We start from the raw sequence: 144,179 nt of genomic DNA, 5'->3' as shown, positions 1-144,179 counted from the left end.
TATATGATCCACAGTACAGTGACAGGGCTTTCAGTCTATCCATAAAAGTCATGGTTTGGAGACCCTGTACTTTCTTGGTGGGAAACCTCTGTGGTCTGTCCAGTTGCTGCAGGTGTCTTGGTGAGCTGATGAGGGTCGAGTACAGTGGAGTTATAGCATCCTTAGACCTGGATGCGATGCCCTTACTTATGAGATGTGAAATGTAGAAGGCTTTCCTTACCACTGTGGAAACTTGGTGGTCCAAGTTCAGATTGCTATTTACCTGTGTTTCTAGGTCTTGCACTACTGGGATTGAACTTAGAGAGCTGCTATCAATATCGTAATTAGTGGGCAGTTCCACTTTGGCAAAGAGGATAATAATGCACTTTTTTGCATTTAGTTTTATGGTTTTTGGCACCAGTCATTTGTCTGTGTTACCCCCTCCTGTAATATGTTAACATAATTGGAAAACTCAATAATTGCACCCAATTTGCAAACATCAGAGAACTTGGTAAGCCAAAGACCATCTACTTTAGCCTGGACTTCCAAGAAATAGATTCCAAACAGTAAAAGACAAGCACAAATCTTTGTGGTACACCACTGGGGACAGCTTTACTGGTAGAAATGGAGTCACCAACTTTGACAGTGTGTGTTCTGTTGGTGAGTCAGTTGGCTATCCATCTAGTGACATATGGGTTAATCCCCAGCTAGGAGAGGTTCTCAGTGATATCTGAGTGGGGGATTGTGCCAAAAGCCTTGGCTAGGTCAAGATGGGCAGTATGCACTGTCCTACCTTCATCCAGTGCTTTGGTGACTTTCTCAAAGAAGTCTACTAGGTCTAATAGGTGTGCTTTACCCTTAAAGAAGCCAAACTAGGTTGGATCTAGAGTTTGAAGGTCTCCTATATCCTTGTTGATAAGGTCCATAATGATTCTTTTCATGGCATTGCATGGCTGGTTAGACTTATGGGTCTAGAATTCCTGGGATTGATTGATGGCCCCCTTTGTGCAAGGGGATTACTGTTGCTGTTCTCCATTCTGTTGGAAAAAAAACAGTTCTCAGGCTATGGATAAAAAGAATGCCAAATGGATCCACTAGATCCTGTTTTAGATTGTGTAATAAGCAACCTGTTCTGTTACATGGTCCCATTGAGCCTGTGCTTTTGGCCTTGTAGAGTGCAGATATGATTTGATCATTAGAGATACTAGGCAGAGGACTGGTGTCAGGTATGCTTTGGGGTATGGCTGGTGGGGAAAGGGGGTGAAGTTTGTGCCAAACCTGTCAGCTAGCAGGTTGGCAGTTTCCTCTAGTATAGTATTAGTGATACCATCTACTACCAGGTCGGCACATAGCTGGGCATTCTGTTTTAGATTATGGACATAGTTAAAGAATGCCTTATGATTATCCTTAGTTAGGGATGCTATTTTATCTTTTTAATTAGTCTTAGAGGACTTTATAAGATTTCTGATTTGCTTGTCCAAGCTGGCGAGGGAATTCTTCCTCTGCTGAGTCAGTTCCCTCCTGTTCTTAGACATCAGTTTCTTTCTTTTGTTATATAACTTGTTTATACTTGAGATCTACCAGGGTAGCTTGGTTTTTGAAGAGGACCTGGTTTTAATTCCAATAGGTACAGCCGAGTCTATACAGTCGCTTAAGTGTTTATACAGGACATTTGTGTACACCTCTGCATAGGAGTCATTATTGTCTGTGATTGCAGGGGGTATAAAAGGTATAAAACTTTTTAAACCATCACTTAGTAGGCTGTAGTTAGCTTTGGAAAAGGTTTTTAGTTTTTTTGCTCCTGTGATGGTGACAGGTTTGATAGTTAATTCAAATGAGAATGATTTATAGTTCAACCTTAACAGGAATGGCATCACACAGGGTTGAGTGCAGTGAACCCACTTGGTGAGTACTATAGGACATTTGAGCCCCTTGTGGGGGCGCAGAGCATTTGTTTTGATAAATTCCAGGAATGTCTTGGAGAGTATGTTCGTGCTCATGTATGTCACCCAGTTGCTGGAAGTATAGTTGAAATCTCCCATGACTAAGGTGTTGGGCTGTATGGCGAGTCACTCCAGTAAGTCCAGGTAGGCAGCTTTTCTTCACTCATGGTGGGGGTTCTATAGCTAGCAATGATGTGGTAGGGTATTTTATTTATAGTTTATTGGACATGGAATAGTTTGAGAGAGTCTTTTTGTTTGACCAGTCTCAAGGTGTATTTGACTTTAATAAAGATTGATACACCTCCACCTTTGGTTTTTCAGTCATTTTTATGTCTGAATGTGTGGAAGGTATTGTAACCTTGCATGGCCGGGGTGGTCTCCTCAGTCTTGAACCATGTCTCAGTGGTTGCACAGATGTAAGCATCTTCCAAGGTGAGGAATGCTTCCAGGGACTGCAGTTTCATGTTTAGACTCCTAGCATTACTAAATATAACCATGAGTTTGTCTCAAGTGGATTTTTTTACATTGGAAATTCTTTTGTTTTGACATTGCCTATAAAAAGCAATATGGGGAAGGCATCTGAAAGCCTACAGGAGGTAGGTACAGACCATCTCTGGCAAAGCAGCATGGCCTGTCATCTCAGGCTGACAACTGCTGGATCCCCGTGGACTGACACCACAAGCTAAGCCAATTGTTGAAGTCAATCATTTTTTGTTTATATTGTGGGATCATTCTGGGTGAAGGTTGAATGCTGCTTAGGGCTAGGGTGATACCTGCCTGGAACACATAATCTGAGAGCCCTATCATGTCTCTCTTCATATAATCCAGAGAGGTAAGTCTCAAGTCATTCACCCCAACATGGACTATGATAGAGTCATAATGGTAGTTGTTGTTGAGTGACTTGACTGCATGTGTGATTTGATGGATCCTGGCACCTGACCAGCAGCTGCCTGTGACCTTCTCCTTGTCCAGCCTGGTGAAGGGACATCTCTGTGTCTCACTATGGAGTCACCTATGACAAAGGTGTTAGGTGTTGAGGTGTTTTGCCTTAGGACTTATTTGCTGATACACTGGTGTGTGTGTGTTATTATGTGTAGCAGTTTTTATTTGCATAGCAGTGAGTGCAAGTGGTTTATGTTTGGGAGGTCTCTTATCTTTTGGTAGGCTTCTAGTGAGCACCTGCATTTATGTGAGTTTATGTGTTGTGACCCTATTTTGTGAGAGATGAAGTGTGTTTGCTGACAACCTGTTTGATATCTGGTTGGTTGTTACGTGAGAGAACTGATAACAATTTCAGAGTATAATTACATCTCTCACATAGAGTATTTGTTTGCTTTAGTTTTTAAGTGGTTGTCAGTATACATGAGGCAATTACTACATACCCTCAGGATGTCCATGTCAGTCAGGCTGGCTGGTGAAATGATGGGAAAGTGCCAGTCCATTATAGCAGGTTTTTACCATATGTACTATTAGGAAAGGGAGTGGGCTACTTAGACCAGTTTTTGTGGTAGGACTAACAAAGGTGCTTGTTCTATTGAAGGCTATAAATGATAAGTGTGGCAACACTGCTCAATGTGCCTGTAATGCAGTAGGGTAGCTTGTCAGGTTTCCACTGGCAGATGTCTAAGGAAAGAAAATGAGTTTTAAGGCATTTGCATCTTTATAGAGCACAGCTAAACCCTGTTGCACAGTGAGCCGCAATGTGCAAACATGAGGCTTAAATACAGGTGAAATTAGAACACATTTAAGCTAATCTGCCAATAAGAAAGCACACAATGAACCTTCCTCCAGCCATCTGTGGCTCAGACAAGGCTTGAGCCATTCTCTTCTTCCACAAGAGCACAGGGGGGGGGGCCTTCTTAATGTAAGATGGCTGGTTTAGTGCTGAAGTGTACCAATAACAGACTAGACTGAGCAGGTCTAAATCTAGTCTATGCTATCTAGGTATCAGATCAGTGCAGATCAAGTGCAGAGAAGTGCAAAAATACTTAGAGCCATTTTGGTGTGTTTCCCAGCTGAGATAAATCAGAGGTAAACACCTACTGCCACTAGATGAATAATCCCAGTCATGTGTAAAAGCACAGTAAAGGAGTGCCTGGAGTGAAATACTACCGCAAACAAATTTAAATGGCATGAAATGCTACCACAAACAAGCTTAGTGATATTGATACCACAGTGTACTTTAAACAGTTCATAAAAGTGTGATTATTCAACAAAAGTACTTCACTTTGAATAAATGATCCAACAGCCTCTCAACCGTACAGAATTTATAAAGACACCAAAAACAAGATAAGCTGATTCATAAGCCCTCCAGCCAATAAAACTACATTCAGAAATCTCAAGTCTTTCCTAACCTAAACAGACCAGACTACCTCTCAGTGCACTATATGGGAAATTCACTGACCTATTTTGGTATAAAAACAAATGTTTGCTAGAGTGTAAAAATACACTGCTTTAGCCAACAGCTAGCTAGATAATGAATTCAGCTGAAGAAGAACAGACCATTGGAAGCAAAATGCATTTTCCAATATAAGCAAAAGGAAAGGCAAATAAATAATTAAGGATATCAGCAGCAGTGAAGAAAGGGAGGAGCTTATTAAGCTGAATTTACAGTAGGGGTGGGCAGCTTAAAATCACCAGGTTTGAAAAGCAGATCAACAACAGGGAGAATGGATGGGAAACGCAGCAGGGAATCACAAGCAGTCCTTTAGTTTATGCAGACTTGAAATATTTACATAAAAAGACAAAGGCCTAGAATTTCACTGAGTATTTAAATATCACTCAAGGGAAAATTTAACCAATGATAAAAATATGTGAAATGTACAGCCTAGATAATATAAATGTCCACCTCTCACATAGAACAAAAACACTAGGCCAAATAGATTTCTCAAAACAGAAAACAAAATGGAGCAGGTAAAAAAAGCAGCTATGGGTCACACACACACACACACACACACACACACACACACACACACACACACACACACACACACACACACACACACAAAAAAAAATATATAGGTTTCCTTGCCCAGCAGGGAATCACAGGCAGTGATTTAAATATTTGTATTTCATGGAACTATATTGATGACTGTAGGATACACAGTTATACTCTTCTGAATAGACACACAGACACACACCAGTTGACCACAGTGAGATTAGAACTCCTACCTAAGTACACTGACTTGAGAACTTAGCATTTAATGCAAGCACCACAGCATGAGTCAGATTAAGACCTACACCAAGCAGAGCCTTGCATTTTATAGGTTCATAGGTTCATAGGTTGGTACTGGGCTATCTGCCTGAAGGCATATATTAGCCCAGCCATGTTGTGTGGTATTCACTGCCCCTTAGTAGTTCCCTAGACCCTTGTACTAGCAGCTCGTACCCTTGGCCCTATCTAGTAGTGCTGTTGGTGTGATACTCCGTGTGAACTTTCTGTTACCCATCCACTCATCAAGGTTCCTCTTGAAGAGTGATAGTGAGGGGCTCTGTCTTATGTAGATCGGGGCCCTGTTCCATAGTAAGGGAAGTCTCTGTGAAGGGAATCTATCCCTCCAGCATGTTCTATTCATTGTTGTGTTGAGGTTTATATCCCTAGATCATGTAGCTCAAGTAGATTTGGTTTTGCTAAGATGGAGCATGTTCAACAATTTTGGGTTGGACATGGCTCTGTACGTTAGACAGAGATCACCTCTGAGAAAGTGGTATGCAACAGAGAACAGTCTTAGCTTTTTCAATCATGCTGCATAGGGCAACTGTTTGAGGCTAGTAATCCTGTTGGTCTGGTACCTCTGTGGTCTCTCTAGCTGCTGGAGATGTCTAACCAGGTACATTCCAATTGGTTCATTGTACTCAATAATGGGTCTGATGAGGGAAGAGTAGAGGGGTACCGTTACATCCTTAGATCTTGATGCGAACCCTTTCATGATCAGATGGTCACATAGAAGGATTTTCTAAACAGTTTGGCAACATGGTTATCAAAGGAAAGCTGGCTATCTACTTGGGTCCCTAGATCCCTTATTTCTTCTTCAGATTTCAGGGGATTACCTCCTATGTTGTAGTTTGCGGGTACTCTGTTTTTTCCAAAGGAGATTACTACACATTTTTTTGCATTTAGCTTGAGACCATGGCTTTGACACCATGCATCATTCTCATTTAGACCCTTCTGGGGGAATCTCCATGTCAGCCAGAGACTCTATTATTTTGTTCTTCTACCTTCTATAATTTTGTTTCTTATACATAAAATCATTTCAGTAAACATGTCTCCAATAAAATATCTAGCTCTTTGATGAACACCTCATCTTCAGAAATAATCATTGCTGTCCTTACATTCTGACTCTTCATTAAAAACGCGAGGGTAGCAGATACGATGGAACTATTAGGAGAAATAAACAAGTTGGAGCTGGACTTTCTGAAATTGAAGCGTTGGCAACTCCAACGCCAACATTTTGAGGTATGCATAAAACGAAAAATAGTACCGAGAGGCCTACGCATACTAAAAATGCCCACTACGGGCAATATTTATCCAAGATTATTAACTAAATGGCAACAACTTAACCTTGAGTTAAGTTTTAGTTATATGAAACTGATGAATGATTATTTTGCAGAGGAAGAGACCAACATTAAAAGTGAAATTGTTAAGCAACAGGAATGGATGCTTTTGAAGTATCCATTGGACATTGTTGAAACGGAATTAGAGAAAATGTTAGATAATGTGCATGTGTACGAGAAAAAGTTGATTGAACAAAAGAAAGGGAAAATAATTAGAGACTCTAAGGATTTCTCTTTAGGGAATGTTTTCACTTGGCCGAAATTTAATACTGTTAATAATGAATTTAGTACTGTTACTGAACATACTCGTGGAAGTATTAATAAGTTGAATAGAAATAATATAATGCAAACCCCTCAGGCTGTTGTTAGTACACGACGAGAGGCCACTATAGCATGTAATAGTGGGATTAGCACAGTTATTCAAAATGAATTACGGAATTTAACATCTGAAAGCACTAATTCAGAAGGACATGATACGAATGAGTTACAGAGGGATGAAGGGACTGTTGAAACAAATGACATACCTGTTAACTCACAGGAACATCAGGTAGTTAGGAGTAAGAATTCAGTTAGAGCTGAGAATGTACATAGTATGGGGAATAAGTTTATTCATAACTTTGAAACACCTTTTCCTATAGTACAACAGACACAGTACAGGAGGAACAGGTCATTCAGCAGGGGGAGGCAGAAGAGGAAAGGATCGGATAGGGATTTCACTGGCCCGACTTTAAAGAAAATGTGGGAACAGATGGAGAAACACTAGTAGTAAATCTTTCAAGTAAAATATTAACACAAGAAGAAGAATTTATTTTAAATAAAGGACTTACATTCATTCCCACTTCAAGCAGTAATTTAACTGATTTAATTCTTGATGTTAAAATGTTTGCTAGGAACACACAGCTAAAACTTGATTTTGGTAATATAACAAATGCTGAGTATCCCAAGTTAAAGCCTAAGAGCATTTATACACCCATCTTACACCCCCTTATAGATACATTTTCGAGACTTGTTGAAAAAGATATACATGAGATGAAATTAAATAATCAATATAGGCCGAGAAGATATAATCTTAGTTACACACAAAAACAGTCTTTAACAGGTTTAATCAATGACACATCATTGGCCATTAGACCTGCAGACAAAGGAGGGCCAATTGTGCTAATGGACAGTATAGATTATGTTCTAAGCATGAGACACATGTTAAATGATGAGAAATTTTATGTGCAGGTGTGTGAGGATGAAGTCAAGAGTAAAGTTTGTTCTATACATAGGTTGCTCAATGAACTCCTACAGAATTTTGATATAGACTTAGAATTATTCAAATTTTTGAAGGTAGATTATCCATTGACACCAATAATACAAGGCCTACCTAAAATCCATAAATCAAGAGAAAATCCTCCCATGCGTCCAATTGTCTCAGGAAGTGGTTGGGTCACTGAACCCTTTTCCTTGTATGTTGAAACAACCCTGAGACCTTTTGTGGAGGCTAATAAATTCATTCTAAGAGATACAAAACAGTTTCTCATTGACCTATATGATAATAGGAGAAATAGAGAAGATAATGAAGCCTTTATTATGGTGACATTAGATGTGAAAAGTCTATTCTGATGATACCAAATGAAGATGGCATCTGTAAAGTGCATTCCTATTTAGTTAATAAGTCTGAACTTAATATGAGGGTTATAGAGCTTACTACCTTCTTTCTAGAAATAATATTACAAAATAATGTTTTTCTGTTTGGGGATGAAATGTTCATGCAGAGGGATGGCGTAGCTATGGGCACTTCTTGTGCCAATAGCTACGCCAACCTAGTAATGGCTGCATGGGAGGAAGAAAGTTTATTTAAGTTAGATGAGTTTAGACGAAATGTATCATTCTACAGGCGTTTTGTAGATGATGTGTTTTTTATTTGGGGAGGTAGGGAACAAGAATTAGAACATTTTATAGAGAAGATAAACTCATTAACTACCTACTTAGAATTTACAGCTAGCTACTCTAGATTGAATATATCTTTTTTAGATGTTAAAATAGAAAGGATGCCTAGTGGGTTACTTAACACTTCAATCCATAGGAAGAATTGTTATCGAAATAATATATTACATCGGGACAGTATGCACCCACGGTTTGTCTTTGATAATGTTATCAAAGGCCAGTGCATGAGAGCCTCAAGATTAAATCCCCTCGAAGAGAATTATAAAAGTGAATTAAATGATTTATATGCTAGATTTGTACAACGTAAGTATGGCAGAGGAGAATTGAATAAAGTATTTGACTCTATGAGTGAATTGAGAACTTTAAAGGCTAAGCCCTACTTCTCGAATGAAGGTAATATGAATGAGATGAGGCAAGAAGGAAATGGAAATACATTTTTAAGAGTCCCATTGTATTACACAGCAGATATTAATGCTGTGAAAGGAATTATAACTAAGCATTGGGATATGCTGCTGTTAGATGAGGAAATAGCTAATATAGTGGGACCCTCCCCATCTTACTCTTTTAAGAATAAGAAAAATTTAAAGCGCCTGTTATGCTATCGTCCTTTAGTTAAGAATGATGTGAAGACAGAGAGTCCACCTATTAACACTCTACCATGTGGTGATTGTGCACAGTGTAGATATATCAACATAGAACGTGAATTTATACATCCTGTAACTAAGAAAGTGTTTAATTTTAATACATGCACTAGTTGTCAAAGTGAAAATATAGTGTATATTGCCAAGTGCACTAAGTGCCACGCATTCTATGTTGGCAAAACAAATAGGAAATTGCGTGAGCGAATTAGAGATCATATATACAACATACGGACAGGTTATATACATAATGCACTTGTAAAACACATTAATATGGAAGATCCTTCACATACATTTAGGTTTATGGTGCTGCAACAGGTTAAAGTTACGAAGAGAGGAGGAGATATATGCAATTTTACAGAAGAATGTGAAATAAATTGGATTGTAAGACTTAGGGCAGATGTTACACCTGGCCTAAATGATAAAGTTCCCCTGAAGCCTGTCCTAAAAAAGAGGAAACTGTCTATAAGAAAGTGACCTATAAATTCCCTATAACTCACACACAGAATGTCTAACAAAATGATTATTAAATAGTTAATTTATTATAATATATCAATTTTTAAATATTTATATATATGTTTTGTATGTATGTATATATTTTAATTGTTTATACATATTTTATAGATGTTATATGAATGATTTTAGCAACTGAAAGTCATTGTTAGTGTTTTTAATGAAGCTAAGGGAAGTGATGTAGTTAATTAATTTATCCCATAGCTTGATATGATTGGTTTGTAGGAATAGCTGATGTACTATTTAAATGGCTAGATTTTAATGTTTTTTGTCTGATGAAGCCTGTCGGTGAAAGCGCTAACAATATATTGCAATAAAGTTGGTATTTGGAGTATAAGAACTTTTCTATCTGTTTTCCTGTTTTCCTGTTGGATATAATACTTGGAGATTTTGCAGCTCTACATTTGGAGCTGTATTTTGTGGAGTTGGAGTTTGCCTTGCTTAACTTTATGAATTTTGCCTGGAGAAAACAAGTTAAATAGAACTGTTCAGTTTGATAATACGTAACAGCTCTGGTGACTACTGTGGCGTTGCAGTGGAGGATTTTTACATTTACGTTTTTGCTACAGTGGTTTTTGCAACCTGGTGTAGTGTGGTTTTGTTTGAAAAACTTCCTTTGTTTGAATGTGTAATGGCTTTGAAAATGAAGATATGAATTGGAAAATGCGGGCTTCCTACAAACAATAGATGAGAAAATACTTTTGCCAAGATCCTTGCTAATACTAAAATTCATATATTTTTTTACTTGTGATGAATATTAGTGTGTAAATCTCAAGAAGAACTAGTACTCTGAATGTAACTAAAATTCTTTCATCTTGTCCACACCGTCATTCCGTATGATAAAATCATTATCCAGGAATCCTAAATAAGTATTGCAACAGTGAGCATACGTGTATTTAAATATGAGCTGCTGTTTCCAATATGACATAATGAGATTATTGTACAAGGGGTCACATTGTCCAAATAACCCCACTGATTTGCTGAAAACATTTTTCCTCATTAAAATGAAGTTGGTTAAAATAATTTCCAAACAAGACATAAAGAAGTTATGTACTCACCAGAATGTTCCATCTGAGTAGTTATACTTCATTTGCTTCAACCTGTGGGTTATGGATCCATATCAGATCCAACATGGCTGCATATCCGGCATCTGACCTGAGCTCCAAGCTCCTCCCCTTAGCCATAATGCCCCTGTCTCCTTACTCCCTTCAGATCAAGTTTGCTGCTCAACATAAAACCATACACCCAACCCAGCAAGACTTTACCACTACTGACAGCCCAAAAATTCCTGAGCCAAGCATAACAAGGGATGCTCATGGAATGTTCATCTCCCATATACATGGTCAGGACAATAGTGACAAGGTCAGGGGAAGACAAATGAAGTACAACTACTCAGATGGAACATTATGGTGAGTACATAACTTCTTTATCTGAAGTAGTTGACTTTATTTGGTCTTCAACCTGTGGGACAGAGTCCCTAGCTACTAACACCTGGGTGGCCCTCATGAAAGGATATTCCAGAGCATGGCAGTGCCAAAGGATGCCATGTTCCTGGATACTATGTCCAAATTGCAATGTGAGATGAAGGTATGAGATGAGGACCAAGTAGCTGCAGAACAATATCATCCAGTGACACCCTGGACCAAAAAGCCACTGAACTGGCCATAAACCTGGTGGAATGTGCTTTTACCTGACCCAGAGGGGAAATTACCTTGATAGAATATGCTCAAATAATGCATTGGGAAATCCAACAAGCAATTGTCACCTTAGAAACTGGCTTCCCTAAGAAGGGCTTTGAGTAAGAAACAAACAACTGATCAGATTTATGAAAAGCTTTTGTCCTGTGTAAGTAGAATCATAATTGCCTGTGTACATCCAGCATATTTACTCCTATTCTGGAAATTAGGAAAAAAGACAGGAAGATTGATAATCTAATTAATATTGGGTTCTGCTTCTACTTTGGGAACAAAGGTTGGATCAGTGCACAGAAAAACTCTGTCCATATGAAAAGTCATGTAAGGAATGTTGATGGATAGTGCTTGAAGTTTTACCACCATCCTGGCAGAAGTAATAGTGACCAAAAACTTCCATGATAGACACTCCAAATCTACCAAAGCTGCAGGCTCAAAAGGAGGGGTGACTAAAGCCTGAAGCATGAAAGTAAGGTCCCATGGAGGCATAAGATCCTTCACCAGGGGACTTAAAAGAAAGGCACCCTTAAGGGAGGTCTTGCAAAATTTAGAAGAGGCTAATGAAGTCATATTTCCCCCATGTGAAAATTAGAAATTGCAGCCAGTTGGACTTTGACAGTGGAGGAACTTGCACCTTGGTGAAAAATCCCCACCAAAAACTCTAATACTGCAGACACAGGAGTGGTAAAGGGGTCCAATGCCTGCTGCAAAGCCCATACAGAGAACCATTTCCACTTGCTACAGTATAACCTTCTGGTGGAAGATTTGTGAGCCACCATCAAAATGGTATCAGGAGAACTACAGCAGCCAAGTGGTAAGTTTCAGATTGTCCAGGTCTGGGTGAGGAATCCCCAATTGATGAGAAATAAGTTTCGGAACTGGATCCAAGGTCCATGATGGAACTACTAGGTGAGACCAAAGGGAGGGAAACCAGACTTGATGAGGCCAGAATGGGGTGATGAGGATCACACTGATCCCCAGTCTGTGAGCTTTCTGAAGAAACTTTGGGATGAGGAGCTGCGGGGATATGCATAAAGGAGACCAGGAGGCCAAGCATGAATCAGTGCAGCTCTGGGTGCCTCCCTGTAAGGTGGGTTCAGAGTGAAGAACTCACTGCATTTCATGTTGCAAGGAGATGTGAATAGATTGCAGCAAGGATGACCACACATTAGAAGAATCTGCTCCACCACTGAAGGATTCAGAGACTACTCATAAGGCATCTGGATAGATCTGCTGAACCTGTCCGCTAGAATGTTGGACTGTCTCAGGATGTGCATTGCCACCAGAAAATGGTTGGTGGAGATCACCCATTCGCACACTGTCATGGCTTCATGACAAATGGGGTAAAATCTGATTCCTCCTCATTTGTTGATATCCCAGACTACCGACATGCTGTCTGTCTGAATCACAATCATCCCTAGAGGAAGATGGGCATGAAGGGCCTGCAATGCAAGACGAACCACCTCATCTCCAGGAATTTGATATGCAAACTAGTCTCGGATGGGGACCATGTGCCTTGGACTGTCCTTCCCAAGCAGTGCCCCCCACCCTAGCTGTGAGGTGTCCATGGTCACTGTGGTTTTGGGAAAGAACAGAGGAAAGGGATGTCCCTTGACAAGGTCCAGGGAATGAATCCACCACCAAAGAGAGTCCCTGCATATTTGGGAGATACAGTCTAGATGAGACAATGGTAGAACTAATAGAGACCATTGGACTGCTAGTGTCCACTAAAGAATCTGCATGTGAAGTCATGCTAGTGGTAATAGGTTGATCATGGCCACCATAGACCCCAATGCCCTCTGAACTGTCTCTGCTGTCTGAACCTGGGCTTGAAGGATGTATAAGACATGTAACTTTAGACTATGTACCCTATCTGAGGTGAGGAAAACTTTCATTTGGATAGTCTCCAACCAAGCCCCAATGAAGTCTAAAATCTGAATAGGGGCCAGTGACAACTTGTTGAGATTGATGGCGATGCCCAGCCTTTTTGCTAGTAAGAGGAAATAATCCCTGGCTCGGCAAAGCAGATGCTTGGTGGGGGCAGTGAAGATCCAATTGTCTAGGTAAGGGAAGACCTGAATACCCTGAAGCCCCAAGTGAGTCTCTACTATTGCCATCACCTTGGTGAACACCTTGGGGGTTGCATTGAGACTAAAGGGAAGGGCTCTGAACTCATAATGATTGGCTCCTAGCTGGAAGCAGAGAAATCACTGAGAGTGCCTGTCCATCTTGATATGATAGAATGCGTCCTGGAGGTAGATTGAGAACATCCAATCTTTTGCCTGCAGGTAGGGCAGGATGGATTGAAGAGTGACCATCCAGAATTTTGCCTTGGCTACTGATAGGTTCAAGGTGGATAGATTCAGAATGGATCTTAGGTCCCCCATTTTCTTTGGCACTAAAAAGAACCTGGAATAAATGCCTTATCTGGATTGGTCTAGAGTGACAGGTTGGATGACTTGCTTTCTTAGCAGCTTGTCTATCTCTAGTGCTGCTTCCTCCCTTTGCACAGGTGAAATGCCTGGGAGGTGATTTGGTGGCAGAGGTGGGTCAATGAATGGGATGTAATAACCTCTGGATATAATTTGCAACACCCAATGATCTGTTGTTAAGGACTCCCATGCCACTGGGTGTAGTGATAGGTGACCTCCAACAGCCTCCAGAGATGAGCAGTCAGGTAGCCATTCAAGGCTGCTGGGTGAGTATGTCCAAGAACGGATCTCGAGACCCAAAGTTTCTCAGACCCCCTCTGCCTCTAGGACAGCATCTATCATATCTCCCTCTGCCTCTGTGGGAAGATGAGTCCTGAGTGTCCTAGGAAAATGCCTGAGACTTCCCGAACCACATCTTCTTTGTACCTCAATGATTTCTAGAGAAAGATCTTTGAGGGGGGCTGAGAAGTGGATCCTGATGACAGACAGTGTCTTCCCATCCCTCTCACTCTAAACCAAGATCTCTCAAACTGATTTCCTGAACAGGGAAGAACCGTCATATGGGGCATTTGCAAATGATGCCTTAAAGGGTTCCGAGAATTGACAAAACTATAGCCAGGCTTGGCACCTCATAGCAACACCAGCACCGGCCACCCTAGCAGCTCCCTCCGTGGCATGGGAGAGAAAATGCATGGACGTATTAGCTACTGCCTTGAGAGTGGCCATCCGAGCAGAGAACATCTTCTTGTCCTCCACCGACATGGACTCCAGGGTCGACTCAGCAATTTCCTTAACCACATCTCACTGCAGCTGAATAATCTGTGCTTTTATGGAAAAAGTTGCTGAAGCGTACATCCACTTCTCTAGATGGTCCATAGTCCTTGACTCCTGGTCAGGAGGATGGACTGTAGAGTTCTCCTGTGTGAGATCTTTCTTTGTGGTGGCTGCCACTACCATAGCATCCACTGGGGACCCCTTATTCCAAAAAGTCCTATCTGAAGGAGGACTAAGGACCTTATTAGGGTGTTTAGGGATGGGCTCCACTGTGTCTGGTTCCTTTTATGCCTGAGATGTTATAAGGTCCACTAGCAGATCTATGGGAGGGGACACCTAGGAAGTAGATGGGCCCATGCCAAATGCCTTGAGGAACACTGACTCATCCAAGGTAGGTTTTTGGGGAGACCCCCCCCCCTCTGGCGAAGGATTTCCATGATGTCTCCAAAGGAGAGATCCTCGGGTGTGATCGGGGGGAACCTTCCCCTTCCTCCAAGTCAGTGTCTTTGGTAAGGAACTCTAGAGGGGAGTCCAGGTGCCTCCTTTTACATGTCCATTTCCAAGGAACCTCCTCAGTGGGACTCTCTTGGGAGGACTCACAAACATCTTGCTGTTCCCTCAGGGAAGCTTCCTGAGGCAAACCTGGCACAGGCTGTCCCCTGAGATGGCAGGCTGGTCGGAGACATACCCAAAGCAGAGAGAGTCAGGGCAGAGTCTGAGGATGAGATGGTCATGGGCCTCAACAAACTCGAGAGAACCCTCTCCACCACGTCAAACACAGAAGGGGAGCGGACATCCTGTTAAATGCCAGTAGGAGCCGTCCCTCTCTGACCCAATGGGGGAGTCAGAGCTGAGACTCCAGGAGCAGAGATGCCAAGGGTAAGACTGCGCCCTGACACACACAGAGCCAAAAGCAACCCCTCTGATCTGATGCTGAAGCTATGGCTCTAAGAGCTCGGATCCAATCTGGTCAGATCTGACACATTCAAGGCAATGGCTGGTGTTGAGGTACAAGGTTACCATCAGTGCTGACATTCAGACCCAGAGCGTCCTCAGATCCAAATGCTCCGAAACTGAATGTCAGATCAGAGAAGGAGTTATTGGAGTAAAGAAGGACTGTGAGCTCCCTGCTCTGGATGGAGAGGTGGCAGGCAAGACTCCCATCTGGATTTGGGAGCAGATGAACTTCTGCATCATCCTATCCATCTCCACTTCACTAAGGCTCTGGGTTGAATGGGAAGAGGAGGCCACCGACACCAGCTAGGAGTGCCGATGAGGGAGGCCCACACAGAAGACTGAATTCAGGACTCCCCTGGCTCAGGGGAAAACCTGGGAGAGTGAAGCCAGGGAGAACCTGGCCTTGTCGGAGGCTTGGAATTCGGCAGAGGCCCTGCTGGAGCTCAGCAGTCAGGTGACCGCTTTTTCCACCTATGTTTTTTTAAGCTGCTTCTTTCCTTCCCCAGACCTCTTGGTGGGAGTTTGAGTGCCAGAGGCCTTGGAAGGAGAAAAAGTTGAAGCCGGGGTAGAAGCCAGGGGTACAGGGGCTCCCATCCGGGAGGATGGAAGTAATCTTTTTATGATAAGCTTATCCCTCCTGCCCTTAACAGCCCATGGGTTAAACCCTGCACAGATAGGACAGGGGGTAAGCAGGTGAGCAGCAACCAGGCATACCATGTATAGAGTGTGGCCATTGGCTGGAGAGAGCTTATGGCCACACTCTGTGCACTGCCTAAACCTTGGTTTTGGGGTATCAGACATATCCCAAACTGGCTAACAGAGAATGCACACACACACACACACACACACACACACACACACACACACACACACACACACACACACACACACACACACACACACACACACACACACACACACACACACACACACACACACACACAGAAAAACTAGAAGAGGACGAGAAGGGAAAACCTTTTTTTTTTTAACTGATGACCAAATGCAGGTATGGAAGGTAGGATATGTAGGGAATAGAAATCTTTAAGAAAGATAGAGAAAGAGACCAAAAAAAGCAACTCACTTACCCAAAAGATGCTCAGAGCTCAGACCATAATGCTAGCTGTTTTGTGGCAAAAGAGATCTGAAGGGAGAAAGGAAACAGGGGCATTATGGGTAAGGGGAGGAGCTTGGAGCTTGGAGCTTGGATCTGATGCTGGATATGTGGCCATGTTGGATCCAATATGGATCCATAACCCACATGCTGAAGACCAAATGAACTCAACTACTTCAGATTAAAATTTTAATGTCAAGGTAGTAATAAAATTACATCAAGAAGGGCTTCTAGCAACCAACTAAGACCCTTCTGGTGGTGAATGACAGAAATTAAATCAAATATGTTTATTGTTGCAAAAATTCCATCAGCATCAGACAACTGCTCTCTAGTGTTCCTTCAAATGTCTCAAGAGTCCCCAATCATATGGGGATACTTTGTAAAGAAATCATTAAGCATTTTATCAATATATCCTGCCAAGGGGGTGGGTCTTCCAACCCTGTGGTGCAAAAGTTGGATGAAAAGGTAGGGTATTTATTCCTTTATGAACTTTGTGGATTCTCAATATTGCTGGGATAATAGGGTCTTCCACCATAAACAAAGTATATAATTCAGGCATGAGGATGTGTTGAATAATCATCTCCAAAAGAGCAAGGTAAATCTTGTAATTCATATTACTTTCATTTCTAGACACCGTGAAATATTTATATTCATCGTTTAATATGTTGAATATATTTGCAAAATAATCAGTGCTGTTCATAATAAATAGTCCCCCTCCCTTATCAGTTTTCATATTTCACATCTCCCTGTTTTTGTTTATAAGGCTTTTTCATAATTAGAAAGACTTCTTCTTCTTCTTTTGGCTTTTCCCAGTTAGGGGTCGCCACAGCGGATCACCTTGTCCACTCATGACATTTTTTTCTTGTAGGAGTCTCTTTTATTTCTTGCTCACACATTTCTTTTTTTCAAATAAACCTATGGCAGGATACATGGGGGTTGAAAACTCTTTTCTTGCTAAAACTCATCTTACCATGGTTAGTCTCATTGTTACTTTTAAATAATATAGATGAGTTAAGCCTTTTTTAACATTTTATGTTTATTTATTTTTTTAGTTTAACTCAGTAATAACATCTGCCACATCTAGACCTGCTGCTAGAACCAATGTAAAACCTTTGAAGCAGGTGAAAATGCATGCTGTTCACTTCTAAGTAACTGTAATTAAAAATGTTAAAACAATTGTGAGTCAAAACAATACCAGTCCCACACAGAATGATGTCATAATCATAGATAGTGTCTCTATTTGCAGAAACAATGCCTGAATCAAATATTCAAGTATCTCCCCAATTAGAAATACTTCATAATCATTGTCCAAAGAGCTCAGGTTTGTCACCTCCCTCTGCCTGTCCCTTGCCCTCATGGGGCATTACTTTCCCATTCACTCTGATGGAATGTCTATGCTTTCTTCTGGCTTATCTGCATCTGCCTGCAATCCTTTCTGATGAGTTTAAAGGGGAAATCTTAACCAGCATCCAAAAGAGAAGGGGCATTCTCTTTCTGCTCAGAATTATGGTGAAAAGTCCAGCATTTTGGACAACCTTTGGCTACCAGGGTTTGTTCTTGTTAATCCCCTGCTTAAAATATGGGTGAGGGTAGGCAGAGTTCTGCTTATATTCTTTATGATCGCATTCTAACTTTTTGTACTTTTTTGTTTTAATATTGACCACCGGTTTATCTACAGAACAGGATACTTTGATGTATTCATCATTTTTAGACTGGAAAAGTAAATCCTTAGTTAAAATCATATTAATAAGTTGCAATTCTTCAAGCAAAATCTCATTTTTCCCCATTTTCTTTAATAATAAGTCTCACAAGTTTATATCCAGGTTTTTCAAAAGGTGCCAAAAGTTCCTTGTGGAAATTGGAACCCCTAACAGCTTTAGGGGATTTTTACATTCTAAAGCCTTTAGGCACTCTCTTACATGTAATAAATTATGTCAAGAAACAGTTATCTATTTGTAAACATTTGTACTTAACTTTTCTTTTTTCAATAGAATGCAATTGTAAATTAAATGTCTAACCTGTTGTTATGCAGAGCACTCAAATGATGAGTTGTTTCTAAGTCAAGCACCTAATTTTAGAATTTCTTAAGGCCTATAACTTTCCTCAGTAGATCTTGAATCTGCACCAGTTTGCTGTTTCTCCCCATTCTGCCTTCCATTCTCCACAGAAATAGAGTTAGTAGTGATGAACACAGGGAGAGAAAAATATGTCCCATGCCTTAGTTCCCTGTCAATCATAGGTCAGCACCTTGGTTCCCTGTATTATTTGGTCAACAGAAGGTAAACCTGGACAAGATATTGCCATTGGTGGTGTTGGTATTTGCAGGAAGTGTAGGAGGTTGTTCAGGGACTTTACTATTGGCTATGTAATTAGGTGCATTACCAGGTAGAAATAATGCAGGTTGGTTCATCCCTTCAAATGCATGGCTTATTTGTGTAGCTACCACCTTGGTAATGAAATTTGCCAGTGTGGTAAGATTCCATCTGAGGTTTTTAAATTGCAGACTGGAAATGGAAACATCATAGTCTTAATCCTTATCTGTAAATAAATCTTGGGAAGACATGAAGACAAGCTCACAAAGCAGACCAAGAACCCAGCATACAAAAAAGTAACAGAGAGCAAACAATATGCAAGTATTTCAAGTTCCATAGGGAATAAGGCAAGCAATGAATAGAAAATGCACTTTCATTGTCTGCAGTTAAGTACTTTCTTCCCCAATGGTCAGGAGTTTATCAGAACTAACATAAACAATAAAGTCACAAGTTTATATATGCCATTCAATCAACCATCAATGGAAATTTAAAATGAACCAGTTATTTTAACAATATACACACTTAAAAGATGCTGTCACAGAAATATGTAAATATAAAGCAATCTTAATTCATAAGTAATAACATAAAATATTCTTAAAATGTGTAAAATTTTTAAACTCAACAAGTTCTAAAGAATAATATGGGTGTAAACATGTATGTAAAATGCATGCAAAAAGAAAATTGCCACAGTCATTAATGAACATTATTTTTTAACAAACAAATGGTTAATGTACATATGTTTAAGGTCACACTACCCTGAGTGGGCCTGCTTGCATCTGATTTAGGAAGTTAAACTGAGTAGGACTTGGTTAGCACTTGGATAAGAGACAACCTAAGAATGCTACACAAAGTTTTTTGTTTGTTTTGCATTTTTATGTAAAATACTTTTACATTTTCTGTTACTAAGTGTTGAATTGCCACATGACACATTGTAAGATCACATGATTTGTTTTAAGGTTGAATATAAATAGTTAATTTAATAAGTATGGCAAATTCTCATGAATTACTGAACTGTTATGCAGAGAAATCACTACATATTTTATTAAAACCAGTCACAATTATCAGCTTGCCATATTTTTAATTAGTTATTGGTTTGGATCTTTAAAATGTATGGCTATTGTGTATAAATTTGCATTTAGTTATTTGTTTGTAACTTTCTTGTGTTGCCTTCTTGACTTTCTATCTTTTGCTATTGTCCCACCTGACAGAGGGTTACAGATCTTGAAGTTGTACTATTGTTTCCTAAATATGTGGCATTCACAAGAGGGTGGCTGGCCTCAAGAGATTAAGGAAAAATGTGCACTACTGTCTTGGGTTATGAGCAACACTTGTCATACCTAAATACATTGTACACTTTCAGCTCTCAAACAGATTATAATCATTGACTCCACAGAGTTTCACTCATCTTATTCTGAGCCCTGCACCTTCTATTGACAATAACAATAACTGAGGTGTAACCAAACCTTTTTCATAGTCATACACGCTCACAGTAATTACCAGCATAAACTACTGATACCTCTGCTATAACAGTGCTCTTTATCTATATTCGTGATAGGTTACACTGTGCACTCTTCTAATCTGATGCTAAGACCTCTCTTACTGATCACTCTACTAATGAGCCAATCAATATTAGTTTATGATATCTGAAGGCCAAGCAGACTCTGTCATCAAAGCAGCAGATAGCAACAGTCACATCAATTGTATAAGGATAAGTAAGATAGTAACAGCAATCTTTGTCAAATGAACACATAAAAATACCTTGCTTTTAAAGGATCTGAGTTCACACATAAAGCAGTATTGCAGTTGCACATGGAAAGAAAATAAAAAGTTTTTTATGGATTAACTGTTTACAGGAAAACTGCACTTGTAGATGTTATTTCCCCAATTACTTATGGTTGATGACTGAAGCCTCAGAATGAAAATGTCTGACAGTTCTACAGTCAAAAATGATGATACAGCTTCCTCTGAAAGAATTTTTAGTATTCAAGTGCTCAATCAGTATTCTGAGACAAACAGAATAAAAAGAACAGCATTAACTCTCATAAAATACTCGGTGCTGAGAAAAATTTTCTTAAAAGCCCAAATTACAGTCCTAGACAACAAAAAAGAAAATCAAAATCAGAGAATATAGAACGCTGCGCTGAGGTTATGAATATTTCATTAACAAACAGAATCTGTCTTTCTCATGAAGCAAGTTGCAGAATACTCACTGTTCTCTCCAACAATGAAGAAATAGAGCTTCTGAAGTAAGCGTTGAATAAACAACCATAAACACTTTCATATTATTAAATGAAACAATTCTAAATTCTAAACATTTAATGAAATACACAACTTACCTTTTAAAATCAAAGGTGATATGTATCATCTTTGCTTTCATTCCTTACATTAATTACTAATGCTTTCACTTGGATAATGCCACCAAAACTTTTGTATAAATGTTTCACATCTCCCAAAAACCTATGCATGCCACCAAAGATGTGAATTTCAAAACCCTTGACAACAGCGTCATATGAAGGAAAATGGAATCACAATCTCTGTATGATACTTTTTTTAACATCTGCTTTATGTTGAATAAATCAGTTTACTTGTTTTCTGTTATATATAAAAAAAATCATCTGCTTTTACTGCATTTGTATTTCTTCCTACTTTATTACATTTATTCTGCTGCATTTATTATTGCTTGTTAGTAGCCTGATTTAAATTGCAACTGTTATTCTAAACCTTTGGTTGAAGCACTTGGGTTCAGACCAGTTGTTTTAAATTAAGAAGGTTTGTGGTCTGCACTGTTGTGGTAGACAGGTAGCTTACATCCTTCTAAGTTGGGAGTTGCTGTTTGAAGGCTTAGTGTTTGTTATTCTAAAAGTGTATTAGTTCTGGTTTAAGCACTTGGGCTTTGGGCAAGTTATTTTACATTAAGAAGGTGTGGTCTGCACTCTTGTGGGAGGTGAGGGTAGATTCTGCCCTTCTGAGATGGGAGTTTCTGGTTAAAGGCTTATTGTGCCTGCTTATTTGAACTGTTTCTTTCTGAAATTGGTACACCTTGTTTGCTGTAGTATCGACTAAAGTCAGACCTGCTGTATCTAGCTTTGTTTGTATAACTTGAGCACTAATTCAGACCATCTTTTTTTAGAGAAGGTTCCCCTGCACCCTAGTGCCAGGAGTGTGCAGTTAGAACTTATCTGATCGAAGACTGCTGGAATGGGGCTAAGTTTTTAGCTTTTTATTGGTTAATTGGTTAATTTGTTTAAATCAGTTTGCTTATTTGCTACTGTTATATTAAAAAAAAAATATATATATATATATATATATATATATATATATATATATATATATATACGTTATGCATCGCTGCTTAGCTAGGGTTAAACTATTACCGGCACCATAAATTCTCTCTTCAAAATTTCCCCTAGAACTAGCCAGTTTTTTAGTTTTAGCATTCAAATATGTTTCTTTGAGCTCAGCACTTGTTTAGAACTTGTTGTAAGCACTAAATAAGCTAAGAAATTACTACAGCACTCAACTTTCCTCACTTGTCTAGATGGAAACAGTTTTTAGTACTTAAAAAATAAGCACCTATCCAGGCATGTCTAAGGGTCAGCTCCTGGTGTTTTCTCCTGTTTACCTGATGAATCTGGGAATCTTGGCTCAATGCAGCAATTGCCTCCTGTACACAGATAAGCCTCTCCTCCTACAATCTAATACTACAACCTGTGAGAGATGCACTTATATAGCCAAACTTGAAGCAAAACTCTCTTCAACCAAGACTGGACTAGACAGCCAAGAGGAGAAGGTAAACACTTGCACCACACCACACTCATCATATAGTCTCTCAAAACCTACACCACCAAAATACACACATAGCAACACAAAACACACACCTACATTCACAGAGGCTCTCAATAAAAATCTGCTCAAGCAACAGAGTCCTCCAGAGCAGAAACGCAAGCAACATCCACCCCCCAATACAACCCAAATGACACATAGCCCACAAACTCAGTGTGCTACTCAACCACAGTGCATAAGGCAAAACAATGTACCCAACACTATAGTCATAGGTGACTCTATAGTCAGGCACACTGATGTTCCACTCACCAAGTTAAACAAGCATAAAGTTACTGTCAGCTGCCTGTCGGGTGCCAGGATCTGCCACATAATGTACACACTCAGGTCACTCCGCAAAAAGTACAAATATGACTCTGTCATTGTCCATGTTGATGTGAATGACCTGAGACGTACCTCCCTGGACTACATGAAAAGAGACATGGAGGAGCTCTCTGATCTTGTAGCCCAGGCAGGTATGACCCTAGCCCTGAGTAGCATCCTGCCATCACCCAGAATGATACCACAGTACAAGGACAAAATGATTGACTTCAACAATTTGTTAAGCTTCTGGTGTAATTCTAAGGGGATCCAGTATCTGTCTGCTTGGGATAACATGATCGACAGACCACAATGCTTTGCCAGAGATGGCCTGGACCTGCCGCCCTTAGGATTCCGGATACTGGCTAAGGCTCTTGCAACCCCTATAGTACCTTTTTTAGGCAAGGTTCATTCATACCACACCTTTCGGCCACCTAACCTGGACTGAAACACTAAAGGCAGAGGCATATTCATATTCATTAAGGATATCCACACCTCCAGGCTAGTTGCTCAGCATAATGCATCCAAGATTATCCAATTGCAACTAACTCTGGGCAAGTCCGCAATCCAAATTGTAACTTGCTACAGATCCCCCACCATGCTCCAGGATTCCAACTCCTCATTTCTTGATACACTGGAAAATATTAGGGTACAACCCAACATCCTAACAATGGGCGATTTCAACTATCTCACCATTAACTGGGAAAACTGCTCATGTACCAACTCTTTTGCTTAACGTTTTCTGGAATTCATAAATTCCAGTGCTTGGATCAACTTATCCACACCCCCATCAGGGGCAGCCATATCCTAGACCTGGTCATTACCAACATGGGCGACTGGTGTTCCACAGCAGAGGTCAATTCTTCGTTGGTCAGATCCGATCACAAGCTAATCAGCCTAGACATCCACATCCCACCCCCCATTAGGGAAACCACAATAAAAAATTTCTCCAAAGCCAACTTCATGCTTCTTAAGACAAAAGTGACAAAATTCATGACATCCCTGCAGACAGACAATAGAGGTACGACTGCTGAATCCTACACAGATGCACTTTGTAAGCACTTACATGAGTGCATGGACCGTGCTATCCTTAACAGAACCAAGATGCTATCCTCCAGAAAAAGGAAGCCAATCTGGTGGTTCCCGTGCCATAAATAAACTCTACAATTGCAAAAAATAATAAAATCCCATGACTGAAGGAACTCCCTGGTCAGACTCAGTAAGAAACTGAGATCCCTCATAAAATCCTCCAAAGCTAGTTATGAAAACAAAATCGCCACTGATTCTAAAGAAAACCACAAAGCATTCTATAGCTATGTCAAGAATCTCAATGGCAACACTCAGATCTGCTCAGAGTACAGCACAATTGCACTAAATATACAGAACCAACTGATATTGCCAACATCCTGGCAGATAGGTTCAGTGCTAACTTTACTCCCCTCTCACCCCCTAAAGGGCCCATCTCTATACCAGAAGAATGCAAAATTCCTGTAATCACGGCTGGACAGTTAAAAACCACACACTCCAAAGCCAAGAACACAGCACCCATTGGACCTGACAACATCCCAGTCTGCATTCTACATGAACTACAGAATGAACTGGCACCCCACCTAAGCACCATGTTCAATCATAGCCTCACCTCAGGCTTTGTGCCCACTGAATGGTGCACAGTGATGGTTATCCCACTCCACAAAAGGGGAGCCACCACGGACCCCAGGAACTACCACCCGATTAGACTAATGAGCCTGGTCTGCAAGGCCATGGAAAGTATCATCATGGAACTTCTAAACAAAGACATTGGTAATCTCCAATCTCTGGACCCCACCCAGTTTGTGTTTATAAAAGGCAGATCATGTCTCCTAAACCTGATAGACTTCTTTGAAGCAGTCACCAAAGCTGTATACGAGGGTCAGGTGGTTCACACAGCCTATCTAGATCTTGCCAAGACTTTTGACACCATTGCCCACTCCAGAATTATAGATAAACTCACTGAACTAGGTATAAATCCCTATGTCATAAGACAGGTTGCCAACTGGCTCACTGACAGAACCCGCACTGTGAAAGTAGCAGACTCCAAATCCAACTTCAGACCAGTGACAAGTGGAGTACCACAGGGTTCAGTCCTGGGTCCTCTCCTGTTAGGTATCTACTTTTCTGAAGTACAGGCTAACACACAAGGTCTTTGGCTAATGAAGTTTGCAGATGACTACAAACTAGGAGCCATAATTGAAACTCCTAACGATGTGGACATCCAACAAAGGGGCCTCACTGAGACAGATGCCTGGTGTCAAAGCCATAGCCTCAAGCTCAATGCCAAAAAGTGCATTCTCATCCCTTTGGTAAAAACTATGTACCCATGAGCTACCACATAGGTGGTAGTCTACTTAACACCAAAAGTGTGATACGAGACCTTGGAACACAGGTGGACAGAAGTCTCTCCTTTGATAATCACATCACCACAGTAGTCAGGAAATCCTTCTAAGTGGCACATCTCATCACAAAAGGTTTCTCATCAAGGAAAAATAGGTCATTGTTCCCCTCTACTTGTCAGTCGTTAGACCCATTATAGAGTACAATGCCCCTTTTGGTATGTACCTCACAAGACATCTACAACAACTGGAAAGGCCGCAGAAATACCTCACAAAGAGGATTACTGGCCTCAAACAGATGCCCTACACAGACCGTCTCAAAAAACTCCAGCTTTACTCTGTCGCATATCATTTACTCAGATGTGATCTCTGCCTAACATACAAAGCTATGTCAAACCCAGAGCTGTTGAACATGCTACACTTAAAGAAATCCCAATCCCTTCAAGCTACACACTCTAGGGACCTAAACCTTGTCACCACAATAAACAGAACATGCCGGAGGGATAGATTCCTGTCCCAGAGACTTCACATACTCTGGAACAGACTACCTATCTATGTCAAACAGAGCTCCTCATTACCACTCTTCAAGAAAAATCTTGATGATTGGATGGGAAATAGGAAATTCACCCCAGGGATCACCTCTGTGGCTCTGCTCGACAGGTGCACAGGAAAATAATTTTCTTGGGTGATGAAAGCCAGGGTACCTTTTTGGCTAGGCTTGTATAGGCCCTAGGGCCGATAGCCTAGTACCTACCTATGAACCAATATACTAACCTATCCTGCTATCCCTAGATGTCACAAATTTATTTTCAGTTTACGCCTCCTGTATCACCACCTACATTTAATGGGAGATTAAAGATATGCCACCATTCTATTTCCTTGTTCTGCTTGAAAACTACTCCTACTTGTTACTTTCCTCCCTTAATTCCCTTCTCTTTCCTCCTTGTCATTGTCTGCTTTTGTATTCCCTCCCACAACTTCCACCTAAAGTTGCTACCCGTACAATAATAGTTTACCCTTTTTGTCCTTTGCACTGTCTCAGATCTTCACTTTCCTTTTCACTGTCCATCATTTAACACTTGAATTCCTCCAGTTATTATTAATTAACAAATGTTTTGCATTGTTTGGTAATTAGGGAAGTAGCGAAGAATAAAACTGGAGGTCGACCACCACGTAAAAAAACAATCCTTTATTCAGAACAGAAAAATGAGCGCTTTCGCGTGCATCCACAAGGCACGCTTCTTCAGATTAATGATACACAGAAAAACCAGCTCTCTTATATACATAAGTAATTGTATCTAATCATTCAATCAATTCATGAAAATTGATTAATTAATTAAGGCTGAGTTTAGAGCTGGATTCCAGTTCTATTAAAAACTATTTAGACGCTAACTCATTCATTTACTTACAAAACAAAATACATTTCAGATAAAACTTTCTACTATAAAGACTACATGCACTCAACACATTATATCTCAGTGTTAACTTAATAAAGGTTGCATTTATACCCATACTGGTAGAATAGTGAAAACTGCTTAGCCGCAGGATGTCAGCAACAAAAGCATGATTTAAATATATATAGAATATATATATAATGAAAATGTCCATTCACATCATACCAACTATCATGCGATGGAATATAAACCTTTGACAAATAATAAAGACATATATAAAGGGAATAAGCTTTTAAAAGAATGATAAACAGTTGTTCCTATTATAGATCATGCAGACCCTAAAAATCTTAAAATGTATGTATATTGACAGTCATAAAAAATCATATACAACAATTATATAAAAGTAGCCATATAAAAGCAATCATATAAAAAAACAGTCATGTATAGAACTCCCTATATATCATATGTGACCCAACCCACTAGCATAAAAATCAATCACTTTTACTAAAGATCAAAATATTATGAAATGTAAAAATGTAAAAATACCATGAAATGTATTATACATTGTATCTTGTGGATGGTACAAATAAATCTGAAACTTATAATGTATGTCTGTCTAATAGACTTACATATATAGTAAATAAATAAGTGAATAATTCATCATGATGTAAATATAAATATATAAATATCATAAATAATCAATATAAATAATGATGCATAGATATATAAATAACAATATAATATTACAGAAAATATCAAGAATAGATTATCCAAAATTAGTCCTTAATATTTGCGTTTCTTTAAAAATGATCTAATACTAACATATGTGTTTAGACCAGGATAATATTGGGCCCTAAATTTTAATATCCAGCTTAATTCCAAACTTTCTAGATCATTAAAATTATCCCCTTTTCTTGTGTTTGGTTCTTTTCTTTGTAGTATCCTGAACCTAAAACTATGTTCAGGGAACTCTAGAATATGTTTAGCAAGAGCATTTTTATGTTCAGCTTTCTTAATCGCATAAATATGTTCCTGTATTCTGTCTTTTAATCGTCTTGTAGTCATACCTATATAGAAGGCAGAACATGATTCACAGGTAGCTAGATATACAATATTAGTATCATCACAATTCGCTGGACACCTAAACTCATGTTTGAAAGATAATTCAGGATGTATAAAATATCTTTCCTTGGATATCCATGCACATGAGTTGCATTTCCCACATGGATGGGTACCCATGGTATTTTTATTGTTAACACTAGTCATGATGAAACTTGTAGAACTTTTTTCATTGCATAATATCCTTTTAAGATTCTTTAAATTCTTATAGGTAAAAGTTGGTCTCATCCCTATTAACTGTTTGATTTCATCATCAGTAGTTAAAATATGCCAGTTCTTCATAATAATATTAATTAAATGTTTATTGTCACTGGTATAGCTGATTAAAAAACAAATACGAGAAGAATCATGGTATACATAACGACTTCTATATGAAGTATAGTTGCTATATTCATTATCAGATGTATTATTAATAAAAGTTTCTTTAATCCTGGCTACCATGTCTGAATTATATCCCCTATCTAGAAATAGTTGTTCTAATCTATCAAATTCAATATTTCGTTCATCAAATTCTTGACATAACCTGTTAATTCTCGTAAATTGTCCTTTAACAATATTTTTAAAAATAAATCTGGGATGCATGCTGTCGTATTGTAGTAAAGCGTTTTTCCAGCATGCTTTTCTGTACAAAGATGTCTTAAGTCCACCTCTCCCATCTTTTTTGATGTTAATATCTAAAAAATTATGTTAGTGGCAGAATATTCGATAGAAAACCTTAGAAAATCTGTAGTTTCCTCTAATTCAGATATGAAATTTTGTAATTCATCATATGTACCATCCCATATCAATGGTATATCATCCACAAACCTATGGTATGAGAGAACCTTATTATAGGAAGGATGTGGAAATAAACTTGTAGTTTCCAAGTTATATACGACCAAATTGGCGTATGTATTCGCGCAGGGGGTGCCCATTGCCACCCCCCACTGTTGAATATATATATGATCATTAAAGGTCAAAATATTGTTGGTTAGTACTATCTCTAGTAGGGTATTTAATAAAATTTGTTCATTGTTGATGTATATCTGACTCTTGTTCAACAATGACCTGATAGCCTCCATTCCATAAGAATTAGGAATTGCAGTAAAGAGACTCCTTACATCTAAGGTGACCAAAAGATGTGATTCAGATATAGCATGATCCAGTTTTTTAATATTTTCTAGTAATTGGTAAGAGTCTTTTAAAATAGTAGAGATACCAGAAACTAACGGTTTTAATCTTTTTTCAATAAAAATAGAAATATTCTCAGTGACCCAGTTATGCCCTACCACTATGGGGCGAAGAGGTGGTGGTAGAGTGCCCTTATGCATTTTAGGGAGACCTTTGATGTAAGGTATAGTGGGATGTTCAATTAATAAAAATAGATAAAATTCATGACTGATTTGTCTGCATGCCATTACATCATAACGATCCTGATGTACTTGATATATCATTCTTTCAACTGTTTTTTCATTAATTTGTTTGTATGTATTATCATCCTGCAATAGTGTTCCCATATAAGTCAGGTAGTCACTTGTATTCAATAATACTTGACCACCCCCCTTATCAGCTGGTCTAATTGTAACGCTTGTATTTTTCACCAAGGTATTAATGGATATCCATTCATCTTTGGTTAAATTGTGAAAAACAGAAAGTGAGTCTTTACTTTGGAATGCATAATATTTGTAAAAATCATTTTCACAGGCCTTAATGAAACATTCAATGCATGGATGAAATACAGGTGTAAAAACACTTTTTCTTTTAAAACATTCAAACTCAGCTTCATTATTAGTATTTTGTGTCTGTTTTTTAAAAAAACAATTTCAAAGCTATTTTCCTAGCAAAAGCTCTTAAATCAATTAGGGTGTCTGAAATGTTGCTGACCTGTGCAGGTATGAAGCTTAAACCTTTATTAAGCATCTTATAATCCGTATCTGTAAGTGAAAGTTCAGATAAGTTGAAAACTAAATCATTTAGTCCCTCAGTCGGCCTCTCTTGACGTATGGCTCCCCTGATAACTTCCTTTTGCCTCTTCCTCGGCTCACCGATCTTCCTCTCGAGTTCCTTCGCAGTCGTACTGGCAGTGGTAAAAAAGACTCAATGTTGGTTTGCTGAGTCTTCGGTTTGGCTCCCTGAATATGATGTTGATTCAGAGCCATTTGATTAGGTGGTGGAGTATTCGCCAAATCAGATGTAGTATGTCTCAGTCTAGCCGACGAAGCCGTCATTACGTCATTCTGTAGAATGGAATCTGTTAAGGGGGAAATGTCTAAAGTAACCGTAGAACTACCTCTGTCTGTTTCATTGGAGGTAGTGAATTCAGTCCTGCTTGACCCATTCCCCTGATTATTCCTAGGCCAAACAAAGACTTGACCATTCAAAAAGTCTCTGTGGTCTCTCTGGAGTTTACATAACTTGATTTGTTGCAATCTCTCTCCATAAGCATCCACTTGACAAATAAGGTTATCCAGTCTATTAGTAAACATTTCCCCTTTAAATCTGTTGACCATATCTTTATACAAAGTATCCGTTTTCTCTGATAGTTCATTCTCTATCAGTAGAAAATATTCAATGAGTAGTTTAATGTAGTTAAAGCTAAGATCTAGATTTAGTTTTTGCCAGTTTTTTAGTAACTCAGGGTGGCTATTTCCATATGAGGGCATACAAAGAACCCTCATACCTCTGGGGACTACCTTGAAGTGGAGGCATGCTTCAAGGTGTCGGCGCTGCCACAACAAACGGAATTGCTTGTATAAATTATTCTCTAATTCTTTAAAAAGAGAATTAAATTCAGATAGTGCGTTTACAGTACCTGGTTCAGACAGGTTTACATGTGTAGAGAGTTCCATTGAAAGCAACGGATTTGTTCTTTTTTCAAATAAATTATTCCATCTAGAATTGAAGGTACTTCTCTCCGGATTGTAGTCTAATTCCAATGACGATCCCTCCATCGTGTAGGGGCAGGTACAAACAAGCGAAGCAAATGCAATAGCAAAACAGCAGACCTGACCCTCGAAGGTGACTCCAGAGTAGAGGAAAAGAATAACGAAGAATAAAACTGGAGGTCGACCACCACGTAAAAAAACAATCCTTTATTCAGAACAGAAAAATGAGCGCTTTCGCGTGCATCCACAAGGCACGCTTCTTCAGATTAATGATACACAGAAAAAACAGCTCTCTTATATACATAAGTAATTGTATCTAATCATTCAATCAATTCATGAAAATTGATTAATTAATTAAGGCTGAGTTTAGAGCTGGATTCCAGTTCTATTAAAAATTATTTAGACGCTAACTCATTCATTTACTTACAAAACAAAATACATTTCAGATAAAACTTTCTACTATAAAGACTACATGCACTCAACACATTATATCTCAGTGTTAACTTAATAAAGGTTGCATTTATACCCATACTGGTAGAATAGTGAAAACTGCTTAGCCGCAGGATGTCAGCAACAATAGCATGATTTAAATATATATAGAATATATATATATAATGAAAATGTCCATTCACATCATACCAACTATCATGCGATGGAATATAAACCATTGACAAATAATAAAGACATATATAAAGGGAATAAGCTTTTAAAAGAATGATAAGCAGTTGTTCCTATTATAGATCATGCAGACCCTAAAATTCTTAAAATGTATGTATATTGACAGTCATAAATAATCATTTATTTAATGGTTAATTAGGGAAGTAGGTTGGTACACAACCATTTCCATTTAAGACCCAGGCCATAAGACAAGTTGAGCCAATTACCAACAATCATACATGTATGAGCACTGAAGTACTGACAGCTGGGTATGTTTGTTATAGCAAATAAACATAAATAGATTACATATCCCAAACAGAAAGAGAATTATGAAAAATAAATTGTGTAGATTTGCTAATAGAAAGCAATTGTTCTTATTAAACTATGATAATCAGATATTTGCAGTTTACAATGAGTAGGAAAAAATACATCCCTTGCAAACTTCAGATTGCATCTTGAAAGTTATACTATATCTACAGGGACCACACAAGCAATAGTGCCCAACAAGGTGTGCGTTACTATGTAAATAATGCATTGCATACCCAGGGGTGTTCTGAGACTTGATGTTGCAGACATTTTCGAAGAATGTTCAGATTTTTACTTCATTTTTTATGTAATCTATTTACAACCCATTGTCTCACTTTTGGTTGCCACTTATGTGGAAGCATTTTGTAAACCTTCCAGTTTTCCTCTGTTTGCATCCTGCAAGTTGTTATTCATGCCTAAGAATATATGCTAATGTTGAAATCACTTCTCCCCTATATATCTTATATTCATGTAGCATTCTTCATATTCTGCTACACTCACACACACACACACACACACACACACACACACACACACACACACACACACACACACACACACACACATTTTTTTTAACTAAATGTCGGTGCCATGATGTAAGTGCATAAAAACTCTCTTTTGTACTTACAGTCGCCTGTTGTTAGAAGGCAATAATGATACAACCCTCTTTTTATGAGACTAAGATTCCCCAAAAGTACACAAAACCTCATACAGGTTCATATGAGCTGCTTTGGTTCTCATATGCACATTTAACTTAGAAGTCCTCCTTCCTGGCATTTGATTTTTGCTTTAAAACTGTCTCCTTCCCCTTCTTCTATATGCAGGCTGTGTATCATTGCCTTTGTGCTGTTTCTGTCACTTGTTTTCAGAATTGCAGCATTTGAAATTTTCATTGGGCACATCCTTCTGATCACGTGTTTGTCAGCTAGATTTTACTACTATCATTCTGTTATCTCTTCTGCCAGTGATTATTTATAGAGTTCATTCTTCCTCTGCCTTCCTGATTGCCCTGTTGCACTGACATATTTGTTTTGCCCTCCTCCTCTTTTTCCTCACACTGTTTGCTCACTGACCCTAACTACTTCCACTCAGGGCTGAAGCCTGGCTGGCTGGGACTTCATTCTGTTCTTCATGGTTTTAGCTACATTAACTAGTTGTTGAATTGGCTAGGGACAACCTGTGCTCTGTAGGCTTGTGCTGATGTCCCTGACACTCCACACTGTCTTCTTACTCGGCATCATTGTAATCATGTCCTATTTAATCAATATTACTCTAGTTCCCTGTGGATGAATTCATAGACTTCATTGGGGGTGAAGTATGACTTCCTAGTTTCTACCAGAAGTTTATGACAGTTGGGTAGCTCAGGGCAGTGGTGACCATAATGCTGCAGGTTTTCATTTATTGCTGTAAATGCCTGTCTACATTTATATACTCTGGTAGACTTTCTATGACTGTTCCATACGCACTGGAAAACATTTTGTTCTTTGTTGCTTCTAGCACCCATTTATTAAAATAACAGCTTACATGTGTCAACTCTGTGTGAAGTTAGTAAACATTTTACCTACTTCATTCCATGCCCTTTACCACCTTCCTTATGTGCTAACCTTAAGCTCACCCCTGTCAATATGGATTCAGTATATCATCATTTTGTGAAGGTATGGTCACAATTGTAAGGACATTAAGAAAGCAAAATGGCTTTGTGTCAAAAAATGTGAAGACCTCGTTCCCATCTCTTAAATTTAAACTCCTAAAAGATCACACATTCTCCACCTTAACTTAGAAATTCACATGATCTCTCAGAACTGCCACTTCATATTAGCAAGTCCTGACTTTGCTGCACAAACCACACTTTTTCAATTCCATGTCCCAGACTTTGTAAAGCTCTTCCTTCTCATCTCAAAAATACACCCCCTACCAAAATTCTGTGTACAGCTGAAAACGTTCTTCTTCTTTCAGCTTTTCCTGGTTAGGGGTCACCACAGCGGAACTCCGGACCGCTAATGATTGGTAGTAGATTTTTTTATGGGTGCCGATGTGCCAGCTTGATGCTCAACCTTCAACAAAGGCACACTCATTCTACGCATGTCTTTTGAACTCCACTCGACTGCATTGAGGACATGCAAACTCCGCACAGAAGGCGCTCCAGCCGAGAATCGAACGGGAGAACCTCTTGCTGTGAGACAACAATGCTACCGCTGCAGTACAGCTGAAAATATAGTTGCAAAAACAAGCAAAATAGATATGCCTTTAGGCAGGGCATATAACTCAGCCATCTCTACCACCTCTATAAATCCACCTCTACAAGTCCTTAACATTCTGACTCCTTCCACCTCTACTTCATCCTCCAATATACTCATTCAAACAACTGAAATCTATTTACATTTATACATATTTTCAGTGTATATACCCTATATAAGTTACATTATTGTTTTTCTTTTTATATTCCTACTATACATGACATAAACTGCTATTTTTTATAACCACAGGATGACAATGAAACTGGCCTACTGTGATCAGTACACTTCTCTGGTTAACAGTCTCAAAGAGTGTAGTTATGTGTCAAAGTGTCTGATCATGGTATGCTTCTATATTCCTTGGGACCTGTAAAAGTTAAAGTATCTTTTCTTTAATGAACGTCTGATGTCTTCAATTCCCAGTCTGATGCTCAGTCAGGGATCCCTCCCATCTGCAGATTGATTCTCCAAAATACATGCTTTCCACTGAGTTTTCCTTCAGTGAATCTGTAGCATTTGAAGTCACTGCTTTCAGTTCAGTATTTGGGTCTGCTTAAACTTACTGAAGCCCCACTCACTGAGGTTAACTTTGCTATCACTGTTTACTGTAGTGACAGCCACAGTCATTAGCATAGAAAAATAGAATAAATAATTAGCTATAGAGAAAAGTTAAGTAGAAGTACCCTTCCAAATTCAGATAGAGTTGAGATATATTATGTTCTTTATGTTGTATTTGCTAAATATTGATTAGTAAGGATTCAACTCAGATCTGAATTTGGAAGGGTACTTCTACTTAACTTTTCTCTATAGCTAAGGTTGTTAACAATTGTTACTCTTAGTAGACGGGTTGTAGTGTCTGGGGATATGTTAGTTGCATTGTTAGAGGTTATTGTGAAGTGCAGTTGAGGTGACTTATGAGTAGGAGCAAAGAACAATAATTTTGTTTTTTTGGGGTTCAGGAGGAGGCAGTGTTGCATGAACCAATTTTTAACACTGTTAAATACAGTTTGGGTGAGGGACTGGAGAGGGGTAATGGACTTGGCTGAACAAATTAGAGTCATTTGCATATTGTATGCAGGTGGCTTGAGGAATTTTGGTATGTAGATCATTAATAAACAATGAAAGATTCACCTGAAAGAGTAATCCTTGCACTTTAAGGACCACTTATCAAGTTGGCCACTGTCCCTTTTCTTGACCAATAGATAACACTGTCTATGCCAAGTTACTTATTCTCTTTAGCTTCCTGATTGCTGCATTCAGTAAATGAAAGAAATCCTGTTGTACTTTGTGCCACCTTGTTAATTGCTTTTTACTGGCTCTAAACTGTTTGTTGTTTGTAATAATTGACCTGAGTGTGGAAAGAATGCTACTCTTCCAGCAATTCCCACCACCTTCACTACCATTACACTTCTTACATTCACATTTCACCTGTGACACCCAGTCCCTAACCTTCCCAACATAACTTTACTGCTATTATACAAACACTCCAGTCTGTACTTCCTAGTTCCCATCTTCCAATATTTAGCATCATTCACAACAACCTTTCTCCCTCCCATACTGCTTTACAGTATACCAATCCATACTGACACCCCTCCCCAACAGTTCCTATCTATTATTCTACATTTTAACGTTCTACTCTCCTCAAATAAATCCTTAATACTTTTGATCTTAACTACTTCCTCATGCTCTATCCTTTCAAACTCCTCTATTTCCCACATTTGAGAAACATAAGGTAAATAACCAGGACAACCTAACTCTCTTCCTTCGTAGAAAACACTTTCTTCCCACCTATGTTCTCTCAGCTATAAGACTCCACTACCACTAAATATCCTGCAACCCAGCAACTTCTTGCTTTCTTCTTGATTCCAACTTCCCCACTACTCGCTGTCAATAAAATACAGATTCCTTTACTTAATCAAGCTACTCATCAGATTATACTCATCTTCTCCTTCTGCTGAACCATCTGTCATCCTACTATGACCCTCTAATAGGTCCCATCCTATATCCAGCTCTGCACCAGCTTCCTATCTCTACTTCCTCCCTAAACCCTCCATACATCATTCCAAACCTATTTAATTATGCCCCTCACCATTACCCCAAATATATACAGATTAACTCCATTTTTAACTTAAATCAATAAAGTGGAAAAATACTCTCCAAAACAAGCATCAGTAATACCCCAACATACTACAATCCTCCTAGGAGGAGACATTTACCCTATTTCTGGTCCCACCTATCACAACCCAACATCAAGACAATTCTCTTCCACACACTGCTTTAACCCCACAACAATTAACCCAAACTTCAATAATCTAACTTTTGCCACCATAAATCTTAATAGCATAAGAAATAAAATTACTGAACTACATGCCTGGATTACCCAACACAAGCCTGATATTCTCGTTATAATTGAAGCTTGGCTTAAACCAGGCATAAACAATACTGAAATTATACCCTCTGTGTATACTATCATCTGTAATGACCATATAAAGAAGAAAGGTGGTGGCATTGCTTAATTATTCCCAACAACTATCACATTTCTCCCTTCAACAAACCAATACCAAAATTCAGTTCAGCAAAGCTTTTTATTACTTTCTTGAAAATAAACAAATATAAACAAATATGTATTGCTGTTCTTTACATCCCTTGTAGTGACAATACAGCTACACTGGAAGATATCCTACATGGGATAGTCCTAACAATTCCACAAGAAAAATTCTACCAGGTCATGTCAACATCATTTGGTTAGATATAAACTCTTAACTGCCCTACATTTAGCATGAGGTTATATGGTTTCACACAACTAATTAATACCCCTACACTTTACAGCAAGGCATCACATTCTTTATTAGACAGGATCCTAGTATCAGACCCTAGCAAATTCATCACCACAGGTACAATGTCAGACTCTCTCAGTGACCATTTCCCAATCTATGCAATCAGACATAAAACACATCCAATTAAACAGCAGGTTTATAAAACAACATGCGATTTGTCAACGTATAAGCCAGAAACATTCTTTACCACCCTATCAAATATTAACTGGAACATTCTAAAAATCTTCCTCTTAGATGATGCTGTAAATGAATTCAATGCAACTTTCCTAAATATTCTAAAATGTTTTGCATCTCCAAGAAGGAAGAGACAAAAAGCATATAATGCAATTTGGCTATTCAAAAATGGTAGGTTGTTAATGCACAATTGAGAAAAAACCATGGAAAGAATGGCAAAAATATAAAACACCACAATATCTCTAAAACTTCAGAATGCTCCACAATAGTACTAAAACCACATAAATGAAGACAAAAAACTATAGTATAACAACTTTCATAGTAATAGTAAATACAACCTTAAAAAATTCTGATCGGCCATTAAAGAAATTTTACAACCCAGCCAAAATACCAACCCTAACCCCTCTCCCAATTACTTGCCACTCAAAACTGCAATAGGATTTATAGATTGTAAAGTATCCCTAATCAAGGGTTCCCCAAAATCCAATCCTAACCCTGCCCAACTACCACATATCACCACATACACTCTCACTTTCAAATCTGTGTTAACATCTTATATAAAACTACTCTTAAACAAACTCAAATTATGCTCTATTTCAGCTGATGAACTTCTAAGTGAGTACCTTAAAATAGCATCTGACAGCATTGCCTATCCTGTCTCATTCCTTATAAATAGGTCAATCAAGGAATCCCACATTCCCTCTCTATGGACAAAAAAAATCACATCCATCTATGCAAAGAAGGGAATTCAACAGACATTACTAACTTTAGACCTATAGAAATATGATCACCCTCTATAAAAGTCTTGAAAATGTATTTAAAATTAATAGATAAACTATCTTCTGCAGAAAATGTCATATTCCCCACACAACATAGCATCCTTCCTTCCCATAGTACTAACAATGGATTTTATAGATACCGTCAATTAAGTTAGAGATAAAAGTAAACTGGTCTCTTCCTTATTTCTATATTTGTCTAAAGCCTACTTCTACTTCAAGTGTCCTCACTGTGTCTATTCTATATCAGTTCACTCTTCTATGTTTCAATATGCCCAATAGATATTAGTAAGTAAAATGGCACTCCACCCTCTTTCCATACCTCATAGTCCCCTCCAGTATACCACAGGGTTCTACCCTTACTCAGCAGACCCACCTAAAACAATATACAGGTGGCTCCCCACTCATATGCACATCTGACAACCCCCCAACAAAAGACTTCTTTTTTTTCTGCAAATTCCTCTCTCGTGAAAAGACAACATTTAAAATCCTTTCTCTTAATAATGCAACCATTGGAGTCACTTCTGATAACAAATTATTAGGGATGATAGTGGATGATAATCTTAAATTTGACCTGCATATACAAAATTACATTTACAAAATTATCAAAAACTAAGGACTTTACAGAATCAAAAAAACTTTCTCACCAAAGCAACTAAAACTACACTTCCCACTGTTTAACTCCTCCCCTCACTACTTTATGATACTCACATCCTTACTAACCTGGGGGCATCATAAAAATGAAAACTTGAACAATGATATAATAAAGTATTTAAATTTGCAGCAAATACTCCTTTTGGAACTCACTACTGTATAGCACTAAAAAGCCTAAATTGGTTAGAACTACCCCATCAGCTAACATATTCACAGCTTCTTACCACCCATAAAATTATCTAACATCTATCTTATTGTCTAGCATTAAATACCATTCTACATAACTATGTTCCTAATCAGTGATTATGATCCAATGACCATAAACTCCTCTCCGTCCAGAAATATATCAAATCTGCTGGGCATGGTCTGTACTCACACCATGTTGCTAAGGCCTGGGACTCCTTATCTGTAACCATATACCATGTATACCTTCCTGCTAGTCTTCAAAATCATTCTAAAAGACTTAATAGCCAAAATCTGCATCTGGTCTTGCTCTACCCCAGGATAAACTATATTCCTAAATATGTACAAGTATCTGTTCATACCATACACTTCCTTACTCTCCATTCCTCACTCACTTCCTTGGTTTAATTAATTTTTGTCTCCTACCTCGCTTTCTAAATACACCATAACCCTGTTTTTTCACTCATTTCATTTTGCAATTGTTTGCATTGCACTAGCTTACCATTAACTTCTGTATAAATTGAACTAAAATGTCTCTAAATATGAAATCATTGTGGAAGTAAGGATAGCTATGAAGAAAAGGAAGAATGGTAAGGCTGTTGGCCCAGATGACATACCTGCGGAAACATGGAGGTGTTATGGCAGTGGAGTTTTTAACCAGATTGTTTAATGAAATCTTGGAAAGTGAGAGGATGCCAGAGGAATGGAGAAAAAGTGTTTTGGTACCGATTTTTAAGAATAAGGGTGATGTGCAGAGCTGTAGTAACTACACAGGGATTAAATTGATCAGTCACAGCATGAAGTTATGGGAAAGAGTAGTGGAAGCTAGGTTAAGAAGGGAGGTGATGATTAGTGATCATCAGTATGGTTTCATGCCAGGAAAGAGCACTACAGATGCGATCTTTGCTCTGAGAGTGTTGATGGAGAAGTACAGAGAATGTCGGAAGGAGTTGCATTGTGTTTTTGTAGACTTAGAGAAAGCATATGACAGGGTGCCTAGAGAGGAGTTGTGGTATTGTATGAGGGAGTCAGGAATGTCAGAAAAGTATGTAAGAGTGGTACAGGATATGTACAAGGGTAGTGTGACAGTGGTGAGGTCTGTGGTGGGAGTGATGGATGCGTTTAAGGTGGAGGTGGGGTTACATCAAGGATCAGCTCTGAATCCTTTCTTATTTGCAATGGTGATGGACAGGTTGACAGACGAGATCAGACAGGAGTCCCCATGGACTATGATGTTTGCAGGTGACATTGTGATCTGTAGTGAGAGTAGGGAACAGGTGGAGGAGACCCTGGAGAGATGGAGATATGCTCTAGAGAGAAGAGGAATGAAGGTCAGCAGGACTAAGACAGAATATATGTGTGTGAATGAGAGGGAGGATAGAGGAATGGTGAGGATGCAAAGAGTAGAGGTGGCGAAGGTGGATGAGTTTAAATACTTGGGGTCAATAGTTCAGAGTAACGGTGATTGTGCAAGAGAGGTGAAGAAGAGAGTACAGGCAGGATGGAGTGGGTGTAGAAGAGTGTCAGGAGTGATTTGTGATAGACTAGTACCTGTAAGAGTGAAAGGGAAGGTCTACAAGAAGGTAGTGAGACCAGCTATGTTATATGGGTTGGAGACAGTGGCATTGACAAAAAGGCAGGAGTTTGAGCTGGATGTGGCAGAATTAAAGATGTTAAGATTTGCACTGGGTGTGACGAGGGTGGACAGGATTAGGAATAAGTATATTAGATGGTCAGCCCAGGTTGGAAGGTTTGGAGACAAAGCCAGAGGGGCATGATTACGTTGGTTTGGACATGTGTTGAGCAGGGATACTGAGTATATTGGGAAAAAGATGCTAAGGATGAAGCTACCAGGTAACAGGAAAAGAGGAAGGCCTAAGATAAGGTTTATGGATGTGGTGAGAGAGGACATGCAGGTGGTTGGTGTGACAGAGCAAGATGCAGAGGACAGGAAGAAATGGAAACAGGTGATCTGCTGTGGCGACCCCTAACGGGAACAGCCGAAAGAAGATGATGATTGTCATACAAGTTGTATCTATTCTTAACCAATGTTTTTACAGTATGTCTAATTTTACATAATTATTTCAATTGTAGATACTATTGTATTATTTCTAAAGATTGTGAAATTATTGTAAGTAAAATGTTTTGGTAATACTTTGTACTTGATTTTGATTCTTCCTGGGTCTGTGCTGAAAATGGTCTCTTAGCCAGTCAGACTTTCCTGATAATCAAATTTCAATATATAAATAAAATAAAAAAGTGACACTTTCCTCATCATTTATTTATGCTTTGTAGACATCAACTTTAACTTTCCTCAATCCTTTCTTTACATATCTCTATCTCTCTCTCTTACTTAATCTTTACCAACTTCTGACTTTGCTGACAAAGTGTACTGCTATGTTTTTTTCTTTCTTTTTTTACCAGCAGTAATCATTGATTAGTGTTGAGGTTATAGAATGCTGGAATATTGTACCTTGGGAGCACATACTGTTTAATGCTGGGCTATACCAAAGACCAGACTCTTACAGAGAAAGAGAAGAAAACTGCAAAGCCCTTTTCTATCTGGGTTCCTGCTGATTCTACACAGTACAAGGACTTCATCCACTTCTTAGGACTAGCTCTGCAGCATTTCATCCATCAGTGAGACCAGAAGCATCCATGTGAAATTCACCTGAACTTGGATTCCAGTGAGGGCTTGGATAGCTTGATTTTGATTGGACAGCGTCTGCAGAGACACTGGCTGCATTTTGATTGACTGGCTTCTGCAGGGGTGGAGCCTCACAGACTTTAAATATAAGGATGCTCTTTTCAGTGGTCTTTGGTGTTGGGCTACTCCAAAGACAAGAAGACTACAGATAAGAAGAAAACTACAGAGCTCTTTACTGTCTGAGTTCTTACTGATGCAATGCACTACAAGGACTTCATTGACTTCCTACGACTGAGACTGTTGTGTTCCACACTTTTGTGAGAGCAGAGGATTCTATGTAACAGCTACCTAAGTTTTGTTTTCAGTGAGGGATTAGAGTGCTTGATTTTGATTGAACAGTTTCTGTAGGAGGTGACGGCTGCATTTTGAATTCCTGTTTTCTGCAGTGGTGAAGCCTTACATACCAGAAGGTTTGCTCAGTTTGATACCTAGTCTACAACAGGTAAGGCGACCTCTTCACCCTTGTTCATACCTCTCAACCTGTCAGAGCAAGAAATCTGGACAAAGCATAAAACAATCAGCAGACAAAGGCCCAAAAATAGGGATAAATTTTAAATTTTAAGAAGTAACATGTACAATGTTAGAAGCTAGTCCATAATAATACAGCAGATTCTGACTTAGAGAAAATAGTTAATATTGTGACTGACAAATGTAGTTTAAATTTAAATCAGCCCACTGTTATAGCTACTCAACATATATTGCAAACCCATGTATCTCCTTTGATTACTATGGAACAAGTTCTCTTAGCCATCTCACAAGTTAAGAACACGTTTAATAATATTTCAGGTTACCTGATTATCAGTGCCAAATATGGCCTCTCTGAACCTCTACTTAACTGCTTTAAGCCTTTCCACTAAGTATTTCCCTGAAGCACAGGAAACAGTCATTGTAATGCCATTACACAAGAGTGGCTAAACCAAGGACCCTGATAATTACAAACCCATTTATCTCACTAGCCTCATATGTAAAGCTATGGAGCATATCTTCTCAGATCTCAGGAAAATGGACATTGAAAACCTGTTAACCCTGGAACCTTTGCATTTCAGCTTTATCAAAAGAAAGTCCTGCATCTTTAACCTTATTAATTTACTTGAAAATGTAACCAAAACAGTAGATAGCAGTTATGCAATACATACAACATATATGGACTTGCCAAGTCCTTTGACGCTATTCCACATGAAGGCATTATTAACAGAATTTTAAATCTGAATATAAAGATATATGTTGTCCTGTTGATGCATAACTGGTTATCTAACAAACCCATGTGGTGCCACCTCTGAAAGCAAAAATGTTACCAGTGATGAAACCCAGTGTTCAGTCTGATTAGATAATTCCTGGTCTATGAATATCTAGGTTTGGAGATAACTATAAATTGGGTGTTGTTATTTGATGCTCAGCCTTCCACTAACTAACAATTGTTTCAGTGTGGCTGAGATCATGTTAACAACTGGTCTCAATTAAATGTGAAAATATACACCCCCAGATTCAAGAAGCCCTGCATGGTGTGCAGGACTAGTGCAGGAGCTCCAGCAGACAATATGTCTGCCGTGCGATCCAGGAATAAGCTCCTGCACTAGTCCTGCAAGGACTCGGCCTCTGTATGCAAATTACAGCATTTTTCAGATTAAATCCATGCAAATTAGGTGAATTTGCGATCCAGGAAGCTGGAAGCCGGCCCGTACAGGACTAGTGTAATCTGCATTAATGCACTCAGCCAGTAACTGAGTACATTTCTGCAAACTACAAAACGGAGCCATGACAGCTCCAAATTAAGGGTGGATATTAAGTAGAAAGCATGCCAATGGCCAAATATATGGCCATTGGCATGGAAAACAGTTGCAAAAATAACAAAAAAATCAACTTTTAATTTTTTTTAGCCGATCTCGGCTGTTTAAGCATAGGGCAGCGGAGCACAAACGGGATCGGGCAAAAAATAAAAAAAAGCCTAAAATAAGCATTCTAACCAAAATCACTATTTTTCCATTATACTTAATGGCAGGCAGAAGACAACATGGCCAGTGAATAGTGGTTACTAAGGGGGGAGGCTCAGTGTGGTACTTGTAACTATGCATCAGCAGGCAATCCTATGCAAATGAGGGGAATGATACTGAATCCCAGATTTCTCCTGCATGCTAGTCAGCACCCAACAGTGTAAGAGCAGGAATACCTTGGTGCAAGCCTAGGAGTTAGCTGATATCATAGGGGGTGTGTCAGGCATACTCTAAGCTGATTGGAGCCCTGTGGCTTGCGTTTGCCCTTAGCTTAGCAGAGCTAAGCAAGGGGGTGTGTCTGGGGCTGCCCAGCACTCTTTACATTGCCTAAACGGGTGTGCATGCCGCACAGCAGGTTTTAAAGGAAAAAAAAGAAGTAAACCAGGAAATAACAGCTCTGTGCACATTTGAGCACTGTGTTTGCGTGGCGCACCCCCGGGTTTAAACAGGAAGGCGATGGGAACAGAAAACAGCAGTAGGAAGGTAATCAAGGAAAACTAGCATAGCTGGTTGATGAAATGTATCAGAATCAGCCAATTACACAGGCAGCAGACCAGCCCACCCCAGAACACTACTATAAACTATGCAAACACTTTTCCCTCTGTTTTTTTCCACATACTCTACACCACTGGTGTATACAAGTGGGGAATTTTTAACAAACAAAAGCTGCAAAATGATAGGGGCTACAATAGCTACTATACAACAACATGTGGAAGAGGTTGAGGGTGGTGAGGATGAGAATGCTGTCGACCAACCCACAGTGAGGAGATGGAGAAGAGTGTACACACCCAGGGTAACCTACCAGGGGCTACATGAGCTGGAGATTGTGGAGTGCTATAAGGTGGACAGGGACCTCCTACAGCAAATTGTTGAGCTATGCCGGCCACGCCTCACACACAGAACTAACAGAGTGGAACCAATCCCAGTGGATACCAAGGTATGTGTAGGCCCAAGAATACTAGCTACAGGTACCTTCCAAAGGCCAACTTACGATATCATGGGAATCTCACAGACATCAGCATCCAGGGTACTCCACCAGTTCCTGGATGCCATGTCAGCACATGCCGGTGAGCGCGTATATTTCCCCAACACCCGTGAGGCATTGGCCAGCAATATGCATCTCTTCCACCTAATAGCAGAATACCCTGAGGTAGTGGGTGCTATAGACTGCATGCACATACACATCAAAGCACCACCCTGTGAGCAGGGTAGGGTCTACATCAACCGCAAGGGCTTCCCCTTCATCAACTGACAGGTTGTGTGCAATGCCCAGGGCATTATAATGAATGTGTGTGCTGGCTGCCATGGAAGCTATCACGATTCCCACATCTGGCATCTTACACAGTTGTACCAGAGATCTGCCAATAGGGACATCCCTTAAGGTCACCTAGTGGGGGTTGCTGGTTACACACTGGAGCCATGGCTGATGACACCCGTCAAAAAGGTACACACACCCGAACAAAAACTCCATAATAAGGCACACGCACAGACCGGAGTTGTAATAGAGCATGTGTTTGGGATGCTCTAGTCACAGTTCCAGTGCCTGGACACATCCGGTGGAGCCTTGCAGTACTCCCCAGCTACATGTACTTAAATTGTCATTGCATGTGTCATGCTACACAATATAATCCTGCAGAAACAGCTGCAGCAGGAACAGCACGGGGCAGGGCTACACAGCCCCCCCACCATTGCCAAGGCCTGCACAGGCACAAAGTGATTCAGAGGAGGAACAACCTGAGCCTACCCCAGTAGGCAGAAGGAGCCATGCCCAGTATGCCCTGGCCTTGGCAAAGAGGCAATGCATAGCACATACACTGACACAGGAGGGAACCAGGGAATGACACCTCTCTCTGACTCACACATACAGTAAAAGGGATGCCAAACATGACACTACCTGTGATCAACCATGTATCAGGAGTGTACTATGTGCATCTGACATAGGCAGCCCTCCAGCACCATCCTCAATACTGGCACACCTACAAGGTAAGTCACTCTCCTTAACAATTTCCGAATGGAGCAGTATGTATTGTTACCTGTATCTATGGTATGGATGTGAGCATGCAAGGGAATTGGGTGGCTGAATGGGATGCCAGCAGACAGCAGACACCTATAGTGGCAGCATGAAATCTGTAACAAATACTGATGTCACTATAGTAGCCAGTACTACACATGGTGACAAAACCCACTGCACTAATGTGCTGCACCACTTGTGTCCATATGACACACACATGCTAGTCAGGGAGCTTCACATACCCAACAACAGTCTCAGCCAGCAGGACATGTGTAGACAAACACAAACAAAGGCTGTGCTAAGGCTTCTGAATGATACCTATGGGTAACCTCCCCCCAGGCCTACACAGACAGACTACATCAGGTCAGGCAGTGGGATGTTAGTTTTGAAGGGTAGGAAGTCAGAAACTAATATGTAGGTCAATCAAGCCTAAGACATGTAGTACACTGATATGCCTGTAGTCAGCATGATAAGTTAGAATACAGAATGAAATGGAGTACCTGACATACTAGTACAGTCACAGCAAATGTGTACAAGTGTCAGGTGTGCCCCCCCAATCCTATGTAGAAATGTAGAAACAGTCAGGTGTGAGCCCCCCAATCCTGTTTAGACATGTAGAAACAGTCAGGTGTGCCCCCCCATGCTATGTAGAAATGTAGATACAGTCAGGTGTGCCCCCTAATCCTATGTAGAAATGTAGTAACAGTCAGGTGTGCCCCTCCAATCCTGTGTAGCAATGTAGTAATAGTCAGGTGTGCCCCCCCCCAAATCCTAGGTAGACATGTAGTAACAGGCATGTGTGCCCCCCATCCTATGTAGAAATGTAGTAACGGTCTGGTGTGCCCCCCCAATCCAATGTACACAAGTTGTAACAGTCAGGTGTGCCCCTCCAAATCCTATGTGGAAATGTAGTAACAGTCAGGTGTGCCCCCCCCAATCTGATGTAGACATGTAGTAACACATATGTGTAGGTATAATACCAGTGGAACACAGATGACCAGAGGTGGCCAAGGTAGCAGGATATATTGTAGCATTTGTACAATATGCAGGTATGTGTGTGTTAGGTTGGTGTGTGTTTCATATTGTGTGAGACTGGTCAGTATGTATGCATGCTGAGGTGTGACCTGGTGGCCATTGCCCACTACTGCCGATGACAGGACCAAGTCCTCACAACTGCAGTGCCAAAAACAATTCCCCGCAGTATAACACATGCTAGCAGTAAGCCATTGTAAATGTATGGTGGTAATATGTGTCAACATCTGAAAGATGGACATGGCATGACTGTTGGGCTAGATATACAAGCAGTACACAGGGAAAAGTATGCCAGACATACAGTATATAATATGTAACCATGTAATGGACACAACCTTGGAATTGTACATACAGGTATGCATCACATTATCTGGGCTTGTAGTAGAGAATACCAATGTCATCTGGACGAACACTTGCAGATCACAAAGGTGATAGGAGGGATGTATTGGGAAACAGCTGATGTCCCTGCACAAGCCAGCATAACTGGAATGCCACATGCATATCTGTGAGTCAGATGCAAGTAGTGTCCATATCACACATACACCCAGCTCACCCAAACACCACCCACAGGTACCTCTCTGGTCGTATCCCTGCTGTTGGGAATGGGTACAATATGACCCCCACCTATGTATGGTAGTAGCGAAAGAATGCATCATGCAGTGCAGGTGTCCCATGCAGGTGTGTCCTTAGCTATAAGTAGCACCTTGCCCGCATTCACACCACCTGATCAATACTGATAGAAAGTATTGGCATGAACACCTAGCACAACTACCCTGTCACCCTAGGGGAATATACTGTATGGCAGTCTGGAACTGTAGGACTGACAGAATGCAACAGCCTGCTACAGCTGGCCTGCATCACCAACAAATGGCCTACAGGCCTCTGCTAAAGGCTTGTCTCACCCGTACTGCCAATGTATGTTATGTCATGGATACCGAAATAACAACATAACACACTCCACATAAGCCATATGCAAGGATATGTGGACAAACCACAGTAACATGTCCACCATGTCCCACTGCATGAGCTGTGGACCAATACCAAAACACAACTGTGATGAGGTGATAACTTTAGGGAAAGTATCAGAGAATGTATGCATAATGTATGGAAGAGGATAGAATAATAGAGAGGGGGTGGGAGCATGGGCAGCATGGAATGTGCAAGGTCCAACACACAGCCATGTGCATATACTATCCCTGGCTGCAAACACAAAAATAGGTGGCTGCAAACCTGCCCATACACCACAATAGGGGTAATGTCCTGACTTATGACCCCTGCCTCTGGGTAATCTATGTGAATCTGTACAGCTGTGAGGTATTGCCACAGCAAGATAAGGCCATACTGTCATGTCGATGGCTGTACATGTATGGGTTCCTCTGCTAGCACTGTATCAAGGTACTGAACTGGATACACAGAGCCAGCAGCAAGTGTCTGCAGCTCCCCCTCCAGAATGGCATAACTTTCCATGAATATGTAGGCATTTGCCCACAATACTGGACACAGCTGCATTCACCCTGTGTTCCCCAGCACATCACTGTGAGCAAGAATGTCCACCTGACAGTACTTGAGGACATAAAACATCATAGTGTATAACAGTACACGTCTGAATATCTCTGCTAACACCAGTACCATGTAGCAGAAGCAGCACAGACACAATCACCTACAGTACATACTATCCCTTGCACATGTTGACCCCATATTGCCAACTGATCTACAGATATCCCGCAGAAACAGTTTGCTACCTGTAGGTGTAAAACACAAAGGTCTGCACTGGAGTACAAACTACCTGGAATAGATCCACACATTCAATACAGAAGGGCATACTGGGCATGCTCACACACTTAGGGAAATGAAGACAATGTCAGACAACATACTTAAAGGTCATACTGGACATGCTCACACACTTAAACAAATGAAGACCATGTCTGCCAACAACAGTGGACCATACATATCTGACAGTTGCAAATGTTAGTGCATACACTCCTCAGTATGCACCAGTCATGCTTTGTACACACATTGGATAGGAATACACACATATATCCAAGGACAACACACTATAATATGCCAAAAGTAGACATACTTAGATGTGTGGAAGAGAGTGACAGTGACAAAGCACCTTCCATCATGAGGCCTGTCCCACCCAGCACACAGCCAAATGGCTATAACCACATGATGTGTAAATGTTACTCACTGTAGAAATTAGCCACTGTGGTTCATCAGCATTACAGACTCTGTGGTGCAAGTGCTAACTGTGCAACATGACTGTACAAGACAGTAGTCATCTAGTAGTTGTATAGAAGTACCTGTGGAATATAAACCTGTGTGTGCCTGCATGTGGTGTGTCTACCTCTAGATGAATGGGTTATGGCCCATGCACACACACTACCCTCCCAATAACCCTACTATGACAAGCCTGCTGATGTCAACCACTTTGAAATACACCTTTGGGAAAGGAGTAGCCCAATAAATTCTGTGGTGTGCCCTATAACTGCGTAATGCTGTAGTGTGATAAACTACCTAGGTAGGAGTTCTAATCCCACACATGGCAACTGTGTGTGCGTGTGTGTCTGTCTGTCTGTGTAGGAGGTGATGCTTTTTAGGCTAGTCACACTCACTACAATTCAAATGCCCTACTTTGGCAAGCCTGCTGATGCCATTCACTATGAAATACACATTTGGGAAAGGTGTAGCCCAGTAATCTCCATGGTGCATCCTATTACTGTGCAATGCTGTAGTGTGATAAACTAGTTAGGTAGGCATTCTAATCCCAGACATGGCAACTGTTTGTGTGTGTGTGTTTCTCTGTCTGTGTAGGAAGCAATACGTTTTATGCTAGTCACACTCACTACAATTCAAATGCCCTAATTTGGCAAGGCTGCTGAAGTCATTCACTGTGAAATACACCTTTGGGAAATGTGTAGTCCAGTAATCTCTGTGGTACTTCCTATAACTGTGTAATGCTATAGTGTGATAAACTAGTTAGGTATGAGTTCTAATCCCAGACATGGCAACTGTGTGTGTGTATGTGTGTGTGTGTGTGTGTGTGTGTGTGTGTGTGTGTGTGTGTGTGTGTGTCTGTGTAGGTAGCAATGTGTTTGGACTAGACACACTCACTACAATTCAAATGCCCTACTTTGGCAAGGCTGCTGATGTCATTCACTGTGAAATAAACCTTTGGGAAAGGACTAGTCCAGTAATCTCCATGGCATGTCCTATAACTGTGTAATGCTGTAGTGTGATAGAGTAGTCAGGTAGGAGTTCTAATCCCAGACATGGGAACTGTGTGTTTGTGTGTGTGTGTCTGTGTAGGAGGCAATGCTTTTTAGGCTAGTCACACTCACTACAATTGAAATGCCCTACTTTGGCAAGCCTGCTGATGTCATTCAATGTGAACTACACCTTTGGGAGAGAAGTAGCCCAGTAATCTCCATGGTGCATCCTATAACAGCGTAATGCTGTAGTGTGATATAGTACTTTGGTATGGGTTCTATTCCCACACATGGCAAGTGTGGATGTTGATGTGTGTGTTTCTTTGTCTGTGTAGGGTGCAATGCTTTTTAGGCTAGTCACACTCACTACAATTCAAATGCCCTACTTTGGCAACCCTGCTGATGTCATTCACTTTGAAATACACCTTTGGGAAATGAGTAGACCTGTACTCTCCATGGTGCATCCTATAACAGTGTAATGCTGTAGTGGGATATAATACTTTGGTAGGGGTTCTATTCCCACACATGGCAAGTGTGGATGTCTGTGTGTGTGTTTCTTTGTCTGTGTAGGGTGCAATGCTTTTTAGGCCATTCACAGTCACTACAACTTCCAATGACCTTCTTTGGCAAGCCTGCTGATGTCATACCCAGTGAAATACACCTTTGGGGTAAAAGTACTCCAATAATCTATGTGGTGCATCCTATAACTGTGTAATGCTGTAGTGTAATAAACTAGTTAGGTAGGAGTTATAATCCTAGACATGGCAAGTGTGTGTCTGTGTTTGTCATTCGTATCCTGTGTGGAGGTGGTTGTGAGTGTGTAACAACTGGACTCATTGTGGAGTGGGTTTTGCAAATTCTTTATATTGTGGCCCTATTATATGTCACAATGTCCACCTTACAAAGATAACAGATGTGAAATAGCCGAGAAGCTGGGGTGGCAATCCATGCCCCTACATGTGACATCAAGGCCTGGTGAACAAAGTTAGCATCCTTTGTATTACACAGAGAGCACTCTCTCCCTGGTCTCATACACAAACACACTTGTCTAGGCAACAACCGCTATGTTGGTAATACCCTGTATATTGCCCAGAGATAGTAACCATGGTGTGATTGCAGTGGACTACAGAGGGCATGGCACCCTGTCCATCAGTACAATAGGCATGTATATGTAGACAGTGTGCCTTCACTATGTTTCCCACTGGATGCCTGCAACACCTGTGATGCCATCAAATGTGACCCACAAAGAACATACCATGCCTTAAACACATGCCCTGTATGGAAAGATGCCACTGACACCAGGGAATACCTGTATCATGCTATCAATGTAGGTGCAGGGTCAACCTGCTGTCCATTACCAGTTCCCAGCACATGAGGCCAGGACAAGCACATCTGATTATAACAATCTGTGTACACAACATGGGCCAGACACCCCAGGTACAGTTCCACATGTCACTGTACATGCATGTGGGATGTGTGCACATCCCAGACAGCGTCCATGTCATGGACTAAAGAACACATACATGGCAAACATTGCACAGCAATGGTCACACACAATAGTTACCCAGGTGACTGGATGGTGAATACAATAGCCACCTGTGTGGGCCAATCCAGACACTACACCACTGAGCCACACTGCAGACCATTGTCATGTCGCCTGATGCCAAGGTATACCCATCACCTAGCCTTGTATAGCCTTCTGCCGCAGTCAACCACTACACACCCATGAAGCAATGCATGCATGCATGCATGTCAGTACTGGCACCCTGTATCTGTGTGTGTAGTGTATTATGCTTTTGACCACATTCACACTCATTACAACCCCCATTGGCATACTGAAGCATGCTGTCTGATTTCAGATACCTTCACATACCCTTTGCCCATATAACCTCTGGATAACCCCTGTGGTGCATGTGATACCTGCACAATACTGTATTGTGGCAAACTAACTAGTTAGGAAGTGTATTCCTGACACTGCCAAGTGTGTCAATGTGTGTGAGTCCCTGAGAGAGTATGGCTATGTTGACGCTGACACCTGTTCATGTGGACAGGCATGTGTACTACACCTACATATCGCTACCATATTGCTGTTGCAGATGTTACTCACCATCACATATACTTTTGGACAGCTCCTCAACATGTAAGCTATGTGGTGCATGCAATAACTGCATAGACGTGATAGCAATGCATAGTTAGTCAGGGGTTTGAAACCCTGTTCTGGTAGGTGTGTGACACAAACATGCTTAGATTTTACTCTCCCACCGCCTCCCTGACTTACTTTGTCTATGTCTGTCTCACTCACTCCATCTCTGGTGGATGTGGAGAACTACATCTGCTTTGCTTAGGCAGCAGCATATGTTTTGTAAGTGATGCTCATGATCAGCTGATGGCCTCTGCATGAATTGCAGCCCTCCTCTAGCTGATTGCCTGTGGAACAGCTGTGGTAACATTCCCATAGCCAATTGCATGGAAACACACTCCAATATCTAGGAACATCATGTTGGTGTGGGGCCTTTTCATTCACTGTGAGCAGGACCTAGATCTGTTGTTTGGCAAACAGCATCACAGATGGATTTTGGATTTACCTCTAACAACATACACTGTGGAAACAGGCCAACACACAGGAGGGAGATGTGCCTGACATGACAACAGAATGTAAGTGTTGCTATTCTGCATTTGGAGTAATGTTGGTTTAACAGGGTGTGTGTGGATATGGCTGGTCTACATGCTTTAATACCTGTCATGATAGTGCTATGTTTCTGAGGAACCCCCCATCTGTAGGCAGTGTGTGGTGCCTTTTGTTTCTTGTGTTACTCACAGAGCACCTATCTGAGAACTACAGAAGCATAGTGTGAGGATTGCAGTCAGTACATGGTGACAGCCATGAGAGTTACTGACTTCATATCCCTCATAGGACATATGTCACAACAAACCATGTTACAACAGTAAATGTATGAGGTTATCACAGCAAGATGTCAATATTGGCCCTGTGTTTGTGCCTTCAGCCACAACTCTGTCAGCCTTTGTACATATGTCATGCAGTAAGAGGTGCATATGTTCTGCAAACCATTATTCATTGACATCATATCTAATAACAAGTCAGTGAGATATCAGACAGCTACACATTATGTATAGTAGGGGGTTATATTTGAGGACATAACCTGGGCATTCTGAGGTTGTGTGTACAGTACTGAGGTCTGTGTACTTATGGTGATTGTTGACAGTGTGTGTGTATTGCAGATATGTACCTTGGCCTGTGTACAGACTGTGGTAGATGTCATTGTTCTTGGTCCTGTTCTATCTGATGTTACATGCTGCTCCAGTGTATGGTACCCTATCGGCTTACATGTTTGTAGGGCCAAAGACACACGTCTCATACCACAGACAGGCATCGGACCACACTGTGTAGTGGCCCAGTATATGTAGGGTTAGTGTGTGAGTGGCACATATGAGGATGGTCAGCAAAAAGGAGAAACCAACACACAATGAATTCCACAAAAAAGATAAAATACGAACAGCTTTAATTCCAGATTCACAGCAGTAGCTTATTCAGTAAGCGCTTTCATCATCACAACTTCCTCAGACTGAAAAAAAAACAATTAGGAATAACTTCCTTTTATATAAAACTCATTCATCAATGAGAACAATTATACAATTATCTTAAAGAACAGCACACTTATAAAAATGTTCATGACCATACAAAACACATTTTCCAAGCCATGTTTGCCATTATTATACTAAAGTTTCAGTTTTATCTTTTTTAAATATACCTTAACATTTTCTTTCTCATTTATTCCAGGAGGGTGACTTGCATTCAATTTGACTATCCAGCAGTATTCTTTCCATTTTAACTCATCTTCTGCTGATAGTTTCATGTCAAAATTAAACACTCTATCTATAACCATAAACTTAGGGGTCCCCCTACATTTACCATCCATAAAATCTTTACCCCAAGCATTATTAATATCATTTTTTTGAATAGCATATAAATGCTCCTTTATCCATTTACATAACTCTCTTGTGGTCATACCTACATAATACGGGGTACATTCTGAGCATTGAGACAAATATACCACATACTTCATCATACAAATATTTTCATTCTGAGCATATATTAACATTTTATTCATACTAATTGGAATAATTCCTTTGTATATATGCTTAAAAAAACTACAATTTAAACATTTTATCAACTTCTCTCTTTTTTCTTGTATATATTTAACCTTATCTTAAAACACATTTTTAAGATTTTTACCTTTTTATTTACAAAAATAGGCTGTTCACCAATAACATCTTTCATTTCTGGAAAGCTCATCAGAATTTTCCAATTTTCCTTCAACAGGCTTTTAATTTTTCCACCATCAACCGAATAAGGTATTACCATACTCAAACTACAGTCTTTGCTTGTATTGATTTTAATTCCTTTACTTTCATTCTGAAATTGCCCTATATTTGTATGTATGGCTCTAGACTTTTTATATTCCTAATGCTATCCATTTCTTCTTTTTTGCTTTTTATAAATACTTCCGGGTAACCCCTAACTACAAACTTTTGACATAACATATCTCTTTCTTCACTATATTTCATATCGCAGTCAGTTAGATCACTAACTCTTTTCAACTGTCCTGCTACAATATTGTACTTAACATAACTCAGATGCATACTATTAAAATCCAAATATGTATTACTTTGGACACTCTTTTTATATATTTTGGTATAAAACCTATCTCCTTTCTTATATACCTCAACATCCAAGAAATAAATACTTAAAGAACTGTAATTCCAAGTGAATTTAAGATATTCACATGCAACATTAATTTCATACAAAAAATGTAATAATTAAGTTAGCTCACCCCTCCAAATTAAAAAAAGGTCGTCGATAAAACAACCAAAAAACACAACATTTTTATAATGACTATTAGCTTTAATATATAACTTTCCCCATCTGGTCATAAACAAATTAGCATAGCTAGGGGCCATAGCAGCCCCCATAGCTACACCATTAATTTGTTGGTAAAATTTACCATTAAACTCCAAAAAGGTATAAGACAAAATTATGTCTAAAATTTCTAAGACAATACTAATATCTTTAGTACTATAACATTTAGATTCTGCCAACTCTACCCCTACATATTCCACTCATATATTATTAAGTATGGTTGTATATAACTAATTAACATCAATTGTCACCATAATATCTCTTTCCTCTGCTTTTATCATTTTAATATTATTCACAAAAGCGAAAGTGTCCCTAATATGTGTCGCTTCTTTTTACCACCTGCTGTAATTTATTATCAACAAATATAGCCATAGCCTCAGTCTTTGAACCTCCACTTGTAACAATTGGTCTAAAAGGCGGCTCTTCCAAAGCCTTATGTATTTTTGGCAGACCATACATTTTACTAATAGTGGGGTTTGCCTTAACAAAAAAATTTGCTTCTTTTGAATTTATTCTATCTTCACATAAGCAATCCTCTATAATTGCATCAATAAACCTATATGATTTTTTTAATAAAGTCAAATGTTGTTTCTTTATAATGAAAATCATCTTGCAACATAACAGAAATTGCATTTAGATATACATTTTTATCAAGCATTACTAATGCATTTCCTTTGTCAGCTTTCAACAACACTATATTTTCATCATTTCTCAAATCATTTAATGCAAGCCTTTCTTCATGACAAGTTAAATACTTTTTAATAGGTTTATTCGACAATACATTTCTAATTTGCATTTCCATTACATTCTGAAATGCCTCCAGCTCTGGTCTTAGAGGAGGGTTAAAAGAACTTGGCTTATGATATACATTTGACTAAGAAACATTCCCCAGCTTATCGCAGTTATTGAAAAAACACTTTAAATTCAATCGTCTCACATAATCCCTTAGATTGTTAACAGTTTCACAAACATGAGCTCTAGATGCAGGTACAAATGCCCAACCTTTACTTAAGACAAAATTTTCATCTCTCTTCAATAGTCTACAAGATAAATTTACAATTTTAAAGTCACATTCAGAAAAAAGCACTTTCAGATAGACTTAACTGTTCCTCTTTTTCTTCCACTTGCTGTTATTTTGATAGACTTTTCTTTTCTTCTGGCTGGTTTTCTTCCCTGGCCCTAAAGAGACTTGTGCCCACGTACGCTTCCCTGTGCCTGTGTCTTGATAAACATTTATCTCCTGAAAATGGTTTAGATTAGTAGAAACAGGACCCGCATAAATACTATTCACACCTGCTTGCTTAGCGGGTATCGCCCCATTGCTGGTTTGCTGTCCATTAACAACATTTTCAGATCTTACCAGCACCAATTGCTCATTTTCACATCCACCTTCGTTCACTAATAGACTCGCACCTGCTTCAATGAAAAATTAAAAATATATGCAACACCTTCCGCATAATTATTGCAATCTCTCTCAAACTTTTTAAGTTTTTTTTTCTATGAACGTCATTTTCTTTAATAAGTTTGTCTTGAATAAGACAAATGTTTGATTCAAAGTTCTCTTTACTAGAATCTCTTTTCAAGGAAAAATACTGCTCTTTAATAATTTCATCAAGTTCATGTATCTTTTGTTTGTAACAATCTACTAACATTGTTATATATTCAATACCCATTTTTTGGTTTAATTGGACCCATTTTTCTACAAGCTCTTGTGGTAATTAATTTCCTACCAGCATAACATGAATTCTTAAGCCCTTCGGCACTCTCCAAACTGATATGCTGCTTTCAAAAATATATGAGGATGGTGTTGATCAGACAGTCCATATACTGTAATATTAAGCTAGCCTACCATATGTGGCTGTGGCTGTGTTCACATTGGTTGTGGTTATTCACTTTCACACAGGTGTCTGTTATTCTGTGCTGTGACATGCCTGTAGAGCCTGCTATATTTGCAGGTACATGTGTATTCCCCCATATGAAATGTAGACCAGTGTTGTGGCAGTCTGCCTGTAGCCAGCACAGTGCTTTGGTACATGCCTAGCAGCTTAGTGTACTTACCCAATGTGATACTATGTCCAGATATTTGCCAGATGTACTGCTGCTGGGCCACCATAACTGTCATGTATTTCTGACAAAGCAGTGGGATGCTGTACAGGTGTATGTCACTAACTAGTGGGTAGTATGTGGCCATGTGACCTCTGCATCAGCAGTTATTATGTGTCAGGACAGACAGGAGTGTGTGAATGCATAACCTATGGGGGCAAATGTATTCCAGTATTTATATGATATACCCATCCACATGGCAGTTAACATCCACATTGTCAGGCTTGGTCCACTTGTCTTGCACTAAGGGTTTCTATGTATAGAGTGTGTCAGGCTGTCCTCATTTATTGGCCATATCCCTGCTGTAGTCCACAGGATCATTACTGTGCTAGCAGTGGTATTGTATTATGATGTCCTTAGGATGTCTGTCAGTAGCCAATGGTGAACATGTTAAAAGCAGATGTGACCTCCCACACACAACATGTCTGTTAAGTCAACCCCTATTGCAGTAGCAGCAGTTTGCATATATACCTGCAATACATACCTGACATCCCCTTGCACTAAAAGGTTGGGACTGTTGGGGCTGAGATAGGATTCCACTCCATATTCTGGACATATGGTGATCATACTGTATATATAATTATCCATATATCTATATAAATATATACACATATATTTATCGACATACATAGATGTATATGTTTGTATATATATATATATATATATATATATATATATATATATATATATATATATATATATATATGGGTCTACTTCTTTTGACCCTCCCAGATGTATCTCACCGTATGTATCTGATATGTGTACATTATGATAAAACAACATATGTGATGCAACAGTCATATTAATAACAAGTACTACACAATTTTGGAAGTAAAGGCAATTGTTCAATACAAATCAATATGTGTATTGAACGATATATTGGAAAAACAATAGCTGTCTTCACAGTGGTCATGGTGTAGTGGTTTAGTGTTATGATTATAGTGTACAGGGTTCTGGGTTCAAGACCTGCAAGGGCTATTCATTTTGTTGCTAGGCAGAACAAGGGCTGTCAGATGCAGAGTGGTTAATGCAGTTTTGAATAGCTTTAAGCACGTTTGCGTGGGTTTGCATGAAGCTATGTGGTGCTAACCAATGGGTAAATGTATGGGCACTTACACAGTGTAGGCTTCACTTACCAGTGCGCAAATTAGCTTAGCTGTTATACTGGTGCAATGCTGATACCTGCTAAGCATGGCTTAGCCCTGGTAACTAGTTCACACCACCCAGTCTGATAACATAGCAGGGTAATGACATCTGTAATAAGTGTATGCAATGCCATGTACAATACATGCACCTATGTGCTGTCATTACAGTAGCAAGGGGTGTGAGTGTCATGTCTGGGACACAGAAGTATATGACACCTGTATAGCACTGTTATCCATATGAATGTGTTACATACAGGGGTAGTAGCCCAGGGTACGTGCTTTCACACTAGCATGTAGTGTATCATGGCAGTACTACTGTTGACAGTGCTTTCCCAGGCAAGAATAGAGTGCTAAATGTAATACTGACAACAGGCACACCTGCAGGCATAGCTGGGCTCTGAGGCCTCCCTGTTGTATCTCTGGTGTGTGAGCTGTGTCAGAGTATATATCCCCTACTGGATAATGATCCAACATGTGGAATGTAACTGTAGACTACCGTCTGTACAACACATGTTAGTGAAGGCTTCCAACATGTAGTTATGGCATACATATTGTTGTCAAATGTCTATCTGTCTACACATTCATCCTACTGCATAGCTACTTGCCAACCTGATGACTGTCAGTCCCTGTACAGATGTGCAGATGGCAGGTATCCAGTTGAGATATGTACAGGCAACCTATGCTTGATCGACACTTACATGTCTGCTCAGCTGTGTAAGAACTGGCACATATAGGAGACAACACCCTGTATGCACCACATGCCAAAGGCACCTCCACTACATTACCACAATCAACAGAACATGCTTGGGTACAGATCTCCATCACAGACACTAACCATGTGTTGTAATACATGTTGCATACATGTCAACTTGATCACCTCAGTGGCCATGTTCAGGAGGCACCCAGAGGATTGACTGATGCAGGTCACTCTCACCCTGAGGGTCACCACAGTGGTGTCTGTTGCTAGATCGCCTACTGCCACACGGCAGGTGGTAGGATGCCACTGTACACACATCCCCTACTCAACCCATCTATCCATGGACAATAGCTAGGTACACAGCTATGACCACCTGCAGCGATGCACCCCAGTAATGAAACATGTACACATGCATTACTGAATATAGCAGTGTCTGTGTGTTAGCACACCTGTACTTGAGAATTCCATGAGGCCCTTCACAACCACCACAACACCCATTGCCATAGTCAGTTGTGGCTGCTGCTGTATGGGACATTACATGTACCCTGTTACTCTCCTCTCCATACTGGCTACAAGAGCCATGCAGTACTACCACAACAGTGTTGTAAAAATGGGTTGATAGGCATGGGCTACCCATTGAGTTCTGGCAAGTGTGTGTATGTGTACATGTCCGTATAGGTTCATAGGTAGGTACTAGGCTATCGGCCCTAGGGCCCATACAAGCCTAGCCAAAAAATGTACCCTGGCTTTCGCCACACAAGAAATTTATTTTCTTGTGCCCCTGTCAAGCAGAGCCACAGAAGTGATCCCCGGGGTGAATTTCCCATTTCCCATCCAATCATCAAGATTTTTCTTGAAGAGTGCTAATGAGGAGCTCTGTTTGACATAGATAGGTAGTCTGTTCCAGAGTATGGGAAGTCTCTAGGACAGGAATCTATTCCTCCAGCATGTTCTGTTTATTGTGGTGACAAGGTTTAGGTCCCTAGAGTGTGTAGCTCAGAGGGATTGGGATTTCTTTAAGTGGAGCATGTCCAACAGCTCTGGGTTTGACATAGCTTTGTATGTTAGGCAGAGATTGCCCCTAAGTAGGCGATATGCGATGGAGTAAAGCTGTAGTTTTTTGAGATGGTCTGCATAGGGCATCTGTTTGAGGCCAGTAATCCTCTTTGTGAGGTATTTCTGTGGTCTTTCCAGTTGTTGTAGATGTCTTGTGAGGTACATACCAAAAGGGGCATTGTACTCTATAATGGGTCTAATGAGTGATGAGTAGAGGGGAACAATGACCTCTTTTTTTCTGGATGACAATCCTTTTGTGATGAGATGAGCCACGTAGAAGGATTTCCTGACCAGTGTAGCGATGTGATTATCAAAGGAGAGACTACTGTCCACCTGTGTACCAAGGTCTCTTATCACATTTTCGGCATTAAGTAGACTACCAGCTATGTGGTAGTTCATGCCTGCAGAGTTTTTACCAAAGGGGATGACAATACACTTTTTGGCATTGAGCTTCAGGCCATGGCTTTCTGTCTCAGTGAGGCCCTTTTGTAGTTTGTCCACATCGTTAGGAGTTTCAATTATGGCTCCTAGTTTGCAGTCATCTGCAAACTTTGTTAGCCAAAGACCTTCTGTGTTGGCCTGCACTTCAGAGAAGTAGATACCAAACAGGAAAGGACCCAGGACTGAACCCTGTGGTACTCCACTTGTCACTGGTCTGATGTCGGATTTGGAATTCTCTACTTTCACAGTGTGGGTTCTGTTGGCAACCCATCTTGTGACATAGGGATTTATACCTAGTTTAGTGAGCTTATCTATAATTCCAGAGTGGGGGATGGTGTCGAAAGCCTTGGCGAGATCTAGATAGGCTGTGTGAACCATTTTACCCTCATCTATGACTTTGTTGACTGTTTCAAAGAAGTCAATCAGGTTTAGGAGACATGATCTGCCTTTTACAAATCCAAACTGGGTAGGGTCCAGAGTTTGGAGATTCCCAATGTCTTTGTTTATGAGTTCCATGATGATACGTTCCATGGCCTTGCAGACCAGGCTCGTCAGGCTAATGGGGCGGTCATGGCCCCCCCTTTGTGGAGTGGGATAACTATCACGGTGCGCCATTCAGTGGGTACAAAGCCTGAGGTGAGGCAATGATTGAACATGGTACTTAGGTAGGGTGCCAATTCATTCTGTAGTTCATGTAGAACGCAGCCTGGGATATTGTCAGTTCCCATGCATGCTGTGTTCTTGGCTTTGGAGAGTGTGTTTTTTACCTGTGCAGCCATGATTACAGGAACTTTGCATTCTTCCAGTATAGAGATGGGCCCTCTAGGGGGTGAGAAGAGGGTAAAATTAGCACTGAACCTATCTGCTAGGATGTTGGCAATATCAGTTGGTTCTGTAAATTTAGTGTCATTGTGCTGGAACTCAGAGCAGATCTGAGTGTTCCCATTTAGATTCTTAACATAGCTATAGAATGCTTTGCGGTTGTCTTTAGAGTCAGTGGCAATTTTGTTTTCATAACTAGCTTTGGAGGATTTTATGAGGGATCTCAGCTTCTTACTGAGGTTGACCAGGGAGTTCCTCCAGTCATAGGATTTTACTCTTTTTTGCAACAGTTTCTTTCTTCTGTTGTAGAGTTTGTTTATGGCAGAGGACCACCAGATTGGCTTCCTTTTTTTGGAGGATAACATCTTGGTTCTATTAGGGATAGCATGATCCATGCACTCGTGTAAGTGCTTATAAAGTGCATTTTTGTAGGATTCGGCAGTCATACCTCTATTGTCCATCTGCATGGGTTTCATGAAGTTTGCCACTTCTGTCTTAAGAAGTGTGAAGTTGGCTTTGGAGAAGTTTTTTACGATCGTTTCCCTAATTATATATCTGTAGGGTACAGCATTCCAAGGCCACATACTCCAATTACACTACCCATTGCCCCACAGTAGTATAGATAATGTTGTTGCTACTTATAGGTGAGGCATGACAATGCAACACCCTACTATGCCTGTGGTATGTGCATTCGATGCATATCCCTGTAGTACCACCGTTGGGATATACAATGGTTTGTATCACAGTCGTGGGCAATGTGTGATGGTGGGTATGTCAGTGTGTCATCATGGGTTTCAGGGAGTACAATATCCACTGTGGGATGTGGGTGCTGTTTACACTGTCATTCCACCAAGGTACACCCGGTATATGTCTCATGTACCACTTTATGGTTATCACTGTCACCATCAACCATGCAGGTAACTGATACCGCAATTCAGCCCAGTTATGCATGGGCTGTGTGCAGCCTACCTGTAACACATTGGACACATGGTCAAGTTAGTTAGCAGTGATAGGCCCAGGTCTCTGAGATGTGTGTCTGCCTGTTGTGTGTCTGTTAATGTGTGTATGAAGGTATGTCACACTATGTATTGTCCATATACACCCATTACATCCCCCATTAGCATACTGTACATGTCTGGGGATGTTCTGCATGTAACATGTAACCTGGAACACACCTCACCCTAAAGGCTGTGTGGTGTGTGCAATGAAAGCCACACATTTCAGTAGCACAACATGCCCAGGTAGGGGTCTAGTCCCACTTTTGCCAAGTAAGAGTGTGCGTGTATGTGGATGGGTCTACATCAGACTGCAGATTATACATGTCCCAGTGGGTCACCTGTCCATGTGGCACAGGCAATAACTGTTATACAAACCTTTGACATGTGTTCTACTGTACCCCAGATATGTCACAGCCATGGTGTCACCACAGTGCCATACCCTGTTGTAGAATATGACTGCAGACCATCCTCGTGCTGACCCATGTACACCTACAACACAAATGGATAACATGGAGACCACAATCAATCAGTGTTACTAACAGCTATAATGCATCATTGCTGGATGGCTACACTACCTGACATGCATGCATTAAACTTTAGTCCTGACAACATGTTACACTACAGTTCTTTGGTACACTGTAGTACAGTCACCGTGTGCATCAAAACCATATTAGTCTGTCCCTGCATTGATGTTATGCATGACAGGGATGTGACACATGTATCATCATATGCACAGAGTGTGTTGTTGGTTTGCCAGAGGCCGAGGGTGGGCCATACATTTGACACCATGTTTGTGAGTGAGGGGTGTAATGAGGTGAACTGTGCATGGTGATGTGGTGTGTGTAGGCAAGGGGTTGTCCTAGGTGTGTTTGTATAGTGTGTGGGTATGCATGCACACAGTTCTGCCATGTGGCTGCTCTACACATGTGTTTATGGACAGCTGTAGACCATACCTGGCAGGATGTGCAGTTCACTGCATCCAGCCACAGACACATGGACTGTGCCTGCCAGGGGTTCCATGGGCACATCCAGGTACAGGCCTTGATGTGCTACTTTCCCCTGATGATGACAGATGTCCACTGGAACCAGGTCCCTCCTGGGACTGGCCAGGACCATGTGCTCATGGCCTGCTGTGGTGTGGTGTGGACAGCGCCCCCCCTGCAATGCCGGGGCTGGTACTGCCATTATTGGAACCCCATGGTGTCCTAGCACATCCACATTGACTTCCAGCTGTTGACGTTGCTGGTCTATGTCCACACAGCCATCGCTGCACTTCCACCACATGTAAAGCAGAGACAAACCACAGTTGATGAGGGCCATCATCTCACCAGACCGTCTATCCATGAGCTTGGTATAAGCATGGATAGCACCAGACAGTTCACAGAAGTTGTTGCTTGCAGGTGTGAGAGCAGCCCTCTGCAGCCTCAGGCCCTGTCTAGTGTAATGTTCCATATCTGCCTGCACCGCCATGACAGCCTGAAACATGCACCTGTTGGTACCAGTTGTGGCATGTCTGCCAGGGGCATGATGACCAGCAGCCCTAACATTAACACCCTGGGACATCTGCCTATGTGGTGCCATGCAGGACATCTGGCTATGCTTGCTGTGACCTGACACAGTAGGCATGGTTACCTCACTCTCCTATGCACTGCCACCAAATGCCAGCTGTCCCTCCTATATGGCCACTGGTGATGGGGTATGTATAGGCACTGAAACTTTGTGCAGGGTTGGGGTAGCTAAAAGGGGGATGTCAAATGATGGTGCTGTTTCATCCCCCGACAACCCCACCATTATCTCAACAGTACTATCATCATCTTTGGTGTCTGTATGGACACCAACATCAGATTGCATGCAGGAGGGACTGTGACCCACCTCGCCACCTGTAGGGGAAAACAATAAATGCACTTTAAGAACTGTACAGCATTGCATAACAGTGCACACACACACACACACACACACACACACACACACACACACACACACACACACACACACACACACACACACACACACACACACACACCACCTTAATACCTACCTGATCATGACTTTACAGACAGTCCCATGTATATTCCCATGTGTTCTCCATCCTGCATCACACTTGGTAACATACACTCATTAATACCACTCATTAATGTATCATTCTTCTAAATGCCTAGACAAGTGATCACAACACAAGACCTGTTACTCCATTACCTCCCTGACCTGAGTGAAGTGGTTTTACATGGCCTCATTGCCGGCATTCAGTGTTCACCCTGTGTATGTCTGGACATCATGCGCATGGCTCCTATATGTGAGGAGCTACTATGTTCACTCCATAATATCATGCACTGGAGTGTCATATGTATGTATTGCTCAGTACATGCCAGATATGCTACTCAATCAGCCTATCATGTGGCAACTGTAATATATGGATACACTCCCAGGTGTTGTCTAGTAATTCCCTGCATCTGTAGTGCTGCAAATGTGAGTTGTCAATCAGCTCTCTGCTGAATGCAATATTAAACGTATACCTGATATCTACCTTCCCTCCCAATGACTGTTCCATGCTACATACCTTATTATACTATCAGCTGTCCTGTGATTACATGCATGACAAGTATTCCTGGTATATCATGTGTCAGTCTATGTCCATGTACTGCACGATCCAAAAGGGAAGTACTGCTGTATGAACACTCCCACAATCACACATGTGCATACATGGACATCCACACAAACACATACACATGCACAAACGCATCCTACATGCATCAACCTCCCTCCACTTCACCAGAGTGACCCTACAGACAAACTAACCACCGAGACATGTACGCACACACACATACAGGTGAGGTTGCCAAGGATAGTAAACACCTCCTATTACCCATCTGTCAATGTGCATAACATATGGTACACACCAGCATGCAATGCAGCTATAGTCAATCCATGCTAGCAACAGTATACATGTGTGTGATGCCTGTGCTGTGTTACTAGGTGATGCCCCTTCCCCTGGATACCACTGCACCCAAGTACACAGTATTGCTATGCACCTGTTCTACACCTTGCACCACACCTCACAGATGTACAACCCATTGCTGAATGTGTAGTACTGTGCTAGTTGTGTCTGCTTTAATGCTCACAGCCCCTATGTTTTTCAGCAACACGTACCTGGGATGATATGTGGACAGCTGTCATTCGTGAATGCCTGATGTCTGGTTTACAGCTCTCAACATCAGCGAACCATGTATGACCACTACTATTACACTGAAAACTGTCAGAGCATACTGTGGCTATGGGGAGTGTACACACCCTTACTGATATGGCGCACCCTTCCTTGATCTGCCATGGGACCACATCACCGCATATATTAACAGTACATGAGCTCGATATGTGACATATGTCCTGTACATTCACATGCAGTGTCTACGGAATGTCTTAGGTGTGTGGATGCTGACAGTGATGCATACATTCCGTGTGTGCATATGTGTGCACACCCTTTTCATGACGGTTTGTTGCACCTATTGTTATGTGTACTACAGCAGTCACTACTCCTGGCAGGGGTATACTAGCATGGGCCATCTGCATTTGCCAGTGTATGTTCAGTCTGCCTACACATGTCCCCCTAATCTGCATGATTGCAAGGTCTACTCATGTGCACATCCCTTGATGTTCACACACTGCTGTCACTATTGCTGTGGGGGTAGGGTTATGTCTGCCACAGTTCCTGAACTTGACTGTGTGCAGATACAGTCATTCTTGGCATCCTTAGGATCCCTGCTGCAGTGCACTGGTGTGTCATGCTGACACCCCCCACCTTCAACATTTTTGCAGATGCTTGACAAGTAAGGCCTACACATGTGTATCAGTTTGCAGTGTCCCATACACTGAACACCACATGTTACAGCCTAGTCCCAGCTAATAATGTGGACCACAGTAATGCATTATGCCATAGTGTAACTCTGCAACAGTTGTCATTGTACTGCTGGTATATACACTGGTGTTGCACTGTATACGGGTAATGTTTCAAACATGTTCCTACTGTAGGCCATGTCTCCCACCATTATGTTACTCCCTGTGGACACATTCCACAATTGCAGGATGTTAGTTATCAAGCAGGAGTCTGACATACCCTTCCAATACTACATCATGGTCACCACTGTGATGCCATGCATTTAACAGCAACCATACGTGCACATGTACAACATGCATTCTGGGTAGGTATGTTAGTTGTGTGCATGGAATATACCATAGCCAGTACATGCCTGGTGTATTGGCAAGCATCAACATAAACCATACTCACCAGCTACAGGCTGCTGCCTTGGTGGTATACTGGAGGGACCTACATAAGAGGGTGAGAGATGCAAAGTTAGTGGCCACACCTGTGGCAATGCTACAGGGTGGGTGCAGCATTACAGTACATCAACAGTGCATATCCACAATACTACCACGTATGCACATATGTTTATCACTACTATGCAGCAACAAACTATATCTATGACATGTCAGATATGCATGATCTGCATGTAGAGATGCAAATGCATATGCAACAGTGGTCTACTGATGTGCCCTGTGGCCTTACCTACACGCTGCTCAGCCAGTGTGTGAGTAGCACCCACCTCCACAGTGGTGTCCGGCAGTTGGCTATGCAGATGGGCAGGTGCCATGAGGCTGGCTAGGAGCTCTTTACCATGTGTCAGGGGGTGATGGATGGAATGCCCCAACTGTTGTGAGGTGATCCCTCTGGACTGAAGAAGCATGACAACGGGAATTGCGAAGCAGGTCATCACAATTATGCTGGACCTGCTCATAACTGTGGTTGTGCAGTCCGACATCATTGACCCTGTGGACTATGTCATTCCACATGGTGGTTCGCTCCTGCTGCTCATGGGTGGCCTGGCTAAACAAGACAGGGTAGTGCTGGATTAGGTGGTTTACCACAATTTCATTTTCAGCAGCTGAGTAAGCTGGGAGCCTTCCATGTGGCATCTTGCCTTAAAGACATAAAGATGGAAACAGGCGGAGAAAGTCATACAGCAAGGTTACCACAGTTCTTAATACACATCACTATCACCCCCCCACCCATATCACCAGCAACAAACTTTACACACAACTCAATAGGTATGGCTACAGCTTACCTACCAGTAGGGCAGATATTGTATTGTACCACACTTTGTCATTGCTAGCCTGTTACAGAGTATTCACCTGCATGCCATTGTCAGAGCCACTATGGTTCCATATATGCCTGTGGTATGCTTGCTATGTGATTGCTGCACATCTGACATTCTGTGTTATTGGGGATATCTATACATGCTGTCGGACATGTTCCAGGACTGTGTAGACTATTACAACCCACATATGTTCCATAACAGTGACACAATAGGATGTTTATGGACTATTGGACAGTAGAACCACCACTCCAACCTCATCTGCCCATGTTACCAGGCCACATCACATGTGGGACCCACCCTGGGGCCTCCTCATGTACTGGTCCAGCAATACCTTCAAGTGGAACCAACTCTGAGATGTTGTCTCGCAAACACAGATATGATCTTGTCCCCCAAGGTCAGGTCCAGGGTCTGTTGCATAGCGAGCTCCACAGACACATGTGGGATGTGCTACATCACCTTCAGTCACCTAGTACACATTCACAGGGTCAACATGCTCCTCCTGCTCAGCCTCCAAGCAAGGCACCATTGGGACATGGACTGCTGTTGTGAGTAGCAGTGGGTGGTAGGCCAGCTCCCATTGTGTCCATATTGGAGCCCATGCAATTCCACATGGTCTAATGGTTAAGGTGTTTGCCTTACAAACACAAGGTGCAGGGTTTGAGTCTCACAAGGGATAATTGGCTCGGATTAAAATGGCTCACAAGGGCAGTTAGCTTAGTACCAATCAATGAACCTATGAACCTATGAACATTACAGACCACACACACCATATGGGGTGTTTACCCACCACATGTATCACATACCACCCCTGTAGGCTGCCCTCTATATCTACCAACCCTGACCACATCCACAACTATACCTGTCATACTTCCCCATATTTCCATTCCATACTTCAAATACAGGGGCAATGTGGCCCCAACAAGGGGTTCACATGTGACATACCCATCCATGTTGCACACACTGACAGCTGTAGATACCTGTGTGCAACATAGACAGGTATGTTGCACACACTGACAGCTGTAGATATCTGTGTGTATTGTTATGTATATTGTTCTCTTGCATATTGCATGCAGCACTGTGGTGGCAATATAGGGGACATGTATTTGCAAACATATATGTTTGAGTGTGTGTTTATATATATGTAGACATGTATACAAGTATATATCTATATATGTGTAAATATATATGATGTATATATGTGTTTATATATATGTCTACACATGGGTATCTGTATATTTGTGGACATACATGTAGATATATATATATATATATATATATATATATATATATATATATATATATATCTATATATATATATATATATATATATATATATATATATATATATATATATATATATAGATATATATATATATAGATATATATCTGTACACATATACATACCTATATATGTAGTACATTCAGACATCAGGTCCACAATCTCACAACACCTTCCTGCACAGCTGGACTGTTCTGCCTTGCTACAACACAGACGTGTGCCCCCCCAAAATTAGAGACCCCCCCAAAAGGAGAGATATCTATACCAAACGATTGCAGCCCCCCAAACATCTCCAGCGCCCAAGTGAGAACTGCTCTCTCCAAAGCAAAAAACACAGCATCCATGGGACCTGATGGTGTCCCCGGCTGTGTGCTCCACGAACTCAATGAGGAATTAAACCCACAGCTAGGACAGCTGTTTAATCAAAGTCTTACCTCTGGATACGTACCCAGGGAGTGGCGCACTGCAACTGTGGTCCCACTTCACAAAGGCGGTGCCTCCACCGACCCTGGAAATTACCGGCCCATTAGCTTGACAAGCCTTATCTGCAAAGCCATGGAGAGGATCATAATGGACCTCATAAATAAAGACATAGGGAATTTGCAGACTTTGGATCCAACCCAGTTTGGCTTTGTCAAAGGCAGATCATGCCTATTAAACTTGGTTGACTTCTTCGAAACAGTCACCAAAGCCATTGACGAGGGAAAGGCAGTCCATACAGCCTACCTTGATCTGGCTAAGGCCTTCGATACAATACCACACTCGGGTATCATTGAAAAACTCATCAGCTTAAATGTTAACCCATACATCACAAGATGGGTTGCAAACCGGCTGAGTGACAGATCCCACAGGGTCAGAGTTGCTGGCGCCATGTCAGACTCAAAGCCTGTCACAAGTGGTGTCCCACAGGGCTCAGTCCTGGGCCCACTCTTGTTTGGCATCTACTTTTCCGAAGTACAAGCAAACACAGGAGGGTTATGGCTGACAAAGTTTGCAGATGACTGCAAACTGGGCGTCATAGTAGAAAACACATCTGACACAGATATCCTTCAGAAGGGTCTCACAGAAACGGATAACTGGTGCCAGAGCCACGGCCTGAAGTTAAATGCCAAAAAATGCATAGTCATACCCTTTGGGAAAAACAAGGTTACCCTAGCTACCAAATAGGTGGCAATCCACTGAGCACAGAAGAAGTTATCAGGGACCTGGGGACCCAGGTTGATAGCAGTCTGTCATTCGACACCCATGTAGCTAAAGTAGTTAGGAAGACCTTCTACATTGCCCACCTTATCATGAAGGGATTCTCATCTAGATCAAGGGAGGTCATGGTCTCCTTTACTCATCACTCATCAGACCAATGATTGAGTACAATGCCCCATTCGGGATGTATCTGACCCGACACTTGCAGCAGCTGGAGAGGCCACAAAAGTTCCTCACCAAAAGGATAAAGGGTCTCAAAAATCTGTCCTATGCTGCCCGACTGAAAGAACTCCAGCTCTATTCAGTCACTTACCGCTTGCTCAGAGGTGACCTTTGCCTAACATACAAGGCCATGTCAAACCCAGATTTGATGAATATGCTTCACCTCAAAAAGTCTAGATCCATCAGTGCCACAAGCCGGGAGACTTAAACCTCGACACGGCTATTAATAGGACGTGCTGGAGGGATAGATTCATCACCCAAAGACTCCCTATGCTGTGGAACAAAATCCCGGTACATGTGAGGCAGAGCACCTCGCTGGCCTTGTTCAAGAGAAATCTTGACCAATGGATGGGAGATCGCAGATATACCCCAGGGATTACCTCAGTGTCACTGCTCGACAGAGGCACAGCAAAATAATGGGTATAGTTCCCCATACTAAAGGGGTGGTGTAAGCCACAAAACGATGGGCTAGGCTTGTAAATGCCCTCGGGCAGATAGCCTAGTATGAACCTATGAACCTATGAACCTATATGGGCACAGCCTGACATTTGGAGGGGGTATATGTAGGGCCAGATTGCAGGTAACCCTATTACACACCTATGGCATTGTAGCATGCTACAATACAGGTTAACCTGAGTATCCTGCAAGTGGTGGGCTGTGGAACCCACGTGTCCATCATGGGGGTGGGAGTTTGGCATAATGGTTAAGGTGTTTACCTTATAAACATAAGGTACAGGGTTTGATTCTTACATGGGGTAACTGGCTAGGCTGAAAATGGCCCACAAGGGTAGTTAGCCTAGTACCAATCTATGAACCTATGAATCTATTATGGCATTACTTCCACCACTAGCTATTGGCCACAGTAAAATACATGCTTCCCATTACACAACACACACTATAATGGCTTACATCTTATCAGTCAGTGCTGCTCTGCACAGTTGATGGGTATGGCCCACTACCTACAGGACAGACTCCATTGACCTTAGCAGTTGTTCAGCTGAACATCATTACAACAACAACACCTGATGGCACATATAAATCATTCCACATCATCTATCCCATTATTATCGACCAAGTACTACAGCCAGTTACATGCATATATACTTCACATACCTGTTGTGGGAATGATGTCTCTCCTGGATAGTTTTCTGGATGGATGTTTTTCTTTTCTGTTGTTTTTTTTTTCTTTTTGGCCTTTCACTCTGTCTTTCTCTGTCTCTCTCTCTCTGTCTTGGTCTCTCTCCAGTAAATGGATTGAGCTGCTTTAGATAGATTGCAGTATGGCTTTTGCAGGTGATGCACATGATCAGGTGATGGCCTCTGCACCAGTCTGTGTCCTCCACTTGCTACCTTCACGCAGCATTCTGTGTAGTACTTCCAATTACTGCTGTCATGGCAACCGACTACTATAAATCCCTACATCATGTGGGCATGACCCTTTAACTTTCCTGTATGGTGGACATCCTTCCTGTGTGTGGGCAGCAGTGTTACAGACAGCAGGTAGCAATACCTCTTACAAGAAAACTTGCACAGTCAAGCCAGCTTCATATTTGTATGAGGTTCCAGAAATAAAGACAGAGTGTGAGTAGTGTTGTTGTATCCATTGTATAGCACTGGTATTACATGGTTTGTTTGTACATACTAGTTTAACATGGAATGCAGTCTGTCTGCATAGCTCTCAACTGTTGGCCTATCCACTTGATGGCCAGAGGTGTGCCTGTTATGTTTTGTCTATCCACCACACAGATCTTCTGTCAGATATATCACTGGCAGTGTTGAGTGTTGTCAGTAAATGGCTACATCCATTTGTGTTTCCAACTTCATATGCATGACTAAGGGTATGTTGCAGCCTATCCTGTAGCACCATCAACTTGCTTAGTGTATGACAACAGTATTTCACATATAGGCCTGTGTTCAAGCCTCTGTCCTCCACCTACATACCAGGCTTTGTCCATATGACATGCTGTCAGGGGTTGTTATGTAGTGGGCTGTGAGTATGTCATGCTGCCATTACTGCAATCAGTCCACTGCTGTTGTGGCTCCCACACATATTGTGGGTTTGGGTCCATATATGTGCGGCCTTCATCTTCACAATACATGTGTGTCTTTATGCACTCCAGAGGCCAGTGTATGTAACAGTGGTAAATGGCCCTGTATGTCAGTCTATGGGGGGATGCACCGTAACTAACCTAGGCTGTTACAACATGTGGGGGTATCAAGGGTAAGCTGCCTTAAGGTATCTGAATGTACATTACCATACAATGCACCTTGAGTAAATGCAGGCCTACTGCTTCCTGCCATACAGACTGTTCTGTTTGTCAGTGTGATTGTGATGGTGTCAGTTATGCCTTGTTATGTAACAGATACATCCCATTGTGTCAAATGAGGTCCTTACCCCCTAGGGATTGTGTACAGAGTGTAGATAGGGGCTGCTGGGCTACACATTTGCATTACTTACTGTTGATTGATTGTTATCCTGTGGCCCAGTCTGTCTTTACTATTGTACTACTTGAAGGCATTGGCCTGGACAGCAACTTATGTAAACCTTTATACAGTGTCCATTTGGTGAGGTGGCAACTGTAGACATAGTGGGTATTCTGTATTGTGTGCACTTTCTACATTTGTATCTTCCTATACATATTTCTGTGTGTGTATGTGTAGTTACATATATATATATATATATATATATATATATATATATATATATATATATATATATGTATCTGCATATATGTGTCTGTGTATATGTATCTTGCTTCCACATTGTACATTCCCTATGGTAGTCAGACTGTACTGCATAATATGTTACTTATACCAGCCTGACATCATACAGGTGGAATGGAGTACTGTTAACTTCTTGTGCCCATTTTGTGTCAGGTCCTGGTTATGGGATTTGCAACAGCTGGCATTGTATTGCAGGGCAGACGTGTTTGGCTGTGGGGGGGGGGTATTTATACATACAAGACGTATGTTGTTTGGGCCCCCTCACCCCCATTAATGGTGCATGTGGACATATATGTTTTTGTTATGTTCTCTTATATATCTATAGATATATGTCTATATATACGTATATAGATATATATTTATACCTACATATATATATATATATATTGCTGTATATATGTATATATATATATATATATATATATATATATATATATATATATATATACATATAGATGTAGACATATATATCTATATATATATATATAAATATGTTATATCAATTTAGATATAAATATATATATAGACACACATACATCTACATATTAAATACATTTCCTGTACTGTTGAATGACTGAGTTAGATGATATATTTGTGAAAGCATCAGGGTTATGTGTATCTGACATGGCTTAGTGGTAAATCACTTTGGCTATTGGGTGCAGGGTGTTGGGTACAAGTCTTGCAAAGGCTTTTTATTTTGTTGCTGGGCAGAACATGGGCTGTTGGATACAGAGTGATTAAGGCACTTTTAAGCAGTTGTAAGCAGGTTTGTGCGGGTTTGCACGGAGGTAAGCACTACTAACTTCCGGTTATAATTTCTTATACTGATTTAGCTTTTCAGTTGCTTAACCTGTGTAGGCATTGCTTACCCCCATACAGACATTCTTAAACCCACTTACTGCTGCTTAAAAGTGCTTACTCCTGTTTACCCCATGCTAATTTCTTTAAAAGAAAAGAAAAAAGGGTTGATAGGAAAGTGGTGAAAAAGGGGCACAAATAGGGAAAGACAGTAGGGAAAATAGCAAGGGATGAGCAGGAAGGGTGTAGGGAAGGTCCCTAGCTGCCCATTTCTTCTACAGCAACATATGCATATACACTGAATTTGGAGGTAGATTTGGACACTCAAACCAATGAGAGAGGGGTGAGGGCAACAATAATATGTTGTGATGCCAATTAGACCAGATTACATGTGTCCAGTGGACATGTGTGTGAAATGGACAGGTATGTATGGGGCATGATTTTTTGGGGGGAACAGATTGCCCTTTTTTCAGGTGAGAGTTGGATTTTGGGGAGGGATAGTAGGTATATTTGGGGAAGTAGGGTTAACAGACAAGACAGACAAGATGCATACAGGGGTGGTATATGACAATATGACACATGTGGGGGGTAAACACCTTGATGGGGAGGGGTGTTGGGAAACTGGAAGCCCATGGGGAGCAGTGGGACTGAGGTCCCCACCCATGGGCAGTCACCACTGCACCTTCACAGCCCCGAAGGTGGCTGTGCTGGGGGCTAAGTTGGAGAGCCAGGCCGACCCTCTAGTCACGACATGCACAGCCCTCGAGCTGGCGTAGCAGATCTCCGACCTCCCTGCCGAGCTCACTGTGCATCACAACCCAGACCTGGTGACAGGTTCCTGTCTACACCCGCTTCCAGGGGGAGGGGGCGAGCCCCATCCCTGAGGCAGTTCCACCAGAAAGTGGTGCAGTACCAACAGACTAGGAGGTCCTGGGTTGGGCCCTAGATGTGCTGGTGTCCAGTGCCATGGCCAGCTGAGGTGGGACAGGTGGCTCTGCTGGGACCCGCATTCCCATATGTCCTATGGTGTTTATGTTTTATTAACATATGTTGGTTAGTAATAGTCAACACATTCCAGGATTAGTTATAACAGCATGCATAGATATTCCCATTAACTCAGACACCAAATATGGAACAGTTGCATAGCAAACAGAACACATGCGTATATGGGACCACAGTGGTAATGACAACAGCATGCAGGCACATTGATGGCACCATGCCACCAATGTTGGAGTATTTCAACTTAGCACATGCATAGAAACAGATGTAACTAATTATCAAACAATAGCACATATGTCCCAACATTACAGTGAAGTCATCATGTACCAATTGAGTTGTGTATTTAGTGTATTGTCGGAGATATGGTGGGAGGGAGAGAAAGATGTCAATTTACAACTAGTATATTTCTGTAGTTCACATTACTTTCCTAGTCAGTGCTGTTATCTGTACTTTACAAGTATTACTACACTACCCTATTGCCTTAGTTTGGACAGTGATATGGCTGTCAACAACTGTATACATGAACTGGTTTTACCTGCAGTATACACCTCTTACCTGGTATACCTGTGGAGCAATTGTTTGTTAACACTGAGTAACTGTTAATACACATGCTCCCAGATTCCAGGTTAATGTTATGCATGTACCTGTCCATCTCTTTTTGCACAGACTTTGGCCATGTCTTGACCTCATGCAGGTGAACTGGGACATATGTAGACTATTGCCCTCTTCAACCTTTAGTGGCTTACAACACTCTTATACAGAATTTCCTAGACAGTTATATTATGTAGCACAGTGTGGATGACAGTGATGAGTAATATCTTATTATTCAGAGCAACTGCATTACTAACAATACCATACAATACCAAAGTAAACAGTACCAGTACAGGGTATCACTCTTTTATTTCTCGACACAGTGTTCGTATCTGATGGACCTGTGGTAGCAATGTTTTTTAGCACTACCTGAATCTTGCCACACAAAGTACCAGATTTCACATTAGTATTATGCACTTTCATTTCACTCAGTTACTGTACACACTCTGGTCACAGCTTGACAACATGGGGATGTAGATGGGACATAATTGGCTTATTAATCTCATAACAGTTTGGAGAGTTGCTAGAGTGACAGGTTTGTTTTTATACATGTGTGACAATCAGTTGTATTTATTGTTTGCAGCCTATACATTTAGGATCATCCCACTGATTTCCCAGGGGGGCACAGTGACAGGCAGCAGATATGGGCCAATTTACTGTACATTCTGGACATATATGTACAGTTGTGGGGTATGATTCTGTATGCAGACTACTACCACTCCCAGGATTTGAACCATGGCTGTGTGTGCCAAAAATATAGCAGTTCACATCTCACTTGTGTGTGCTATTTGGATTTTGCTGTCTGTCTTTTCACTGTTTTCTGTCTATGTCTCTCTCAGTTGTACTAGCTGACCTCTGGGGATTACACCAGTCATATACAGACATTCCTACACAATTTGTATTTATGTTGTACAGTGTGGGTAACAGTGCTTAATACAACAGTACTATTAAGTGATTGCAAATCTTCATTACCATATGATACCAGAGTGAACACATGCAGTACAGCAGTTAGTTCTTCATTGTCAGGCTATTATGCTTTTATTTACATACAACCTATATGAGACTCTTAATGCCATATTCCCTGGTGTATGCAGTACTTGCCTTAAACAATACAGGTTTTATACAGGCAATTAACTTACTAATACTGTTAGATTTATTTCCTATGACAGTACATGCAAGAGTATTACTAACCTGCCTCGCGTGGCAACCTCTCAAAGCAATATCCATGGGCCTCCTTGTTCACAGCCCACTCACTTGCCACTGTGAAGGATGATATAAGAGGAATATTTAGCCATATCTATCCATAATATACATGATCTGGCAATTATTAAACAGGTAGTGGAGTGATACGTATACACTACTGGGACCTCCCCTGTTGTCCTAGCCTCTTGGATCCACTGATCCAAGAGATCCCACTTTTGCCACTTCAGGTCAGCATAGTGATGCCTGACCTGTTCAGCAGTTCAAGGTATGCCAGTGGCACTGGTGAGGTCATGGGCAAGATAGTCCCAGGCTTTCACTTTATATTGGGAACCCTGGTACTAGCCCTGCAGCATTCTCTGCTCATGGTCTTTGACAAGGAGTACTGCCATGACTCTGGACTCCTGGATGCCCCAGTGTTGTGCCTGAAAGCGCACTCCCTCTCACATTCCAGACATGGTGCCTGCAAGGGGAAGCTACAAAAAGTTATGAGATGTATTCCCACCTGTTTGGTTTAAATAGGGCCAATTTCCTACACTTTGCCATGACTGGATGGTTTTGAAAAGGCTACTCTATGGGCAAACCTGCTTACCTAAGGTTGGCATTGGTTACAGGGGTATACCAATGGGCAAATTGAGTTACCTGGCCTACACATTGCTTAAACATATTAAGCTGGCCTGTGCAATGCTTAGCATTGCTTAATATTTACTTTGCATTATATTTGCTTTTTGGCATTGATTTATTATTCATTACATGTTATATATATATGTCTGGTATCCATGATTCATGTGTACATACACTGTATGGGGTCCTTGTGTTTATTAGGAGAGTTCAACACTTTATTAAAATTACACCTCACATCTGGGCTTACTACAGTACTCCAGTTCACATATTTATGTTATGTAGTAGGTTATAGAACATAAGACTGTATATAGATTCCTTTCACATGTTCAGTTTGATTTTACTATAGTGCGGATTTGTTTGGTGATATCTCAATTGTATGTACTGCTGTGATGGCTTAGTGGTTAACTACTGTGACTATAGTGTACAGGGTCATGGGATCAAGATCTGCAAAGGCTGTTTATTTTGTTTCTGGCAAGAACACCAGCTGTTGCAGATAGAGTGATTAAGGTACTTTTAAGCACTTGTAAGCAGGTTTGCGGGGGGTTGCGCAAAGGTAAGCATTGCTAATCTCTGGTTGCATATGCCTACAGAGAGTTAGCTTCAATATTACTTAACCTGTGTGTGCACTGCGTACTCCCAAGCAAACGGGCTTAAACTCACTTTGTAGTGCTTATATATGCTTACTCCTGCTTACTACTGCTTAATTATGCTTACATTTGCCTTCTAGTGCTTACTCCCGCTTATCACTGCACTAATTAATGTCTAATGGTTCTTGGGAGGGAGGGGGATTTGGAAGTTGTATGGAGTTGTCATTCATTACACATTTTACCTTACATTTGTATCCCTGATTCCTGTGTACATATACTGTATGGGGCACGTGATTATCTGTGAACATTGCAACATTTTGACACTGACACCTCACATCTGCATTTAATGCAGTACTCCAGTTCACAAATATATGTTATTTCACAGGTTATGCAACTAAAAATATTGGTCATAAAGTGATTTGACATGTAAAATGGAATGTGCCACAGTGGGACTTAAATTGGGAATGACTGCTTGTAAGGTGAATGCTCTGCTTACTACACTATTACTGTACTCCTTCATATGCTTATATCTTACTTTTTATCCTCTTGTGACATTTAAGCTGCATTAACCATAGCTAAGCGATCGGTAAACCCACGCACCTATGGTTAAATTTCATGTTTCATAAAAAATCTTTATATTTGTTGTTTTAACTATTGCTGTTGTACACATGGAGGGACATTGCTAGGGGTATGCATACACCTATGAGCGGTCTCGCTCATTCTTTCTGGACTTGTCTGCTGTTCTTCATTGCAGTGGCATGTATATTCTGAGAGCTCTGCTCTCAGACATGCCCCCTGCAATCTTACATGCTCCATGTAAGATTAAGAGCTCGGGCAGCATGCCCTCATTAATATGCATGGTGTGCTGCCATCATGTTCCTAAATGGCCGCTTCCATGCAGAACTAAGCTAGTTCTGCACGGAAGGATAATAAATCCGGGGGACAGCATAGTTCATTTTTGTAAACAAAACATATAGATGAGTCACTCCTCTATTAAGGCACTAAGTTAAGGGATCTAGGCACTCTTCATATCTTTGCAGTAGTGAAAAACTCTTGTATTTGGCTCATCAAATTTCCAAACGCATCTTTACTAGATCCAAAGAAGTCTTCATTCCTTTTTACTAATATCTCATGAGACCCACTATTGAATTTAATACACCTTTTGGCATGTATTTCTTTAAAAATATCACTCAGCTTCAGAGACCTCTGAGATTCATAACTTAAAAGATCAGTGCCCTTAAAAATATTAGTTATCAGGTCAGTCTGCCAGCACTCTCACTGTATTCACTCTCTTATCGACTCTTCCGTGGAGATGCTTGTCTAGCCCTATAATCCTTGAAAGATCAAACCCTCTTTGCCAAATTATTACTTCACAAAACAAATGATACCTCAAATACCCAGTTAAAGGCACTAAACATTCATCAGCAGATAAATATGACATGTAGGTGTGATTGATTCATATCTCAATATATCCCTCACCTCTGGAAGAAACTTTCACTGCATCTCAAGCAGAGTAGCATCTTTGCCAGTTTTCAGGAATTCTTAGATAACTGGATGTGTAGCCCCAAATTCCACTCTTTCTTATCTTACCCCATTGAGTATAGAGGAAAATTTAGAATAGGGATTTTTGGCTATACATGAAATGCATGTGCTTTGGGTTGTGATAAATATGTATGGTGTGTGTGTGTGTGTGTGTATGTGTGTGTGTGTGTGTATGTGCGTGTGTGTGTGTGCATGTAAAGTGTTTACCTTACGTACTTTAAATAACTGCATGTAAAGTGTTTCCACACTTCAAATGTAAGAATGTATGTTCAAATAATCTGTACAGTACAACCCTTAGATCAAGCACAGTGAAATTTGTTGATCATGGTTGCATTGAATGTACATATCTGTAAACTGTATTATATACAGTACCTTTTATGCTTGTGTATTCTTTACTGCATTATGTTTTATGGAGCTTTTCTCCCCAGGCCTCCACTGAAAATGGGCACTTTTGGGCCCAGTGGACTACCCGGTAATCAAACTGAAAATAAAAATAAATAATACATATGGTGTGTGTGTGTGTGTGTGTGTGTGTGTGTGTGTGTGTGTGTGTGTGTGTGTGTGTGTGTGTGTGTGTGTGTGTGCGTGTGTGTGAGAGTGTGAGAGTGTGTGTGTGTGTGTGTGCGTGTGTGCGTGTGTGTGTGTGTTTGTATTATCTGGAAAGTGTGCCTTAGTGTATGGTGTAGTGATACTGCTTGGGAATGCTTTTTGTATATAGTGTGTTGGACTGCTGTTAGGGACATAGTTGCTGCACCTTATGGATGAGGTTGGTACTATTATGCATAATGTGGAGTAAAAAGGGTTTCTGTTTGTTAACCAGGTAAACCCATAAGACTCAATGTTTCTTTTCAGGAATGACCTGGGAGTCAATATCTTATAAAGTGATTGCTCAGAATGACACTTCAGATAAATGGAGACTATATAAAACACGCCAAGGAGAGCAGGATGAAGCTCATTAGCAACTCATGTTGCCTTAATCTTTAGCCACAAATAATGGCTATCATGCTGCCAAAAGTACATGCATCTGTAGGGTGATTTGGTTAGTTTAATCAATTGCTCCCAACTTTATAGCACAGCTATGAGGTGACCAAATGTTCCTAACGTACAGACAATTACATCTGAAGAACAATGTTTTTTTAACTTCAATTTTACAATTTCTAGGTGTTCCCATTTCTGTAGTTGATATAATCAAGGTGTGTGTCTCACTGCATGCAAATGGCACATAGATTCTTGATTTTTTAAATCCATAGAAGTATTTTTATTTGATTGCTTTGTTTGAGCCCTGAAATAGATAAAATTGGTGTTTATTTCTGCAACAGATGTAGTTTGAAATTAAAGAACTTGGTGCCTAGTTCTGCAGCAGATGTAATTTGGATACATTTCTGTATTTATAATAATTGTCACCATGGTTCTAGTGTGACTTAAATATATGGAGATAATTTGTTCTGAGTTTAAGAATGACTATTATTGTATCTTATGAAAGGCACATGGTGGTTAATACTCTGAAAACTTTTCAACCCTGCTACTACCAACCACTCATCCACAACCCTCTTTTCCCATTTTTGCTCAATAGATCAGGGTGTCACTTTGACAATGACAATCACTTAGAGCCTATATTCACACCACCAGGCTGCAAGCCCTGCCATGATTGTTCTTCCATACCACACACATGCATGCCTACTCACAAGTATAGTTAATTTGTAGTGTTCAATCCACCTACTGCATGAGTTTGGAATGTAAGAGGAAACTAAAACATCCAGAAAAAAAAACATGCAAACACAAGAAGGACATGCAGACTCTACACATAAGGCACCCCAGCCAGGAATTGAACCAGATAACCTCTTGCTGTGAGGCAACAATGTTTCTTACTTTGCCTCCATCATAAATTCCTAATAAGTATGAAAGTCTTTTATGCTGAAATCTCAAAATATGTAATGTGTTCTTATGACGGACCTGAGAACACCCTTTAACAGTATTTAATTCCACAAAAATGAGGCAAGTGTTTTCTCATTAGCAAACTATAACTGTTTAACTTGCTACCCTAGAACCTGCATGTTGAGAAATTTGCCACTGTTAATGACCTAATGTAGCTCCACTTGACTCCTAATTTTTATTGATATTTTGTTTCTCTGTGCTTATGCCATTGACTGTTTAACTTCTGTAATTGTTATTTTAGTAATAATATACTATCTTAGTATTTGTCACCAGTTGTCTAACTGCAAAATTATCTGGATTTATTAATGCAATCATTCTGTTAGTAAATTTATATTGGAGTAATACAAGTGATCAAAGAGAAACTTGGGAGTTATTTTTTGACATTGCTATATGTGGACAACTACCATCATAGTGAAGAATAATTCAGTCTCATTAAGTACGCTGTTGTATGACCTTCGGCACATACTGGTCTATGAACCACAGACTAATTTGGTCTCATTGGACTTCCAGTACTTCATATTACTGAAAATGTGCACATCTGACTTCTGCTGCATGTGGGACTATTTAGAAAATAAAATTGCAGTTTCAAAGAAAACAGATAAATTATCAAATGAGTTACTAAAACCTTTTGTATATTTTGCATTCCATAAAGCATTATGTATAAAAAATTGGCTCATTATTTGTTTCAGTATCTGCCATGCCCAGCCTTATTTATTAAATGTGTTTATATGTTTCACTAGTCCTTAATTGCATGCAGAAATGTGCACTTGATTATTACCCAGCTGAAGACCTATGTTAAGAAGACTGCCCATATGGGAAGAAATTCCTAGAGGTGGTCTGTCTTACTTATAGTATCTTCCTCCTTGTGGCCATATAGTTACAAGCCAGATGGTTTTCAAAGTTGACTGTCATTCCAACATTCTAATGGGCATCTATAATATAATGAAAAACATTGAAAATTATAGTCATTATGGAGGAATGATGCCCCATTGTGTCTTCTGCAATTATTCACAGAGTCACCAGCCCTTTTATATTGTCATCCAGTTGTGTTTCATTCTGCACTGGCAAAACAAATGCTAACACAAGGCATAGACATTCACTCCACTCTACCCAGAATGCAAAGAATAGAAGATAATGTAGTTTCATAGCCTCCCTAACAAGAATCTTCATTCTGGAAAGGGCAGCAGAAATATTATCCATTAGTTAGGGTATCTTATCTGGTGTCAGAAGCATTTGTAGTCACACATATCATAATGCTCAAGAATTATGTTATTTTAGTCATTCACCATGATTGTATCAAACATAATATAGATGGCACCTTGTTTCCATGGGGTTATCATAGGTTCATAGGTTCATACTAGGCTATCTGCCATGGGGCATTTATAAGCCTAGCCCGATTGTGTTTGGCTTATGCCACCCCTTGATTTGAGTATACTCTGCCCTTTTTAAAGTTTAGTTTACTGTGCCTCTGTCTAATAGTGACACGGAAGTAATCCCCGGGACAAACCTATGATCCCCCATCCACTCATCAAGAGTCTTCTTGAAGAGAGTCAGTGAGGTGCTCTGCCTAATATGAATTGGAATTCTATTCCAGAGCGAAGGGAGCATCTGGGTTATGAATCTGTCCCTCCAGCATGTTCTATTTATTTCTGTGCTGAGGTTCAAGTCCCTCGATCGCGTGGCTCTAAGGGATTTAGATTTACTGAGGTGGAGCATGTCCATTAATTCTGGGTTGGACATAGCTTTATATGTCAGGCATAGATCGCCTCGAAGTAGACAGTATGCAACTGAGTAGAGCTGGAGTTTTTTAACCGAGCAGCATATGGCATCTGTTTGAGTCCCTTGATCCTCCTGGTGAGGTACTTTTGGGGTCTTTCTAATTGCTGCAGGTGTCGGGTAAGGTACATCCCAAAGGGGGCATTGTATTCTATGATGGGCCTGATGAGGGATGAATAAAGGGGCATGATTACCTCTCTTGATCTAGATGTGAATCCTTTCATGATGAAGTGGGCTATGTAGAAGGTCTTTCTAACCACTTTGGCAATGTGGTTGTCAAAGGAGAGATTGCTATCAACTTGGGTCCCCAGATCCCTAATTACTTTCTCTGTACTTAATGGGTTACCACCTATGTGCTAATTTGTGGGCACATTGTTTTTGCCAAAGGGTATGACAATACACATTTTGGCATTTAGCTTTAGACCATGGCTCTGGCACCAGTTATCCGTCTCTGTGAGACCTTTTTGAAGGATGTTTGTGTCAGCCGGAGAGTCGATTATGGCGCCCAGTTTGCAATCATCTGCGAACTTGGTGAGCCATAGTCCTCCCACGTTGGCCTGTACCTCAGAAAAGTAAATACCGAACAAGAGAGGTCCCAGGACAGAACCTTGTGGGATGCACTTGCGACCGGTTTCGAGTCTGACATGGCTCCAGCAACTCTGACTCTGTGGGTTCTGTGTTTGAGCCAGTTTGCAACCCATCTTGTGACATAGGGGTTTATATTTAGACTGGATAGCTTATCTATGATGCCTGAGTGGGGTATTGTGTCAAATGCCTTTGCGAGGTCCAGATAGGCTGTGTGGACTACCTTTCCCTCATCTATGGCCTTAGTGACTGTTTCGAAGAAGTTGACCAGGTTCAAAAGGCAGGATCTGCCCTTGACGAAGCCAAATCAGGTAGGATCTAGTGTCTGTAGGTCCCCAATGTCTTTGTTTATGAGTTCCATGATGATCCTCTCCATAGCCTTGCAGACTAGGCTAGTCAGGCTTATGGGGCGATAGTTTCCAGGGTCCGCAGAGGTGCCACCTTTGTGGAGTGGGACCACTGTTGCTGTGCGCCATTCTTTGGGCACATATCCTGTAGTGAGGCTGAGATTGTACAGCAGTTTTACTTGAGGGATTAGTTCTTCTTGGAGTTCATGTAGGACACAACCCGGGACGCCATCTGGTCCCATGGAAGCAGTGTTTTTTGCTTTGGAGAGGGCGGCCTTCACCTGAGCATCAGAGATGTTTGAGAGGCTGCACTCTGCCGGGATAGATACTTGCTCTTTTGGGGGGGGAGGGGGTGGAGAAGTTTGCACTGAACCTGTCTGCCAGGATATTGGTGATGTCTGTGGGTTCAGTGTATTTTTTGTCGCTTAGAATCAACTCAGAACAAGTCTGGGAGTTGCATCCCAGGTTCCTAACATAACTAAAAAAAGCCTTATGATTGTCTTTAGTGTCCTGTGCAATTTTTCTCTTGAGGCTGGCCTTGGAGGATTTTATGAGGGATCGTAATTTTTTGCTAGTACTGATAAGAGATGCCTTCCCTTTTAGGGATTTTGCTCTATCATGTAGTAGCTTCCTCCTTCTGTTGTACAGTTTATTTATGGCTGGGGTCCACCAGACTGGATGCCTGCCTTTGGATGATTGGGTCTTGATTTTGTTTGGGATAGCATGATCCATGCATTCCTGGAGATGTCCATAGAATGCATTTATATAGGATTCTGCAGTTTGGGCCGTAGTTTCCACTGGCCCTGGGGCCTTGAAGGATTCCACTTCGGTTTTGAGAAGTGTGATGTTCGCTTTTGAGAAGTTTTTCTCTGTGGTTTTCTGGGCTGGGGATGGGGTCGGGATATGGATATCCAGTGAAATTAATTTATGGTCTGATCTTACCAATGAGGGATATACTTCTGGTATGGAGCATAGAGTCCCCATGTTCGTAATGATCAGGTCTAGTATCATGGACTGCTTATCCTGTTGTGCCTACTGCTGTCATGTTATGGTAATCAGAAATTCATCCAAGCAGAGGACAATACTTCTACATTTTCACTGTGAGTCCTATACCCAAAGCAGATATATGATGGTCCTCTTAGAGCAGACACATGAAACTGCACATTCCATGGATATGTACATATGAGAACAATAATCTTGCTTCAGCTTGATATCTAAGAAATGCCACTTTTCAGGACACAATGGAGGTAGTTAGAAGGATGAATTATAATAGAGCTTCACCAGCCTTAAGACACAGATATTTCTAATGAAGTAGACTGCTTACCCTATATAAGGGTACTTACCTTTCCTGATGTGGACAAGGGTCATATCTTTTGCTGACAATTCCGGCAGATAAGATAAATTATAAAGCCTAATGGTGAAATATTGCATGTATCTCAGGGAACCTGGAGAAGTAGTTCTGTTATTCAACTACTTTCATGGCATAATTTGGCAGTGCTGTGCAGGATCTTTTCTTTCAAAAGGTGATATGTTTTAGTCTTTAATTTAAGCAGCTACAGAAAACTATCTACATATATTCATTTACCTTTGATCATGTGGTACAGACCGTAACTAAAATGGATCCCAGTTAGTCCATGCCAGTTACTCAGTTAACGCATGAATAAGTTAAGTAAAAAAAAAAAAAAAATGAAAGCAAAACCAGCAGATCAGAGTTTAAAGAATGTGATAAAGAGAATGTAAGATGAAGTTCTGGAAACTAAAGTGCCATATCTCTTGTTTAACGACTCAGTTACTCCTCATATGATGACAGATTTACCCAATTTGTCAGTGATTATACCAAGGAGGCCAAGATCCACAATAAACTTTCATTTGATACATTTGTTTAGCAAAACTTCTTACTTCTTTATTGATCTTTTAACTGTCAAAAAAGTACACACACACACACACACACACACACACACACGCGTGTGTGTGTGTGTGTGTGTGTGTGTGTGTGTAAATACATATATAAAATTTGTTACAGTAGAGACCATTTTATTTCTACAGCAATAAATATAATAGGTTTTGACAGATATAAAAGCAAGATCCAGAGAAAATACTAAGTCTGGGAATAGACTTTATGTAAAAATGTGAAGTGGAGAAGTTAAGCAGCTGTCAATACAGTTTAAGTGATGAACTAAATTTAGGATCATATAATGGATTCCTAGCATATCTGAGAGGTGTTCTGGGGTACTGTGGGTGGTAATCATAGTCATTGATCTAAGGCGTAGTGGGAAACTGTACAGCAAAGGCACAATTCAGAGACACCAATGTGCTTGGTTTTCTTACAGGCCTATGCCTCAAATATACATCAGCAGTTCTACAGCATTCTCTTGAAACATGTGGATGAGCACATGTATTTCCCAGTGTCACCTTAGGACCAATCTAGTACACTGTGTGCCTTTTGCGGGATTATATGCTTTCCTGAGGTGCTTGATGCTACAGATTGCAGCCATGTTGCTATTAGGACCTCCTCTGGACCATGGTGGAGGAGGGATTGGTACATGAACAGGCAGATCTTTCATTCTGTCATCTGTCAGGTAGTATGTGATATATGGGGATGCATTACTAATGTGTCAGCCTGCATCCTGGTAGTACCCATAATTCCCGTATGTGTCACACAGGCTCAATCTCCCACCTCTCCCTGTAGTTAGTAAGTGCAAAGCAATTTACTGTTCCTGACCATAACTACATCAATATTTCTAGGGCTTGACAGGAAGCATTGAGTAATCATTTGCCCTTTTTTGTTATGTTCCCCTTCCTCTTATATTTTGCAGGTGACACAGGCTGTCTTCTCAAACCATGGCCAATGACACCAGTCTATAACTCACAAGGAGCTGCCAATAAACATTTCCACACAACCCTGTTCCAGACACAAATAGTCAATGGGTAAGTGTTTGGTTTGCTCAAAGCCCTTTTCTACTGTCTGGACAAGCCTGTGATGCTCTCCAGTTTGACCATGATGTGCATATAGGATATTTACTGCCTTCTGAATTCTGTACAAAATGATCATGCATTCATCTGATACACAACTGCTACAGCCAGTAACCCATACTGGCAGTGCACCTTAGTCTATCATTTCTTCCGCCACTGATGACAGTAACAGTAGCTAGCCAATGGCAGTCATGTGGCAACCTCTAAGGCAGACTCATGCATTGTATATAACTACACAGGTAAAGAAGTGGCATTTGATCTACAACTATGGACTACAGCATTCACTTTGCGATAGGGAAAAAACTGTTACACATATTAATACTCGATGCATGCAGTGTTACTTGTGGCCATTTTTTTCAACAAAAAAAAATGTTGAACTTCAGATCTTTACAATTAATCATCATTTGTACAGTGCTGAAGAGTAAGATGGCCAAGCACTGTTTACACTAATAGGGTTTCATTGCTTTTGCAGTTGTTATGAGCAACATTTAATGTTATATTGCTGGTTTTCACAGCATTACCAAGATTACACTGTGAAGGCAGGCAATTTGATGAAATTGCATGTGTTGGACAAATGCTTTGCATTTTTTTATTTGCTCCTATGGTATTGCCTCTTTGCATTTTTGTCAGATTTAACTAAGTAGTGAATAAGCAACCATGGATAAAAATTGGCAGGTGAGTGAGTACCGTTTCCCTTTGACTTATGTTTGCAATGTTTCATACCAAATATCCTCTAAGGAGAGTACAGGTGACCTTCCTGTAGATTGAAAATGAGTGCTAGCATGTGAGCTTGATACTGAATTGCTCCAATGATGGCATCTGATGGATGCAGGGGGAACCTCTTGATAGTGACATAATTTTCCTTTGTGACCTAGAATTTGACTGAAAGGTTTTACCATATGTTTCAGAAGTCTTCTTTAGAGGGCTCATAAGAAGGCTTGCAGCACTTTGTTGAAGACCACATGGTGTCTGGCTGTCTTATCATCTATGCATGTGGAAAACTGACAGACCACATCCACCTGTATTTCCAATGAGTGTCTGGTAGGGAAACATGTAAGAGTTACATATGCAGATTATGTCAGGCTAAATACACAGTGCTGTAACATAGTAAAATGACCTACACTATTCTTCTACATTGCCCACCATGGTTGTTGGTAGAGTGTAAAAATACTGGTGTCAACACCACCTCTAATGATTCTAACAGCATCCTCATCTACATCCAAATCATCACCCCTTATAGACAGAAGGTACTCCTCACCTGGTGCAAATGGTTGGAAGTTGCAAAGCAGAAGGACCATGACCAGTGCTGCAATGAGCAATTGCATTCTGCCTTGCTTTTGCTCTGGTATGCTCCACCATGTAATTTGTTATTTTCCTGCAATGCACCAGGGTGTGGCTTCTTCCTCCTGCAGCATTTATGACAGACACTACTTGATTCTATGATTCTATGCCATAACTCTCCCTGCCTGTTTTATTTTCCAAAAATACATTTCCCATATGTCCACAGTATCTCTGGAAGAGTATGATCCTCCTCAGTACTGATATCTCTCTCATCTGTTTTGTTCCGTGTTGTTGTATCATGATATAACCTGAAATCACATATTGTGAGAAAGAGACACCTTTCAGCCTTGCTTAAAAGGTGTTATCTAAAGAATGGATCACAAGGAGTACAAGACCTTGTAAATGTTGTTATCTTTTCAGTTATGAATTGTGTGTTTGACTCTTGTCCAGGAGTAATACTTATCACTGTGTAAGGGGGTTTAAATAAAGCTTAACACAAAAATTTTTACCATGTGTGCATCTCAGCATGATGTGCACATGGCCACTAAAAGTTTAAGATTCAGTAAAGTTCGCCCAGTGGTGCACATTCACTTTGCAAATACGGAAACTTTCCTGGCATGTAAATTACAGCATAATTAGCTGAATTTTATGTTAATGAAGGAAATCAATATGGTGAAGGGATTCAAAAACTTCTAAAGCAACCATATAGACTCTGTGTTCGTGTTGGCCATGTATTCCAAAACTTTCCAAATATAGCCACAGAAAGGAGTCTACATGGAAACAAGAGCAAGTAAAAGCTCTTACATTTGTAAGGAACTGCCCTTGACATGCAACAAAAACATATTATAACCTGACTAGAGATGGTGGATGCTAGAAAATCAGTGGAACAATCATAATAATGTAATTTTAAGTGCTATGACATAAATGCAACTTCACACCCCACCCCCAAATTTAGAATATGCTTGTAAGTAATGCAGGCTGATAAAATGTGTAAACCTCAATAAAACTGACTATTATACTGTAATGTAAACATATGCAGGATGTAACTAATGGATTACATTATTCTTATGTTATAGCATTGGGCTCCCTTGCAGTTTCCCTAAATACACAGTTACTACATATGCAGGATGTAGCTGATGGATTACAGTATTCCTCTGTTACAGCATTGGGCAGCCGTGCACTAAGACGGATCTGCTCTTCTGAACAAGAATACTCCCATTCTTGCCTTGACCTATCCAATAGGTTTATTAAACGTGGTTATAATTTACAACACCTTTCAACTGTTTTGAATGAAACCAATAGATTAATACGTACAGATTTATTGGAATACAAATCGGAGCAAAGGATATCTTTTGAGCAACAAACCAATCAACCTTTGCGGTTAGTTACGACTTATGGCACTAACACTGATCGATTCAGAAACATTATCAATCGGCATTGGGGCATCCTTTTATCACATGATATCTTGAACAGAACTTTACCTGAACAATGCTTGTTCTCTTATCGCAGAGGATGGAACGTGAATTCATATTTTACCCATTACAAAAGATACATTCCCGGTTTTCCACAACAATTAACTCTATCTGGGGACATATTAACAGGTTGTTTTCCCTGTGGTCATTGTACTGCTTGTCAACACATAACTAAAACAACTGAATTTACCAGTAAGAACACTTCCAAAATTTTCAATATCAGAATTTTTGCTAATTGCAGTTCAGATTGGGTTGTTTACTTAGCAACATGCACTTGTTCTGCATTCTATATTGGACAGACATCTAGGCCAGTTATATTCAGAATAGGTGAACACATGAGTGCTATCAAAAACAAACGCATCACAAATGCATTGTTTAAACACACTACTCAACACCCATCTGCTGCCTTCAAATTTGTGATCATTGATAGGATAGTGATACACAGAAGTTTTAAAGCAGGATGGCACAGGAAACTCAATTACATGGAGAACATATGGATTATTAAACTGGGGGGGGGGTCTGTTCAGGCCTGGTTTAAATATATCAGAACAATAATGACCATCCAAACATTTGTATACACTGACATTATATTCTTTTGCGGACACAATCTGATATGTATCCAACTATATAATTTTGGTGCATTTTAGCAATGGTTATATTGGGTTCAATTGATTTAAGGGAAATATTTGATTAATATAGGAATGGTTGTTATACCATTATTATTATTGTTACATTTCCCTTATATTGGGTTTTATATATATATATATATATATATATATATATATATATATATATATATATATATATATTCATATATACATATGACTGTTGCTATGAGCTGTTTTTTCTTTTTTCTTTTTGTAACTACAGAATCAATATTTGTCAGTATACGTGCATGTCTCTTTAAGACAACGCATATATAAATAGAACCAATATGGTGGAGTGATTTTTTAGTCTTCTCATGTTTTTGCATTGGCAAAGGCTTGTTTAAGCCGAAACCGGTTTGCTGCCAGTATAATGGTGTATTGTCATTATATTTAGAAATCATGTTTTAATAAATTCTTGTTATTGCAATCCTGACGTGCTGGCTAATTTCTTGGAGATTACTAGCCGTGCACTTTCCCTAAATACACAGTTGCTACATATGCAGGATGTAGCTGATGGATTATAGCATTCCTTTGTTACAGCATTGGGCTCCCACACAGTTTCTCTGAATACACAGTTGCTACATATGTAGGATGTGGCTGATGGATTACAGTATTCATCTGTTACAGCATTGGGGTCCCATGCAGTTTCCCTAAATACACAGTTACTACATACGCAGGACATAGCTGATGGATTACAGTGTTATTCTGTTACAGCACTGGGCTTCTGTGCTGCTTCCCTAAATACACAGTTACTACATATGCAGGATGTAGCTGATGGATTAGAGTGTTCCTCTGTTACAGTAATGGGCTCCCATGCAATTACCCTGAATACACAATTACTGCATATGCAGGCTGTAGCTCATGGATTACAGTATTATCTGTTACAGCATTGGGCTCCCATGCAGTTTCACTACATACACAGTTATTACATATGCAGGATGTAGCTGATAGATTACAGTATTCCTCTGTTACAACACAAGGCTCTCATGCAGTTTCCCTAAATATACAGTTACTATATATGCAGGATGTAGCTGATGGATTACAGTATTCCTCTGTTACAGCATTAGGCTCCCCTGCAGTTTCCCTAAATACACACTTACTACATATGCAGGATGTAGCTGATGGATTACAGTGTTCCTATGTTACAGGACTGGGCTCCTGTGCAGTTTCCCTAAATACACAGTTACTAGATATGCAGGATATAGCAGATGGAATACAGTATCCCTCTGTTACAGCACTGGGCTCCCGTGCAGTTTCCCTAAATACATAGTTGCTACATATGCAGTATACAGCTGATGGATTACATTATTCCTATGTTACAGCATTGGGCTCCCTATTCCCATGTTACAGCATTAGGCTCTCATGCAGTTTCCCTAAATACACAGTTATTACATATGCCAGGGAATTGTTATGACTAGGCCTGTATAGGCCCTAGGGCCGATAGCCTAGTACCAACCTATGAACCTATGCAGGATGTAGCTGTTGGATAACAGTATTCAGCTGTTACAGCAATGGGCTCCCATGCAGTTTGTTAAATACACAGTTACTACATATGCAGGATGTAGCTCATGGATTGCATCTATATAACATCATCAAAGCTTTAGTTAATCGAATAACTAAAGCTCGATCTTGAGATATCAAAAGTTAAAATTGTTGAACGGCCGATTCAACCAAGGGAAACACTTACCTTGGCCGATTCAAAAAAAAAAACTTTACATCCGAAATCAAGTAGTATGATGTACGCAGCATGCCCCCCGATGTGGAATACTTTGCCCCAAACCCTCCTTTACCCAAACATACAAACTCCAAGATCACTTCAAATTGGAGAAAGGGGCATACTCCACAGAACAGACAAGGGATGTGTTTCCCTGAGTTAAATCGGCCATTTGACAACTTACGGTTTCGGTATTACAAGTTCAAGTTTTACTTATTCAATTAAGTAAAGCTTCAATGATAGAAGTGATGGATTACAGTGTTCCTCTATTATAGCCCTGGGCTCCCACGCAGTTCCCCTAAATACAAAGTTACTATATATGCAGGATTTAGGTGATGGATTGCAATATTCCTATTTTACAGCATTGCGCTCTTGTGCTGCTTTCCTAAATACACAGTTAATACATATGAAGGATGTAGTTAATGGATTGCAGTATTCCTCTGTTGCACCATTGGCCTCCTGTGCTGCTTCCCTAAATACACAGTTACTACGTATACAGGATTTAGCTGATAGATTACAGTATTCCTCTGCTACAAAACTGGGCTCCTGTGCAGTTTCCCTAAATACACAGTTACTACATATACAGGCTATAGGTTATAGATTACAGTATTCCTTTGTTAAAGCATTGGGCTCCCATGCAGTTTCCCTAAATACACAGTTACTACATTTACAGGATGTAGCTGATGGATTACAGTATTACTCTGTTACAGCATTGGGCTACCCTGCAGTTTCTCTAAATACACACTTGCCACATATGCAGGATGCATCTGATGGATTACATATTCCTCTATTAAACCATAGGCTCCCATGCAGTTTCCATAAATACACAGTTACTACATATACAGCATATAGCCAATGGATTACAGTATTCCTCTGTTACAAAACTGGGCTCCTGTGCAGTTTCCCTAAATGCACAGTTACTTCATATGCAGGCTGTAGGTTATAGATTACAGTATTCCTTTGTTACAGCATTGGGCTCCCATGCAGCTTCCCTAAATGCACAGTTACTACATACACAGGATGTAGCTGATGGATTACAGTATTCCTCTGTTACAGCATTGGGCTCCCCTGCAGTCTCCCTAAATACATACTTACCACATATGCAGGATGTACCTGATGGATTACATATTCTTCTGTTACAACATGGGCTGCCATGCAGTTTCCATGAATACACAGTTACTACATATACAGTACATAGCCAATGGATTACAGTATTCCTCTCTTACCGCAATGGGCTCTCACGCAGTTTATCTGAATATACTGTTACTACATATGCAGGATGTAAGTGATGGATTACAGTTTTCATTTGTTACAGCATTGGGATCCCATGCAGTTTCCTAAAATAGAAAGTTACTATATATGCAGGATGTAGATTATGGATTACAGTATTCCTCTGTTGCAACATTGGGCTCCCATGCAGTTTCCCCAAATATACACTTACTACATATGCAGGATGTAGCTGATTGATTACTGTATTCCTCTGTTACAACATGGGCTCACGTGCAGTTTCCATAAATACACAGTTTCTACATATACAGGATGTAGCAGATAGATTACAGTATTACTCGGATACTAGACTGGCCTCCCATGCAGTTTCCATAAATACACAGCTACTACATATGCAGGATGTAGCTGTTGGATTTTAGTATTCCTCTGTTTTAGCAGTGGGCTCCCCTGCAGTTTGCCTGAATACACAATTACTACATATGCAAGATATAGCTGATGGATTACAGTATTCCTATGTTATAGCATTGGGCTCCTGTGCAATTTCACTAAATACAGTTACTTCATATGCAGAATGTAGCTAATGGATTACAGTATTCCACTGTTACAGCACTGGGTTCCATTGCAGTTTCCATAAATACACCATTACTACATGTAAAGGATATAGGTGATGGATTACACATTCCTCTGTTACAACATTGGGCTCCTGTGCAGTTTCCATAAATACACAGTTCCTACATGTGTTGGTTGTAGCTGATGGATTAAAGTGTTCCTGTGTTATAGCACTGTGCTCCCATCCAGTTTCCCTAAATACACACTTACTGCATATGCAAGATGTAGCTGATGAAATACAATGTTCCTCTGTTACAGCATTGGGCTCCTGTGCTGCTTCACTTAATTCACAGTTACTACATATGCAGGATGTAGCTGATGGATTACTGTATTCCTCTGTTACAACACTGGGCTTCTGTGCAGTTTCCCTAAATGCTCAGTTATTACATATGCAGGATGTAGCTGATGGATTACAGTATTCCTCTGTTACAGCACTGGAGTCCCCTTCAGTTTCACTAAATACACACTTACTACATATGTAGGATGTAGCTGATGGATTACAGTATTCCTCTGTTAAAATATTGGGCTTGTTACTACATGGGCTCCAGTGCAGTTTCCATAAATGCATAGTTACTATATATACAGGATGTAAATGAGGGATTACATTATTACTCTGTTAAAATATTGGGCTTCTGTGCAGTTCCCCTAAATAGACAGTTACTACATAAGCGGGATGTAGTTTATGGATTACAATATTCCTCTTTTACAGCAATGGGCTCCCCTTCAGTTTCCCTGAATACACAGTTACTACATATGCAGGATGTAGATGATGGATTACATTATTACTCCATTGCAATATTTGTTTTTTGTGCTGCTTCACTAAATATACAGTTATTACATATGCAGGATGTAGCTGATGGTGTACAGTGTTTCTCTGTGACAGCATTGGGCTCCCGTGTAGCTTCCCTAAATACACAGTTACTACTTATGCAAGATGTAGCAGGTGGATTATAGTATTCTTGTGTTATAGCAATGGGCTCCCCTGCAGTTTCCCTGTATACACAGTTACTACATATGCAGGATGTAGGTGATGGATTTCTGTATTCATCTTTTACAGCATTGGGCTCCCATGCAGTTTTCCTAAATACACAGTTACTGCATATGTATAATATAACTGATGGATTACAGTATTCCTATGTTACAGGATTAGGCGTCTGTGCAGTTTCCTTAAATACACAGTTACTTTATATGCAGGATGTATGTGTGTATACCTACCTAACCACACCCACTACACAATCTGGCCAATTACTCCCCACACCTCTATCAGTTACCACTCCGATATTCCACCCACAACATCCATCACTCATCCCTCTAGTAAATCCTATCTCACCAAATAGCCTTCACTGCTCAACCCACACCCACTACCTAATCGCACCCATTAGTCCATACAACACTCCCCACAATTAACCTGAGGCCAACCTACTTCCTGTATAATACTAACCAACAACATAGTAACTATTTACAACCTTTTCCTTCTCTCTCCTCCTTAAATAGCCAACTTTATAATGTTCCCGAAGCCCCTTATCTCCTCCATACTACCACTACTTCTCAACATACTCTTTATTTATTACCTCACTCAGCCCACATATATTCACCACACTCAAGCCTTCCACATAACCTTTCATCTTAACTCACCTCCTTTAAAACATCACAGCATAATATCTCCCCATCTTTATCCTCTAGGAAAAACAACTATTCTTTTCTTACAAACCCATAAACACTCATAAACATTCAACCACCATACTAGCTAACAAAGACTTTATCAACACCATACAGCACAACCCAGACTCTAAGCAGTCCAAACACCTTACCAACATAATCCTACATGTAATAACTACTCTACTATCAGGAGATGTACGTCCCAACCCTGGCCCCACAAACTCTTCCACTATAAATAAGTCAATACTATTCACCTCTCTAAATTCCCAAAGCATAGTAAACAAAGTCCCAAGCCTCCATGCCTGGCTCATACACAATAAACCTGACATTCTATCTATCTCTGAAACATGGCTAAACTCCCATATAAAAGACCATGAAATAACACCTCCTAACTACTCAATCATCAGAAAAGACAGATCCTACAAAAAAGGAGGGGGGGGTAGCTCTATTATATTCATCCTCCCTGTCAGTAACCCCTTATAACAAGCCTATTCCCAACTTCAATAATGCTGAATTACTCTTAACAAACTTTCAAATTAATAAACACAAACACATATGTATAGCCTCCCTCTACCCCCCCCCCCCCGGTGACAATATTACTACATTTGAGAATATCCTCTTCTGGCTCTCTACAAATATTAGCAATGAAATAATAATATTGGGAGATACAAATATCAACTGGTCCTCCATTCAGTCTTCAACAAACCCACTTAATATTAACCTTTATAACTTCTCATAGCTAATTAACTCCATAACCCACCCCTGAAAAACTCTCTCTACCGGTAGCATTCTAGACTGGATTTTAGTCTCTCACCCTCACTATTTTACTGATAGTGGTACACTTCCAGACTCCCTAAGTGATCACCTGCCCACCTTTGCATACTGTCTCCCTACACCTGTGCAAAGAACACATAATTACATCACTACCCCATAACCAAAAAAACTTCAAACCAACAGTTTTCACTTACTCTCTAAAAGCAGTCAACTGGAATGTTCTAAAAACTCTACCACTAGACAAAGCTGTCGATCACTTCAACTCAAGCTTCTTAAACCTCCTAGACTACCACACTCCTTTAAGGTCCAAAAGAATTAAATTAAAAACCACCCCCTGACTAACCAAAAACACATTAATAGCTATGAGACACAGAGACAAAGTCTGGGCATTCTACCAGAAAAATAAATCTCCCCTTACCCATACTGAATTCAAAACACTTAGAAACAAAGTAAAAAAGCTCATTACCTCTGATCGAAAAAACTATTTCTCCATACTCCAAAATAGTAATAAAACAAACCCTCAGAAATTCTGGAAAGGAATCTCTACCCTCATCTCTCCTGGCAAAACAGTCAATCCTAGTCCTGACCCCTCTGCTCCTGACATAGACTTGGCTACACAATTCAACTATTTTTTCATAACATCGATCTCCAAACTAACATCTTCATTCTCCAACACCACTCCATCCTCCACTTCTCCCACACTCTCTTCTACTAATACTCTTCCCTCCACTTCTATCTCATCTCCTACTCCCTCTATCTTACCACCACCCTCTAATACCCTATCTCCCCTTCCCTCACCTCTCTCACTCAAACCCATTCCTACATCTCCTATAAAAAAACTTCTCCAGAAACTTAAGCCATGCTCCAATGCCCCAGACAATATTCCCTCATACTTCCTCAACATAGCTGCAGAAGCCATTGCCTACCCCATTAGCATACTCATCAACCGCTCTATCCAAGAAAGCACAGTACCCCAAATTTGGAAAAAAGCTTTCATTATACCTGTACATAAAGGTGGCAATAACAACATTACAAACTTCTGCCCCATAGCTATCTTGTCCCCTATCTCTAAACTACTAGAAAAGTGTATCCATCTACAGCTACTACCTTACCTCCTAGATAATCATCTGCTTACTCCAACCCAGCATGGTTTTAGACCCAGCCATAGCACTATGTCTGCCCTCCTCTCCTTCCTAGAAACAGTTAATAAAGCCCGGGACTCTGGTCATATTGTCTCTACCCACTTACTTGATCTCTCAAAGGCCTTTGACACTATCTCTCACAAACTACTTCTTACTAAACTGTCTCAGCTTAACTTATCTCCTTCCTTGCTGAACTGGTTCTCTAGTTATTTATCCAATAGATATCAAGCAGTAAAATGGAAAAAGGCCACCTCCTCATTCCTTAATACCCCAACTGGAGTTCCCCAAGGATCAATACTCTCCTATTTAATATATTCATAAACAACTTCCACAATTCTATCATCCAATATGCAGACGATTCAACTATCATCTGTTCTGCCACATCCATCCCAGTACTACAAAAGCTTACCCAAGATGCATTCTCCATCACTGAACTATGGATGAAAGAAAATCACCTTATACTTAATGCCTCTAAAACCAAACTAATGGTATTTACCCCCTCTAAACATATCTCTATCAACACTAATTCCCTTTTAATCACCAGCCACAACAACACATCCTTAGAATTGGTGTCAGAAGCTAAGTTGCTCGGGTTCAAATTGATAGTCATCTCAAATTCAACTCCCACATTCAACTAAACATAAAAAAAAACATCAAAAACTAGGCATGCTCTACCGACACAATCACTACCTTACCCCTTCCACTAAAATCAGTCTCTCTACCTCTTTTCTCATCCCCTCTCTTCTCTATGGCGCCCCACTCCTAACTAATATCCAATCTTCCCTTAAAACACAACTTTCCTCTTGCTATAACAAAATTGCTAAATTTGCTACTTGCCATAAGATTTCTACCCACCACTGTTCTTCACTCCATAAACTAAAATGGCTAGAATTACCCAATCAACTCACCTATTCTCAACTTACTCTTGCTCACAAGCTCATTTGCAAACCCAGTCTCTGTCCATCCCTTTCCTCAGCCTTCAAATTGCACCTGCCCAGCAGAACACTTAGATCTAATAACCAAAATCTAATTGAATTGTACAAACCTAATCATCCCCCAGGGAAAAATCTCCTGTCCTTCAGTCTAGCATGTCTCTGGAACTCCCTACCTCCTGCCATTCGCACCACCTTTAACCACCTGACATTCAAAAAATCTCTTCACTCTCATTTACTATCCCAGTGGGAATGCTCTTGCACCCTCCCTATCCCAGTGGGAATGCTCTTGCACCCACCCTTTTTGATCTACACTGATCTTCTCTCTATCTCCTCCATTGGAACTACCTTATCTCTGCTTTCCTAAAAAAAAAAAAAAAAAAAAAAAAAAATCACAAGCTGCTTAATGGTAGAACTGCTTCTCAGTTCACATTGGATATCGCTTACTTTATCAAGTCTGTATCTTCTGTAATATGTATCACCAGTTTGCTTCTACCAGACATTGTATGCTCTAATGGTATAATTGTTGTAAATAATTGTTGTAAATATTGTAATTCTAAAACCTTTTGTAACCCTGTATATGGAGCTTTTCTCCCCAGGACTCCATTGAAAATGGGTTCATCTTGGCCCAATGGACTATCCTGGTAAACCAACTGCAAATAAATAAATAAAATAAATAAAATGTAGCTAATGGATTACAGTATCCTGCCATTACAGCATTGGGCTCCATTGCAGTTTCCCTATATACACAGTTACTACATATGCAGGATATAGCTGATGGATTACAGATTCCTCTGTTACAACTTTGGGCTCCTGTGCAGTTTCTCTAAATACGCAGTTACTAAATATGCAGGATGTAGCAGATGGAATACTGTGTTCCTCTGCTACAGCATTGTGCTGCTGTGCTGCTTCACTAAATACACAGTTACTACGTATGCAGGATGTAGCTGATGTATTACAGTATTCCTCTGTTATAACATTGGGTTCTCATGCAGTTTCCCTAAATACACAGTTACTACATATGTATGATATAACTGATGGATTACAGTATTCCTATGTTACAGCATTAGGCGTCTGTGCAGTTTCCTTAAATACTCAGTTACTGCATATGCAAGATCTAGCTGATAGATTGCAGTATTATTCTGTTACAACATGGGCTCCCATACACGTTCCATAAATACATAGTTACTACATATACTGGATGTAGCTGATGGATTACTATATTACTGTGTTACAACACTGGGCTCCCGTGCACTTTCCCTAAATATACAGCTACTACATATGCAGGAGATAGCTGATGGACTACAGCATTGCTCTGTTACAGCATTGTGCTCCCACGCAGTTTCCCTAAATACACAGTTACTACATATGCAGGCTGTAGTTCATGGATTACAGTATTCCTCTATTACAGCATTGGGCCAATGCAGTTTCCCTACATACACAGTTACTACATATCCAGGATGAAGCTGTTGGATTACAGTATTCCTATGTTACAGGATCGGCTCCAGTGCAGTTTCCCTAAATACTCATTTACTACATATGCAGGATGTAGCTGATTCATTACAATATTCCTCTGTTACAACACTGGACTTTTGTGCAGTTTCCTTAAATACACAGTTACTACATATGCAGGATGTAGCTGAAGGTTTACCGTATTCCTCCGTTACAGCATTGGGTTTCTGTGCAATTTCCCTAAATACACAGTTACTATATATGCAGTATGTAGTTTATGGATTACAGCATTCGTATGTTAGTTTCCCTAACTACACAGTTACTACATAAGCAGGAAGTAGCTGATGGATTACAATCTTCCTCTGTTACAACACTGGGCTACTGTGCAGTTTCCTTAAACACACAGTTACTATATTCGCAGGATGTAACTGATGGTTTACAGTATTCCACTGTTACAGCATTAGGCTCCCCTGCAATTTCCATAAATACACATTTACTACATATGCAGGATGCAGCTTATGGATTACATATTCCTGTATTACACGATTGGGCTCCCGTGCTGTTTCCCTAAATTCACACTTACTACATATGCTGGATGTAGATGATGGATTGCAATATTCCTCTGTTACAACATGGTCTCCCATGCAGTTTCCATAAATACACAGTTACTACATATACAGGATGTAGTTGATGGATTACAGTATTGCTCTGTTACAGCAATGGGCTCCCCTGCAGTCTCCCTGAATATACAGTTACTCCATATGCAGAATGTAGCCGATGGATTACAGTATTCCTCTGTTACAGCATTGGGCTACAACGCAGTTTCCCTACATTCACAGTTAATGCATATGCAGGATGTAGCTGATGGATTACAGTATTCCTATGTTACAAGATTGTCTCCCATACAGTTTCCCTAAATACACAGTTACTACATATGCAGAATGTAGCTGAAGGATTACCACATTCCTCCGTTACAGCATTGGGTTTCTGTGCCGTCTCCCTAAATACACAGTTACTATATATGCAGGATGTAGTTTATGGATTACAGTATTCCTCTTTTACAGCATTGGGCTCCCCTGCAGTTTGCATAAATACACACTTGCTACATATGCAGGATGTAGCTGATGGATTCCATTATTCTGTGGTTACAGCATTGGGCTCCCCTGCAGTTTCTCTCAGTACACAGTTACTACAGTTGCAGGATGTAGCTGATGGATTACAGTATTCCTCTGTTACAGAACTGGGCTCCCGTGCAGTTTCTCTCAGTACACAGTTACTACAGTTGCAGGATGTAGCTGATGGATTACTGTATTTTTAAATTACAGCATTGGGATCCCGTATAGTTTCCCTAAATACACAGTTACTACATATGCAGGAAGTAGCTGATGGAATCCAGTAATCCGCTATTACAGCATTGGGCTTCTGTGCAGTTTTGCTAAATACACAGTTACTACATATGCAGGATATAGCAGATGGATTGTGTTTATATAACAACATCAAAGCTTTAGTTAATTGAATAACTAAAGCTCATTCTTGTAATATCGAAAGCTAAAATTGTCGAACGGTGAATTCAACCAAGTGAAACACTTTTCTCAAGGCCGAATGAAAAAAAAAACTTTATCATCCAAAATCAAGTAGTGTGATTCACTCAGCACACCCACCGATGTGGAGGTTTTTGCCCCACAAACCTACCTAACTAAATGTACGAACTTCAAGATCACTCCAACTGGAGAAATGGGTATACTCCACAGAACAGCCAAGGGAATTGTTTCTCTGGCTTAAATTGGCCATTCAGCAATTTATGGTTTCAATATTACAAGTTCCCAATTTTACTTAATCGATTAACTAAAGCTTCAGTGATGTAATATAGAACCCATAGATGACAGTGTTGCTCTGTTATAGCATTGACTCCCATGAAGTTTCCCTAAATATACAGTTACTATATATAAAGGATTTAGTTGATGAATTACAGTATTCCTCTGTTACAGCATTGGGCTCCTGTGCTGCTTCCCTTAATATACAGTTATTACATACACAGATTGTAGTTGATGGTTACAGTATTTCTCTGTTACAACACTGGGCCCCCATGCAGTTTCTTTAAATACACAGTTGCTACATATGCAGGGTTTAGCTGATGGATTACAGTATTCCTCAGTTACACCATTGGGCTTCTGCGCATTTTCCCTAAATACACAGTTACTATTTATGCAGGATGTAGCTGATGGATTACAGTATTCCATTGTTACAGCATTGGACACCAGTGCAGTTTCCCTAAATACGCAGCTTCTACATATGCAGGATGTAGTTGATGGATTACAGTATTCCTCTGTTACAAAATTGGGCTCCTGTGCAGTCTCCCTAAATAGACAGTTACTCCATATGCAGGATGTAGCTGATGGATTACAGTGTTCCTGTGTTACAACATCGGGTTTCCATGCAGTTTCGCTAAATAAACAGTTACTACATATGCAGGGTGTAGATGATGGATTACAGTATTCCTCTGTTTCAGCATTAGGATTCTGTTCTGCTTCCTTAAATACACAGTTACCACATATGCAGGATGTAGCTGATGGACTACAGTATGCCTCGGATACAGCATTGGACTCCCATCCAGTTTCCCTCAATACACAGTTACTGCATATGCCTGATGCAGCTGATGGATTACAGTATTCCGTTCCCATGCAGTTTACATATATACACAGTTACTACATATACAGGATGTAGCTGATGGATTACAGTATTACTGTGTTAAAACATTGGTCTCCCATGCAGTTTTCCTGAATACACAGTTAATACATATGCAGGAAATAGCTGATGGGTTACAGTATTAATCTGTTACAGCCTTGAGCTCCCATGCAGTTTCCCTAAATACACAGTTACTACATATGCAGGATGTAGCTGATGGATTGCAGTATTCCTCTGTTACAGCATTGCAGTCCCCTGTAGTTTCCCTAAATACACACTTACTACATATGCAGGATGTAGCTGACAGATTACAGTATTCCTCTGTTACAACATGGACTCCAGTGTAGTTTCCATAAATGCACAGTTCTACATATACAGGATGTAGATGATGGATTACATTATTACTCTGTACAAAATTGGGCTAATGTGCAATTTCCCTAAATACACAGTTACTACATATGCAGGATGTACCTGATGGATTACAGTATTCCTCTTTTATGGCAAAGGGCTCCCCTTCAGTTTCCCTGAATATACAGCTACTACATATGCAGGATGTCGCTGATGGATTACAGTATTCCTCTGTTACAACATTGGGCTCCCATACAGTTTCCCTAAATGCACAGTTACTATATATGCAGGATGTAGCGGATGGATTACAATGTTCATGGATTACAGCATCGGGCTCCCATGCAGTTTCCCTAAACAAACAGTTACTACAAATGCAGGCTGTAGGTGATGAATTACAACATTCCTTTATTACAGCATTGGGCTCCCATTAATTTTCCCTGAATACACAGTTACTACACATGCAGGATGTAGCTTATGGAATACAGTACTCCTCTCTTAAAGCATTGGGCTCCTTTGCCGCTTTCTAAATACGCAGTTACTACATATGTTGGATGTAGCTGGTGGATTTCAGTATTCCTCTGTTAACAACACTGGCCTCACATGCAGTTTCCCTAAATACACAGTTACTACATATGCAGGATGTAGCTGATGGATTACAGTATTTCTCTGTTACACCATTGGGCTTATGTGCAGTTTCCCTAAATACACAGCTGCTATATAGGCAGGGTGTAGCATTTGGATTACAGTATTCCTATGTCACAGCATTAAGCTACCCTGCAGTTTCCCTAAATACACACTTACTACATATGCAGGATGTAGCTGACAGATTACAGTATTCCTCTGCTACAACATTGGCTTCCATGCAGTTTCCATAAATACACAGTTACTACGTATACAGGATGTAACTGATGGATTACAGTATTACTCTGTTACAACATTGGGTTCTTGTGCAGTTTCCTTAAATACAGTTACTACACATGCAGGATGTAGCTGATGGATTACAGTGTTCCTTTGTTACAGTAATGGCCTCCCACGCAGTTTCCATGAATACATAGTTACTGCCTATACAGGATGCAGCTGATAGATTACAGTATTGATCTGATACAGCCTTGGGCTCCAATGCAGCTTCGCTAATACCTAATTACTACATATGCAGGGTGTCGTTGATGGATTACAGTATTCCTGTGTTACAGCATTGGAGTCCCCTGCAGTTTCCCTAAATCCACACTTACTACATATGCAGGATGTAGCTGATGGACTACAGTATTCCTCTGTTACAATATGGGCTCCAGTACAGTTTCCATAAATGAACAGTTACTACATATACAGGATGTAGATGCTGTATTGCATTATTACTCTGTTACAATATTGGGCATGCAGTTTCCCTAAATACACAGTTACTACATTTGCCGACTGTAGGTGATGGATTACAGTATTCCTTTCTTAGACCTTTGGGCTCCCATGCAGTTTCCCTAAATACACAATTACCACATATGCAGGATGTAGCTGATGGATTACAGTATTACTCTGTTACAACACTGGGCTCCTGTACAGTCTCCCTAAATACAGAGTTACTACATATGCAGAATGTAGCTGATGGATTACAGTATTCCTATGTTACAGCAATGGACTCTCATGCAGTTTCCGTGAATACACAATTACTACATATGCAGGATGTAGGTGATGGATTACAGTGTTCATCTGTTACAGCATTGAGATCCCATGCAGTTTCCCTAAATACAAAGCTACTACATATGCAGGGTGTAGATGATGGATTACAGTATTGCTCTGTTACAGCAATGGGCTACCCTGCAGTCTCCCTGAATATACAGTTACTCCATATGCAGAATGTAGCCGATGGATTACAGTATTCCTCTGTTACAGCATTGGGCTACAACGCAGTTTCCCTACATTCACAGTTAATGCATATGCAGGATGTAGCTGATAGATTACAGTATTCCTATGTTACAAGATTGTCTCCTGTACCGTTTCCCTAAATACACAGTTACTACATATGCAGAATGTAGCTGAAGGATTACCACATTCCTCCGTTACAGCATTGGGTTTCTGTGCCGTCTCCCTAAATACACAGTTACTATATATGCAGGATGTAGTTTATGGATTACAGTATTCCTCTGTTACAGCATTGGGCTCCCCTGCAGTTTGCATAAATACACACTTGCTACATATGCAGGATGTAGCTGATGGATTCCATTATTCTGTGGTTACAGCATTGGGCTCCCCTGCAGTTTCTCTCAGTACACAGTTACTACAGTTGCAGGATGTAGCTGATGGATTACAGTATTCCTCTGTTACAGAACTGGGCTCCCGTGCAGTTTCTCTCAGTACACAGTTACTACAGTTGCAGGATGTAGCTGATGGATTACTGTATTTTTAAATTACAGCATTGGGATCCCGTATAGTTTCCCTAAATACACAGTTACTACATATGCAGGAAGTAGCTGATGGAATCCAGTAATCCGCTATTACAGCATTGGGCTTCTGTGCAGTTTTGCTAAATACACAGTTACTACATATGCAGGATATAGCAGATGGATTGTGTTTATATAACAACATCAAAGCTTTAGTTAATTGAATAACTAAAGCTCATTCTTGTAATATCGAAAGCTAAAATTGTCGAACGGTGAATTCAACCAAGTGAAACACTTTTCTCAAGGCCGAATGAAAAAAAAAACTTTATCATCCAAAATCAAGTAGTGTGATTCACTCAGCACACCCACCGATGTGGAGGTTTTTGCCCCACAAACCTACCTAACTAAATGTACGAACTTCAAGATCACTCCAACTGGAGAAATGGGTATACTCCACAGAACAGCCAAGGGAATTGTTTCTCTGGCTTAAATTGGCCATTCAGCAATTTATGGTTTCAATATTACAAGTTCCCAATTTTACTTAATCGATTAACTAAAGCTTCAGTGATGTAATATAGAACCCATAGATGACAGTGATGCTCTGTTATAGCATTGACTCCCATGAAGTTTCCCTAAATATACAGTTACTATATATAAAGGATTTAGTTGATGAATTACAGTATTCCTCTGTTACAGCATTGGGCTCCTGTGCTGCTTCCCTTAATATACAGTTATTACATACACAGATTGTAGTTGATGGTTACAGTATTCCTCTGTTACAACACTGGGCCCCCATGCAGTTTCTTTAAATACACAGTTGCTACATATGCAGGGGTTAGCTGATGGATTACAGTATTCCTCAGTTACACCATTGGGCTTCTGAGCATTTTCCCTAAATACACAGTTACTATATATGCAGGATGTAGCTGATGGATTACAGTATTCCATTGTTACAGCATTGGACTCTAGTGCAGTTTCCCTAAATACGCAGCTTCTACATATGCAGGATGTAGTTGATGGATTACAGTATTCCTCTGTTACAAAATTGGGCTCCTGTGCAGTCTCCCTAAATAGACAGTTACTCCATATGCAGGATGTAGCTGATGGATTACAGTGTTCCTGTGTTACAACATCGGGTTTCCATGCAGTTTCGCTAAATAAACAGTTACTACATATGCATGGTGTAGATGATGGATTACAGTATTCCTCTGTTTCAGCATTAGGATTCTGTTCTGCTTCCTTAAATACACAGTTACCACATACGCAGGATGTAGCTGATGGACTACAGTATGCCTCGGATACAGCATTGGACTCCCATCCAGTTTCCCTCAATACACAGTTACTGCATATGCCTGATGCAGCTGATGGATTACAGTATTCCGTTCCCATGCAGTTTACATATATACACAGTTACTACATATACAGGATGTAGCTGATGGATTACAGTATTACTGTGTTAAAACATTGGTCTCCCATGCAGTTTTCCTGAATACACAGTTAATACATATGCAGGAAATAGCTGATGGGTTACAGTATTAATCTGTTACAGCCTTGAGCTCCCATGCAGTTTCCCTAAATACACAGTTACTACATATGCAGGATGTAGCTGATGGATTGCAGTATTCCTCTGTTACAGTATTGGAGTCCCTTGCAGTTTCCCTAAATACACACTTACTACATATGCAGGATGTAGCTGACAGATTACAGTATTCCTCTGTTACAACATGGACTCCAGTGTAGTTTCCATAAATGCACAGTTACTACATATACAGGATATAGCTGATGGATTACAGTATTCCTCTGTTACAACATGGACTCCAGTGTAGTTTCCATAAATGCACAGTTACTACATATACAGGATGTAGATGATGGATTACATTATTACTCTGTTACAAAATTGGGCTCCTGTGCAGTTTCCCTAAATACACAGTTACTACATATGCAGGATGTACCTGATGGATTACAGTATTCCTCTTTTATGGCAAAGGGCTCCCCTTCACTTTCCCTGAATACACAGCTACTATATATGCAGGATGTAGCGGATGGATTACAATGTTCATGGATTACAGCATCGGGCTCCCATGCAGTTTCCCTAAACAAACAGTTACTACAAATGCAGGCTGTAGGTGATGAATTACAACATTCCTTTATTACAGCATTGGGCTCCCATTAATTTTCCCTGAATACACAGTTACTACACATGCAGGATGTAGCTGATGGAATACAGTACTCCTCTCTTAAAGCATTGGGCTCCTTTGCCACTTTCTAAATACGCAGTTACTACATATGTTGGATGTAGCTGGTGGATTTCAGTATTCCTCTGTTAACAACACTGGCCTCACATGCAGTTTCCTGAAATACACAGTTACTACATATGCAGGATGTAGCTGATGGATTACAGTATTTCTCTGTTACACCATTGGGCTTATGTGCAGTTTCCCTAAATACACAGCTGCTATATAGGCAGGGTGTAGCAGTTGGATTACAGTATTCCTATGTCACAGCATTAAGCTACCCTGCAGTTTCCCTAAATACACACTTACTACATATGCAGGATGTAGCTGACAGATTACAGTATTCCTCTGCTACAACATTGGCTTCCATGCAGTTTCCATAAATACACAGTTACTACGTATACAGGATGTAACTGATGGATTACAGTATTACTCTGTTACAACATTGGGCTCTTGTGCAGTTTCCCTAAATACAGTTGCTACACATGCAGGATGTAGCTGATGGATTACAGTGTTCCTTTGTTACAGTAATGGCCTCCCACGCAGTTTCCATGAATACATAGTTACTGCCTATACAGGATGCAGCTGATAGATTACAGTATTGATCTGATACAGCCTTGGGCTCCAATGCAGCTTCGCTAATACCTAATTACTACATATGCAGGGTGTCGTTGATGGATTACAGTATTCCTGTGTTACAGCATTGGAGTCCCCTGCAGTTTCCCTAAATCCACACTTACTACATATGCAGGATGTAGCTGATGGACTACAGTATTCCTCTGTTACAATATGGGCTCCAGTACAGTTTCCATAAATGAACAGTTACTACATATACAGGATGTAGATGCTGTATTGCATTATTACTCTGTTACAATATTGGGCATGCAGCTTCCCTAAATACACAGTTACTACATTTGCCGACTGTAGGTGATGTATTACAGTATTCCTTTCTTAGACCATTGGGCTCCCATGCAGTTTCCCTAAATACACAATTACCACATATGCAGGATGTAGCTGATGGATTACAGTATTACTCTGTTACAACACTGGGCTCCTGTACAGTCTCCCTAAATACAGAGTTATTACATATGCAGAATGTTGCTGATGGATTACAGTATTCCTATGTTTCAGCAATGGACTCTCATGCAGTTTCCGTGAATACACAATTACTACATATGTAGGATGTTGGTGATGGATTACAGTGTTCATCTTTTACAGCATTGAGATCCCATGCAGTTTCCCTTAATACAAAGTTACTACATATGCAGGGTGTAGATGATGGATTACAGTATTGCTCTGTTACAGCAATGGGCTCCCCTGCGGTCTCCCTGAATATACAGTTGCTCCATATGCAGAATGTAGCCGATGGATTACAGTATTCCTCTGTAACAGCATTGGGCTACAACACAGTTTCCCTACATTCACAGTTAATGCATATGCAGGATGTAGCTGATGCATTACAGTATTCCTATGTTACAAGATTGTCTCCTGTACAGTTTCCCTAAATACACAGTTACTACATATGCAGAATGTAGCTGAAGGATTACCACATTCCTCCGTTACACATTGGGTTTCTGTGCCGTCTCCCTAAATACACAGTTACTATATATGCAGGATGTAGTTTATGGATTACAGTATTCCTCTTTTACAGCATTGGGCTCCCCTGCAGTTTGCATAAATACACACTTGCTACATATGCAGGATGTAGCTGATGGATTCCATTATTCTGTGGTTACAGCATTGGGCTCCCCTGCAGTTTCTCTCAGTACACAGTTACTACAGTTGCAGGATGTAGCTGATGGATTACAGTATTCCTCTGTTACAGAACTGGGCTCGCATGCAGTTTCTCTCAGTACACAGTTACTGCAGTTGCAGGATGCAGCTGATGGATTACTGTATTTTTAAATTACAGCATTGGGATCCCGTATAGTTTCCCTAAATACACAGTTACTACATATGCAGGAAGTAGCTGATGGAATCCAGTAATCCGCTATTACAGCATTGGGCTTCTGTGCAGTTTTGCTAAATGCACAGTTACTACATATGCAGGATATAGCAGATGGATTGTGTTTATATAACAACATCAAAGCTTTAGTTAATTGAATAACTAAAGCTCATTCTTGTAATATCGAAAGCTAAAATTATCGAACGGTGAATTCAACCAAGTGAAACACTTTCTCAAGGCCGAATGAAAAAAAAAACTTTATCATCCAAAATCAAGTAGTGTGATTCACTCAGCACACCCACCAATGTGGAGGTTTTTGCCCCACAAACCCACCTAACTAAATGTACGAACTTCAAGATCACTCCAACTGGAGAAATGGGTATACTCCACAGAACAGCCAAGGGAATTGTTTCTCTGGCTTAAATTGGCCATTCAACAATTTATGGTTTCAATATTACAAGTTCCCAATTTTACTTAATCGATTAACTAAAGCTTCAGTGATGTAATATAGAACCCATAGATGACAGTGTTGCTCTGTTATAGCATTGACTCCTATGAAGTTTCCCTAAATACACAGTTACTATATATAAAGGATTTAGTTGATGAATTACAGTATTCCTCTGTTACAGCATTGGGCTCCTGTGCTGCTTCCCTTAATATACAGTTATTACATACACAGATTGTAGTTGATGGTTACAGTATTCCTCTGTTACAACACTGGGCCCCCATGCAGTTTCTTTAAATACACAGTTGCTACATATGCAGGGGTTAGCTGATGGATTACAGTATTCCTCAGTTACACCATTGGGCTTCTGCGCATTTTCCCTAAATACACAGTTACTATATATGCAGGATGTAGCTGATGGATTACAGTATTCCATTGTTACAGCATTGGACTCTAGTGCAGTTTCCCTAAATACGCAGCTTCTACATATGCAGGATGTAGTTGATGGATTACAGTATTCCTCTGTTACAAAATTGGGCTCCTGTGCAGTCTCCCTAAATAGACAGTTACTCCATATGCAGGATGTAGCTGATGGATTACAGTGTTCCTGTGTTACAACATCGGGTTTCCATGCAGTTTCGCTAAATAAACAGTTACTACATATGCAGGGTGTAGATGATGGATTACAGTATTCCTCTGTTTCAGCATTAGGATTCTGTTCTGCTTCCTTAAATACACAGTTACCACATACGCAGGATGTAGCTGATGGACTACAGTATGCCTCGGATACAGCATTGGACTCCCATCCAGTTTCCTCAATACACAGTTACTGCATATGCCTGATGCAGCTGATGGATTACAGTATTCCGTTCCCATGCAGTTTACATATATACACAGTTACTACATATACAGGATGTAGCTGATGGATTACAGTATTACTGTGTTAAAACATTGGTCTCCCATGCAGTTTTCCTGAATACACAGTTAATACATATGCAGGAAATAGCTGATGGGTTACAGTATTAATCTGTTACAGCCTTGAGCTCCCATGCAGTTTCCCTAAATACACAGTTACTACATATGCAGGATGTAGCTAATGGATTGCAGTATTCCTCTGTTACAGTATTGGAGTCCCTTGCAGTTTCCCTAAATACACACTTACTACATATGCAGGATGTAGCTGACAGATTACAGTATTCCTCTGTTACAACATAGACTCCAGTGTAGTTTCCATAAATGCACAGTTACTACATATACAGGATATAGCTGATGGATTACAGTATTCCTCTGTTACAACATGGACTCCAGTGTAGTTTCCATAAATGCACAGTTACTACATATACAGGATGTAGATGATGGATTACATTATTACTCTGTTACAAAATTGGGCTCCTGTGCAGTTTCCCTAAATACACAGTTACTACATATGCAGGATGTACCTGATGGATTACAGTATTCCTCTTTTATGGCAAAGGGCTCCCCTTCACTTTCCCTGAATACACAGCTACTATATATGCAGGATGTAGCGGATGGATTACAATGTTCATGGATTACAGCATCGGGCTCCCATGCAGTTTCCCTAAACAAACAGTTACTACAAATGCAGGCTGTAGGTGATGAATTACAACATTCCTTTATTACAGCATTGGGCTCCCATTAATTTTCCCTGAATACACAGTTACTACACATGCAGGATGTAGCTGATGGAATACAGTACTCCTCTCTTAAAGCATTGGGCTCCTTTGCCACTTTCTAAATACGCAGTTACTACATATGTTGGATGTAGCTGGTGGATTTCAGTATTCCTCTGTTAACAACACTGGCCTCACATGCAGTTTCCCTAAATACACAGTTACTACATATGCAGGATGTAGCTGATGGATTACAGTATTTCTCTGTTACACCATTGGGCTTATGTGCAGTTTCCCTAAATACACAGCTGCTATATAGGCAGGGTGTAGCAGTTGGATTACAGTATTCCTATGTCACAGCATTAAGCTACCCTGCAGTTTCCCTAAATACACACTTACTACATATGCAGGATGTAGCTGACAGATTACAGTATTCCTCTGCTACAACATTGGCTTCCATGCAGTTTCCATAAATACACAGTTACTACGTATACAGGATGTAACTGATGGATTACAGTATTACTCTGTTACAACATTGGGCTCTTGTGCAGTTTCCCTAAATACAGTTACTACACATGCAGGATGTAGCTGATGGATTACAGTGTTCCTTTGTTACAGTAATGGCCTCCCACGCAGTTTCCATGAATACATAGTTACTGCCTATACAGGATGCAGCTGATAGATTACAGTATTGATCTGATACAGCCTTGGGCTCCAATGCAGCTTCGCTAATACCTAATTACTACATATGCAGGGTGTCGTTGATGGATTACAGTATTCCTGTGTTACAGCATTGGAGTCCCCTGCAGTTTCCCTAAATCCACACTTACTACATATGCAGGATGTAGCTGATGGACTACAGTATTCCTCTGTTACAATATGGGCTCCAGTACAGTTTCCATAAATGAACAGTTACTACATATACAGGATGTAGATGCTGTATTGCATTATTACTCTGTTACAATATTGGGCATGCAGTTTCCCTAAATACACAGTTACTACATTTGCCGACTGTAGGTGATGTATTACAGTATTCCTTTCTTAGACCATTGGGCTCCCATGCAGTTTCCCTAAATACACAATTACCACATATGCAGGATGTAGCTGATGGATTACAGTATTACTCTGTTACAACACTGGGCTCCTGTACAGTCTCCCTAAATACAGAGTTATTACATATGCAGAATGTAGCTGATGGATTACAGTATTCCTATGTTTCAGCAATGGACTCTCATGCAGTTTCCGTGAATACACAATTACTACATATGCAGGATGTTGGTGATGGATTACAGTGTTCATCTTTTACAGCATTGAGATCCCATGCAGTTTCCCTTAATACAAAGTTACTACATATGCAGGGTGTAGATGATGGATTACAGTATTGCTCTGTTACAGCAATGGGCTCCCCTGCGGTCTCCCTGAATATACAGTTGCTCCATATGCAGAATGTAGCCGATGGATTACAGTATTCCTCTGTAACAGCATTGGGCTACAACACAGTTTCCCTACATTCACAGTTAATGCATATGCAGGATGTAGCTGATGGATTACAGTATTCCTATGTTACAAGATTGTCTCCTGTACAGTTTCCCTAAATACACAGTTACTACATATGCAGAATGTAGCTGAAGGATTACCACATTCCTCCGTTACAGCATTGGGTTTCTGTGCCGTCTCCCTAAATACACAGTTACTATATATGCAGGATGTAGTTTATGGATTACAGTATTCCTCTTTTACAGCATTGGGCTCCCCTGCAGTTTGCATAAATACACACTTGCTACATATGCAGGATGTAGCTGATGGATTCCATTATTCTGTGGTTACAGCATTGGGCTCCCCTGCAGTTTCTCTCAGTACACAGTTACTACAGTTGCAGGATGTAGCTGATGGATTACAGTATTCCTCTGTTACAGAACTGGGCTCGCATGCAGTTTCTCTCAGTACACAGTTACTGCAGTTGCAGGATGCAGCTGATGGATTACTGTATTTTTAAATTACAGCATTGGGATCCCGTATAGTTTCCCTAAATACACAGTTACTACATATGCAGGAAGTAGCTGATGGAATCCAGTAATCCGCTATTACAGCATTGGGCTTCTGTGCAGTTTTGCTAAATGCACAGTTACTACATATGCAGGATATAGCAGATGGATTGTGTTTATATAACAACATCAAAGCTTTAGTTAATTGAATAACTAAAGCTCATTCTTGTAATATCGAAAGCTAAAATTATCGAACGGTGAATTCAACCAAGTGAAACACTTTTCTCAAGGCCGAATGAAAAAAAAAACTTTATCATCCAAAATCAAGTAGTGTGATTCACTCAGCACACCCACCAATGTGGAGGTTTTTGCCCCACAAACCCACCTAACTAAATGTACGAACTTCAAGATCACTCCAACTGGAGAAATGGGTATACTCCACAGAACAGCCAAGGGAATTGTTTCTCTGGCTTAAATTGGCCATTCAACAATTTATGGTTTCAATATTACAAGTTCCCAATTTTACTTAATCGATTAACTAAAGCTTCAGTGATGTAATATAGAACCCATAGATGACAGTGTTGCTCTGTTATAGCATTGACTCCTATGAAGTTTCCCTAAATATACAGTTACTATATATAAAGGATTTAGTTGATGAATTACAGTATTCCTCTGTTAGAGCATTGGGCTCCTGTGCTGCTTCCCTTAATATACAGTTATTACATACACAGATTGTAGTTGATGGTTACAGTATTCCTCTGTTACAACACTGGGCCCCCATGCAGTTTCTTTAAATACACAGTTGCTACATATGCAGGGGTTAGCTGATGGATTACAGTATTCCTCAGTTACACCATTGGGCTTCTGCGCATTTTCCCTAAATACACAGTTACTATATATGCAGGATGTAGCTGATGGATTACAGTATTCCATTGTTACAGCATTGGACTCCAGTGCAGTTTCCCTAAATACGCAGCTTCTACATATGCAGGATGTAGTTGATGGATTACAGTATTCCTCTATTACAAAATTGGGCTCCTGTGCAGTCTCCCTAATTAGACATTTACTCCATATGCAGGATGTAGCTGATGGATTACAGTGTTCCTGTGTTACAACATCGGGTTTCCATGCAGTTTCGCTAAATAAACAGTTACTACATATGCAGGGTGTAGATGATGGATTACAGTATTCCTCTGTTTCAGCATTAGGATTCTGTTCTGCTTCCTTAAATACACAGTTACCACATATGCAGGATGTAGCTGATGGACTACAGTATGCCTCGGATACAGCATTGGACTCCCATCCAGTTTCCCTCAATACACAGTTACTGCATATGCCTGATGCAGCTGATGGATTACAGTATTCCGTTCCCATGCAGTTTACATATATACACAGTTACTACATATACAGGATGTAGTTGATGGATTACAGTATTACTGTGTTAAAACATTGGTCTCCCATGCAGTTTTCCTGAATACACAGTTAATACATATGCAGGAAATAGCTGATGGATTACAGTATTCCTCTGTTACAGCATTGGGCTCTCATGTAGTTTCCTAAATATGCAGTTATTACATATGCAGGATGTAGCTGATGGATTGCAGTATTCCTCTGTTACAGTATTGGAGTCCCTTGCAGTTTCCCTAAATACACACTTACTACATATGCAGGATGTAGCTGACAGATTACAGTATTCCTCTGTTACAACATGGACTCCAGTGTAGTTTCCATAAATGCACAGTTACTACATATACAGGATATAGCTGATGGATTACAGTATTCCTCTGTTACAACATGGACTCCAGTGTAGTTTCCATAAATGCACAGTTACTACATATACAGGATGTAGATGATGGATTACATTATTACTCTGTTACAAAATTGGGCTTCTGTGCAGTTTCCCTAACTACACAGTTACTACATATGCAGGATGTACCTGATGGATTACAGTATTCCTCTTTTATGGCAAAGGGCTCCCCTTCAGTTTCCCTGAATACACAGCTACTACATATGCAGGATGTAGCTGATGGATTACAGTATTCCTCTGTTACAACATTGGGCTCCCATACAGTTTCCCTAAATGCATAGTTACTATATATGCAGGATGTAGCGGATGGATTACAATGTTCATGGATTACAGCATCGGGCTCCCATGCAGTTTCCCTAAACAAACAGTTACTACAAATGCAGGCTGTAGGTGATGAATTACAACATTCCTTTATTACAGTATTGGGCTCCCATTATTTTTCCCTGAATACACAGTTACTACACATGCAGGATGTAGCTGATGGAATACAGTACTCCTCTCTTAAAGCATTGGGCTCCTTTGCCGCTTTCTAAATACGCAGTTACTACATATGTTGGATGTAGCTGGTGGGTTTCAGTATTCCTCTGTTAACAACACTGGCCTCACATGCAGTTTCCCTAAATACACAGTTACTACATATGCAGGATGTAGCTGATGGATTACAGTATTTCTCTGTTACACCATTGGGCTTATGTGCAGTTTCCCTAAATGCACAGCTGCTATATAGGCAGGGTGTAGCAGTTGGATTACAGTATTCCTATGTCACAGCATTAAGCTACCCTGCAGTTTCCCTAAATACACACTTACTACATATGCAGGATGTAGCTGACAGATTACAGTATTCCTCTGCTACAACATTGGCTTCCATGCAGTTTCCATAAATACACAGTTACTACGTATACAGGATGTAACTGATGGATTACAGTATTACTCTGTTACAACATTGGGCTCTTGTGCAGTTTCCCTAAATACAGTTACTACACATGCAGGATGTAGCTGATGGATTACAGTGTTCCTTTGTTACAGTAATGGCCTCCCACGCAGTTTCCATGAATACATAGTTACTGCCTATACAGGAAGCAGCTGATAGATTACAGTATTGATCTGATACAGCCTTGGGCTCCAATGCAGCTTCGCTAATACCTAATTACTACATATGCAGGGTGTCATTGATGGATTACAGTATTCCTGTGTTACAGCATTGGAGTCCCCTGCAGTTTCCTAAATCCACACTTACTACATATGCAGGATGTAGCTGATGGACTACAGTATTCCTCTGTTACAATATGGGCTCCAGTACAGTTTCCATAAATGAACAGTTACTACATATACAGGATGTAGATGCTGTATTGCATTATTACTCTGTTACAATATTGGGCATGCAGTTTCCCTAAATACACAGTTACTACATTTGCAGACTGTAGGTGATGGATTACAGTATTCCTTTCTTAGATCATTGGGCTCCCATGCAGTTTCCCTAAATACACAATTACCACATATGCAGGATGTAGCTGATGGATTACAGTATTACTCTGTTACAACACTGGGCTCCTGTACAGTCTCCCTAAATACAGAGTTACTACATATGCAGAATGTAGCTGATGGATTACAGTATTCCTATGTTACAGCAATGGACTCTCATGCAGTTTCCGTGAATACACAATTACTACATATGCAGGATGTAGGTGATGGATTACAGTGTTCATCTGTTACAGCATTGAGATCCCATGCAGTTTCCCTAAATACAAAGTTACTATATATTAAGGGTGTAGATGATGGATTACAGTATTCCTCTGTTACAACATGGACTCCAGTGTAGTTTCCATAAATGCACAGTTACTACATATACAGGATATAGCTGATGGATTACAGTATTCCTCTGTTACAACATGGACTCCAGTGTAGTTTCCATAAATGCACAGTTACTACATATACAGGATGTAGATGATGGATTACATTATTACTCTGTTACAAAATTGGGCTCCTGTGCAGTTTCCCTAAATACACAGTTACTACACATGCAGGATGTAGCTGATGGAATACATTACTCCTCTCTTAAAGCATTGGGCTCCTTTGCCGCTTTCTAAATACACAGTTACTACATATGTTGGATGTAGCTGGTGGATTTCAGTATTCCTCTGTTAACAACACTGGCCTCACATGCAGTTTCCCTAAATACACAGTTACTACATATGCAGGATGTAGCTGATGGATTACAGTATTTCTCTGTTACACCATTGGGCTTTTGTGCAGTTTCCCTGAATACACAGCTGCTATATAGGCAGGGTGTAGCAGTTGGATTACAGTATTCCAATGTCACAGCATTAAGCTACCCTGCAGTTTCCCTAAATACACACTTACTACATATGCAGGATGTAGCTGACAGATTACAGTATTCCTCTGCTACAACATTGGCTTCCATGCAGTTTCCATAAATACACAGTTACTACGTATACAGGATGTAACTGATGGATTACAGTATTACTCTGTTACAACATTGGGCTCTTGTGCAGTTTCCCTAAATACAGTTACTACACATGCAGGATGTAGCTGATGGATTACAGTGTTCCTTTGTTACAGTAATGGCCTCCCACGCAGTTTCCATGAATACATAGTTACTGCCTATACAGGATGCAGCTGATAGATTACAGTATTGATCTGATACAGCCTTGGGCTCCAATGCAGCTTCGCTAATACCTAATTACTACATATGCAGGGTGTCATTGATGGATTACAGTATTCCTGTGTTACAGCATTGGAGTCCCCTGCAGTTTCCCTAAATCCACACTTACTACATATGCAGGATGTAGCTGATGGACTACAGTATTCCTCTGTTACAATATGGGCTCCAGTACAGTTTCCATAAATGAACAGTTACTACATATACAGGATGTAGATGCTGTATTGCATTATTACTCTGTTACAATATTGGGCATGCAGTTTCCCTAAATACACAGTTACTACATTTGCAGACTGTAGGTGATGGATTACAGTATTCCTTTCTTAGATCATTGGGCTCCCATGCAGTTTCCCTAAATACACAATTACCACATATGCAGGATGTAGCTGATGGATTACAGTATTACTCTGTTACAACACTGGGCTCCTGTACAGTCTCCCTAAATACAGAGTTACTACATATGCAGAATGTAGCTGATGGATTACAGTATTCCTATGTTACAGCAATGGACTCTCATGCAGTTTCCGTGAATACACAATTACTACATATGCAGGATGTAGGTGATGGATTACAGTGTTCATCTGTTACAGCATTGAGATCCCATGCAGTTTCCCTAAATACAAAGTTACTATATATTAAGGGTGTAGATGATGGATTACAGTATTCCTCTGTTACAACATGGACTCCAGTGTAGTTTCCATAAATGCACAGTTACTACATATACAGGATATAGCTGATGGATTACAGTATTCCTCTGTTACAACATGGACTCCAGTGTAGTTTCCATAAATGCACAGTTACTACATATACAGGATGTAGATGATGGATTACATTATTACTCTGTTACAAAATTGGGCTCCTGTGCAGTTTCCCTAAATACACAGTTACTACACATGCAGGATGTAGCTGATGGAATACATTACTCCTCTCTTAAAGCATTGGGCTCCTTTGCGGCTTTCTAAATACACAGTTACTACATATGTTGGATGTAGCTGGTGGATTTCAGTATTCCTCTGTTAACAACACTGGCCTCACATGCAGTTTCCCTAAATACACAGTTACTACATATGCAGGATGTAGCTGATGGATTACAGTATTTCTCTGTTACACCATTGGGCTTATGTGCAGTTTCCCTGAATACACAGCTGCTATATAGGCAGGGTGTAGCAGTTGGATTACAGTATTCCAATGTCACAGCATTAAGCTACCCTGCAGTTTCCCTAAATACACACTTACTACATATGCAGGATGTAGCTGACATATTACAGTATTCCTCTGCTACAACATTGGCTTCCATGCAGTTTCCATAAATACACAGTTACTACGTATACAGGATGTAACTGATGGATTACAGTATTACTGTGTTACAACATTGGGCTCTTGTGCAGTTTCCCTAAATACAGTTACTACACATGCAGGATGTAGCTGATGGATTACAGTGTTCCTTTGTTACAGTAATGGCCTCCCACGCAGTTTCCATGAATACATAGTTACTGCCTATACAGGATGCAGCTGATAGATTACAGTATTGATCTTATACAGCCTTGGGCTCCAATGCAGCTTCGCTAATACCTAATTACTACATATGCAGGGTGTCATTGATGGATTACAGTATTCCTGTGTTACAGCATTGGAGTCCCCTGCAGTTTCCCTAAATCCACACTTACTACATATGCAGGATGTAGCTGATGGACTACAGTATTCCTCTGTTACAATATGGGCTCCAGTACAGTTTCCATAAATGAACAGTTACTACATATACAGGATGTAGATGCTGTATTGCATTATTACTCTGTTACAATATTGGGCATGCAGTTTCCCTAAATACACAGTTACTACATTTGCAGACTGTAGGTGATGGATTACAGTATTCCTTTCTTAGATCATTGGGCTCCCATGCAGTTTCCCTAAATACACAATTACCACATATGCAGGATGTAGCTGATGGATTACAGTATTACTCTGTTACAACACTGGGCTCCTGTACAGTCTCCCTAAATACAGAGTTACTACATATGCAGAATGTAGCTGATGGATTACAGTATTCCTATGTTACAGCAATGGACTCTCATGCAGTTTCCGTGAATACACAATTACTACATATGCAGGATGTAGGTGATGGATTACAGTGTTCATCTGTTACAGCATTGAGATCCCATGCAGTTTCCCTAAATACAAAGTTACTATATATTAAGGGTGTAGATGATGGATTACAGTATTCCTCTGTTACAACATGGACTCCAGTGTAGTTTCCATAAATGCACAGTTACTACATATACAGGATATAGCTGATGGATTACAGTATTCCTCTGTTACAACATGGACTCCAGTGTAGTTTCCATAAATGCACAGTTACTACATATACAGGATGTAGATGATGGATTACATTATTACTCTGTTACAAAATTGGGCTCCTGTGCAGTTTCCCTAAATACACAGTTACTACACATGCAGGATGTAGCTGATGGAATACATTACTCCTCTCTTAAAGCATTGGGCTCCTTTGCCGCTTTCTAAATACACAGTTACTACATATGTTGGATGTAGCTGGTGGATTTCAGTATTCCTCTGTTAACAACACTGGCCTCACATGCAGTTTCCCTAAATACACAGTTACTACATATGCAGGATGTAGCTGATGGATTACAGTATTTCTCTGTTACACCATTGGGCTTATGTGCAGTTTCCCTGAATACACAGCTGCTATATAGGCAGGGTGTAGCAGTTGGATTACAGTATTCCAATGTCACAGCATTAAGCTACCCTGCAGTTTCCCTAAATACACACTTACTACATATGCAGGATGTAGCTGACATATTACAGTATTCCTCTGCTACAACATTGGCTTCCATGCAGTTTCCATAAATACACAGTTACTACGTATACAGGATGTAACTGATGGATTACAGTATTACTGTGTTACAACATTGGGCTCTTGTGCAGTTTCCCTAAATACAGTTACTACACATGCAGGATGTAGCTGATGGATTACAGTGTTCCTTTGTTACAGTCATGGCCTCCCACGCAGTTTCCATGAATACATAGTTACTGCCTATACAGGATGCAGCTGATAGATTACAGTATTGATCTGATACAGCCTTGGGCTCCAATGCAGCTTCACTAATACCTAATTACTACATATGCAGGGTGTCGTTGATGGATTACAGTATTCCTGTGTTACAGCATTGGAGTCCCCTGCAGTTTCCCTAAATCCACACTTACTACATATGCAGGATGTAGCTGATGGACTACAGTATTCTTCTGTTACAATATGGGCTCCAGTACACTTTCCATAAATGAACAGTTACTACATATACAGGATGTAGATGCTGTATTGCATTATTACTCTGTTACAATATTGGGCATGCAGTTTCCCTAAATACACAGTTACTACATTTGCAGACTGTAGGTGATGGATTACAGTATTCCTTTCTTAGACCATTGGGCTCCCATGCAGTTTCCCTAAATACACAATTACCACATATGCAGGATGTAGCTGATGGATTACAGTATTACTCTGTTACAACACTGGGCTCCTGTACAGTCTCCCTAAATACAGAGTTACTACATATGCAGAATGTAGCTGATGGATTACAGTATTCCTATGTTACAGCAATGGACTCTCATGCAGTTTCCGTGAATACACAATTACTACATATGCAGGATGTAGGTGATGGATTACAGTGTTCATCTGTTACAGCATTGAGATCCCATGCAGTTTCCCTAAATAGAAAGTTACTACATATGCAGGGTGTAGATGATGGATTACAGTATTCCTCTGTTACAACATTGTGCTCCCCTGCAGTTTCCCCAAATACACACTACTACATATGCAGCATGTAGCTGATGGATTACAGTATTCCTCTGTAACAACATGGGCTTCCATGCAGTTTACATAAATAAACAGTTAATACATATACAGGATGTAGTAGATAGATTACAGTATTACTCAGATACAAGATTGGCCTCCCATGCAGTTTCCCTTAAATACACAGTTACTTCATATGCAGGATGTAGCTAATGGATAACAGTATTCCGCTGTTACAGCATTGGGTTCCGTTGCAGTTTCCCTAAATACACAGTTACTATATATGCAGGATATAGCTAATGGACTACAGATTCCTCTTTTACTACATTGGGCTCCTGTGCGGTTTCCATAAATAAACAGTTCCTACATATATAGGATGTAGCTGATGGATTACAGTGTTCATGTGTTACTGCACTGTACTCCCATCCAGTTTCCTTAAATACACAGCTACTAAATATGCAGGATGTAGCTGATGGAATACAGTATTCCTCTGTTACAACATTGGGTTCCCATGCCGTTTCAAAATGAAACTGGAAAGCAGAACCAAGCTGGATAAAAACGGCACGGTCTGTTTTATTCAAGGTAAGCGCTTTCAGCTAAGCAAATGCCCAGCCTTCATCAGACAAAAGTCACTCCACACAGCTCTATTTTTATATAAAAAAGTAGTTCACATTCATTAATCGTTAATAAACCAATCACTGTCATGAATCAATTTAAAATGGTTACACCTATAATCATCATATTATAAAATCTTCCTTTCTTAATCTTTTTAGTCAGTGTCAAACAAATGTTTACTCAAGAAACACCTATTCATACAAAAAAACAGATATAAAGTGTATGTAATACAACAAAGTTACAAGCTACATTAAAAAACCACTCAATAGCATAAAAAACCGAATGCTTAAGGATAGTAAAATAATTAAATATATTATTCAAAGAGAAGCTGTCTCACATTAAAGTTGCTATAAAATGCTATACAAATTGCCAAATAGCATTTACCTAAGAAGAGCTTTAAGTTTAAGCACACACTTTATGGATGCAAAATCATTTAACCCTGGGGGGAGATGAGCACATGTTCTAATTTGCCAAAATAACTCTTGCTCTTCCAGATACAACTGCCAGAGTCCTCCTCTTATATCATTTCTAACCTGGTACAACACACAAAATACAAAACAATGATCCGGGAAATCTAAAATGTGCCTAGCAAGTGCATTTGTGAGGTCCTTCCTACCTATGGCATACAGGTGTTCATAAATTCTTTTCTTTATTTTTCTCTCTGTTTTGCCTGTATAGAAGGAAGGACATTTCTCACATAAAGCTACATATATTACTCCCTGTGTATCACAGTTGTAATTACCCTTGATAAAATAATTTTTCCTGTTAATGTACACTTTCTTATCATTGTGAATAAATTTACATTGTGGGCACATACCACATTTTCGCATACCCTTTATTTTATCTTTTGGTTTATCTACTTACATTTCAACAAGGTTTTGAGGTTAATACCCCTTCGATATGTGTATTTTGGAAATGTACTCAAAACCTTAACTAGAGCTCTGTCTTCTAGTATGATGCTCCAATTCTTAGCCACTGCTTCCCTTATAAATTTAAAGTCCACACTGTATGTGAACAAAAAGTTAATTCTAGGGTGAACAGGGGAATCCGTATTCATGATGTCATTATTAGCTCTACCCATCAAACCTCCACCCAACAAAGGCTTAAAATGCCCAGTGGTCCTTATCCCTGAACTTCCTGCAACATCCCCACAATAAGACTGTCAGGATACCCTCTACTCAGAAACATTTTACTGATATTGTCACATTCCTCAATGAAATCAGTATCATCTGAGATCATTCTGGCAGCCCTGACAAATTGCCCCTTCACTACACTCCTTTTTTGATGGAAGGGGTGACAACTAGAAAAATGGAGATAACTATTTGAATGGGTTGGCTTTCTGTAAATTAAAGACTTAAATTTATTATTAGTTTTGTCCTTACAGATTTTAACATCCAAAAAGTTCATTTCATCAACTCCTATGGAATACGTAAATTCTAGAAAGTCAGTCATTCCAGAAATATTGTCAATAAACTCAGGGATAAGATTTTGCGGGCCCTTCCAGATAAAAAACATGTCATCTTGGTGTCTAGTATACCAAGTGACATGTTGTTGGTACATTTCACTACTGAACAGCCAGTTACGTTCCCAAAACACCATAACGCTATTAGCAAAACTACACCCACAGGGTGACCCCATGGCAATTCCTATATTTTGGAGAAAAATCTGGTCTTTAAAAACCAGAAAGTTGTTTGATAACACTACATCTAGTAGAGTTTCCACTAGGTACATCTGTATATTGGTGGCTTTTTTAGCTAACATGAAATTTCTTGTCCAGTCAATACCTAATTGGTGAGGTATAATTGTATAAAGATCTTTAACATCTACCACCAAAAAGATCACATCCGAATGGTATTCAATTTTATTAAAATTCTCCAAAAAACCCCAGGAATCTTTACAGATCTGAGGTTGCCCCTGGATGTATGGTTTAAGGATACCATCAATATACTTGGCACAAGCATAAGTAATAGAACCCCATCCGTCCACTATGGGCCTTAAAGGGGGGATCAATTAGATTTTTGTGAATTTTAGGTGTGCCAAAAATGGTAGGAACCTTTGGTGCTGGCATGGACAAATAGTGAAAGGTGTTACAATCAATACTACCCTCTAGAAAGAGATCACCCAACACTCCCCTGATTTTCTTATAGGCTACATGCACTTCATTAAGACTGGATCTCAAATATGTATCAGATTGTAAATGCATGAGCATTTTGTTTTCATACACATATTCGTCCATGAAAACCAGACCTCCACCCTTATCTGGTTTCATGACTCTAACATTACATTCATTAAGAAGTGAGATGAAATCTAATTCATGTTTGGATATGTTACTTCTTATTCTCAAATCCTGTATGTTATTATTAAGTCCAGCCCTAAAATCAATGTCACATAGTTTTTCAAAAATATTCAACCCAGAATGCAGAGATGGGTTGAATACACTTGACACTCTAAAAGAATTAAGAAATGCAGGTGTATTTCCCAAAGACACAGCCAAATTCAGCTTATGGACATACAGTTTAAGATCTATAAGTGTTTTTACAAGATCACTCCTTTTATCTGGAATGAACGACAAACCATTTGAAAAAAAGTCAATCAGGGGTTGCTCAACAGTTAAAACAGTGTAATTATATATCTTAAAGTCACTACGTTGGGTTGTAAGGATCTCAGGTCCTATCTCTAAAGGATATCTCATCTCCTCCGTTGGTTTCCTTTTCTCTTTCTCTGTGTTTGACCCCTCTTGTTCAGTCTGGTATTGTTGTCCTGGATGTTCCTGTACCTGGAAAAACCCTGCTCATTATCAATATGAGCAAATTCCTGATTTTGGTTTTGACCATGTGCATTAGTTGAATTATTTTGGCCCCTAATACATTCACTTCTGCGCACAGGCGTTTGTTCTTGATTAACATTATTAGTATCTGAAGTAGTAGAATTTTTAGACTTTTCACCTCCCATAGGTGAATTCTGTACTACCAAAGGGGGAGGGGGGTAAGCTTTATTGTTTGCATAATCTGACAAGTCTCTGTCATTTTATGTTTTTTGTTAAGAACCAGTTTAGAAATAGAAGCTTCAATACTTGAGAAAATTCTCAGATAGTCATATTTATATCTCAAAAAATCATTGTCTTGCACCAAGCTAGACTCCAAAACTTCAAATTCCTCTTTGAGACCAATAATCTCAGTTCCATAAAAATTAATTAAAGACAGCAAAAATTCAAAACCCTGTTTATCAAAGAGGGTTAAAAGTTCTTGATGGAAAACAGAATTGCATAGCAAACCTGCAGGATAATGCCACTGGCATAAGCCCTTAGGCACAACTTTCTTCGTGATACATTCATGCAAGTAAGCAACTTCTAGTTGCAATTTTTTACAACAAAACAATTTGTGGTCAAAAGAATTCAATCTGTCAACAAAGTTAGTCACCGACCGCTCACTGTTCGTGGCTGTCCCCTCTGAATCATTAGATACTTGAAAAAAATCTTTTTTACCCAAGAAGTTAGCCATTGTAGGTAGAGCAGCAACATTATTAACTTCATTAACGTTTTCCGATAACTCATTAACTGGACCGTACAAAACCACTCCACTACGTCTCCTGATGTTACCATTACAATTTGGCTGCCCAGAAGATGCATTAGCATTATTAACTTGTTGGGAAGTACGCTGATTCACCAGACGCACTGCAGGGAAACCGGTCATTTCAGAATTACCTCTGGAAACTGCAACTGAGTCAGTATGGTTCCCTTGAGTACGCAATTCCACCTTTTGCGATAACGCTTCCACTCTATTTAAAAGCAAGTTGACTAGAGTGGTCAAATTTCCTAAAGCATTCTCTTCATTTGAATTATTGGTAAGAATAACTTCTCGCTCCTTGTCTTGCGAGAATAACAGCTGTGAATTAGTCCCATTATGCCCTCCCTCCATTCCAGCTTCTGCATTTCCACTAGCCATTACAAAACAAACTAATATACACTCAAACTGTTTAAAACAAAAACCAAAACAAAACTCGAAAGCAGAACCAAGCTGGATAAAAATGGCACGGACTGTTTTATTCAAGGTAAGTGCTTTCAGCTAAGCAAATGCCCAGCCTTCATCAGACAAAAGTCACTCCAGACAGCTCTATTTTTATATAAAAAAGTAGTTCACATTCATTAATCGTTAATAAACCAATCACTGTCATGAATCAATTTAAAATGGTTCACCTATAATCATCATATTATAAAACCTTCCTTTCTTAATCTTTTTAGTCAGTGTCAAACAAATGTTTACTCAAGAAACACCTATTCATACAAAAAAACAGATATAAAGTGTATGTAATACAACAAAGTTACAAGCTACATTAAAAAACCACTCAATAGCATAAAAAAACTGAGTATTAGTATTGAAGAAGGGTTACGCCTGAAAGCTTTGCTTTTTATTAAACTGGTTTTCTCTACAAGTTTTCTCTTTTCAGTTCGTGTTTTGCAGCTGGTTTTACTTGTGCTGCTTCCCTTAATACACAGTTATTACATACACAGGATATAGTTGATGGATTACATTATTCATAGGTTCATAGGTTCATAGGTTCATACTAGGCTATCTGCCCAAGGGCATTTATAAGCCTAGCCCATAGTTATGTGGCTTTCGCCACCCCTTTAGTTTGAATAAAAACTATGCCTATCATTTTTCTGTGCCTCTGTCAAGCAGTGACACTGAAGTAATCCTCTGTTACAATACTGGGCTACCATGCAGTTTCTTTAAATACACAGTTACTACATATGCAGGGTGTAGCTGATGGATTACAGTATTCCTCTGTTACACCATTGGACTTCTGTGCATTTTCCCTAAATACACAGTTACTATATATGCAGAATGTAGCTGATGGATTACAGTATTCCATTGTTACAGCATTGGACTCCAGTGCAGTTTCCCTAAATACGCAGCTTCTACATATGCAGGATGTAGTTGATGGATTACAGTATTCCTCTGTTACAAAATTGGTCTCCAGTGCAGTTTCCCTAATACACAGTTACTACATATGCAAGATTTAGTGATGTAGTACAGTATTCCTCTGTTACAGCTTTGGGCTCTCGTGCAGTCTCCCTAAATAGACAGTTACTCCAAATGCAGGATGTAGCTGATGGATTACAGTGTTCCTGTGTTACAGCATTGGGTTCCCATGCAGTTTCGCTAAATAGACAGTTACTACATATGCAGGGTGTAGATGATGGATTACAGTATTCCTCTGTTTCAGCATTAGGATCATGTTCTGCTTCCTTAAATACACAGTTACCACATATGCAGGATGTAGCTGATGGACTACAGTATGCCTCGCTTACAGCATTGGGCTCCCATCCAGTTTCCCTAAATACACAGTTACTACATATGCAGGATGTAGCTGAAGGATTACAGTATTCCTCTGTTACAGCATTGGGCTCCTGTTCTGCTTCCTTAAATTCCGTTACCACATATACAGGATGTAGCTGATGGACTACAGTATGCCTCGGTTACAGCATTGGACTCCCATCCAGTTTCCTTCAATACACAGTTACTGCATATGCCTGATGCAGCTGATGGATTACAGTATTCCTCTGTTACAACATGGGTTCCCATGCAGTTTACATATATACACAGTTACTACATATACAGGATGTAGCTGATGGATTACAGTATTACTGTGTTACAACACTGGTCTCCCATGCAGTTTCCCTGAATACACAGTTAATACATATGTAGGATATAGCTGATGGATTACAGTATTCCTCTGTTACAGCATTGGGCTCCCGTGCAGTTTTCCTAAATACGCAGTTATTACAGATGCAGGATGTAGCTGATGGATTACAGTGTTCCTATGTTACAACATTGGGCTCCAATGCAATTTCCCTAAATACGCAGCTTCTACATATTCAGGATGTAGCTGATGGGGTACAGTATTCCTCTGTTACAAAATTGGGCTCCAGTGCAGTTTCCCTTAATACACAGTTACTACATATGCAGAATGTAGCTGATGGATTACAGTATTCCTCTGTTACAACACTGGGCTCCCGTGCAGTTTCCTTAAGTATACAGTTACTACATTTGCAGGATGTAGCTGATGGATTACAGTATTCCTCTGTTACAGCATTGGGTTCTGTGCAGTTTCCTTAAATACACAGTTACTACATATGCCAGATGCAGATGATGGATTACAGTATTCTTCTGTTACAAGATGGGCTCCTATGCAGTTTACATAAATACACAGTTACTTCATAAACAGAATGTAGCTGATGGATTACAGTATTCCACTGTTACAGCATTCGGCTCCAGTTCTGCTTCCTTAAATTCACAGTTACCACATATGCAGGATGTAGCTGAGTGACTACAGTATGCCTCGGTTACAGCATTGGACTCCCATCCAGTTTCCCTCAATACACAGTTATTGCATATGCCTGATGCAAATGATGGATTACAGTATTCCTCTGTTACAACATGGGCTCCCATGCAGTTTACATATATACACAGTTACTACATATACAGGATGTAGCTGATGAATTACAGTATTACTGTGTTGCAACATTGGTCTCCCATGCAGTTTCCCTGAATACACAGTTAATACATATGCAGGATATAGCTGATGGATTACAGTATTCCTCTGTTACAGCATTGGGCTCCCATGCAGTTTTCCTAAATACGCAGTTATTACAGATGCAGGATGTAGCTGATGGATTACAGTGTTCCTATGTTACAACATTGGGCTCCCATGCAGTTTCCTAAATACCCAATTACTACATATGCAGGATGTAGCTGATGGATTACAGTATTCCACTGTTACAGCATTTGGCTCCTGTGCAGTTTCGTTATATACACAGTTACTACATATGCAGGATATAGCTGATGGATTGCATCTATATAACAACATCAAAGCTTTAGTAAATTGAATAACTAAAGCTCGATCTTGTAATATAGAAAGCTAAAATTCTCAAACGACTGATTCAACCAAGGGAAACACTTCTCTTGGCCGAATCAAAAAAAAAAACTTTACATCTGAAATCAAGTAATGTGATGCACGCAGCACACCCCTCGATGCGCGAGACATTACCCCAAACCCTTCCCTACCTAAACATACCACCTCCAAGATCACTCCAAACTGGAGAAATGGGCATACTCCACAGAACAGCAAAGGGATGTGTTTCCCAGGGTTATATCGGCCATTCGACATTTTACGGTTTCAATATTACAAGTTCAGGTTTTACTTCAATTAAGTAAAGCTTCAATGATATAATATAGAAGCGATGGATTTCAGTGTTCCTCATTTATAGCACTGGGCTCCCATGCAGTTTCCCTAAATACACAGTTACTACATACTCAGGATGTAGCTGATGGATTACAGTATTCCTCTGTTGAGGCATTGGGCTTCTGTACAGTTTCCCTAAATACACAGTTACAATATATGCAGGATGTAGCAAACAGATTACAGTATATCTCTGTTACGACATGGGCTCCCATGCGCTCTCCATAAATACACAGTTACCACATATAAAGGATGTAGCTGATGGATTACAGTATAACACTGTTACAACATTGGCCTTCCATGCAGTTTCCCTAAATGCACAGTTACTAGATATGCGGGATTAGCTGATGGATTACAGTATTCCTCTGTTACAGTAATGGGCTCCCATGCAGTTTCCATGAATAGACAGTTGCTGCCTACATAGGATGTAGCTGATGGATTACAGTATTGATCTGTTACAACCTTGAGCTCCCATGCTGTTCACTAAATACACTGTTACTACATATGCAGGATGTAGCTGATGGATTACAGTATTCCTCTGTTGCAGCATTGGAGTCCCCTGCAGTTTCCCTAAATACACACTTACTACATATGCAAGATGTAGCTGATAGATTACAGCATTCCTCTGTTACAACATGGGCCCCAGTGCAGTTTCTATAAATGCACAATTACTACATACATGATATAGATGATGGATTACATTATTACTCTGTTACAAAATTGATTTCGTGAAACAACCACAAACACTACCATGGACTGCGACTTTCTTTAATCACAAAAAGTACATGTAAAATGGGTAAAACCCTAAAAACAAGAGAAACGAGGTAAAATCCCCTGATACTTCATCAACGATAAGCGCTTTCAGATTAATCTTCTTCAGATCGTAATTAATGAAGTGGGGAAACACTTAATAAAGTCATTGGTGACCAATCAAAAGGTAGCTTTAGGCCAACTCCCTCTTCTCAGATCGAATCAGAAATGAACCAATGAAAATGTGTAAATATGCATGCTTCTTCTATTCTAACCAATAGCCATTAGTAACGAATCAAAAGCTAACATTGGGCCAGTGCCCTCTTCTCAGATCAAATCAAAAAGTAAGTCAGTGAAAATGTGTGGATGTGCATGCTCCTTCTATTCTAACCAATAGTAGGTCTTCTATTTTTCAAATGGAACAACTGCATTTAAACCTGGAGGCTTGTCTGCTCTCAGATTTATAATCCATTTAATTTCATTCCTTTCCATAGCATGAGTAATGTCACCTTGTCTCATCCCACCATGGGTATTTTCCAAAACTTTGAAATAAAACCGATGTGCTGGGAACTGCTTGATGTGAACTGTGAGGCAGTTTTTCAAATCACAGTTACGAATATCACAGAGATGTCTCAAAACTCTGTTTTTAAAATGTTGATCAGTTTTGCCCACATAATATGCAGGACATTCTGAACATGTGGCTAAGTATACTATGTGAGAGGTGTTGCAATCTGCTGTGCAAGAAAATTTATGACTAATTTTACTAATGGGATGGATGAAAGTGTTGCTAGTATCTATACTGTTACAAGCCGAACATCTACCACAATGAAAGGTCCCCATCTTCTGTCTTACTGGGACATTTGTCATGCCATCTTTCAAGCAGAAGTGATGTTTTAGATTCTTTTTGTTTTGAAAAGTGAATCTAGGCATCTCAACAACGATCTCACGAATTTTGGCATCTTGGGTTAAAATAGGTCAAAATTTCTTAATAACTTCACAGACTTCCTGGCAATGATTAGTATATGTTAAAGTGAAGTTTAGAGGGCCTTTGCCAAATCCTTCATTCAATCTTCTATTTGAAGCATTACCAGTCCTAGACATTATTGGAGCCCCTTCATTCTTCCTTAGATGAACATATTTGCCCTGTTGCAGGGAAATATCTTTAACAGAATAGCCTCTATTATTGAGGTTTCTTTGTAAGAACTGGACTTCATGTTCTTAATCAGCTTCTTCTGTACAAAGTCTGGATACTCTGGTGACTTCATTCTTCATGATGTTTCTAGGGACATGCCTGGGATACATGCTACTTCTATGCAAATAATGATTTTTCCAAGTGTCCTTTCTATGCATCCTGGTTCCAATTCATTTATTATGGTTGATAAAAAGTGTAACATCCAAGAAATCTATGCTGGTATTTGAATACTGTGTGGTGAACTTCAAGAAAGTGGTGGTTGCATTCAAATATGAAATGAATAACAATAATTGTTCCCCCTGTCCATTCCAGATGAGTACAATGTCATCCACAAAGCGTGCAAAATACACTAAGTTCTTGAACCATGGGTTTGAATGTATCAAAACTTTCTTTCTGTCCCAGTCAGCTAAGACCAAGTTTGAGTAACTGTTTGCACATAGTGTTCCCATGGCTACTCCCCAACATTGCCAGTAATAGTTCTTACCATAGCAAAAAATATTATTTTCAAGTACCATCTCAAGCAAGCTACAAATAAGCTCCACGTCATGACTGTGAGCATGCATGCTAATGTAGTCTCTTATAGACTCAATCCCAATGTCATTTGGTATAGATGTGAAAAGACTGCAAATATCCAAGGTTACTAACAAAATATCAGGATATTCTTTTAAATCAACCACCCTCAGCTGTTCTAATAGCATGTTGGTGTCTTTAAGTACTGTGAGTATGGTTAATAAGGAACTCGTAGTTGTTTTCCACATACACTGAGAGAGTTTCAGTTACACAACCATGTCCTGATACAATAGGACATAAAGGAGGGTTCAAGATGTCTTTATGAATTTTAGGAAGTCCACTTATAGATGGTATCATGGGGTGTGCTGTCTCAAAGAATTCAAAAAGCTCTTGGTTTATTCTACCTTGCATCAACAAATCACATAATTGGATATCTTGGATTCCTCTGCCAGGACTGTTTCAGTAAAAACAGTAAATTAGGTACAATGGGAGCATGTACTGCTTCTAGTTTCGGTATGGTTCCCGAATTTGAAGTGCTAAAAATCTACTAATAGTTGTAAATATCTGCAGTTGTTGCAGTTGATTTTATGAAACTCAGCACAATGCAAGACAACTCTGTGGACATGCTAAATTCATTACTTCATCTAGATTTGGATTTAGAAGGTATGCTTAACACCAGTTCTAATGTCCCAACTGAAAATTTTGAAGTAATTTTCAACGAAGTGGAAACAGCTGCCTACCGATTTAAGAGATTACAATGGCAGTGCTTCCACTTAGAAGCCAGCATGCATTATAAGGTCATTCCACGTGGAATGAGGGTGAGGTGTATGCCTACTTATGGAAATAAATATCCGGATTTGCTTGCGAAGTGGCAAGCCATAAATCTTGAAACTGGCTTCAGATATTTACAACTATTAGTAGATTTTTTCAGACCAGAAGAAGAAAGAATTGCACAGAAAATAAGAACAAAACAAGCCGATCTAGAAAAGATGGATTTGTCAGACTCTTGATTTAATAAATTAGAGTCTCTGCAATTCAACTTAAATTTGTATGATAGCAAGCTAAAGGCACAGAAAATGCAGAAACTGCTAAGAGATGTTTCCAATTTCAAGCATGGGATAATGTTTAAATGGCCGCGAGAAGACAGACCATCTTATGCAAAGAGACAATATGCAGGCAAAGTACCTTATGATACTCAAGCATTAAATAGCAATATAACCTCAGCTCCAGGTGAGCCATTGCATTTGCACACTCAAGAAGAAAGGATAGAAGAACCTACCTCTTTACCTATGAATATGGGCATGGAACAACAAAGTGAAGTAACTGAGAGTTCTCAAAAGCCTAGCACTTCAAATTCGGGAACCATACCAAAACTAGGAGCAGTACATGCTCCCATTGTACCTAATTTACTATATTTTTTCAGAAACAGTCCTGGCAGAGGAATCCAAGATCAAACAGCCAGGACAGGAAAAGAAAGAAATCGTTGTAAGCACTTCTCTCAAAAATTCCTTAGTACTAAATTTATCCAAATTTTCTCTGAACGAAGAACACTTAACACTTTTGAACAAAGGCTTAACATTTATTCCTTCACTTTCATCTGATTTAAGTGAATTTTCAGTAGAAGCTAAATGCTTTGGCAGGAATGTATTGTTAAAAATACATATTTGGGAATCAAACAATGGTACCTGGTCCATTTCCAAAGAAACCGAGTCCTTTCATTCCTGTGAATCCCCCAGTGGTTGAAGTTTTTATTAAGCTTGTTTTTATAACATTACTAAACAAGAGAAAGAAGCATTGTTAGATCTCCAGAGAAATCAGGATCTCTCTATTAATCCGTCGGATAAAGGAAGTGCCATTGTGGTACTTAATGCTAGCTGTTATGATTCTATGATTAAAATGCTACAAGATGAGAAAACCTACCAGAAGATCAATAAGACAGAACTTAATATTAAGATTGCTAGAGTAAAAGATGAATTATATGATTTGATGATGCAAGGTAGAATAAACCAAGAGCTTTTTGAATTCTTTGAGACAGCACACCCCATGATACCATCTATAAGTGGACTTCCTAAAATTCATAAAGACACCTTGAATTCTCCTTTATATCCTATTGTATCAGGACGTGGTTGGGTAACAAACTCTCTCAATGTATGTGGAAAAACAACTACGAGTTCCCTTATTAACTATACCCACAGTACTTAAAGACACCAGCATGCTATTAGAACAGCTGAGGGTGGTTGATTTGAAAGAATATCCTGATATTTTGTTAGTAACCTTGGATATTTAACCTTTAACATTCTTGTAGAAAAGCGCAGTCTGGGTCTGAACTGTCTGCAAACAGCTACAGTTAACTTTGAGTATGTGTCTACCTGTTTGAGCCAATATTCATTTTCCCTTGGGGAGCACTTTGCTTTGGCTTGTAAGCAGCCCCCCCACCACATACACACAGACACAGACACACACACACACACACACACACACACACACACACACACACACACACACACACACACACACACACACACACATATCTTCCACTTTCTCTTATTCCCGTCTGTTAGCAAATAGTATCCATAACTGATCAATACTGTGTGTTTGTTAATTTAAACTATGACCACAGTAGCCTACTGATACAAGGTTATCCTGTTTTTCCACCTGAGAAATTAAGAAATTACTTACAGTTTCAGAGCAGTCCTTGGTCAATTGTGATTGTTACTTAACACATACTTGTCTTTGCTTTGTGATCAGCCCCCCCCCGTAAGAGCAACTAACAGGGTCTCTACCCGCTTTGCTCCCCACCCTGCCCCCTATTCCCTCCCGCCCCCGGTGGTCCCACCTTTATTGCACTCAAACCCCTCCCATGTTTCCAATAGCCGACCACAGCACTAACCCAACACTATCTCCTCCATCTTCCCTTTACTATCACACCTCCTCAACTAACATGTACAAGCATACCTTTCCTATGCTCACTGCATGCACTCTCCTTGCATATCTTACATCCTACCAAAGCTCCATCATTCCCCCACTCAACCACTACCACTGTACTACTACTCACACCACCACTCATGTCTCACCCACACTCAGCTCCCCTCCCACCAGCTCAAGAACCATCCTTATGCACTCCCCACATATTCTACCAACTATATTACTCAAACATAAAGCATCCCTACAACTTAATATAGTAACCCTCCCACCATACCTATTACCCACAGAGCACAATCATAAAGTTTACCTCATAAACACATTCAAAAACTGAGAAAACTAATAATCTCATGCATATCAAAACTAGCCCTAAGTGGAGACATCCACCCCAACCCTGGCCCTACCATCTCCAACCCCAATCCTCATAATCAGACTAGAAACCACAACTTCTCCCATATTACAGCCAATAGAAACCCAAGTGACTTCTTTCTACTAAGCCTAAATATTAGAAGTATATCCAACAAAGTTCATGAACTCCATGCCACCATAGACTTGTACTCCCCGGATATAGTCATCCTGACAGAAACCTGGCTAAAACCTCACATTACCAGTGAGCAAATACTCCCTACAGGTTACAGCATACTAAGAGTAGACCGGCTAAACAAAAAAGGAGGTGATATAGCTATAATATTTAAACAGCATCTAAACATCCAGATCTTAAAATCATCAGCTCCACAAATAGGCAATGAAGAAATAATATATACCAACCTCAAAATTCACCAAAACAAAACCATCAACATAATTGGATGCTACTTCTCACCTGGCCAAAACATCCCTCCACTAGAAAACCTCCTCAGCTGGTCTACCCACCATCTCCCCCAAGAAACTATCATCTTAGGTGATTTCAATATTCATATAGATTGAGTTTGAAACTCAATATACAATCAAATACAAAACCACTTAAGCCACAATTTTAATTTTAATACAAATATATAAAATATATTTAAATTTATTTTATTTTAAATAAATAATATTAAATAATTCAAATTTTTTCCCTTTTTAAGCAATGTATAAAATTTAGAATAAATCTACTTTCTAGGTTCAAAAGCTTTTTAGGAGAAAAATTCCCAAAGCCTGTAGCATTGGTTACCAAGAACATATTAAAATGTTCTGTATCACTCCTACAATCACTACAACTAACAATATCATAATATGTAATGTATTTTATTTTTTACCTGTTGTTTAGTTTATAATAATATTATTTACATGGGACAACCAACCACAACTATATACACAACCCCACATGATTTTTTGCAATTAAATCTATCAGTGGCATTAAATTTTATACCATTTATTTCAAGAGTTATTCATATTGTGTTTTAAACTCAAAAGTTCCTTAAGGTTGGAAAATCTACCATAAGAGAAGCTAACCCTTTTAGGGAACAGATGACCTATCTCATCATTATCACAAACAGTAGGCCACAAAAAGTCTACAATATATTTTAATGTATTAGAAAATGGGGAATATCTTGTTACAAAAAACATTTTTTCATTATTGCCTACAACAGCATCTTTAGTAGCAATAAAATTTTGATTTTTTAAACTTTTATTGCCCAAAACTCTCTTTCCACTACATATAACATCCTTTTCAGAATAACCCCTACTTTTAAGTCTATGTTTAACATCCTGAAACTCTTCTTTCAAAAAATATTTTTCGGATGTGTGCTCAAAGATAAGCTTAAATGAGTTGGCTGTGCACTTAAGGCATGCAAAAAATTATTTGTTGCTGTCACCTTTCTAAATGGTCTAAACTGAATAATATCGCAAGTATCTACATATAGAAAAATATCAAGGAATTCTATACTACCTAAATTCACTTTATAAGTGAATATTCAAATGCAGTTCATTCAGATATGTTGCCTTTACAAATAAATATCAAATCATCAATGTACCTGCGGTATAAAACCACAGATTCACGGAAAAATTTTAAAGTATACAAAAAAGTGGTTTCAAAAAAGGACATGTCATTAGTTAGATTTAAATCGCTCAGGTTTACAATATGCGCATTTAACTGAGCAACATTAGTACTTGTAAATTCAAAAGCCGAATCAATCGTGTTAAAGTCATTAAAGTCAGTACCTACTGAAAAAAGTTAAAGTCAGTATTTCCTGTTGCGACCTCTTGCTCTTGACCTCCGCCTGTTATTCTGGCGAAAATTCCAACGCCCATGCTGAACCGTCTCTGAGTGAACTTGAAAATGTGGGAATTCTATTAGATAGCTTATTAAAGAGGGAACTTAAGAATGTTGTTTCTCATATTAATAATACTAATGAATTTTGTGCTTTGGTTAGGAATATGCATTGGGACAATAACTTCTATTGGGCTACCGTAGATATCAAGGCTCTGTACACAAGCATTTCTACTACTTTTGGAATTGAGGCTATAGGTCAGATTATGGGGGAGGGCCCACGTACATCTTTTGTTATTATGTTGCTTGAATTTGCACTGACACATAATTATTTTTTGTGTGAAGATAAAATATTTTTGCAAAAGGAAGGAACTGCAATGGGGGCTAATTTTGCCCCCACTTATGCAATTCTTTTTATGTCCTTTTTTGAAACCACTTCAAAATTTTATTGCTACTAAAGATGCTGTTGTAGGCAATAATGAAAAAATGTTTTTTGTAACAAAATATTCCCCATTTTCTAATACATTAAAATATATTGTAGACTTTTTGTGGCCTACTGTTTGTGATAATGATGAGATAGGTCATCTGTTCCCTAAAAGGGTTAGCTTCTCTTATGGTAGATTTTCCAACCTTAAGGAACTTTTGAGTTTAAAACACAATATGAATAACTCTAAGGAAGGCAATGGGATGTTCTGTTGTGGTAGGTGTAAAATTTGTAACAAGGTGAAAAATCTTTCAGGTAGTGAAATAAATGGTATAAAATTTAATGCCACTGATAGATTTAATTGCAAATCATGTGGGGTTGTGTATATAGTGGGTTGTGGTTGTGTCCCATGTAAATATTATATTGGTCAAACTAAACGACAGGTAAAATACGTATTATGGAACATATTGGTGATGTTAGGCATTGTAGAATTGATAGTCCTATATCAGAACATTTTAATAATTTTCACTCTGGGTGTTTAGATTCTTTATTTTTCTGTGTTCTTGGTAAACCAAATGCTACAGGCTTTGGGAATTTCTCACAAAAGCTTTTGAACCTAGAAAGTAGATTTATTCTAAATTTTGGTACATTGGCGCCTAAGGGCTTAAATTTAGAAATGAATATTAATATTTAATATTTAAAATTTAGTAAAACTAAATATATTTTTAGTATATGTATTAAAATTGTGGCTTAAGTGGTTTGTATTGATTGTATAATTGAGTGATTGACTCAATCTAGCAAATGTATAAAAAGATGCAGCTGTATGTCTTTGATTATTCCTTTGAAGGCTATGTTCAGCCGAGGTACCAGAAGACATTAAAGCGTTTTGCTGTATGCTGGCTTCAGTTTGGTGATTATATGACTTGTTTTTTCGTGGATTTTTGTGATTTCAATATTGACTGACAATCCTGTTCTGGCAACAATCCAACCCATCATGTACACCTTCATGGCTTCACCCAACTAGTCCAGTCACCAACCAGGATAAATAAAAACTCCAGCAAGCACACTACCCTGGATTGGATACTAGTCAGTAAGAGCCCCCAGTCATATATAACAGGCTGCTTATCAGATAGCCTCAGTGATCACTCCCCAACATTCCTACTCAAAAAATACCTATACCAAGCTAAACCTGTCATCTACCGTCAAATACGTAAAAAACTATACTTTAACCCACTCACATTCATCTCATCCCTCAAAGAATGTAACTGGCATCCTCTAAAGTACCTCAGTCTAGATGACGCAGTTGAATTTTTTAATACTGCCTTCCTGAACATCCTTAATTACCATGCCCCCATAAGATTTTCCAGAACCAAAGCACAACCCTCCCCACGGCTACAGAAAACCACTAAGTCAGAAATGAAAAACAGGGATAAAGCCTGGGAGCACTGGCACAAAACCAAAAGCCCCTCAGCTAGACAGAAATTCCTAGAACTACACAATAGAGTCAAAAAGCTAATAAAACAGGACAAATTCCGATACTACCAGTCTGCCCTAGACTCTTCACAACACAACCCCAAACAATTCTGGTCCTCCATAAACTCCATCCTCCACCCAGGTAAAGTCAGTACCCCTCCTCCTAACATCCCTCGCTCCTCAGAAAATATTGCTACCTCATTCAACACACACTTCACCCAAACCATACTATCACTAGCTAAACAACACAACCCCCTCCCATCCAACCCACACCTTCAACTAATAATCTCCCCACTGCCTTCTCATTTTCTCCCGTATCTACCTCCAACATAAAAAAACTCTTAACTAAACCTAAACCCACCAAATTAGCAGCAGACAACCTCCCAAGTGAATACCTACAAATCGTAGTTGATGCTCTGGCCTACCCAATATCCATCTTGATTAACCGATCTCTGTCAGAAAGTTACGTTCCCACACTGTGGAAAGTATCACATATAATTCCACTCCACAAAGGCAGACCCTTCTCAGAACTAATCAATTACCGCCCCATAGCTATTCTCTCTCCACTCTCCAAAATACTAGAGAGATGCATACACTCTCAGGTCTCAGACTACCTACTTACTAACAACCTCCTTTCCAGTACTCAACATGGTTTCCGACCAAACCATAGAACCACCACTGCCTTACTCTCCTTTACTAACACTATCCTTCAGTATAAAAACAATGGCTATCTCTCCTCTGCTACTTTCCTAGACCTATCTAAAGCATTTGACATGGTCCCACACAGACAACTTATCTCTGTCCTCAATAACCTATCCTTCTCACAATCAGTCACCAACTGGTTTCAGAGTTACCTGTCTGACCACCAACAATCCGTTGTATGGCGGAATGACATATCTCCCCAACTACCTGTCTCCATAGGGGTTCCCCAAGGATCCATCCTTGGACCCCTACTCTTCTCTGTTTACACCAATAATCTAGCCTCTGCCACCAAACATGGCACACTCATACAGTATGCAGATGACTCAACCATCATCTGCTCAGCCCAGTCCCTACCCAAACTGCAAAAAGTCACACAGGAAGCCTTTTCCTTTGTTAAAACATGGTTATCTGATGCCCAATTAATACTCAACCCAAACAAAACTAAACTACTCATCTTCCAACCCACCAAACATACTCAAAACAACTCTCACTTTAACATCACAGCAAAAGACAACACCACTATATACCCAACTGAACACACCAAATAGCTAGGAGTGGAAATAGACAATAAACTAAAATTTGACATTCACATATCCATGACCATAAAAAAAGTCCACAAAAAACTAGGAGCATTATACAGAAATAAGCAATTTCTCACCAAAGCAGCAAAGATTTCAATAGCAAATTCCCACCTTATCTCCACCCTACTTTATGCCTCTCCAATATATACCAACCTAAGGCAATGTGATCTAAACAAGCTAGAGACCTGCTACAACAAAATCGCCAAATTTGCCACAGGGGCATCCTACCGTAGTCACCACTGTCTCTCACTTGCTGAACTGGGCTGGCTTGAACTCCCTTACCTCCTTCAGTGGTATCAACTCTCACTCGCCCACAAACTAGTAAACCATCCACTAAATGTCCCATCCCTCCAGAATCTACTCCAACCCTATCGCACCACCAGACCACTAAGATCCAGCAACAAAAATCACTTGCAGATCACTAAAGCCAATAACTCTGCTGGTGAAGCACTATTCTCTTGTGCCATAGCCAAATTACGGAACTCACTCCCACCCACAATTACCTCCGTACCATCATGCACCCACTTCAAAACTTTACTAAAAGCACACCTAAAAACATGCTGGCTATGCCCTTGCAACTCCCACTCTAATATCATCCACCCCATCCAACCACTACTTTTCTCTCCAATCCACTAACTACCTTGATTATAGCAAGCTCAGATGCTCATAAGCCTAGTACTTATTATACAGCAGGAACTTCTCATTGTAACATCTGTTAATGTCTGTTATGGACTTCACAGATAAAGATTCTAGTTGTCTACTGATGTACTATGTTCTTCATCTGTAAACATGTTGTAAGTAATTGCTATGTTAAATTGTTAATCGCTATGTAATCCAATGTAACTACTGTCTGTTTATTTTACTGTGGAGCATTTCTCCCCGGGCCTCTGCTGAAAATGGACCTATGTCCAGTCGGACACTCCCGGTCAACAAATTTAAATAAATAAATAAATAAATAAATAAATAAAATATTTGCAGTCTTTCCACATCTATACCAAATGACACTGGGATTGAGTCTATAAGAGACTACATTAGCCTGCATGGTTGCAGTCTTTACGTGGAGCTTATTTGCAGCTTGCTTGAGATGGTATTTGAAAATAATATTTTTTGCTATGGTAAGAACTATTACTGGCAACATTAGGGAGTAGCCATTGGAACACCATGTGCAAACAGTTATTCAAACTTGGTCTTAGCTGACTGGGAGGGAAAGAAAGTTTTGATACATTCAAACCCATGGTTCAAGAACTTAGTGTATTATGCACATTTTGTGGATGACATTGTACTCATCTGGAATGGACAGAAGGAACAATTACTGTCATTAATTTCATATTTGAATGCAACCACCACTTTCTTGAAGTTCACCGTACAGTATTTGAATACCAGCATAGATTTCTTGGATGTTACACTTTTTATCAACCATAATAAAAGAATTGGAACCAGGATGCATAGAAAGGACACTTGGAAAAATCATTATTTGCATAGAAGTAGCATGCATCCCAGGCATGTCTCTAGAAACATCATGAAGAATGAAGTCACCAGAGTATCCAGACTTTTTACAGAAGAAGCTGATTATGAACAAGAAGTCCAGTTCTTACAAAGAAACCTCAATAACAGAGGTTATTCTGTTAAAGATATTTCCCTGCAACAGGACAAATATGTTAGTCTAAGGAAGAATGAAGGGGCTCCAACAATGTCTAGGACCGATAATGCTTCAAATAGAAGATTGAATGAAGGATTTTGCAAAGGCCCTCTAAACTTCACTTTAACATATACTAATGATTGCCAGGAAGTCTGTGAAGTTATTAAGAAATTTTGGCCTATGTTAACCCAAGATGCCAAAATTCGAGAGATCGTTGGTGAGACGCCTAGATTCACTTTTAAAAACAAAAAGAATCTAAAACATCTCTTATGCTTGAAAGATGGCATGAAAAATGTCCCTATAAGACAGAAGATGTGGACCTTTCATTGTGGTAGATGTTCGGCTTGTAACAGTATAGATACTAGCAACACTTTCATCCATCCCATTAGTAAAATTAGTCATAAATTTTCTTGCACAGCAGATTGCAACACCTCTCATGTAGTATACTTAGCCACATGTTCAGAATGTCCTGCATATTATGTGGGCAAAACTGATCAACATTTTAAAAACAGAGTTTTGAGACATCTCTGTGATGTTCGGAACTGTGACTTGAAAAACTGCCTCGCAGTTCACATCAAGCAGTTCCCAGCACATCAGTTTTATTTCAAAGTTTTGGAAAATACCCATGTTGGAATGAGACAAGGTGACATTACTAATGCTACAGAAAGGAATGACATTTAATGGATTATAAATCTGAGAGCAGACAAGCCTCCAGGTTTAAATGCAGTTGTTCCATTGCATCCTATACAGAAAAATAGAAGACCTACTATTGGTTAGAATAGAAGGAGCATGCACATCCACACATTTTCATTGGCTCACTTTTTGATTTGATCTGAGAAGACGGCGCTGGCCCAATGTTACCTTTTGATTGGTTACTAATGGCTATTGGTTAGAATAGAAGAAACATGCATATTTACACATTTTCATTGGTTTATTTATGATTCGATCTGAGGAGGGAGTTGGCCTAAAGCTACCTTTTGATTGCTCACCAATGACTTTATTAAGTGTTTCCCCACTTCATTCATTATGATCTGAAGAAGGTTAATCTGAAAGCGCTTATCGCTGACGAAAGGGATTTTACCTCGTTTCTTTTGTTTTTAGGGTTTTACCCATTTTACATGTACTTTTTATGATTAAAGAAAGTCAAAGTCCATGGTGGTGTTTGTGGTTGTTTCACTAAATTTGGCTTTTTACCTTATCCACCTTTTTTTCAGCTACCAGCCATTTTATCCTTAATACTGTTACAAAATTGGGCTCCTGTGCTGTTTCCCTAAATACACAGTTACTACATATGCAGGATATATCTGATGGATTACAGTATTCGTCTTTTACTGCAATGGGTTCTCCTTCAGTTTCCCTGAATACACAGCTACTACACATGCAGCATGTAGCTAATGGATTACAGTATTCCTCTGTTACAACATTGGACTCTCATACATTTTTCCTAAATACACAGTTACTACATATGCAAGATGTAGCTGATGGATTACAGTGTTCTTGTGCTACAGCATCGGGCTCCCATGCAGTTTCCTTACATACACAGTTACTATATATGCAGGGTGTAGCAGATGAATTACAGTATTCCTATGTTACAGCACTGGGCTCACCTGCAGTTTCCCTAAATACACACTTAATACATATGCAGGATGTAGCTGATGGATTACAGTATTCTGCTGTTAAAACATGGGCTTCCATGCAGTTTCCATAAATACACAGTTACTACATATACAAGATGTAGCTGATGGATTACAGTATTCCTCTGTAATGGGATCCCATGCAGTTTCCATGAATACAAAGTTAGTGACAATACAGGATGTAGCTGATGGCTTACAGTATTTATCTGTTACAGCCTTGGGCTCCCATGCAGTTTCCCTGAATGCACAGTTACTACATATGCAGGATTTAGCTGATGGATTACAGTATACCTCTGTTACAACATGGGCTCCAGTGCAGTTTCCATAAATACACAGGTACTACATATACAGGAAGTAGATGATGGATTACATTATTACTCTGTTACAACATGGGCTCCAGTGCAGTTTCCATAAATATGCAGTTACTACATATGCAGGATGTAGCTGTTGGAATACTGTATTCCTCTGTTACAACACTGGCCTCCCTTGCAGTTTCCCTAAATACGCAGTTACAACATATGTGGGATGTAGCTGTTGGAGTACAGAGTTCCTCTGTGACAGCATTGAGATCCCGTGCAGTTCCCTAAATACAATGTTACTACATATGCAGGATGTACCTGATGGAATACAGTATTATTCTGTTAAAACACTGGGCTACCATGCAGATTCCCTAAATACACAGTTACTACATATGTAGGCTGTAGGTGATGGATTACAGTATCCCTCTGTTAAAGCTTTGGGCTCCCATTCAGTTTCCCTGAATGCACAGTTACTATATATACAGCATGTAGCTGATAGATTACAGTATTCCTATGTTGCAGCATTGGACTCCCATGCAGTTTCCCTAAATTCACAGTTGCTACATATGCAGCCTGTAGGTGATGGATTACAGTATTCACTGTTACACCACTGGGCTCCCATTCAGTTTCCCTTAATAAAGAGTTACTTCATATGCAGCATGTAGCTGATGGATTACAGTACTCCTGTGTTACAGCATTGGGGCTCCCATGCAGTTTCCCTAAATACACAGTTACTACATATGCAAGATGTAACTGATGGATTACAGTATTCCTCTTTCACAACATTGGGCTCTGTGCATTTCCTTAAATACAAAGTTATTACAAATGCAGGATGTAGCTGATGGAATACAGTGGTCCTGTGTTACAGAATTGGGATCCCATGTAGTTTCCCTAAATACACAGTTACTACACATGCAGGATGTAGCTGATGGAATA

The sequence above is a fragment of the Protopterus annectens genome, chromosome 1.part1 (assembly GCF_019279795.1).
Source record: "Protopterus annectens isolate FY-2018-M chromosome 1.part1, PAN1.0, whole genome shotgun sequence".
Lineage (NCBI taxonomy): Eukaryota > Metazoa > Chordata > Ceratodontiformes > Protopteridae > Protopterus > Protopterus annectens.
Note: the sequence above shows the minus strand (reverse complement) of the source record.